Source organism: Triticum urartu, chromosome 1A, assembly GCF_056163025.1.
Source record: "Triticum urartu cultivar PI428250 chromosome 1A, HENAU_Tu73, whole genome shotgun sequence".
NCBI lineage: Eukaryota > Viridiplantae > Streptophyta > Magnoliopsida > Poales > Poaceae > Triticum > Triticum urartu.
This window is the reverse complement of record NC_141873.1, coordinates 407,363,011-407,507,189: the sequence shown is the minus strand read 5'-3', so window position 1 is coordinate 407,507,189 and position 144,179 is coordinate 407,363,011. Positions and strand designations below refer to the sequence as shown.

At 46.4% G+C, this 144,179-nt stretch overlaps 4 protein-coding genes and 2 pseudogenes across 6 annotated transcripts; 4 read left to right on the top strand and 2 right to left on the bottom strand.

Moving 5' to 3' along the window:
- Positions 1 to 8,312: 8,312 nt before the first annotated feature.
- Positions 8,313 to 19,525, bottom strand: LOC147991454 (uncharacterized; annotated as a pseudogene).
- Positions 19,526 to 22,069: 2,544 nt separating this feature from the next.
- On the top strand, positions 22,070 to 27,287 carry LOC125514749 (thiamine pyrophosphokinase 3). Of its 3 annotated transcripts, XM_048680113.2 has the most exons (8): positions 22,070 to 22,319; positions 22,420 to 22,516; positions 23,405 to 23,477; positions 24,198 to 24,314; positions 26,438 to 26,539; positions 26,648 to 26,678; positions 26,754 to 26,897; positions 26,973 to 27,287. In XM_048680113.2, exons 1-8 carry the CDS (start codon positions 22,115 to 22,117, stop codon positions 27,086 to 27,088), a joined length of 885 nt encoding a protein of 294 aa, XP_048536070.1. In that variant the 5' UTR covers positions 22,070 to 22,114; the 3' UTR covers positions 27,089 to 27,287. The 3 variants fall into 3 exon arrangements, with proteins under 3 accessions (XP_048536070.1, XP_048536062.1, XP_048536077.1); XM_048680105.2 differs by having other exon boundaries at positions 22,074 to 22,319; positions 26,648 to 26,897; XM_048680120.2 differs by lacking the exon at positions 24,198 to 24,314 and having other exon boundaries at positions 22,075 to 22,319; positions 26,648 to 26,897.
- A 917-nt stretch (positions 27,288 to 28,204) lies between these two features.
- Positions 28,205 to 29,283, top strand: LOC125534629 (UTP--glucose-1-phosphate uridylyltransferase). Its single transcript, XM_048697804.2, has 4 exons — positions 28,205 to 28,556; positions 28,680 to 28,757; positions 28,865 to 28,915; positions 28,996 to 29,283. The coding sequence occupies exons 1-4, from the start codon at positions 28,464 to 28,466 to the stop codon at positions 29,146 to 29,148; spliced, it is 375 nt and encodes a 124-aa protein (XP_048553761.2). The 5' UTR covers positions 28,205 to 28,463; the 3' UTR covers positions 29,149 to 29,283.
- A 146-nt stretch (positions 29,284 to 29,429) lies between these two features.
- Positions 29,430 to 30,951, top strand: LOC147991453 (uncharacterized). Its single transcript, XM_087523049.1, has 3 exons — positions 29,430 to 29,588; positions 29,737 to 29,886; positions 30,163 to 30,951. Exons 1-3 carry the CDS (start codon positions 29,571 to 29,573, stop codon positions 30,556 to 30,558), a joined length of 564 nt encoding a protein of 187 aa, XP_087379175.1. The 5' UTR covers positions 29,430 to 29,570; the 3' UTR covers positions 30,559 to 30,951.
- Positions 30,952 to 33,049: 2,098 nt separating this feature from the next.
- Positions 33,050 to 36,461, bottom strand: LOC147991452 (uncharacterized). The gene is made up of 4 exons (XM_087538674.1): positions 36,253 to 36,461; positions 34,390 to 36,097; positions 33,366 to 34,316; positions 33,050 to 33,292 (listed from the first exon to the last, which is right to left on the bottom strand). The coding sequence occupies exons 1-4, from the start codon at positions 36,459 to 36,461 to the stop codon at positions 33,050 to 33,052; spliced, it is 3,111 nt and encodes a 1,036-aa protein (XP_087394800.1).
- Positions 36,462 to 76,088: 39,627 nt separating this feature from the next.
- LOC147991451 (uncharacterized) lies at positions 76,089 to 127,640 on the top strand (annotated as a pseudogene).
- Positions 127,641 to 144,179: the final 16,539 nt, after the last annotated feature.

Below are 144,179 nucleotides of genomic sequence, written 5' to 3'. Positions count from 1 at the left end.
GTATACGGGATTGATTAAGTCCTTGACATCGTGGTTCATCCGATGAGATCATCGTGGAACATGTGGGAGCCAACATGGGTATCCAGATCCCGCTGTTGGTTATTGACCGGAGAGTCATCTCGGTCATGTATGCATGTCTCCCGAACCCGTAGGGTCTACACACTTAAGGTTCGGTGACACTAGGGTTATAGAGATATTAGTATGTGGTAACCCGAAAGTTGTTCGGAGTCCCGGATGAGATCCCAGACGTCACGAGGAGTTCCGGAATGGTCCGGAGGTAAAGAATTATATATAGGAAGTGCTATTTCGGCCATCGGGACAAGTTTCGGGGTCACCGGTATTGTACCGGGACCACCGGAAGGGTGCTGGGGGTCCACCGGGTGGGGCCACCTGCCCCGGGGGGCCACATGGGCTGTAGGGGGTGCGCCTTGGCCTATATGGGCCAAGGGCACCAGCCCCAAGAGGCCCATGCGCCAAGAATCAAGGGAGAGGAAGAGTCCTAAAGGGGGAAGGCACCTCCGAGGTGCCTTGGGGAGGAGGGACTCCTCCCTGGCCGCACCCTTCCTTGGAGGAAGGGCCAAGGCTGTGCCTCCCCCCTCTCCCTTGGCCCTATATATAGTGGGGGGAAGGGAGGGCAGCCCAACCTAAGCCCTGGCGCCTCCCTCTCCCTCCCATGACACATCTCCCTCCTCCCGCAGTGCTTGGCGAAGCCCTGTTGGAATCTCGCTACTTCCACCACCATGCGTCGTGCTGCTGGATCTCCATCAACCTCTCCTTCCCCCTTGCTGGATCAAGAAGGAGGAGACGTCGCTGCTCCGTACGTGTGTTGAACGTGGAGGTGCCGTCCGTTCGGCGCTAGGATCATCGGTGATTTGGATCACGACGAGTACGACTCCATCAACCCCGTTCTCTTGAACGCTTCTGCGCGCGATCTACAAGGGTATGTAGATCCACTCCTCCCTCGTTGCTAGATGACTCCATAGATAGATCTTGGTGACACATAGGAAAATTTTGAATTTATGCTACGTTCCCCAACAGTGGCATCATGAGCTAGGTCTATGCGTAGTTTCTATGCACGAGTAGAACACAAAGTAGTTGTGGGCGTTGATTTTGTTCAATATGCTTGCCGTTACTAGTCTTATCTTGATTCGGCGGCATCATGGGATGAAGCGGCCCGGACCAACCTTACACATACGCTTACGTGAGACCGGTTCCACCGACTGACATGAACTAGTTGCATTAGGTGGCTGGCGGGTGTCTGTCTCTCCCACTTTAGTCGGATCGGATTCGATGAAAAGGGTCCTTATGAAGGGTAAATAGCAATTGGCATATCACGTTGTGGTTTTTGCGTAGGTAAGAAACGTTCTTGCTAGAAACCCATAGCAGCCACGTAAAACATGCAAACAACAATTAGAGGACGTCTAACTTGTTTTTGCAGGGTATGCTATGTGATGTGATATGGCCAAAAGGATGTGATGAATGATATATGTGATGTATGAGATTGATCATGTTCTTGTAATAGGAATCACGACTTGCATGTCTATGAGTATGACAACCGGCAGGAGCCATAGGAGTTGTCTTAATTTATTTATGACCTGCGTGTCAACATAAACGTCATGTAATTACTTTACTTTATTGCTAACCGTTAGCTGTAGTAGTAGAAGTAATAGATGACGTGACAACTTCATGGAGACACGATGATGGAGATCATGATGATGGAGATCATGGTGTCATGCCGGTGACAAGATGATCATGGAGCCCCAAGATGGAGATCAAAGGAGCTATATGATATTGGCCATATCATGTCACTATTATTTGATTGCATGTGATGTTTATCATGTTTATACATCTTATTTGCTTAGAACAACGGTAGTAAATAAGATGATCCCTCATTAAAATTTCAAGAAAGTGTTCCCCCTAACTGTGCACCGTTGCGACAATTCGTTGTTTCGAAGCACCACGTGATGATCGGGTGTGATAGATTCTAACGTTCACATACAACGGGTGTAAGACAGATTTACACACGCGAAACACTTAGGTTGACTTGACGAGCCTAGCATGTGTACAAACATGGCCTCGGAACACAAGAGACCGAAAGGTCGAGCATGAGTCGTATGGTAGATACGATCAACATGAAGATGTTCACTGATGATGACTAGTCCGTCTCACGTGATGATCGGACACGGCCTAGTTGATTCGGATCATGTAATCACTTAGATGACTAGAGGGATGTCTATCTGAGTGGGAGTTCATAAGATGAACTTAATTATCCTGAACATAGTCAAAAGGTCTTCGCAAATTATGTCGTAGCTCGCGCTTCAGTTCTACTGTTTAGATATGTTCCTAGAGAAAATTTAGTTGAAAGTTGATAGTAGCAATTATGCGGACTAGGTCCGTAAACTAAGGATTGTCCTCATTGCTTCATAGAAGGCTTATGTCCTTAATGCACCGCTCAGTGTGCTGAACCTCGAACGTTGTCTGTGGATGTTGCGAACATCTGACATACACATTTTGATAACTACGTGATAGTTTAGTTAAACGGCTTAGAGTTGAGGCACCGAAGACGTTTTGAAACGTCGCGAAACATATGAGATGTTTCGAGGGCTGAAATCGGGATTCCAGGCTCGTGCCCACGTCAAGAGGTATAAGACCTCCGACGATTTTCTTAGCCTGCAAACTAAGGGAGGAAAGCTCAATTGTTGAGCTTGTGCTTAGATTGTCTGAGTACAACAATCATTTGAATCGAGTGGGAGTTGATCTTCCAGATGAGATAGTGATGTTTCTCCGAAGTCATTACCACCAAGCTGCTAGAGCTTCGTGATGAACTATAATATATCAGGGACATATATGATGATCCTTGAGATATTCGCGATGTTTGACACCACAAAAGTAGAAATCAAGAAGGAACATCAATTGTTGATGGTTGGTGAAACCACTAGTTTCAAGAAGGGCAAGGGCAAAAAAGGGATGCTTCATGAAACAGCAAATCAGCTGCTGCTCTAGTGAAGAAACCCAAGGTTGAACCCAAACCCGAGACTAAGTGCTTCTGTAATAAGAGGAACAGCCACTGGAGCAGAATTACCCTAGATACTTGGTAGATGAGAAGGCTGGCAAGGTCGATAGAAGTATATTGGATATACATTGTGTTGATGTGTACTTTACTAGTACTCCTAGTAGCACCAGGGTATTAGATACCGGTTCGGTTGCTAAGTGTTAGTAACTCGAAATAAAAGCTACGGACTAAACGGAGACTAGCTAAAGGTGAGCTGACAATATGTGTTGGAAGTGTTTCCAATGTTGATATGATCAAGCATCGCACGCTCCCTCTACCATCGAGATTGGTGTTTGCGTTGAGCATAGACATGATTGGATTATGTCTATCGCAATACGGTTATTCATTTATGGAGAATAACGGTTACTCTGTTTATTTGAATAATACCTTCAATGGTCTTGCACCTAAAATTAATGGTTCATTGAATCTCGATCGTAGTGATACACATGTTCATGCCAAAAGATAGTAATGATAGCACCACCTACTTGTGGCACTGCCACGTAAGTCATATCGGTATAAAACACATGAAGAAGCTCCATGTTGATGGATCTTTGGGCTCACTCGTTTTTGAAAAGTTTGAGACATGCGAACCATGTCTATTGGTGTATATGCATGAAGAAACTCCATGCAAATGGACCGTTTGGACTCACTTGATTTTGAATCACTTGAGACATGCAAATCATACCACATGGGCAAGATGACTGAAAGCCTCGGTTTCAGTAAAATGGAACTAGAAAGCAACTTGTTGGAAGTAATACATTTTGATGTGTGCAGTCCAATGAGTGCTGAGGCATGTAGTGGATATCGTTATGTTCTTACTTCACAGATGATTTGAGTAGATGTTGAGTACATTTACTTGATGAATCACGAGTCTAAATTATTGAAAGGTTCAAGTAATTTCAGGGTGAAGTTGAAAGATCGTCGTGACAAGAGGATAAAAGATCTATGATATGATCATAGAGATGAATATCTGAATTACGAGTTTGGCACAGAACTAAGACATTGTGGAAATTGTTTCACAACTAATACAGCCTGGAACACCATAATGTGATGGTGTGTCCGAACATCATAACTGCACCCTATTGGATATGATGTATACCATGATGTCTCTTATCGAATTACCACGATAGTTTATGGGTTAGGCATTAGAGACAACCACATTCACTTTAAATAGGACACCACGTAATTCCGATGAGATGACACCGTATGAACTATGGTTTAGAGAAACCTAAGCTGTCATTTCTTAGAAGTTTGGGGCTGCGACGCTTATGTGAAAAAGTTTTAGGCTGATAAGCTCAAACCCAAAGCGGATAAATGCATATTCATAGGACACCCAAAACAGTTGGGTATACCTCCTGTCTCAGAACCGAAAGCAATAAGGGATTGTTTCTAGAATCGGGTCCTTTCTCGAGGAAAAGTTTCTCTTGAAAGAATTGAGTGGGAGGATGGTGGAGACTTGATGAGGTTATTGAACCATCTCTTCAACTAGTGTGTGGCAGGGCACAGGAAGTTGTTCCTGTGGCACATACACCAATTGAAGTGGAAGCTTATGATAGTGATCATGAAACTTCAGATCAAGTCACTACCAAACCTCGTGGGATGACAATGATGCGTACTACTTCAGAGTGGTACGTAATCCTGTCTTGAAAGTCATGTTGCTAGACAACAATGAACCTACGAGCTATGGAGAAGCGTTGGTGGGCCCGGATTCCGATAAATGGCTCGAGGCCATAAAATCCGAGAAAGGATCCATGTATGAAAACAAAGTGTAGACTTTGGCAGAACAACTCGATGGTCGTAAGGCTGTTGAGTGCAGATGGATTTTAAAAGGAAGACGGACAATGATGGTAAATGTCACCATTAGAAAGCTCGACTTGTCGTTAAGATGTTTTTCGACAAGTTCAAGGAGTTGACTACAATGAGACTTTCTCACTCATAGCGATGCTAAGAGTCTGTTGGAATTATATTAGCGATTACTGCATTATTTATGAAATCTTGCAGATAGGATGTCAAAACATTGTTTCCTCGATGATTTTTGAGGAAAGGTTGTATGTGATACAACCGGAAGGTTTTGTTAATCCTGAAAGATGCTAATAAGTATGCAAAGCTCCAGCAATCCTTCTAAGGATTGGAGTAAGCATCTCGGAGTTGGAATGTATGCTTTGATAAGATGATCAAAGTTTTGGGTGTATACAAAGTTTATGAGAAACTTGTATTTCCAAAGAAGTGAGTGGGAGCACTATAGAATTTCTGATGAGTATATGTTGTTGACATATTGTTGATCAGAAATGACGTAGAATTTCTGGAAAGCATATAGGGTTATTTGGAAAGTGTTTTTCAATGAAAAGCCTGGATTAAGCTACTTGAACATTGAGCATCAAGATCTATAAGGATAGATCAAAACGCTTAATGGTACTTTCAAATGAGCACATACCTTGACATGATCTTGAAGGTGTTCAAGATGGATCAGCCAAAGAAGGAGTTCTTGCCTGAGTTGTAAGGTATGAAGTTAAGACTTAAAGCTCGACCACGGCAGAATAGAGAGAAAGGACGAAGGTCGTCCCCTATGCTTAAGACATAGGCCCTACAGTATGCTATGTTGTGTACCGCACCTGAAATGTGCCTTGCCATGAGTCAGTCAAGGGGTACAAGAGTGATCCAAGAATGGATCACAAGACAGCGGTCAAAGTTATCCTTAGTAACTAGTGGACTAAGGAATTTTCTCGATTATGGAGGTGGTAAAAGAGTTCGTCGTAAAGGGTTACGCCGATGCAAGCTTTGACACTAATCCAGATTTATCTGAGTAGTAAACTGGATTCGTATAGTAGAACAGTTATTTGGAATAGCTCCAAATAGAGCGTGGTAGCTGCATCTAGGAGATGACATATAGATTTGTAAAGCACACACGGATCTGAAAGGTTCAGACCCATTGACTATAACCTCTCTCACAAGCATAACATGATCAAACCCAGAACTCATCGAGTGTTAATCACATGGTAAATGTGAACTAGATTATTGACTCTAGTAAACTCTTTGGGTGTTAGTCACATGGGGATGTGACCTTGAGTGTTAATCACATATCGATGTGAACTGGATTATTGACTCTAGTGCAAGTGGGAGACTGTTGGAAATATGCCCTAGAGGCAATAATAAATTAGTTATTATTATATTTCCTTGTTCATGATAATCGTTTATTATCCATGCTAGAATTGTATTGATAGGAAACTCAGATACATGTGTGGATACATAGACAACACCATGTCCCTAGTAAGCCTCTAGTTGACTAGCTCGTTGATCAATAGATGGTTACGGTTTCCTGACCATGGACATTGGATGTCGTTGATAACGGGATCACATCATTAGGAGAATGATGTGATGGACAAGACCCAATCCTAAGCCTAGCACAAGATCGTGTAGTTCGTATGCTAAAGCTTTTCTAATGTCAAGTATCATTTCCTTAGACCATGAGATTGTGCAACTCCCGGATACCGTAGGAGTGCTTTGGGTGTACCAAACGTCACAACGTAACTGGGTGACTATAAAGGTGCACTACGGGTATCTCCGAAAGTGTCTGTTGGGTTGGCACGAATCGAGACTGGGATTTGTCACTCCGTGTAACGGAGAGGTATCTCTGGGCCCACTCGGTAGGACATCATCATAATGTGCACAATGTGATCAAGGAGTTGATCACGGGATGATGTGTTACGGAACGAGTAAAGAGACTTGCCGGTAACGAGATTGAACAAGGTATCGGGATACCGACGATCAAATCTCGGGCAAGTATCGTACCGCTAGACAAAGGGAATTGTATACGGGATTGATTAAGTCCTTGACATCGTGGTTCATCCGATGAGATCATCGTGGAACATGTGGGAGCCAACATGGGTATCCAGATCCCGCTGTTGGTTATTGACCGGAGAGTCATCTCGGTCATGTCTGCATGTCTCCCGAACCCGTAGGGTCTACACACTTAAGGTTCGGTGACGCTAGGGTTATAGAGATATTAGTATGTGGTAACCCGAAAGTTGTTCGGAGTCCCGGATGAGATCCCGGACGTCACGAGGAGTTCCGGAATGGTCCGGAGGTAAAGAATTATATATAGGAAGTGCTATTTCGGCCATCGGGACAAGTTTCGGGGTCACCGGTATTGTACCGGGACCACCGGAAGGGTCCCAGGGGTCCACCGGGTGGGGCCACCTGCCCCGGGGGGCCACATGGGCTGTAGGGGGTGCGCCTTGGCCTATATGGGCGAAGGGCACCAGCCCCAAGAGGCCCATGCGCCAAGAATCAAGGGAGAGGAAGAGTCCTAAAGGGGGAAGGCACCTCCGAGGTGCCTTGGGGAGGAGGGACTCCTCCCTGGCCGCACCCTTCCTTGGAGGAAGGGCCAAGGCTGCACCTCCCCCCTCTCCCTTGGCCCTATATATAGTGGGGGGAAGGGAGGGCAGCCTAACCTAAGCCCTGGCGCCTCCCTCTCCCTCCCATGACACATCTCCCTCCTCCCGCAGTGCTTGGCGAAGCCCTGTTGGAATCCCGCTACTTCCACCACCACGCCGTCGTGCTGCTGGATCTCCATCAACCTCTCCTTCCCCCTTGCTGGATCAAGAAGGAGGAGACGTCGCTGCTCCGTACGTGTGTTGAACGCGGAGGTGCCGTCCGTTCGGCGCTAGGATCATCGGTGATTTGGATCATGACGAGTACGACTCCATCAACCCCGTTCTCTTGAACGCTTCTGCGCGCGATCTACAAGGGTATGTAGATCCACTCCTCCCTCATTGCTAGATGACTCCATAGATAGATCTTGGTGACACGTAGGAAAATTTTGAATTTATGCTACGTTCCCCAACAGATGGTCCATCAGTGCCATCTGAACCATCAATGTGAAAGTCATTGTTAGTAGCTTTGGTCTCATCGACCATCATTTCTAAATCTAAATTATCAGGGAGAACAATCTCCAGATTATCATCAGCAAACTTAAGGCAACGATTTTCTCCTCATCAATCATATCCATGACAATAACTACTTGTTCTTCGATGTTACTACCAATGCATAAATCAACCTTACTAGTATTTGAAACAAGAACATCAGGATCAAGGACAACAAATGATTTACCTTTGAAAGTATTGGGAATTTCCAAGTTCTTCCTCTTCATATATGCAACTGCTTTGTCCATGATCTTAATGTCCCCATGATTCCTAGTTATTGGTTTGCTTGTGAGCACTCGCCCCCAGACAGGAGAATTCTTGACACTTGGTTTTTTCTTCTACACCGATTCCACACTATCCAGAGTTTCCAGCAGATATCTCTTAACAGATCCCATTGCCAAAGCCAGATCCTTAGGAAGACATTGCATTTCATCCACCAAATCTTCCTCCTCTTCATCAGTCTCAACCATTTCAATCCTGCTTAGTTGTTTAGAGCAATATTCTAGATGTGCTGACATGGGATCAGATCTTTCAGAAGGAAAGGGTTTTGCAGAGTGGGTTTTTCGTTATCTGCCTCCTTATTCTTCTCGGGGGTTTTGCTCCTAATCTCTTCCACAAAATGCTCATGTATTGTATCCAGCATATTGGGTGGGTGAAATTCCACTGCAAAAGCAGCTCTCTGTGAATTTGACTGACTAGAACTTGCAGCCAGAGTATTTTTGGGAGGGAAATTTGCCTTGTCCAGCTCATCAATAGGTTCTCCCATGTCTTCTCCTTGAGATTTATCTTTGTTTGACATGTCCTCATTATTATCTTCATCCGCTTTCTCCATATTGTCTAAATCTGGGTCCAGATCATCTCCATCAGAGTCCTCTCCCAGTTGTTCAAACCCTTCAACAGTGAAGAACATAATGTATAGCTTCCTTTTCATTTCAACTAATCTCTCAAAAGGAATTTTCCTGGGATCTCTACAAGCCACTTTCACTCTGATATTCTCATAGAATCTCTTAAATATACCATTCAAGTCCACATCTACCAGGATCCCAAAGCAAGCTGTAATCTGGGCAAACACCTTCCATGCACACCACTTTGGAGGAATCCCCTCAATTTGAACACAGGCCTCAGTAAGTGCTCCAAATTCATCTAGCATTCTCACCCACTCGCAGATCTTGACAGAAACACCATCAATTGGAAGCTCAAATGCAGGAAACTCTATCAGGTCTTCAACATTTTTCCAAGGTGGAAATCTCAGCAAGAATTTCTTCTCTCCCAAGTCCCTAATCTGCCAAGGCCACTCTTTGTTTTTACAAAAAAATCCATTGAGCTGAATCAGCAACTCTGAGGCAGAAACCTCACCCTTAACCACTTTGAGAACTGCACAATTCTTGTAGTTAAGCCAGCTTAGCTCTGAAGCAGTGGGACACATCAATATGGTAAAACCCCAGGCCAGCCGCTGCGCTACCAAAGTAGGTCGTTGTAGGATGTGGTTTTGCCCAGGCAGCGCAGTTGTTGACATTATGACCTCCCGCGCAGACAAAGCACTTCTTTGGCTCAATGCAGTTACCCACATAGTGCCCCGGCCAACTACAGTTAAAGCAAGTCATCTCCTTGTACCTTGGGTCCAGAGTTTGAACTGTAGCAGCAGGAGGAGGAGGTGGAGCTGGGACTGCCGCATCGGCCACTTGCTGCTGCTGGATCCCACGCGCCGCCTGCTTGGGAGGCTGCTGCCCCGGCTTGGCAACACCCGCCAACGGAGCAGCACCTCCGGTCGGTGGAGCCGCTGTCTTCCCATCTTGAGGAGCAGGCTTCTTCCCTGGTGGCGGACGGCATTGCCGCTGCCCTCCCTGCCCCCGCTCCATCACTGCCTTAACCACCTCAACAAACGATCTAGGAAAACCTAGTTTCTCGGTGGAGAGTTTAAAGATAGTAGGAGTTGGATCAAATCTGCCCACCGCCTGAATCGGGAAACAATCTTGCGCTGTGAATTTTCTATCCCTAAACAGATCTTTTCTAACCCAAAACAATTTGGGGATTGCAAAGTTAGGGTTCGGCGGCGACCGCCTCTCTATATGTAGGCGCTGGCGGCGGCTAGGAGAGGGAACCACCCAAAGCTGGCCATAAAAATCCGCCACTTCCTCCCCGTCCCCGCTAGTAGAAATGGAAAGCGTATTTTTATGACCCATTTTCTTCCCAACCACACGACCCGAAACCAACGGTGGTGGTTGTGGGATCGGCCCTGTCTGTGGGACCTCCAGATTCGAACCCAATCCTGCCCCTCCCGCAGAAGCGAGCTCGTCGGCGGCGGGTTGGCTCGCCGGACCCGCAGATTCATAAGAATCTCTCACTGACTTAGGGAAAATGGAAGTGGAGTCACAAATAATTTCACAAGGGACAACCCTATCCTCCTTAATGATCAATTCAGCGCACAGATCACCATCAGATATCGAATGAGCATAGGATTTGGGTCTGGATTTCCTCACCTTGTCAGGGAGATGTGGGATCTCCCCGCGGTTGCCCGGCCATGGTGGAAGGTTGAGGAAGCACGCCTCGCCCCTTGTCGGTGTCAAAACCGGCGGATCTCGGGTAGGGGGTCCCGAACTGTGCGTCAAGGCCGGATGGTAACAGGAGACAAGGGACGTGATGTTTTTACCCATGTTCGGGCCCTCTCGATGGAGGTAATACCCTACTCCTGCTTGATTAATATTTATGATATGGGTAGTACAAGAGTAGATCTACCACGAGATCAAGGAGGCTAAACCCTAGAAGCTAGCCTATGGTATGATTGTTGTGTATGGAGTTGATGTCCTACGGACTACAACCCTCTGGTTTATATAGACACCGGATAGAGTTAGGGTTACACAGAGTCAGTTACAATGGTAGGAGATCTTGAATATCCACATCGCCAAGCTTGCCTTCCACGCCAAGGAAAGTCCCTTCCGGACACGGGACGAAGTCTTCAATCTTGTATCTTCATAGTCCAGGAGTCCGGCTGAAGGTATAGTCCGGCCACCCGAACACCCCCTAATCCAGGACTCCCTCAGTAGCCCCTGAACCAGGCTTCAATGACGACGAGTCCGGCGCGCAGATTGTCTTCGGCATTGCAAGGCGGGTTCCTCCTCCAAGTCCTTCATAGAAGATTGTAAACACCAAGAGTAGTGTTCGGCTCTGCAAAATAAGTTTCCACATATTGCCATAGAGAGAATAATATTAACACAAATCAAATCTGCTGACGTATTCCGCAGTGCGTCATCACACTACGGCCAAGTCCTTTACTCGAATCGTTTTTACTTTTCCACCTCGGCACATTTTGCGAGGCGGTTTCCTTGGCACGTCTTGTCAAAGCAGAGATCGTGTACCCCTTTTACGGGTTTCTCATCAATACAGACATGGGTAACCCAACCGTGCCCATTAGCACGTTTCCTCGAGTAAAGACGAGTCCCGAACGGTTGCGGGGAGGGCACTTGGTATTCAACCTCTTATAAAGAGACCAAGGCCTTGCTCCTTTTTTCAATCTCAAGCGAGTTCGTCCGTCGCCTCGAGTTCCAACACCCTAGGCTCCAGATTTCAGGCGCTTCGGACCTTCGACGATGTCCGGTTCTGACCTTCAAGGCCGATGGACGCCCTCCTCCGTCACGGAGGAGGACGTACTAAAGTTGAGGGAGGCTAAGTTCCTGACCGGCAAAATTTCGCATAGGTTGCCTGCTCAAGGGCAGGTCATTCCCAGTCCCCAGCCCGGTGAGAGCGTGGTGTTCATGTCTCACTTCCTTCGGGGGTTGGGCTTCCCAATGGATCCCTTTGTGAGGGGACTGCTGTTTTATTACGGGCTGGAATTCCATGACTTAGCCCCGGAGTCCATCCTCCATATCTCCTCGTTTATTGTCGTGTGTGAAGCGTTCCTCCATGTTACCCCTCACTTCGGATTATGGCTCAAGACCTTCAAAGTGGAGCCGAAGATGATCAAGGGACGGCACGCAGAGTGCGGAGGCGCTGTTATAAGCAAAAATGCTGATGCTCCATGGCCCGAGGGCTCTTTTCAGGAGGAGCTAGGCTTGTGGCAACGAGAGTGGTTTTATATCACCGCTCCCCGGAGCACCAAGTGGGTGGCGCCTCCTGCCTTTCGCTCGGGTCCCCCATCACGGCTAGCGTCATGGGTCAACAGAGGGTTAGATTGGGGTTTGCCCAAAGATGTGCCCTTGTTACAGGGCCGCATTAAGGATCTCTTGGAAGGAGACCTCAGCCTGGTCAAGGTGACGCAGGTCATGCTGATTCGCCGAATATTGCCCGGCAAACGTCGCTCCCTTCGCCTGTGGTAGTTTAATCCAGAGGGACCGCGAGCTCTCCAGAATTTCATGGGCGCCACGCCCGCGGAGATGTATAAACTGTTCTTCGAATCACAATAGATGTGTCCGGATTTAACCGAGGACGCAGGCCTAAGCTGCAATCGCCCGGATAGTCAAGTAAGCAACCTTGTGCCCGGACCTTCTATCCGTATAATTGTCATAAACTTGCCCCTAAAAGAGCCGTCCTTTTAAACAGAAGTGGATAGCGAAGGCAAAGCTGATCAGGTGTCCGGCTCCCCTTCCCGAAACCAGGCCGGATCCCATGCTGGTCAGGATGCTGGAGATAATGCCTTTGGAGGGAAGCAAGGGGGAGGACAAGGAAACTATGGCCTCCTCGAAGGAGGCTGCTCCGAAGGGAGGAACCGACAATTCCTCTCCTAAGGGGAAGAAGAGAGCCGCCTCTGACGACCCGGAAACCATGGCCTCGAAGCGGGGGAAAAAATCCTCGTCAGAGGGTCCGACGCCGGGGAGTTCCTCGGCCGGACTATGCCCTCAAGGGGATCAGCCCTCCAGCGAGCCGTAAGTAGAGAAAGATTTTCCTTTTGAGGGGTGAGGGAAATCCTTGATTTATATCTGAGAAGATTAACCGAATTTTTACCTTGTAGCTCGGACCTCAGCCCTTCTCAGCAGAGCTCGTCTTCGGGGGATCTCCTTCCGGAGATGATGGAGAGCGGGACGCCTCCCCCTGCCGTGCCGCCTAGCGAGGCGGGCGACCCTGAGGTGTCGTCGCGGAGGGTTTCTCTGAATCCGACAGGGGCGGAAGATAGCTATGTGGCCCCCCGAGGTTGTCCGCGTCCGGCCTTCGAAAGAGGTCATAGGACAAGTCCGGCACCGTCTGGTGCTCGGCCGGAGGAGCTAAAGATTCTGCTGGGGCGAGCTTCTATCTCGGAGGAGCACCGTGCATTGATGGGCACGGTGATTGGAAGGATCTAATCCGTAGAGAGCGGATTGCATGAGGCCGTCAAAAGTTTACTGACGGGTTTTGAGGTACATTAGATAATGTACACTTTTGTCAGTTGCGCATGAATAAGATGCGCCCTGTGTAGATAGTAGCCCCTAAGACTCTGCGCGTCGTCAAGAAATGACGGCACGCGGAGGATCATAATCCCAGGTCTAAGATGTCGCCTTTGAATGTAGGCGGCAGGGTGTCCGGAATCGAGCCGAACTGATGATTTTGCCGAACTAAAGCGGCAACTGGACGTGGCAGATGTTGACGTTGCACTTGTCAACAAGCGGCTTGATGAGGCTCAAGGTATGTAATTCCTCGGGCGGCATCAGGTAAGAAGGGTTTTATGCCAGTGTCTTACGATGTGTGTGCTTGATGCAGATGGTGCGGCTGCCGTGGAGAGTCTTAGGGCAGAACTTGCCCGGGCTAAAGAACAAGCCAGAGAAAGTGATGCGGCTGCCACGAAAGCCCTTGAAGAGCTGAGAGCCGAACAGGCTGCTCATTGCCGAAGCAAGGAAGAGATGGCCGAGATGGCCGAAAAGTTAAAGAGTGCTGCAGACCATTGCAGACTTCTTGAGAAAGAAGACCAGGCGAAACAGACGGACTTAGAGAAGGCCGTTGCCAATGCCAAGGACGCGCGCTCTGCGATGAGAGCTGCGAAGGAGGAGCTGCGTCAGGCCGAACAGATTGCGGCTGGAAAGCCCTTTATGCTGCGAAGGAAATTTTGCGATCCGAAGTTTGCTCCATTGGACCGGATGTGGAGTGTGGAGGATACCTATCTGGATTTGGCAGCGAGTGCTGCTGATGCGACCGAACACTTTCGAGATCAGAAAGATCGCGAAGTGGAAAAGCTTTTCTGGTCGCAGTTTCACAATCCAGAGCGTCCACTGGCAGTGGACGATCGTTTGGCTCAATGGGCCGAACTGAATAGGTTGTCCGGACTCGCCATGAAGTACGTCATGGGTCATCTGTGGCCGGGGAGATCGGAGCCGAAGAGTTATTTCTGCTTGGTGCAGCAATTCCTTGACGCGGTGCCGCGTATTAATGCAATGAAGAGGTCAGCATGTATAGAGGGCGCAAGGATGGCTCTTGCCCGTGTCAAGACATACTGGGCAGAGATGGAGACCACCGTTGTTGCGTCCCGAGATTCGGACAAAAGCCGAGTACCCTCCGAGCACTACTTTCAGGAAGTCCTTGAAGGCGCTCGTGTAATAGAGACGCAATGCTCGAAAGATGCTATGTTATGATAGCATATGTAATTATAAAGTAATATTTTGATAAACTGTAGTGACCTTTTTATACTTGTGCCTTCAAGTATTGGGAACACCTCCTGTGCGACCGTTTTAAGATATATATATATATATATATATATATATATATATATATATATATATATATATACAAAATCTGAAAGATGGCAGTCGTTGGCTTCAACCCCCACGCACATAGTGCGGGGGTGCTCGCAGAAGACGCATTTTCACACTTAACCCAACGTCTTGGTCCTACAAAGGAGGTGATAGCGCAGCGGGCCAAGCAACCGGACTATAATGCTTTAACACTTTCACTTAGCCATAGGAGCTTGACAGTGAGACTATTTAGGTAGCCCCTTGGTGGCGACTGCGCTCGCCCGAGTTCGGGCGCGTATGTGCCTGACCAGGAAGCGGCCCTTCGTTAAAGCGGAGGAATCCGATAGATTCTGATAGGTCATCGAGTGGCTGACCAGTCTCACGCTACATCATGACAGTCAATTTTCGGCTTTCTCTACTGAGGTGCTCGCCCGGCCGAACCGGGGCACAATCGCAGTAGTTCTCCTGGTGCTGCCTTAGCCGATAGAGCGGAACGTAAGGTAGCCGAACTCAGGAGCCGGGCAACCCAACATTTGACCAAAGACATGATTCGGAGCTGATGCATATAATGCCAAAACTCGCGACGCCGAACACTCCCTAAGGTGTTCAGTCTTTATGAGTGTGGGCGAAACAACACTCTTTATTAAAAAAGCCCCTAGTGTCCAGGTACGTGCAAAAATTCTGACGTGGCCACATGCCAAGACACCAGCCTCCTCCTTGGTTATATCAAAAAAAACCAGGGGATGTGTAGCAACAAGAGACAGTAAAAAAGGTTTACGCAGGGTCTTAATCTAAAAAGAATCCTTTAGGATGGGTCCCTACTGCACGTCTGCGCCTGTGTCTCCGTTGTGCCGTATCCTGGACAGGCGCCGCACGACGTTCATCTGTAAAAGAGAGGAACTGAGTTGAAAACGGGTCGTGCCGAACAGAAGTTTAAAATAAACAAAGTATAAAGTAAAATATATAAAATTGAGCTTTATTGTCTCTTATTATATATGCATGGAGCCCCTAGTGGGGGTATATGGCCACTAAGCCCGCATCAATGATGATTTTGTCCCGAACTCGTCTATCCGCGTTCATGGTATTTAATGACCTATTCCAAAGTTTTTTGGCCGGTGAGGCCATTTTACTGTGGGGCTGTCAAAGCGGCCGCACAGTCCTCTGCTTGGGGAGGCGCACTTTAGTGCTTCCCCTTCAAAGAGATGATGCCTTGTGGATCGGGCATCTTAAGCGTGAGAGATGCATAATGCGGTATTGCGTTAAAGCGGGCGAAAGCTTCGCGTCCCAGTAGTGCTTGATAGCGACTTGAGAACGGGACGATGGAAGGTCAGCTTTTCACGGCGGAAGTTATCAGCAGAGCCGAATATAACTTCGAGCCGGAGAAAACCCATACAATGGGTGTCCGGACCAGGTGTTACCCCTTGAAAGGAGGTTTTGCTGCGGCGGATTCTTGCTGGGTTTATCCCCGTGTGATGGATTGTATCCTAATATATCAGGTTTAGTCCACTGCCGCTGTCCATGAGGACATTTGAAAACTGGAGTCCTCCAATTATTGGATCGAGTATCAAGGCAGTCCAGCCTGCATTCTTGATATTTCTAGAATAATCTAGCTGATCGAAGATGATTGGTTTTGACAACCAGTGGCGGGACCCTTTGGGGATAGGTCGTGTGGTGCGTACCTTTATGGGCGTCGCATGTTTTGTTATGTGAAGTAAGTTTACTGTTTTTACTTCTTGTGGGAAGTTCTTTTGTTTCCTGGTGCTCTGCTTTTGGGGTTCGTCCTCGTCTTCGCTTGGTGTGTCGAGCCCCTTGTGTTCGGCATTGAGTCTGCCGGATTGTTTGAAAACCCAACAATCTCTGTGGGTATGGTTAGCAGGCTTCCCGGGAGTACTATGTATCTGACATATCTTGTCCAGGATTTTATTTAAGTTGGATGGATCGTCCCTGTTATCTTGGAGGGGCGGTTTTGTCTGATTTTGTCGCGAGCCTTTGAATCCGGCATTGACTGTCGTGCTCTTCGGACTTTTTCCTTAGTCCGGCGACGGTCCTTGTGGCGTCGCGGTTTTCTGTTTCCATCCCTAGTTTCGGATGTACTTGGGTCGCTGGGGCTGCACCTTGCCAACCAGCTGTCCTCTCCTGCACAAAAGCGGGTCATGAGGCTTGTTAGTGCGGCCATTGTCCTTGGCTTTTCTTGGTCGAGGTGTCTGGCGAGCCATTCATCTCGGACGTTATGCCTGAAAGCTGCTAAGGCTTTGGCGTCCGGACAGTCGACTATTTGATTCTTTTTAGTGAGGAATCTATTCCAGAACTGCCGAGCTGATTCTCCGGGCTGTTGAGTTATGTGACTAAGATCGTCTGCAACCGGAGGGCGGACATAGGTCCCTTGAAAATTTGCTCGGAAAGCATCCTCAAGCTCTTCCCAACTTCCAGTTGTGTTTTCAGGAAGGCTTTTAAGCCAATGCCGGGCTGGCCCTTTAAGCTTAAGGGGTAAATATTTTATGGCGTGGAGATCATCTCCTCTAGCCATGTGTATGTGGAGGATATAATCCTCGATCCAGACTCCAGGGTCTGTTGTTCCATCATATGCCTCTATGTTTACGGGTTTGAATCCCTCTGGAAATTCATAGTCCAGGACCTCATCGGTGAAACATAGGGGGGTGTGCGGCACCCCTGTATTTGGGTGTGCCGGATTCTGATGATGGCTTTATTGCATTGCTTATGAGAGCTTGCTTTCTTGGTCCATAAATGGACCTAACTAGGCCATGATGCGAATCCTTAGGTGGGTCGCATGCCGATTTAAGTGCGGCGCCGCTTGCCGCTTTATGGGGTTGTCTATCCGACCGTGTGGCTTTCTTATTTTTTGAATGCAAGGGCTCTAGGGCCTCTTCGTCGAATTCAGGCAGTAGCTTTCTTTTCGGATAGCTTTTAGTGCGGCTACCGTCGCCGTATTTATCTGCGGTATTGATTACTTTGCTCCATCTAATCTGGAGTGCATCTTCCGCTGTTTTTAGCTTCCGCTTCTGCTTTTTCAGGCTGCGTGCAGTTGCAACGAGCCTCTCGTGGAGATTCTTCTGCTCCATGGGTTTATCCGGCGTGAGGTCGTCCGGAATGCCATTTTCGCCGGAGGAGGGATGTTCGGTTTCTCTATCCGTGTTGCCCTGTTCGGACGGTTGCTCTAAGGCTTGCTTGTCGTCTACCGGCTCGTCCTGCTCTATGGCTGGGTTTTTATCGAGGCGGGGCTTGGGTCGGCGTTTACCCCGACGCTTTGATTGCTTTTCGGGGGGTCGATCTCCCGTTCCATCCCCTTTTTCCTCGTTGTCGCTTCCTTTAGGGGTATCCACCATGTACACATCGTGAGATGAGGTGGCTGTCCAATGCCCTGTGGGCGTTGGTTCATCGGTATCTCCTGCATCGTCATCCATGTTGTCGATGTCTCCGGAGTCGAAGTTGAGCATGTCGTTTAAATTGTCGACAGTGGCTACCAAGTGGGTGGTGGGTGGGCCTTGAATTTCTTCATCGTTCGTATCCCATCCTCGCTGACCGCAGTTCGGCCAGGGCTCTCCTGATAAAGAGAGAGACTTGAGAGAATTCAGGATATCGCCAAAAGGCGAGTGCTAAAAGATGTCCGCGGCGGTGAACTCCATTATTGGCGCCCAATCGGATTCGATCGGCAGGGGCTGCGGAGTGTGGGGCCGGCGTTCGGCTCGATCGCCTTTGAGATCGCAGCCCCCGAGGTGACGGGCAACCGCTCATCCTCGATTGACACAACTGGCTCCGAATTAAGGGTCAGAGCTGGTGCGTTTGCGGCCTCCGGGATACTGTTCGGTGACAGAGCTAGATCATGCCCCGCGAGATAGTGCGGCGCGCTTGGTTGTGGCTCGAATCCGTCGAAGATCAAATCTCCGTGGATGTCTGCCATGTAATTTAGGCTTCCAAACCTGACTTGATGGCCAGGGGCGTAGCTTTCGATCTGCTCCAGGTGGCCAAGCGAATTGGCCCGCAGTGCGAAGCCGCCGAAGACGAAGATCTGTCTGGGGAGAAAAGTCTCACCCTGGACCGCATCGTTGTTGATGATCAAAGGAGCCATCGGGCCTAAAGGCGACGACACAGAGGAACTCTCAATGAAAGCACCAATGTCGGTGTCAAAACCGGCGGATCTCGGGTAGGGGGTCCCGAACTGTGCGTCAAGGCCGGATGGTAACAGGAGACAAGGGACACGATGTTTTTACCCAGGTTCGGGCCCTCTCGATGGAGGTAATACCCTACTCCTGCTTGATTAATATTGATGATATGGGTAGTACAAGAGTAGATCTACCACGAGATCAAGGAGGCTAAACCCTAGAAGCTAGCCTATGGTATGATTGTTGTGTATGGAGTTGATGTCCTACGGACTACAACCCTCCGGTTTATATAGACACCGGATAGGGTTAGGGTTACACAGAGTCGGTTACAATGGTAGGAGATCTTGAATATCCGCATCGCCAAGCTTGCCTTCCACGCCAAGGAAAGTCCCTTCCGGACACGGGACGAAGTCTTCAATCTTGTATCTTCATAGTCCAGGAGTCCGGCTGAAGGTATAGTCCGGCCACCCGAACACCCCCTAATCCAGGACTCCCTCACCCTCCCACGCCGCGCCCACAGGTTGGAGAAGCCCTGCAGGGCGTGCACGCCGGGCTCCCCTCGATTCAGGGGACCCTGGGCAGGACGGTCCCCGGCGGCAGGTACTCTGGTGGTATGTTGGCGATCTGCAGCACCGCTGGAGGCCGAATGTTGAGCCGCGACGGGTTCCTTGTCCTGAAACTCGCCCACTTCGCCGCCTACCTCAAATCCGTTGACTCCGCCTCCTGAATGGCCCAGAAGATGAGCTCGTAATCCATCCCCCCATCGTCGCCGGCGAACCGCGCGCGTTCCTCGGACATCGCGTGCTGGATGACCTCGATGAGGGTTGCTGGCTAGACGTCGCAGTTCGGGAATCGCTCCCTCACCACGCGAATCATCTTCGCGTGTGCCTCTGGCGTCCCCCGCTCGGTCACTGGCAACCGCGACACCGGCAACTGCGACACCGGCACCGGCGGCTGGGAGACCATCGGCGCCGCCACCTGGTGATTGGGGCGCACCCGCCACGCCCTTGTTCCCTTCCGCGAGCCCCCCACCATCTCTCTCGCTCGACTGGGCCGTGGGATCTGACGAAGAGCAGCCGCCAGGGAAGGGGGACGATGGGGCGAGAGGGGGAGGGAGGCTAGATAAGCCCGCGCGGCCATTAATGGCGGTGGTTGCGGCGCCATTACTCGTGGTAGGTGAGGCGGGTGGTAGGCGCCATCATGGCAAGTCACGGTCTTCTTCGGCTAGCTAAATAGGGCGGCTGATTCGGTGGGAGGTGACGCCAATTCCTCCCGCCGCTTTTTTGAAAACACGCGCGAGCTTGCGCCATCTCCGTGGACGCTGGAGGTCAGCGTCGCGTCCCCCTACATCACTCGAGCCTCGATCGCTGGAAATGGTTGATTCGGCCGTTCTTAACGGGTCTGACAGATAATTGCTTTAAGTTTCATGCGGATCAAAATCTGGTACAGATCAGACAACCAAATAATCCAATTTTTTTCTCACGGACATGATTAGGCTTGTTGCGAGCAACCACACACGTCATTGCTTCCTGGACCAGCGAGGCTCCCGTGGCCGTGGGTGACGCGGACCAAATCCAGTTTTTAAAAGAGTCAATTACATTGATGATGCTACAACTTGGCGTAAATGGTCACTTTGGTGCTAGAAATTGCGGTGTACATCGAAGTGGTGAAAAAACTTGGCTCAAATGTGCAAATACAGTGCTAATCGCGTGGGTATACAAAATCTGCGCTGACTAGGCACATGGGTCCCACTGTCAGCCACTGGACCTGAGAGAGGGGTGCGTGTGGCCTGCTTTTTTTGAAAACTCCCTCAGAATATCTTTTTTTTTGAAGAAAGATCCATATGGAGGCAGGAAAAAGGGGATGTCAAGACTCGAACACGCGACCAAGGCAAGAGAGCATACCTGCGCTACAAGTTAGCTGTTCCACTTACGACATGCTCAATGGATAACTAACCTATATGTATTCAGCAGGTTCTTTTTAGCAACATATATTTAACAGGTACGCATCTGAAGTTTGGATGGCCTGCAGATATTGCGGCCCATTGTGCACTAATTTTTAAAGATATATTTGTAAAATGTAAGTTATAAAAATTATGTTTAAATATTTGTGTGCTATAAATTTTATAAATACAAACCATGATTAGTAAATAAAAAAAATTAAATACACATGCATGTACTATATAAATATCTAGTTAATACAGAAATTTTAAATGTACATTAAATAAAAATGTTCATGTGTTATTTTCAAAACAATCATATATTTCTTTTAAAAATACCATGCATCCCAACAAAATTACTTATTTTTAATACGTGTTCATGTATTATTTCAAAACACATCCGTATATTTAAAATAATATTTATGAATTGTAAATATCTTTATATTATTTAGAATGATAAATATTATTTTAAAATTACATTTAAAAATTATTTTTATTATAAAAAAATTTCAATAATTATAATCACATTTGCATAGTTAAATTTTTATAATTAAAAATATACATAAGTCATGAGTAAAAATATACCAGTAAAAACTGTTGATATGGATATTTAATCATGTATATAATATTAAAAATATATATTGTTTTTTAATATAAGTCATTAGTGAAAAATATACACTTGTGCATAATTATAGTTGCTAAGTAAATGTTTGTATTCATCATTTTAAAATTTAAATATAAGCCATGAGTGTATACTTTTTTGTATTCATTAAACATTGTATATAATACACATTTTAAATGTCCGTATTAACTAAATATTTTATATATACACGGGTATATATTTCACTGTTTTTTATTTACAAATTATTGATAACAAAGAAATATTGGAACATAATTTTTATTACTTATGTTTTAAAATATCTTTTAAAATAGCTTGTGCAAAATGGGCTGCAATATCTGCAGCCCACCTAAGGTCCACATGCGTCTTTGCTAAATATTTATAAAGTTGTTATCTTTAGAGAATGAATCAGTATATAGGTTTTACTGGTTAGCCAGTTGTTTTGGTATTTTCTTTTAATATTGACAGGCGGGACCCACTGGGCATAGAGAGGAAAAATGGCACGTCCATATGGTCTTTTTTGTCAAAATATATTTTTTGAAGGGATTTTCGAAAAAAAACATTCTGCCTGGTTCACGGGCTGACAACGGACCTCACGCGCCTGGTCAGCACAGATTACGTATATAAAATGGAATATGCACTGTATTTGCACATCCAAACTAAGTTTTTGCATTTTTACACCATTTCAATATACACCGCAATTTTTAGCGTCAAAGTGACCATTTACGCCAAGTTCTAGCACCGTCGGTCTAATTGACTCTTTTTAAAACACAGCACGCGCACGAGGGCGACTATTAATTGCAACTTCAGCGAGCACGCTCCCCGTCCCATGGAGCCAGAGCCACATCACCCTCGGCGCGCTCCGACGGCCGCCATGGATCCCCCGTCGCCAGCGGGAGCGAGGCCGGCGATGTCCCACTCCTCCGCCTTCCTCCTCCCCTCCTCCGCAACCCCAGCCGCCTCAGCGGACGCGTACGCGGTCGTCGTCCTCAACCAGCGCCTGCCCCGCTTCGCCCCTCTCCTCTGGGACCGCGGTAACTGTCGCCACCAGCCCCACAGCTTCCCCTATGCCCTGTTAGCCTCTTCGTGGTTCCGTCGTCCTCAAGATGCTTATGTGCTTCTCTGTCTGTGCAGCGCAGGTGCGGGTGTGCGCCGACGGGGGCGCTAATCGCGTGTTCGACGGCATGCCGGAGCTGCTCCCCGGCCACGCCCGCGACGATGTGCGCTCCAGGTAATGCGATCCGTCGGACATTGCATATTCCGCGTTTGTCTGTCGGCCTGTCGGTCAGAGGGACAGGGATGTGCACAAGAACATTCCTGCTCGGGTGGTGGCCATTCGGTGTTTTGGATTGGTTTGGCCGCTAGAAAAAGTAGAAACAGTCCAACCAAATTCGACAATTTATTTGTGTAGTGCAATCTCTATTCTGCTTGTGAGCCTGACTGGTCGCTCCATGCATGCTCACAATGTGCTTGGTGGAATGCTTGGGGTTGTTATGTTTACCCACTGCCTAAAGTGCTTTCAACTTTCAAGTAATGCTAGAGAACTCGACAGGTGTACGTAATCTAGTATATTCATGGAAAGGGGATTAGAATTTGCGGAAGTGATTGGTTAGAAATAAATCGTAACTTATTTATAGTGACTGTTTGCCTTTCCCAGTCAGCAAGAACCATCTAGCACTCATGCTTGTTCTGACGTTTGGTGGCACTTCTTCAGTGGATGTGTTGGTAAATCCATTTTTCTGGTTCAGCTTATTAGGAAGTGGTTCATCTTACATGTAAAACCTCCCTCTTACTGGCCATGAGAAGCAGCAGTGTTAGTAGGAGTAGTGGTTAATGCAATAACTCACTTATTTTATGAGAAGAGGTGATGTTAATAGAGATATTTGTGAGCTAGTAGTAGCATTTTTTATACCAAGATTTTTAACTCCACCCAACCAAATGTTCAAATCACATTTCATTTTTTATTTGAAATTTCTAATGGGATTGGGATCTAGGAGATGATCATGACTCAGACCTTCTCAATTATCGATAGTCGGAAATCAATGTTTAAGACTATGCAGTACTTTTTCAAACCATCATATTATAAATTTTCACCAAGCTGTCACTTGTTTTTGTGCAGATACAAACCAGATGTAATCAAAGGGGATATGGATTCAGTGCGACCAGAAGTGAAGGAATATTATTCTAATTTGGTAATTTACTTTTTTATTTTCCATTTAGTCCTTATTAACTTACAAACAGCATGTGTGGGACAAGTAATATTTGAACAATGTTATTTGGCTAGTATAATCATGAACTGGTGTCTCAGAAATTTAGCACAATCTGATTATTTTGTACTCGTGGTGCCTCATTAGTTTGCAGTTTGCAGTGTTCTCTTGGCTGATGCATAGTACTGAAGCGTTGTCTAGATACAAGATATCTAGCAGCTCTCTAGTTTAATAGTGCTATCGGTTATGTGGGAACATGAAAACTGAGAGAGAAAGAAAAAAAATGACGAGTCTCTGGTTCTGGAATCTTAGTTATGCTTAATTTAGCAGATTCATAGTGCGAACATCCTTCGCTGGCATTACATTTGAAGAAACAAACAGTATTTACATGATTGTTGAATGTTCCCCATTTTAACAGCTCCATGATAAGCTACACTGCGAATTCAATTCATGCTAGAGTGACATGGTTGGTGTAGTGCAGATTCGGGATCTTCTTTTTCTTCCTCCATGAAATTTCTTAGATGAAATCTCACATGTAAATCAATTTAGCATGTGTGTGTCCTCAATTGCGGCTTTCTAGTAATAATTGTACCCTTTTATATGAACAAAAGAACAGCACTAGAGTATGTTGGCTTAAATAAGAATGTTTTGGTATGTTCTTATTTCAAATATGAGGCAGCTGATCATATTTTCTTCATAATTTAGTCCATTGACTTCCAGCATGGCTCTGCTTTAGTAGAAACTAGTGTTATGGCGCTGCTAGAAGGAGGGCGCGAGAGGGCCGGCCGGGGGCCTTTTGCCCACGGCCGGGCAAGATGGAAGGTATTTCCTTCTTAATTCTTGCTTGATTAGATTGATACATCTCCTCTCTTTATATAGAGAGGTTTACTTGACTCCCAAGCAAGGCTTACTTGACCCCTAAGAAAGTGACCCTTATCTCTAATTAACCCTAAGACTAACGGGCTATACCGCCAGCCCAGGCCATTAGGCCCATTACGTACTCTAACACTACACCCCACCTGGACATGCAGCTTGTCCTCGAGCTGCAGCCTAACCAACTTATAACCATGACTCGACGCAACACAGACCTAACACCTAAAAACAAGCCTTTTACATCTCAGCTTGTTTTATTACTCTCAACCTGAAATGGACTGGGATGATTTATTTTGGACCTCTTAACAAAAAGTGGATACCATCCGCACGTCGGACGTGCACGTGTACAGCCACCTGGATCCCATGGACACCATCTGGACAAAAGGAGTGCATGTGTATGGCCACCTGGAAGTGGTCGCAAGAGCGACCAGCAGAGGCGCCCTTGCGGCGGCCGGTGGCGGAATGCAGTGGTGCTACGCGGTGCGCTCCTGTCGGTAACACCATGCCTTCTCCCTGCCGGACGGCTGTTGGTCGGCACCGCACATAGAAGAGTGGAGGGCTGTCGATGGAGAATGGCGAGGAGGGGTGCGCCTCCCCAACCGTCGATGTCGCAGACTTTGAGGGCGCTGTCCGTGGGGAAAACAACATGCCCAAGATCCCCGACGCAGTGGACGAGATCGAGGTCCTTTGCGCAGCGAAGCGCAACTGGGAGGAGCGGCAGCTGCAGACCACGCAACTCCCGCACACGCCGACGCGCTAGGAGGCCGTGTGCAGCAGCCTGCAGTCTCACCGCTGCCGACACGTGGCGGGTAGTGATCCAAGCTGCAAGCGGTGACGGCGACGGTGGGAACTTGATCTGCTGGATGGGGACGCCCTGGGGAAGTGGTGATGGCGACGGCGGGAACTTGATCTGGTGGATCGGGACTCCCGTCGGCGCGGTCGATGCGGGGTCGGAGCTGACCTGCGATGGCTGCTGCAGTTGCAGTGGCTGCTGCGGCGGAGTGCCGGGCGCGGCGGAGGTCGCCAGGAGCGGTGGCTGCCACTGCAGCCAGGGCGGGGCGGTGGTGGCGGTGGATGGCAGCTGCTGCAGTGGCCCGGTGAGCGCGGCGGAGGCCACCTGGTGCGGCGGCTGCCACGGCAGCCAGGACGGGGCGGTGGTGGTGGTGGATGGCAGCTGCAGCAGCCCGGCGGAGGCCGCCTGGTGCGGCGGCTGCCATGACAGCCAGGACGGGGCGGTGGATGGCAGCCGCGGCGAGCGCGGCGGGGGGCGCCTGGTGCGGCGGCAGCCACGGCGGCGCGGTGGCGGTGATGGGCGGCACAGCCGGGTGCAGCCCGTAGGACCCGGCCAAGAACAGGCGGATCTCCTGGACCGCCTGTATTAGGTCCCGCAGCGTCCCGAACACCTCCGGGGTGAGGACGACGGGAGAGGGCGCGGCGGAGAATCCCAACGCGGGCAGGAGCGGGGCGACGGTCGTGGTGGTCGCCTCCGACGAGGTGACCGGCAGCGGAAGAGATGGGTTGGGCGGCGGTGAAGACATGATCGAACCGAAGCTAGCTGATACCAAATTGTTATGGCGCTGCTAGAAGGAGGGCGCGAGAGGGCCGGCCCGGGGCCTTTTGCCCACGGCCGGGCAAGATGGAAGGGATTTCCTTCTTAATTCTTGCTTGATTAGATTGATACATCTCCTCTCTTTATATAGAGAGGTTTACTTGACTCCCAAGCAAGGCTTACTTGACCCCTAAGCAAGTGACCCTTATCTCTAATTAACCCTAAGACTAACGGGCTATACCGCCAGCCCAGGCCATTAGGCCCATTACGTACTCTAACAGGTAGAAAGAGCGCTGATTCTTGTGACCTTGAAATATCTTGTTTCTTCTGAAATCTGAAATCCAATATAGATCATGTAAGTTATCATGCTGATATCTATGTATGCAAAAGTTCATATAGATCAAGCAAGTTATTGCTTCAGTCATCACATGGCAATTAATATATTGAGACATGACTTTCATGCAGAACCTTACTTGAAATTAATTCCATCTTATGGCAAGTCTTATTATTTGATCAACCACAGGGCACCAAAATAGTTGATCAATCACATGATCAGGATACCACCGACTTGCACAAATGTGTAGCATTTATCACTGACAATTCACCTGGCCCTGACAAATCGAATGTAAGCTGCTCTAGCTCAGTAATATGAAGTCATTAACCCTCAAGTTATTTGATTAGAATAACACATCGCCATGTTTACAAATATATACCGCCTTGTCTTTAATGACAGCTATGCATCCTTGTCCTCGGAGCACTAGGAGGTAGGTTTGATCACGAAATGGGAAACATCAATGTACTCCACCTCTTTCCAAACATTAAGATCGTCCTCCTATCAGATGATTGCCTGATCTTTCTGCTCCCAAGAACGCACACTCACAACATCCACATTGAACGATCAGTTGAGGGCCCCCACTGTGGGTTGATTCCCATTGGCGCACCTTCGACTAGCACCACGACCACGGGGCTCCGGTGGAATTTAGGTAAGTGTTTCACTTGGTCAATATCCTGTGGTGTCATACAGCAGCAACTGATGTTTCAATGCATTTTCTCGTCAGATAATACTCATATGAGCTTCGGTGGATTGATTAGCACATCAAACACAGTTGATGAGGACCAGGTTATGGTCACTTCAGATTCTGACCTGATCTGGACAATATCGCTCCGGCACTGAGTTTTTCGATGCATTTTCTCGTCAGACAATACTTGTATGAGCTACGATGGATTGATTAGCACGTCGAACATTGTTGATGAGGACCGGGTTATGGTCGCTTCAGATTCTGACCTGATTTGGACAATATCTCTCTGGCACCGAGCTTATGCTAGGCAGAACGTTTTAGCTATCGCCAATTGTCTCATCTAATTTATGTCTATGACCACTACATCCAGCAGTGACGTGATAAATTCTGGCGTGTTAGAATTTCAAGCCTTGTAAATTTTCAATTTGTAATTTGGTAGCTTTGGCAATTAAATATATTTGCCCCCGCGTAAAAAAATTGGTGGTGTGCCTGTCAAAATCTATATCTGTTAATAGGTTGTGAAAATACAGTGGCGCAGTTTGTGGGTTACTCTGTTCAAGCAAACTTCTCTTTTTACACACCTCTTGTACTTCGGTAGTCTGGATTTGCGTATTCATTTCAGAGCTCCATCCAACTAGACCACAAGCCACAAGAGACACGATCAAACTCATAGCACGCTTCCATGAGTAAGGTTGTTAGGATCCTGGGTCTAGGTAAGATGTTTTGCTTGATGGTATCAGATATTCAGATCACAGGATTTGGTCAGGAGCATGACGATTTGCTAGGTTTTCAGAAGATCGTAGGTATTTATATAGATAATGTATTTTTATTCTTGTGAGAAACACCGATTATAACAAAGAAAATGGATTATGTACATGCATACCAGTTGCTCTCCCCGCCTCTGCAAGTATCATCCTATGATATAAAATTTTCATATATATATATATATATATATATATATATATATATATATATATATATATATATAGACAAAAGCAAACCTATGCAACAATCTTGTGGAGGTAGCAATCATAGCCACATGTTGAGCTTGGGATCTGGTCCAAAACTTTCCCCTGTTAGCATTTCTTGCATTTTAGCTATCCCTAGTTTATTTCCTCTTATAGTGCAAACTGGACCACCAACGCATGTGACTAGCCAGTAGGCTGAGCCCATAGGCTGCCATGCCTGCGCCCACGCCAGACCTCGGCCCACGAGAGAGAAGTTTCCCACGATCCGAACGGTGCCTAGCCCATGAAAGGTTCCTGGAACTTTCTTTTTCGCCTTCTTCTTTTCCTGTTAGTTTGCATACACGGTGTACCGTCATCTCACTGCTTCGCCCCCTCCCCGTTTTCCCTTCTTCCAGTCGTTCTCCATCACCTGTCGCGCTCTCTCTCTCTCTCTCCCCCCTCGTTCTCCATCCCGATCTAGATCCCACAGTCTTGCTTTTGTGCAGAGCAACGATGGCGGCACCGCGAGCTAGGGGAGCGCAGGAGGGGGAGCAGCGGCGTCTTCCGGGGCCGCCTTGGCGGCATGGAAGGGGACGAAACGGCCGTCGTGGCGGCGGTGGAGGCTGAGGTTGTGGGGTCGGTGAAGACGGAGGAGCACATCATGATCCAGATCGAGGTAGGGGGGTTGAACACACGATTCATCCATTGTCCCTTCTTTTTTTCGAGATCCAAAGCAAATTCTTCGGTTCTACTACCTCTTTTTTTAAGATTGCATCCACTGATACTGTTTCTTTTGCAGTCCCTGAACAAGAAGTACGGCAGCAACGTGCCGCTGCTCCTGATGAATTCCTTCAACACCCACCAGGACACGTTGAAGGTAGATTAATTACCATCATCCAAATCACTTCTGACATTGGCGATTGGAAGGCTGTTTAAAAAAATACCAATTCCCTCGTCATGCTGATTCATACATTTGCGCCGCAGATTGTCGAGAAATACGCCAATTCAAACATCCAAATCCATACATTCAACCAGGTATGTCAAGCCATATATCCTGATTTGTTGTTTCAATCAGGTATGCTTATGACATTTACGAATTCTGTTCTGATATGCAGAGCCAGTATCCTCGTGTCGTGGCCTTCCAGGGGAAGGACCGTCAAGGATGGGTGGTAAAACATTCATATGCATCGCCCGTTAAGGATGGCTGGCCGACGAGTTCTGAATATTGTTACGTTGAAACTCCAATTAGTGTATACAGTGAGATATAACGAGTGATTGACAAAAAACTACCAGTTTAGGGGTTTGCGCCCCACAGAACTATCACTTTTTTAAAAATGACCGAAAACTATCAAAAAAATGTAAAAACGTGACAAAAAACTACCAGGTTGATTGAATGGTGGTTTTGACCGTTTTAACCGCGATTCTGACGTGAGTGGCCCACGTGCCAGGCTGGCGGCCCGCCTAACGGCTAACGGCGCGCGCGCGGCCGTTAGAGCCGCTCGTCGGTCGCACCTGGTCGGGACCAGGTCATAACCTGGCCGACCGGGCCGCTCGTCCCCACCAGCTCTCTCACTTTCCCCCGAGCTCACTCAACTCCTCTCTGCTCTCCTCTGCTTCTGTTTCTTCTTCTCGCGCTCCGGCGACGCCGTGACCATGCCGTCGTGGCCGAACAGCAACGAGACGTTGGATCATGCAGATGGAGTACTTTGTAAGTCATCTTAGTCTATCCTCTCCCTCTCCTGTCTGGTCTGTTCTAGGGTTAGGGTAGGGTTAGGGTTTGAAGATATTTGAGATTTTTCCATTTAAGTTGATATATCTGAGTTGTTCTTGATATAGATATGCTTTTGCTTTTGCAGCAAACTCCTGACACTGTGATAGACCCTAGTTTCTATGGGCTTGTGACTGAATCTGACAGAAGGTGTATCCTGCACAGGCAGAGGGCGGGCAAGTTTGTGGCATTTGAAGGCACTGACACTGGCAGGAGATTCATAGGATGTGCTACTGAGGTAATGGACCAAGTTGGTGTGGATTTGATTAGTTTGAATTTCTGCTATGTAGTGGAAACAAAGTGTTTAGTTGCTGTTATTCTGAATTTTCCTTAAGTCTGAAAACATTGGTATGTCTGAATACTTTACTTGTAGTAAAGAGCACTGGAAACATGTATGAATATTGTACTTGTAGTATAGAACTAACTAGCTAGTGTAGCTTATATCATTATTGTTTATGATTTGTTATTCTGAATTTGATTGTTCACTGTAAAATTAAGAGTAATTGATTTTCAGGATGGTGTGAACTGTGGTGTTCTGGAGTGGGTAGATGCCCCCTGGCCTGTAATTCTGCAAAGGTGCTTAAGCAAGCTCTGGGATATGTATCATGAGCAGAACCTTGGTAGAGCCCAGGATAATGAGGCTCATGGGATAGAGGTTGCAAAACTGCAGAAGGAGCTTGCTTCTCTGGCCAATCAGTATAGCCAGCTGGTGGATGATGTGTCCAAGTTGTTTGATTATCAGGATGGAATCAAACCTCATGACATGGGTTGCACAAGCCAGGCAATCAATGAACTGAAGGAGAAGAAGAAGCAACTTGAGGAGCAGGCAAAGATTGAGCTTCAAATGGAGAAGCTTAAGCTCAAGAAAGAACAAAGGTGCATCCTTCAGAGTCAAGCTGATATAATCTAGAACACAAGGAAGGCCATGAAGGCGCTAGAGGTGGAGAAAGATCTCCTTAAAGAAGAGAAGAAGAAGCTGGAGAATGTCATTGCTGAGCTCCTTAAGGTTGGTCATGGGTGCAAGGAAAAACTGGACAAGATAAAGGAAGTTGTGATGGAGGAGTGAAGTGGCAGCTCTCTGGATGGTAAGTATATATGAGGCCTATATATATAATTGGCCTAGGAATGATCAGTCTGATGCAAATATGCCCTGATCTACTTATGAATTACCTTTGAACTACCTAAGAACTGTAATGGGTTCAGATCATTTTGGTTGGTGTGGGGGTGGTGTTTGCCCTGATCTGTACTGCCCAAATATTATCCTGATGCTGAGAACTGGTGCTAAGTTAAGTTAAGAACTAAATTATCTAAGTCTGATGTAGTTTATTTGTGTGTGTTGTATCATAAGTTCTTGCTGAGATCTGTTTACTTCATAAATTGCTTCATCACAGGTCCCATATATAGCATTTAGTCTTACATAGATAGGACATGGACACTGAAATTGTTCAAAGACACTTAAACTGACAGAACTGAATCTCACTGAGATTGCAAACACCCTGATAAACTGACAGAACTAAACTGACATAACTGAATCTCACATAGATCTGGCGATAACTGAATCTGAAACTTACTGTTTCAGATTGTTAGGCCCCTGCCCTGCTATGCGACCTGACCGTCGCACCTCTTGCTTGACTTGAGTGGTAGGTGGCAGCTCTAGCACCTCCTCTTCGTCTCCATCGATGACGATGATGGGAGGAGGACGTCGGCGAGCCAGCAGTGCTGGTGGGGCGATGTTCTGCACGTCCTCGTCGGCGTTGCCCATAGTAGTTTGAGTTGCAGCTTGTGCTAGAGGGATATAGCGGTGGGCTGCCCACCGTTCCCTCTGCCCAGCATCGCCGGAGTCCGCCTCCTTCATTGCCCACAGCAACATGTCGATGGGCATGATACCCTTACCTGGGGTTGCATAGCGCTGGTCCATGCGCTGCTTCTCCTCAGTCGTCGCCTTCTTCCTCACCTCTTCTGATGCATCCACAAGCCCTTGTACGCTGTTGTATCTCATGGCAATCTTCATGTACTCGAGGAAGAGGTCTTCGTCGCCGCGAGCCGACCCAAAAAGCATGGCAACCCAGCCCTTGCCGGTGGGGAAGGGGTTCAGCCATGGGTCTGGCGTAGAGGAAGAACCAGCCATGGATGTAGGTGGAGTGAGGTTTTCGAGAGAGAGGTAGAGTGAGCAGAGATAGAGTGAGCTGTTGGGCTACTTAAATGTTGGAGTGGAGGAAGTGCGGTGGAGTGTGAAAGTGAGGTTTTCGAGATTGAGTGATGAGAAATGGTGGTAGTTGTGTTGCAATTAAAGTCTTTGTTGAAACCCAGCAACTTGGAACTTGTGTGCTCAAACAGTGGAGTAGTTGATGGTCAAACAGTGGAGTATTTCAAAAATTAGAGTGACCAAAAAATCACATTTCAGCAAAGCCCAAGTATAGAAACATTCAGATAAATGCAGATAGATGGATTCAGGCATAAGTTCAGACTTAAAAATATTGTGCCATGGATACATTTCTTAGAAAATAAGCATAGTCTTTATCATAGATTTTCCAACAACCCAAATATAGATGGTTCAGAAAATAAGCATAGTCTTTAACATGAGTACTCTCTTTAACAGATTCAGGCAGCCACATTGCATCGTCTTCATCACGGTTGGTGCATCTCCTGAACTGCATCCTTCACTGCAATCATAAAGTTCAGAAAGTTCAGAAGAAGACAAGATTCAAAGCAAGACTAAGAACAAGATTCAGGGCAATATTGAGCACAAGACAAGCAGATTCGGAAACACCACAATTTAGTCAGAAACTACCGCGTAGAACTAATCCCAATCCTGTCTTCCTTCTGCTGCAGCCAGGATCTGAGTCCATCTCTTCCTTGTTGCTTGGAATCGATGGAAAGAAGCCCTGTCTCTGGCCCACCAGATGATTAGTTCATCTGTGATGTTGGTTCCTTCTGGGAACACCTCCTTGAACTGCTTCACGTCATTCTGGTTACGTTCCGCCATAATCATGGCAGCAATCCTCTGGCGTCGCTCCTATGCCTGTGCTCGACGGTTGGCCCTCCTTTCAGCCCTAGCAACCTCGTCTTGTTCATCAACTACCTCTCCTAACTGTGGATCCATCAGTGGCAGCTAGGTTTTGGTCAAGGGGAATGAGGCGCAGGGATCCAGTGGTTTCTGGTGGCCTCTCTTATGTACACACTGTGGCAGGCTTGGTGGGTTAGTTAGGTCCAACACGCAAGCCCACCATCAGGCCCACGGTACACCACAAATTTGATACAAGTACAGTGAGGTTCGGTCAGGTTCACCCAAATTCAGACATACTCATGCAGAAAAGTACAGACAGGTTCAAAACAAAGAGAAACAGGTTCTAAACTAATTCAAACAGGTTCAAAGAGAGAAGTTCTACCTTTTTATAGTGTCAGTTACCACTGGCATAGAAATAACCCCTCAATCTACTGCTTGCAAACCTCTTCCTTTTGTTACCAGCCAAAACCTCTGAAGTTGCAGCAACAGATCTTGGTGCACTGAATTCCTTGCCTCTCCCTCCACCTGTAGGCCTACCCCTTTTGGCAGCAGGAGCTGGTGCTCTTGCACTAGGGGCTGGTGCTCTTAGAGTTTGTATTGGAGCAGATGGAGCAGGTGCATAGACTGCCCTGTTTTCCTACATTAAAGGTCCAACTTAACTTAGATTAGACTATGTAAAAGGAAACATTGCTCTGATGCTTGATAATTACCTGGTGTTTGTTTTTCCTCATTTGTAGTTTAGGCCTAAGAGTCTTATTGCAACTTGTATACTTGTGTCCTTCCAACCCACAATTTTCACAGGTAATTGTTCCCATCCTACTGGTGTCTCTTGGGGCAGGAACTTCAAACTCTCCTTTCCTCCTTGCAGTCTGTTTTCTGCCTGCCTTTTCTTTGAACACAGGAGGTTCAATGTCTGGAGTGTTTGTGTGAGGCCAGAAATCTGGACCAAGAACAGGGTATATAATTTCTTTGTATGTCTCCAAATAAAGTGGCTTCTTGAAAAAGTCATTGACATAGTCCTCAGGATGCAGCTTTTGCTTTGTCAGTACAGATATGCCATGACTGCAAGGTACACCAGTCATGTTCCATCTCTTGCAGTCACATGTATACCCTTCCATGTCCACACAATACTGTTTTTCTTTGCTAGTAACTTGCCAAATTGTTGGACCTGCTCTGTCAGCCTGACAATACTTGGCATACTGCTTGTTCTCTTCTAAAATCTCTGAGTAGGTTGGTGTGATTGTCCACCTGCTAATTTGTAACTTCTCCCTAATTTGTTGCCTCTTGATCATTAGCTTGGTCCTAATCCCTTCAAACATTGTCCTTATTGGTTTGGCCCTAATATCCAGTATCATCTTGTTGAAGACTTCACTTAGATTGTTCACAACTAAATCTGTTTTGCAAGTATGATCCATAGCAAACCTAGCCCAAGTAGAGACCTCAATTTTTTTGAGCCATTTCCAAGCATCCTCAGACTGTGCTTTCAGCTCTGCCATGCCTAGTTCATGCCCATGTTTAGTGTAGGAGTAGCTAGCCTTGTCAATACACTTCTTTAGTTCCTGGCCTCTAAATCCAGCAGATTGAAAATTTGCATATATGTGCCTAAGGCAATACCTTTGAGGTGAATCAGGGAATACCTCATTTATTGCCTTAAGCAAGCCCTGCACATTCACAAATTATTAATACAATTGAAAAAAGTATTAACATAAATTGCTCAATGAAATTCTTCCCAACCTTTTGCCTGTCATACATGATAGTGTATGTTCCAAATTTGTTGCCACTGCCAATGCAACATCTCAATTGAGTTAAAAACCAATTCCAACTTTCACCATCTTCCTTGTCAACCACACCAAAATCTATAGGATAAATATTGTTGTTTCCATCCCTTCCTGTGGCTGCAAGAATTTGTTGTCCAGTGGTTAACTTGATGAAGCATCCATCAAGACCTATAAATGGTCTGCAACCATTAAGGAAACCTTCCTTTGAAGCTGCTAAACAATAGAACATATACTTGAATCTAGGAGTAGGTGCTGGGTTCTCTGGATCTTCAAATGTTGTTACTATACACCTGCTACCTGGGTTTGTGTCAAGAACTGCTTGAAGATAATCCCTGAGCCTCAAGTACTGTTGCTTGTGGTCACCTTGAACTACATCAACAGCCTTCCTCCTTGCCCTATATGCCACACTTCTTGATACATCCACTGAAAACTTACTCTTGGTCTTCTTAATTAATGCATCCACAGGAGATCTAATGTCTTCTCTCAATGCTGCCTCCACTGACCTTGACATCCACTTAGTAGTAACCTTTATGGACTCTGCACATGCTCCACAAGTGTGCAACATATCACACTTCTTGATGCAGAATGTTTTTTCATGAGCTAACTTAGAGGCACATATATAAAAATCACATCCCTGGGTGGCTCTCTCTGAGCACCAAACAATAATCCTATCTGGGGCATTTCTGTGGTATTGAAAATTTCTCAAAGTCCTAATGTGAAAATCCCTAAGTGCATCTCTAAACTCATACACAGTGGTGAAGCACAAGCCCTTACAAAACTGTTCTACTGGTCCTTGAAGTTTGTGATCATACCATATCCTGTCTTTCAACTTCTTATTCCTTCTCTTCCTACCACTTGGTAGTTTATAGGATCCTTCAGGCTCATCTTCTTCATCACTGATGCCATAGTCACCGGGGAAACAGTTTTCATCTGCTTCAGGGAACCAATCTGCTTTCTCCATTTTCTCAATCTCATGGTGGGATCTACTAGTTGGACCAGGTTTTCTCACTACCTTCAGTTTCTGTACCACTACTGTATCTTGTTTTGCAGCTTCATCTTCAGAGGAATACTCTGACTGAAAATCCACATTGTTCCCATCTGAACCTGAATTTGCAGCTTCATCATCAGAAACAAATTCAGACACATCAGTATCACCTTCAAAATGGTTAAGGTCAGCCTCTCTCTGCACCATGCTTTTCTTCAGCTCTTCCTTTCTGTCCATGCTTATATCCACCACCTTAGTGCAACTTTGTTGAGTGTTAATGCAATGTTCAGCAAAATAACTATCTCTGTTCTCATCTGCATTACATTCCTCAAGAGCTCCCACTACTCTTATGTTCAGAAACTTTTCATTATGAGAGTGTGCCAACATCTGCTGCACATCATCTTCACAGCATATTTTATCTAAACCTTCTAATCCTTTCTCCTCATCAAATACATAGTACATATAATCATCAGCCACAAAGCCCTCACTCCCAATAAGAGAAAGCATTGTCAAATATGATATGTCTGACTGGTATAAATTTCGAACCACAGATTCTCTGGCATTGAAATGGAACCAAATTGACCACTTTGGGTCATGAAAATTATAAAATGAAATACCTTTATTAACTGAATACAGGATTACTGAACCTAAGTAGGCACAATATTGAGTTTCTGTCAAACTGCTTTTTTCAGTTTCTTACACAACAAAGTATGCACAGTACTAACAATTTCCAAGATGACCATAACTGAATCTAACCATGCAAAAAACTAGCCTAAATTACCGATTCTCTGAATCTCTGAATATCACAACCATGCAAAAAAAACTAGGCCGTACCTGCCGCCGCTAGCAGAACGAGGAAGCTTCCGCCGACCTTGAGCTCTGCTTCTTGTCGTCGACGATGGTCGCGCCGGCGCCGACCAATCCAACCTCTGTTGCGCGCCGCTAGCGGAAGGATTAGATTCGGACTGAGAAGGCTGCTGCGCCGCGCTGCCGCCAGGAGGTATGCCTGAATCGCCGCCGGAGTTTGCATCCACAGCCGCCATGGCTGCCGACGGCTAGGGCTAGGAGCTCGGGGGAGAGTGAGAGAGCTGGTGGGGACGAGCGGCCCGGTCGGCCAGGTTATGACCTGGTCCCGACCAGGTGCGACCGACGAGCGGCTCTAACGGCCGCGCGCACGCGCCGTTAGCCGTTAGGCGGGCCGCCAGCCTGGCACGTGGGCCACTCACGTCAGAATCACGGTTAAAACGGTCAAAACCACCATTCAGTCAACCTGGTAGTTTTTAGTCACGTTTTTACGTTTTTTGGTAGTTTTCGGCCACTTTTAAAAAAGTGGTAGTTCTATGGGACGCAAACCCCTAAACTGGTAGTTTTTTGTCAATCACTCAGATATAACATATATGACTTTGAGCATGGAAGGATCAGGGTCATGCTTTAGGTGCAACATTAGGGCATCTCCAGCCGTTGGCCCCCCAGGGGGCGCCTAAAATCGCCGCCTGGGGGTGAGCCGGCGCAAAAATTGGGCCTGGGGGCGAGTTGGTCCCCAGCCGCCGCCCCCAGGGCCGCCCCAGGCACGTTTTAAAATAAAAGAAGTTCGGCGAAGTTCGGCTTAAACACGATAAATTTCGGCCAAACACGATAAATTTCGGCACATTTCGGCGAAGTTCGCGGATTTTCATTACATAGCACATATACATAAACTAATCTAAAGAAAAAACTGGCTGAAGTCACCACCGTCGCTGCCATCGTCATCGTCGGCCCTCTCCTCCTTCACGCGGGCGCCCCTACTGGACCCCTGCCCGGCGTCGCCATGGCGGACTGGTGGCGGCGCATCGTCGCCGTCGTCGTCGCTGTCGTAGATGACGACGACTCCGCCTTCGTCGCGGCCGCATCGACGCTCCGGGAAGCAAAGCAGGGCGGCGCGCTGGCGCTCCTTCGCCTTCTCCAGGCGCTCCTTCTCCATCGCTATGGAGTCCCTGCGCGCCCATTCCAGGGCCGCGTCATCGTCGTCGAGCTCCGTCGTCACCGGCGCGGCCGGCTCCTTCTCCTTCTTGACCGGCGCGAGCCCTGGCTCCGTCTTTGGCTTGACGAAGCGCGGAGGAGGAGCCGACGAGTAGGCGCGCCGGCCGCCCTCGTTGATGATGATGCCGGCGCTGCGAGTGCGCCGGCCGAGCGGCGTCTCCGCCACGGGCTCGGCCTTGACGCCGAGCAGGGCCGGAGTGCCGGAGGAATGCGATGAAGATCGGGAGGAGGAAGAAGAGGAGGAGGACCCGAACCTCCTTGGCGCCCATGGCCCGGCGCGCCGGTGCTGCGCCGGGGTGGCCACCCTCGCCGGGTACGCCAACGGCGGGTCGTTGCCGCCCTCGAGGTACGTCAGCACGCCCTCGAGTGTGCGGCCGGGGACGCCCCACCACAGGTGGCGCCCCTCGCTGTTCTGCCGGCCGCCGACCACCCTCGCGCCGTTGGTGGAAGCCAAGCGCTGCTGCTGGCGGCGCTCGAAATACGCCGCCCAAGCCGCGTGGTTGTCGGCGGCGTACTGGGGGAGGGAGAGTTGGGCGTCGGAGAGGGAGGCGCGCATGACCTCGACTTCCTCGGCAAAGTAATTTGGCTTCGCCACGGCGTCGGGCAACGGGGGAATGGGCACTCCCCCGACGCTGAGTCTCCACCCCGTCGGCCCGGCGCGCATGTCCGGCGGCGCCGGGATGTTCGCCTGGAACAGGAGCCAGGACTCCTGTTCGCGGAGCGGACGGCGGCCGAAGCCGTTGGCCGCCGCCTCGTCTCCGGGGAAGCGTTCTGCCATGGCGATGGGTTCGAGAGAGGTAGAGAGGTAGAGAGAGGGGCTGGGCGGCGGCGCTCGGGAGAGGTAGGGAGAGGGAGGGTGTAACACCCTCGATGCGACTATAGCTCCCACGTGTCGAGGCACGACTTAGAGATATAATCGCATTGAAGGCATATGTCGCAAGTTAGGCAATCTTCACAACATCCCATGTAATATAAATAATAAAGGGGAGATAACATAGTTGGCTTACACTCGCCACGTCAATCAAGTACATAAATAACATTACATCATCCAAACACTCATGGCCCGACTACGGCGCCAAAATAAAAGAGAACCCAACATGCGACAACGGTCCCAATCACCCCCAACTGGGCACCACTACTGATCATCGGGAAAGGAAACATAGTAACGTTGAGAGTCTTCGTCGAACTCCCACTTGAGCTCATACGCGTCTCCTGGAGCGGAATCATCAGGCCCTGCATCTGGTGGAATAGTAATCTGTGAGCCACAGGGACTCAGCAATCTCGCACCCTCGCGATCAAGACTATTTAAGCTTATAGGTATGGCAAGGTAAATATATAAGTGGAGCTGCAGCAAGCGACTAGCATATATGGTGGCTAACTTATCCGCAAAAGAGAGCGAGAAGAGGAGGCAAAGCACGAGCGAGAAACTAGAGAGCAACCTGCGCAAACATTACTCCAACACTGTGTCCACTTCCCGGACTCCGCCGAGAAGAGGCCATCACGGTAACACACTCAGTTGATTCATTTTAATTAAGTTAAGGTTCAAGTTATCTACAACCGGACATTAACAAATTCCCATCTGCCCATAACCGTGGGCACGGCTTTCGAAAGTTAAATCCCTGCAGGGGAGTCCCAACTTAGCCCATGACAAGCTCTCACGGTCAACGAAGGAATAGACCTCCTCCCAAGACGTTCCGATCAGACTCGGTATTTCGGTAATTCAAGACACTTCGACAGGTTAAAACAAGACCAGCAACACCGCACGAATGTGCCGACAAATCCCGATAGGAGCTGCACATATCTCTTTCTCAGGGCACACTCAGATGAGTGCTCCATACAACTAAAACCAAACCTCGAGTTTCCTCGAGGGGGCGCTGCACAGGACTCTAGTTTGGACCAACACTCAGAGAAGCACTGGCCCGGGGGGGGGGGGGTTTAAAATAAGATGACCCGCGGGCTCCGGAAACCCGAGGGAAAAAGAGGCTAGGTGGCAAATGGGAAGACCAAGGTTGGGCATTGCTGGAAAAGCTTTAATCAAGGCGAAATATCAAGGGGTTCCCATTATAACCCAACCGTGTAAGGAACGCAAAATCCGGGAACATAACACCGATATGACGGAAACTAGGGCGGCAAGAGTGGAACAAAACACTAGGCGAGAGGCCGAGCCTTCCACCCTTCACCAAGTATATAGATGCATTGAGATAACAAGATAATATAATGATAACCCAACAAGTAAAAAAAAGATGTTCCAATAAGGAACGGCCTCCAATCTTCACCTGCAACTAGCAACGCTATAAGAGGGGCTGAGCAAAGCGGTAACATAGCCAATCAACGGTTTGCTAGGACAATGGTGGGTTAGAGGTTTGACATGGCAATTTGGGAGGCTTGCAAGCAAGTGGTAGGCATCGTAGCAATGGCATAGCAAAAGAGCGAGCGACTAGCATAGCAAAGATAGTAGTGATTTCGAGGGTATGATCATCTTGCCTGCACAGTTGTCAGAGTTGACTGGATCCTCGAAAGCGAACTCAACGGGCTCCTCGTTAGCGAACTCGTCTCCCGGCTCTACCCAAACAAGACAAACAAGCAACAAGGATACAATCAACCACGTGCAAACTCAATCAACACAATGCAAAGATGATATGCTATGCGGGATGCGATGCGGGATGCAAAATGCAAGATATGACAGAAAATGCATGAACCTGGCCTCAAATTGGAAATCCAAGTGTGCCACTGGAAATAGGAGATTAAATCGCTTGAAAACGATATAAAGAACGCCGGAATCGGAGTTACGGTTTGGAAATGGCAAGCGATTCAAATATGACACCGGTCTGCGATTTACAGCAAGTAGGCATCTCAATGCAACGAAAAGAACATGCTACAGCACCCAAACATGGCATCAAAATACATGGCAGGGAAGCATTCAAGATGCTTAACAAAAGTCTAGCACTGAGCTACGGCCAATTCATCCATTAGGAGGTTCAAACAAGCATGGCAAAAACGCAAATGGTAAAACAGATCTCAGACTTGTTGAAATTAACACTTGTCTGGAATTTCAGATCATATAGCCCTCTTCGGAGCAACAAAACAACATGCTACAGGACCTGAACATGACAAAGTAAAGTATGGCATGGAGCTACTCAAAGAGCTTAACAAAAGTCCCTTAGTGACCTTAATCCAGAAGGGATCAGAAAATACAATTGCAAGCATGTGAACATAGCAAAAACATAATCAGTTTTCAGACTTAGTGAAAACTGACACATGCTGAAATATAACTCAAGTAGGCATGTTTACGAGCTCGATGCACTCACTACGGTGCAAGTCATGGCAAGGCAAGCATACACCCATCAAGAAGGCACAAAATGCAAGCTAGACATGGCAAGAACAATATCATAGCATGCACGGATCAACTACAACATCACCGGCAAAATTGCAAACAAGTTGACAATCTGCCCAGATTCACAAAGTAGCAAAAGTAGAGCTCGATTGACTCAAGCTAGGGTGCTCCATAATTGCAAACAAAGACATGGATGTATAGAGCACTAAAATATTAACAAAACTCCCTTACTGATCATCCTCAAAAGAGGCACGGATCACTAGGAAACAACAAGAACATATGGCATCATGAGATAAACAGCTCCAGGACTTAGTGAAATTACCAAGTCCCTGTAAACAGAATTAACAAGTGCACCACTTTGCAAGCTTGCACAAGTCACCACACACATCCTAAAAATACATGGGTTGCACCTCTGGAAAGATGACAAAACCCTTAACAAAACACATGTAGAACTCACGGGCATAGCATGCACACATTAATCATGGCAAAAATGACAAAAGTCTAAGATGAAGTAGCAGATTTGGCAATTAACTCAAGTAGCCCTCTTCTAACAGCATTTCGGGCATCAAGATAAGCTCAAATGAAAATGATGCAATGGAATGAAATGATGTACTCTCTGAGATGAACATTTTGATATGCTATATGCATGAACCAGAGCTACGGATGCAAAGATACGGGGCTATGAACATGGGCACTTGAACTGCAGACTTAGGAAAAAAAAATGAGAGGTCAACCCCCAGGGTTCGTCCCAGATCTGGATCGCGCGCTTCCCGAGGTGGCTCCGGCGATGTGCACTGTTCATCAGCGAGGAAGTCGAGGGAGAGGAGGCCGGGACCGCGGGGAGGCTCGCCGGAGACCGGGGCGGCGCTCCGCGGCGAGGGCGGCGGCCGGCGAGATGGGGCGGCGTCTTGGCGACGGCGGCGGTCGAGGCGACGCGGCCGGGCGGCGATGGCCGGCAATGGCGCGGCGGCGGCGGTCGAGGCGACGCGGCCGGGCGGCGATGGCCGGCAATGGCGCGGCGGCGGCGGTGCGCGCCGGTGCCGAGGACGACGGCGGCGGGGAACTGAGGAGCGGGGCGCTGCGGCCCGGCTCGGGCCCTGGGAGGGCCGGCGATGGGCTGTGGCGGGCCCGCGCAGCGATAGCGGTGGCGATTGGGTGATGAGGGCGGTGGCGGACGCGTCCGGCCGGGGCGGACGTGTCCGGCCGATGCGGATCTGAGAATTAGGGTTTCGTGGAGAGGGGATCCAGGATATTTCAAGGGGGACCTATTTATAGGCATTGGAGGAGATAGGAGAGTCCAAATGAGGTGCGGTTTTCGGCCACGCGATCGTGATCGAACCCTCTAGATGATGGAGCGGAGTTTGGTGGGTTTTGGGCCAAATTGGAGGGGTGTTGGGCTGCAACACACACGAGGCCTTTTCGGATCACTAGGAAACAACAAGAACATATGGCATCATGAGATAAACAGCTCCAGGACTTAGTGAAATTACCAAGTCCCTGTAAACAGAATTAACAAGTGCACCACTTTGCAAGCTTGCACAAGTCACCACACACATCCTAAAAATACATGGGTTGCACCTCTGGAAAGATGACAAAACCCTTAACAAAACACATGTAGAACTCACGGGCATAGCATGCACACATTAATCATGGCAAAAATGACAAAAGTCTAAGATGAAGTAGCAGATCTGGCAATTAACTCAAGTAGCCCTCTTCTAACAGCATTTCGGGCATCAAGATAAGCTCAAATGAAAATGATGCAATGGAATGAAATGATGTACTCTCTGAGATGAACATTTTGATATGCTATATGCATGAACCAGAGCTACGGATGCAAAGATACGGGGCTATGAACATGGGCACTTGAACTGCAGACTTAGGAAAAAAAATGAGAGGTCAACCCCCAGGGTTCGTCCCAGATCTGGATCGCGCGCTTCCCGAGGTGGCTCCGACGATGTGCACTGTTCACCGCGCGAGGAAGTCGAGGGAGAGGAGGGCGGGACCGCGGGGAGGCTCGCCGGAGACCGCGGCGGCGCTCCGCGGCGATGGGGCGGCGTCTTGGCGACGGCGGCGGTCGAGGCGACGCGGCCGGGCGGCGATGGCCGGCAATGGCGCGGCGGCGGCGGTCGAGGCGACGCGGCCGGGCGGCGATGGCAGGCAATGGCGCGGCGGCGGCGGTGCGCGCCGGCGCCGAGGACGACGGCGGCGGGGAACTGAGGAGCGGGGCGCTGCGGCTCGGCCCAGCTCGGGCCCTGGGAGGGCCGGCGATGGGCTGCGGCGGGCCCGCGCAGCGATGGCGGTGGCGATTGGGCGATGAGGGCGGTGGCGGACGCGTCCGGCTGGGGCGGACGTGTCCGGCCGATGCGGATCTGAGAATTAGGGTTTCGTGGAGAGGGGATCCAGGATATTTCAAGGGGGACCTATTTATAGGCATTGGAGGAGATAGGAGAGTCCAAATGAGGTGCGGTTTTCGGCCACGCGATCGTGATCGAACCCTCTAGATGATGGAGCGGAGTTTGGTGGGTTTTGGGCCAAATTGGAGGGGTGTTGGGCTGCAACACACACGAGGCCTTTTCGGTCCCTCGGTTAACCGTTGGAGTATCAAACGAAGTCCAAATAGTACGAAACTTGAGAGGCGGTCTACCGGTAGTAAACCAAGGCCGCTTGGCAAGTCTCGGTCCAATCCGGAAATGTTTAATCCCCACACATGAAAGAAAGCTAGAAATGACCACCGGAGGAGAACGAAGCGCCGGAATGCAAAACGGACAACGGGGAAAATTCTCGAATGTATGAGACGAACACGTACGCAAATGCAATGCACATGATGACATGATATGAGATGCATGACAACGACAACAACATACGGAGACAAAGACCCGAACCTGAGAAAATAAAATAACTTAACGCTAGAAACGGCAAGAGTTGGAGTACAAATTAGGAAAGTTACATCCGGGGTGTTACAACACTCCACCACTACGAAAGGATCTCGTCCCGAGATCTAGGACTGAAAGAACGTCGGGTACTCAGAACGGAGGTGATCCTCGCGTTCCCAGGTAGCTTCACGGTCGGAATGGTGTGACCACTTGACTTTGAGAAATTTTATTGACTTGTTGCGAGTCTTGCATTCAGTCTCTTCAAGAATAGCAACTGGGTGCTCACGATAAGAGAGATCTTCTTGGAGCTTAATGTCCTCGAAGTTGACGGTGCGGTCAGGAGTCTTGAAGCACTTTCGAAGCTGAGAGACATGGAACACGTCATGAACATTTGCAAAGTTTGAAGGAAGCTCGAGTTGATAGGCGAGGTCGCCTCTCTTGCTGACAATCTTGAAAGGTCCCACGTATCTAGGGGCAAGCTTCCCTTTGATACCGAAGCGACGAGTACCTTTCATAGGAGAGACGCGGAGGTAAACATGATCTCCGATCTCGAAAGCCAAATCACGGTGCTTACTATCATAGTAGCTCTTCTGGCGGGATTGGGCCGCTTTGAGGTTATCTCGAATGACTTTGCACATTTCTTCTGCTTCTGTGATTAAGTCATTACCCAAAAGCTGACATTCACCAGTTTCAGACCAGTTGAGAGGGGTACGGCACTTCCTGCCATACAGAATTTCAAATGGGGCCTTGCCCGAACTTGCTTGAAAACTGTTGTTGTAGGAGAATTCAGCATAAGGAAGACAATCCTCCCACTTCATGCCGAAGGAGATCACACAAGCCCTGAGCATATCTTCAAGAATCTGGTTGACACGCTCGACTTGACCGCTTGTTTGAGGATGGAAAGCTGTGCTGAAGCGGATGTTGGTGCCCATGGCCTTCTGAAAAGAATCCCAAAACTTCGAGGTAAAGATGCTGCCACGGTCTGAAGAGATCACTTGAGGAATACCGTGCAGAGAGACAATACGAGAGGTATAGAGTTCCGCCAATTGAGCTGCAGTGATCGACTCTTTGATAGGCAGAAAGTGAGCCACTTTGGTGAGTTTGCCGATGACAACGAATATAGCATCATTGCCACGCTTGGACTTTGGAAACCCAGTCATGAAGTCCATTTCAATGTGGTCAAACTTCCATTCTGGAATGGCAAGAGGTTGGAGGAGACCTGCTGGCCTTTGGTGTTCTGCCTTCACTCTTCTACAGACATCACATTCATTCACGAATTGAGCGATCTCGCGCTTCATTCGAGTCCACCAATAAGCTTGCTTGAGGTCCTGATACATCTTCGTGCTCCTAGGGTGGATGGAAGGAGAGAATTGTGAGCCTTGTTCATGATCACTTTACGGAGGTCACCTTTGGGAACAACAATACGATCCTCGAAGAAGAGAGTGTCCTTGTCATCAAGGCGGTAGCACTTGTACTTGGACTGACTCTTGGCAATCCCAATCTTCACCTTTTTCACCATAGCATCAAGAAGCTGGGCTTGGCGAATCTGATCGTCCAAGGTAGGAGAGACTTGAAGGTTGGCGAGGAAACCTTGAGGAACAACTTGCAGGTTAAGTTTGCGGAAAGCTTCACAAAGCTCGGGTTGATAAGGCTTAAGAATCAGACTATTGCAGTAGGCCTTTCTGCTCAATGCGTCAGCAATCACATTGGCCTTGCCTGGAGTATACTCAATACTCGGATTATACTCTTGAATCATTTCGACCCATCGAGTTTGCCTGAGGTTGAGATTAGGCTGAGTGAAGATGTACTTGAGACTCTTGTGATCAGTGAAAATGTCCACTTTTCTTCCCAATAGAAGATGTCTCCAAGTCAAAAGAGCATGCACAACTGCCGCCAACTCGAGATCATGAGTGGGGTAGTTCTTCTCATTAGGCTTCAACTGGCGAGAGGTATAAGCAACAACTTTCTTCTCTTGCATCAATACTGCACCAAGACCTTGGAGAGAGGCATCACAAAAGACCTCGTATGGCTTGGATTCATCAGGCGGAGTTAGAACTGGAGCAGTGATCAATTTCTCTTTCAAAGTGTTGAAAGCAATATCACACTCCAGAGACCAAACGTACTTGACGTGCTTCTGAAGAAGATTAGAGAGATGCTTCGCGATCTTAGAGAAGTTTTCGACGAATCTTCGGCAATAGCTTGCGAGACCGAGAAAACTGCAGAGTTGCTTCACGTTCTGAGGAGGTTCCCAATTCACAATTGCAGACACCTTCTCAGGATTCACGGCAATGCCCTTGGCAGAGATAATATGACCAAGATAGAGAACCTCATCAAGCCAAAATTCACACTTGGAGAACTTGGCGTAGAACTGATGTTCTCTGAGCTTATCAAGAACCAAACGCAAGTGCTTGGCATGATCTTCCTTGTTCTTCGAGAAAACCAGAATGTTGTCGAGATAGACCAAAACGAAGTCATTGGTGTAGGCGTTGAAGATGAAGTTCATCATGCGAGAGAACGTCGGAGGAGCGTTGGCGAGGCCAAAAGACATGACAGTGTATTCATATGAACCAAAGCTTGTTCTGAATGCTGTCTTGGGAATATCTTCTTCACGAATGCAAATCTGGTGATAACCCATATGGAGATCAAGCTTGGAGAATACTTGGGCACCTTTGAGTTGTTCGAACAGCTCATTGATGTTGGGAAGTGGGTATTTGTTCTTGATGGTCTTCTTGTTCACTGGACGGTAATCAACACAAAGTCGGTCCGTTCCATCCTTCTTCTTCACAAAAAGAACACCACAGCCCCACAGAGAAGAACTAGGCCGGATGAGACCCATTTTCTCTTGAATATCGAGTTGCTTCTTCAGCTCCTTCAACTCTTCAGGTCCGAGCTTGTAAGGACGCTTGCACACAGGTTCCGTGCCAGGCTCAAGATCAATAACGAATTCAACTGGCCGGTGCGGAGGCATTCCTGGGAGCTCTTCTGGAAAGACGTCTTGATATTCGCAAATGACTGGAATTTGAGAGATGGCATCCAATTCACCCTTCTCATTGAGAGAAAACAGACGAATGGTTTTATCCCGAGCGGCAAAGACAATTACATCCTCAGACGAATGAGTCAATTGAATCTGCCTGGCAGCACAATCAAGATGTGCCTTGTGCTTAGAAAGCCAATCCATTTCGAGAATAAGATCAATATCCGAGTTACCAAGAACAATTGGGGAAGAAAGGAACTTGTAGTCACCCAATGTGATAGTAACCTCAGGGACGCAGGTGTTAGCTGTCATCTGCTTGCCCGGTGACACAATTTGCAAGGAACTTTGCAGATACTGATAATCACACTCATACTTTGATGCAAAAGGTTTGGAAATGAAGCAATGCGATGCACCAGTGTCAAAAAGAACTTTTATAGGAATATCATTAATGGGAAGGTTACCCATGATCATATCTGACGAGTCCTCTGCCTGAGCTGCATTCACCATATTGACCTTGGCGAACTTGGGGTTATGCTTGACCACAGCTGTACTTGCCGATCTCACAGGAGGAGGAGGAGGAATACGCCTCTAGTTGAGACACTTGTTGGCATAGTGACCCTTCTGTTGGCACTTGTTGCACGTGACTTCTGAAAGCGGACGGTGATACGGAGCACTCGATCTTGGAGCTTGAGATGAAGTCTTGTTCTGAAAGCCAGGGTTGGGTGGGTGGGAAGAACCACTGCCACCTTTGCTCTTCTGCTGATACGGCTGACGGAACGGAGGAGGAGGAAGCCAAAACTTCTGCTGCTTGACCACTTGAGTAGAGGAAGAAGGAGTAACATCTCTGACTCGCTTCTTGGAAGCATCACACCTCAACTGAGCAGCCTCTTGCTTCAGTGCCATGTTGTAGAACTCATCGTATCTCAAGGGCTCGAAGAGAACAAGAGCGAGCTAGATATCTTCTCTGAGACCACCCCTGAACTGGTATATCATGCTCTTCTCATCAGGGACGTCCTGCTTGGCAAAACGGGCGAGCTTCTGGAACAACTTGTTGTAGTCATAGACAGACAAAGAGCCTTGCTTCAGATTGCGGAATTCCTCACGCTTACTTTCAACCACGCTTTGGGGAATATGATGAGCTCGGAAATCTCGACGGAAATCATCCCAAGTGATAACACGTCCACCTCTGGAGTCCTTGTACTGCTGGAACCATTCTGCAGCTTGATCTTTGAGTTGGAAGGAAGCGAACTTGACAAAGTCCTCAGGCCTGACGTTACTGCACTCGAAATGCTTGCACAGATCCACAAGCCAATCGTCAGCATCGGTTGCCTCAACACAATTGCTAAAAGTCTTTGGCCCGTTAGCAAGGAACTGGTTGAGTGTAGCAAAGTGATTCTGATTGCTGCCTTGATTCCCTTGACTGCCTTGATTGCGCTCTTGGAGAATTTGCATGATCAACTGTGTATTTGCATTGGTTGCGGCCATCACAGCTTGCCATGCCGCCGGAGGAGGTGGAGGTGGTGGCGGATCAGGATTCGGAGTCGTGCGCGTTGGAGGAGCCATCCTGAAGAGGTTGACCACCATTAGCACATTGATAGACAAATATTGAAGCTGAATCCAACGGAATGAAAATTGCAACATATAGTCTTCACATCCGAACAAAATGAACGAATGCATTCCTCTTGAAATGGTCACATATCCATAAATTGAGAAGCCACGTAGAATTAAGGTAGAGAAATAAATCAACAAGGTACGGATCAAGAACGAATAATCGGTAAGAAATCCCAATCTCAAACCAATATCCGTGGAAGAAAAACTGGAGCTACTAGAATTCCCACCTATGAAACTCCCGAACCTTTTCGGTTATGCAATCAGGTGTTGGGGATACAGGGGAAGCATAATATCTCACCCAAACTAGCAAATCCTACATCCAGCTGTATCCATCCTTCAACACATAACCAAGAAACCTTCGGAAACCATCTACCTCAACCTTCGAAAAGCATCCGTTATACAAGTTATGGCGATACTCCCGAACTCCCGCCCCAGTACTGGGTGGCGTCGAGGTTATCTCACCAACGAACTGCATAAAAGAGATTTTCGATGTCGGCGTACTAGACTCAGGTATTCCAGAACTGCAACGATAAAATTATGATGACAACACCTCAGAGCTCAACTCCCCGGGACACTTCCACTAAACCCCTGACAGGAGGCACCAAGACAATGTTCTCATCATAAAACCATCAGAACGATTTCAAGATACCCGCGTGATCCTAAATTTTTTTTAGTGAAATTTGAGAAGAGAAGAGTCAAAAATCTACGTCAGGATGCCTTACCAGAGCGATGAGGAGACTGGGAAGTACAAAGAATTCCTAATCTCTCCGATATATAATTCCTAAATGACTCAAAACATTTTTCCAGACACAACTCGGCTGCTAAAAACGATCAAGCAATGGGGCTCCTAAGGTCGGGGAAGGCTCTGATTACCAACTTGTAACACCCTCGATGCGACTATAGCTCCCACGTGTCGAGGCACGACTTAGAGATATAATCGCATTGAAGGCATATGTCGCAAGTTAGGCAATCTTCACAACATCCCATGTAATATAAATAAGAAAGGGGAGATAACATAGTTGGCTTACACTCGCCACGTCAATCAAGTACATAAATAACATTACATCATCCAAACACTCATGGCCCGACTATGGCGCCAAAATAAAAGAGAACCCAACATGCGACAACGGTCCCAATCACCCCCAACTGGGCACCACTACTGATCATCGGGAAAGGAAACATAGTAACGTTGAGAGTCTTCGTCGAACTCCCACTTGAGCTCATACGCGTCTCCTGGAGCGGAATCATCAGGCCCTGCATCTGGTGGAATAGTAATCTGTGAGCCACAGGGACTCAGCAATATCGCACCCTCGCGATCAAGACTATTTAAGCTTATAGGTATGGCAAGGTAAATATATAAGTGGAGCTGCAGCAAGCGACTAGCATATATGGTGGCTAACTTATCCGCAAAAGAGAGCGAGAAGAGGAGGCAAAGCACGAGCAAGAAACTAGAGAGCAACCTGCACAAACATTACTCCAACACCGTGTCCACTTCCCGGACTCCGCCGAGAAGAGGCCATCACGGTAACACACTCAGTTGATTCATTTTAATTAAGTTAAGGTTCAAGTTATCTACAACCGGACATTAACAAATTCCCATCTGCCCATAACCACGCGCACGGCTTTCGAAAGTTCAATCCCTGCAGGGGAGTCCCAACTTAGCCCATGACAAGCTCTCACGGTCAACGAAGGAATAGACCTCCTCCCAAGACGTTCCGACCAGACTCGGTATCTCGGTAATTCAAGACACTTCGACAGGTTAAAACAAGACCAGCAACACCGCCCGAATGTGCCGACAAATCCCGATAGGAGATGCACATATCTCTTTCTCAGGGCACACTCAGATGAGCGCTCCATACAACTAAAACCAAACCTCGAGTTTCCCCGAGGGGGCGCTGCACAGGACTCTAGTTTGGACCAACACTCAGAGGAGCACTGGCCCGGGGGGTTTAAAATAAGATGACCCGCGGGCTCCGGAAACCCGAGGGAAAAAGAGGCTAGGTGGCAAATGGTAAGACCAAGGTTGGGCATTGCTGGAAAAGCTTTAATCAAGGTGAAATATCAAGGGGTTCCCATTATAACCCAACCGCGTAAGGAACGCAAAATCCGGGAACATAACACCGATATGACGGAAACTAGGGCGGCAAGAGTGGAACAAAACACTAGGCGAGAGGCCGAGCCTTCCACCCTTCACCAAGTATATAGATGCATTGAGATAACAAGATAATATAATGATAACCCAACAAGTAAATAAAAGATGTTCCAACAAGGAACGGCCTCCAATCTTCACTTGCAACTAGCAACGCTATAAGAGGGGCTGAGCAAAGCGGTAACATAGCCAATCAACGGTTTGCTAGGACAATGGTGGGTTAGAGGTTTGACATGGCAATTTGGGAGGCTTTCAAGCAAGTGGTAGGCATCGTAGCAATGACATAGCAAAAGAGCGAGCGACTAGCATAGCAAAGATAGTAGTGATTTCGAGGGTATGATCATCTTGCCTGCATAGTTGTCAGAGTTGACTGGATCCTCGAAAGCGAACTCAACGGGCTCCTCGTTAGCGAACTCGTCTCCCGGCTCTACCCAAACAAGACAAACAAGCAACAAGGATACAATCAACCACGTGCAAACTCAATCAACACAATGCAAAGATGATATGCTATGCGGGATGCGATGCGGGATGCAAAATGCAAGATATGACAGAAAATGCATGAACCTGGCCTCAAATTGGAAATCCAAGTGTGCCACTGGAAATAGGAGATTAAATCGCTTGAAAACGATATAAAGAACGCCGGAATCGGAGTTACGGTTTGGAAATGGCAAGCGATTCAAATATGACACCGGTCTGCGATTTACAGCAAGTAGGCATCTCAATGCAACGAAAAGAACATGCTACAGCACCCAAACATGGCATCAAAATACATGGCAGGGAAGCATTCAAGATGCTTAACAAAAGTCTAGCACTGAGCTACGGCCAATTCATCCATTAGGAGGTTCAAACAAGCATGGCAAAAACGCAAATGGTAAAACAGATCTCAGACTTGTTGAAATTAACACTTGTCTGGAATTTCAGATCATATAGCCCTCTTCGGAGCAACAAAACAACATGCTACAGGACCTGAACATGACAAAGTAAAGTATGGCATGGAGCTACTCAAAGAGCTTAACAAAAGTCCCTTAGTGACCTTAATCCAGAAGGGATCAGAAAATACAATTGCAAGCATGTGAACATAGCAAAAACATAATCAGTTTTCAGACTTAGTGAAAACTGACACATGCTGAAATATAACTCAAGTAGGCATGTTTACGAGCTCGATGCACTCACTACGGTGCAAGTCATGGCAAGGCAAGCATACACCCATCAAGAAGGCACAAAATGCAAGCTAGACATGGCAAGAACAATATCATAGCATGCACGGATCAACTACAACATCACCGGCAAAATTGCAAACAAGTTGACAATCTGCCCAGATTCACAAAGTAGCAAAAGTAGAGCTCGATTGACTCAAGCTAGGGTGCTCCATAATTGCAAACAAAGACATGGATGTATAGAGCACTAAAATATTAACAAAACTCCCTTACTGATCATCCTCAAAAGAGGCACGGATCACTAGGAAACAACAAGAACATATGGCATCATGAGATAAACAGCTCCAGGACTTAGTGAAATTACCAAGTCCCTGTAAACAGAATTAACAAGTGCACCACTTTGCAAGCTTGCACAAGTCACCACACACATCCTAAAAATACATGGGTTGCACCTCTGGAAAGATGACAAAACCCTTAACAAAACACATGTAGAACTCACGGGCATAGCATGCACACATTAATCATGGCAAAAATGACAAAAGTCTAAGATGAAGTAGCAGATTTGGCAATTAACTCAAGTAGCCCTCTTCTAACAGCATTTCGGGCATCAAGATAAGCTCAAATGAAAATGATGCAATGGAATGAAATGATGTACTCTCTGAGATGAACATTTTGATATGCTATATGCATGAACCAGAGCTACGGATGCAAAGATACGGGGCTATGAACATGGGCACTTGAACTGCAGACTTAGGAAAAAAAAATGAGAGGTCAACCCCCAGGGTTCGTCCCAGATCTGGATCGCGCGCTTCCCGAGGTGGCTCCGGCGATGTGCACTGTTCATCAGCGAGGAAGTCGAGGGAGAGGAGGCCGGGACCGCGGGGAGGCTCGCCGGAGACCGGGGCGGCGCTCCGCGGCGAGGGCGGCGGCCGGCGAGATGGGGCGGCGTCTTGGCGACGGCGGCGGTCGAGGCGACGCGGCCGGGCGGCGATGGCCGGCAATGGCGCGGCGGCGGCGGTCGAGGCGACGCGGCCGGGCGGCGATGGCCGGCAATGGCGCGGCGGCGGCGGTGCGCGCCGGTGCCGAGGACGACGGCGGCGGGGAACTGAGGAGCGGGGCGCTGCGGCCCGGCTCGGGCCCTGGGAGGGCCGGCGATGGGCTGTGGCGGGCCCGCGCAGCGATAGCGGTGGCGATTGGGTGATGAGGGCGGTGGCGGACGCGTCCGGCCGGGGCGGACGTGTCCGGCCGATGCGGATCTGAGAATTAGGGTTTCGTGGAGAGGGGATCCAGGATATTTCAAGGGGGACCTATTTATAGGCATTGGAGGAGATAGGAGAGTCCAAATGAGGTGCGGTTTTCGGCCACGCGATCGTGATCGAACCCTCTAGATGATGGAGCGGAGTTTGGTGGGTTTTGGGCCAAATTGGAGGGGTGTTGGGCTGCAACACACACGAGGCCTTTTCGGTCCCTCGGTTAACCGTTGGAGTATCAAACGAAGTCCAAATGGTACGAAACTTGACAGGCGGTCTACCGGTAGTAAACCAAGGCCTCTTGGCAAGTCTCGGTCCAATCCGGAAATGTTTAATCCCCACACACGAAAGAAATCTAGAAATGACCACCGAAGGAGAATGAAGCACCGGAATGCAAAACGGATAACGGAGAAAATGCTCGAATGCATGAGACGAACACGTATGCAAATGCAATGCACATGATGACATGATATGAGATGCATGACAACGACAACAACACACGGAGACAAAGACCCGAACCTGAGAAAATAAAATAACTTAACGCTGGAAACGGCAAGAGTTGGAGTACAAATTAGGAAAGTTACATCCGGGGTGTTACAGAGGGGCTGGGCGGCGACGAGGGGCGGAGCTGGTGTGGGCACAGGCGAGTGGAGGCCACCGGCTATATAGCCGCGCCGCGCCCGTGTGTACGCGTGCGAGGGAGGGGAGGCGTCGACGCGCCGTCCCGTGACGCGCCGCCCGTGAGGAATCAATGGCAAGGCTGACCGGCGTCAGCCTTGCCATTGATTGCTCGCGGGAACCGAGGCCGTTGGGGGAAGACGAGGCGCCGTGTCACTGACGCGGCTGGCCGGCGGCTTTTTCGCGCCAAAACAGCTCGCCCCGGCACCCCCGGGCGCCCCCAGCGCGCCGGGTTCGGCCTGGGTCTGTCGGCGCTGTTTTCGGCCCAGACCGGCGAAAATCAGGCTCCTAGGGGCGCGACTGGCCGTTTTTTCGGCGCCGGCGCGAAAAAATCGCCTGGGGAGGCCTTCCTGGGGGCACGACTGGAGATGCCCTTAGAGTCATTCCAGGATTTAGGTACATATTTCTTGTAAGTTGAGGGTCCCTGCTAGTTTAATCTATTGTTGTATATGGATCAAGCCGTGCATGTCTTGATCACCATGAATGGAAACAGTCAACGCTCGCCTCCCAAAACGAACGACCCGTGGCCTAATTCCTGGAATCCTGGGATCAGAGTTTGACTGGCGTATTCTGTCTGCACTGCTTTTCACGTTTGTTTGTAGCAAAATCTTGAAGCGGTCCCTGTTCCCATTCACGAGCAGCCATGACCCGCTAAAAACTTGGAGCAAACACACAAACAATTAGAATCGATAGATCAACTGACCGACACGCTCAGGAAAAGGCAGCTACAGCGAAGAGCACCACCAAGAAAACAAAGATGTGTGCATGTAAAGGCCAACTGTGGAGCGGGTCATTCTCCTCCTCCAGCACACGGAACCGGTCACACAGATCCACAAAAAACTCGCGCATGTAATCGGCTTGGATCAAGCCAGTACACGCACGGCGACAAACCTGCATTCATTACAAAGCTCGACTTTTCACACGCGTCGTCACCCATTAACCAAGACCTGCGTTAGGAAAAAGATGGACGGTGGCTTACCGTCGCCCGTGAGCAAGACAGGTATCTCTGGCTGGGGTTGGCGTATGTCCATGAAGTCAGGCGGGCTGCTTGGCACCTCAACTGCAAAAAACAGTAGGCTTCGTAGTCCAGGGGGTTCTCGTCATGGGGGAGAGCCGGAGAGGTCTCTTGCCGCTCGTGAATCAAGACAAGGTGGAGGTACTGCTGGACATGGCTGGCAGCTGCAAAAACTGCGGAGAACAGTGGGGGGCCTCTGAACCGAAGTCGCCAGAAGCAACTTTAACGCGACAACCCATTTTGTTCGCGCGCGTCCGTTTTGATTCGCGGCGGACAGAAAAGTCGGCCCAACACATCAACCCAAATGGAAGCGCGTCTGCTTTTCGTCTGCTTGCCGACCCATTCCCGGCCGATTTTTGAGTCTCATTTGCGTCGGCGCGGCACCCGCCTACTCCTCCTAGCCCGCTAGCCGGTGGCCACATTGACCATCCTCTCCCACCTCATATCGGCAGCAAACCCTCGCATGCCTTCGCCGCGTCGTCGTCACCGCCCATTTTGTCGGTGTCTCTGCCAGCAGCCGGTGCCGACACGCCTCCCCCCCAACGTCGCCACCTCGCTGCCACCACCGTCTCGCCGCCGGGGCACCGAAGCTTCCCGCCCCCACCTCCCAACGCCGCCGCGAGCAGGAAGCCGCCTCACCCCCCCCAGCCAGCTCCTTCGTCCTGACGCCGGCACGCTCGTCGGATGTCTCCAGCCCAGCCACTTGGTCCGAGGGAGGTGCGCGTCCCTTCACCGGCCATCTCCTTTGTCGACGCCCGCAAGCTGTCCGACAGTTTGCCAAGGTACAAAATGGACTCCGCCGATGAGTTCTTTTTCCACAATTTTCTTCTTTGGAAGGACTACTTTGACACAACGAACCCGCTATTCAAACATCAGAAATTCCAGCGGCGTTTCCGTAAGGCTAGACATATTTTCAACCACATTAGAAATGTTAAATAGGGCGGACGCCGAGCGGGTGGCCGACCCAAACGGAAAAAAGCGCCATTCGTTTGGGTCAGCGCGTTAGAGTTGCTCTAAGAGTTGAATGATTTCAATGCTCGCTTTCGTTTCTTCCATAGCGAAGCCGAGCTGGCTGAGACTATTGCATACCACCATGGTGAAAAGGCCCGTAAGACAGCTCAATCAAGCCCTCCTCCAACCAGGCCTTAGCGTTAAGCACCATCTCCCGTGAGGCCGTGAGTAGCTTCTCTCTAAAAAAAGTCTCCCACGATTAGCGTTGTCGTCCTATTACCCTTGTCTTTCTTCCTGCAGTTTCTCCCAACAAGATTCATATTAGAAATCCCGGTGCCTCCTCGCTACTCGTTTCAATAACTTGGGTACTTGTCAATGTTTGAAGGCCGCTGCTGAGGGGTGCCGGTCAACCCGGACTTTTGGGGATGGTTTGAGGTGCAGGCCAGCCCACTGTCATCACTATAAGGCGTACATTGCACCCACCGAGACCATTCAACTCCCATCTAAGTTTTTTACGATGTGTGCCCATTAAATCAAATGTTAAAGGACTAGGGATGGAGCGATATATACCTAGATATAGCATCACCACAACTTTTACACAAAAACCTCCATTTTACATTGTCGGACCATGCACACCCACGTGAGGGCACCCTTTTTTGTGTGCATGAGAGCCTTCTCTATAAGTTGGTCGTTGCACAAGAACCTCAGTTTCACATTGTTGGAACCGTGCATATCCACCCAAGGGCAACCTTATTTTGTGCACGAGAGCCTTCTTTATAAGTTGGTCATTACACAAGAACTACATTGTCGGAACCGTGCATATCCATCAGAGGGCATCCTTTTTTTGTGCACAAGAGCCTTCTTTATAAGTTGGTCGTTGCACAAGAACCTCCATTTTACATTGTCGGAACTGTGCATATCCATGCAAGGGCACCCTTTTTTTGTGCACGAGCCTTCTATTTAAGTTGGTTGTTGCACAAGAACCTTAGTTTTACATTGTAAATCCATGTTAGTTTCCAGTTGATTCCATAACCCATTCACAATGTGACATCACATCGTTAGATTACACATAACCACCGCACCCTTTCTTTGTAGTGGACGTTGCACCCACCGTCATCACTATAAGGCAGACGCTGCACCCACCGAGACCATTCGACCCCGTATAAGTTTTTTATGATGCATATGCTTTAAATTAGATGTTAAATTACTAGAGAGGGATGGAGCAGTAGATAGCTAGATATACCATCATCACAACGCTTACACAAGAACCTGTGTTTTACATTGTCGGAACCATGCACACCCACCTAAGAGCACCCTTTTTGTGCACGAGAGCCTTCTCTATAAGTTGGTCATTGCACAGAACCTCCTTTTCACATTGTCGGAACCGTGCATATCCACCCAAGGGCACCCCTTTTTTGGTGCACGAGAGCCTTCTCTATAAGTTGGTCGTTGCGCAAGAACCTCTATTTTACACTGTCGGAACCGTACATATCCACCCGAAGGCATCCTTTTTTTTGTGCACGAGCACATTATCTATAAGGTGGTCATTGCACCCAGCGACGCCATTCACACCCCGTGTAAGTTTTTTAGAGATCCGTGTGCACTAAATCAGATGTTAAAGCATGACAGAGAGAGAGGGAGGGAGAAATAGATAGCTACATACACCATCACTGCTTACCTTACACAAGAACCTCCATTTTACATTTGTCGGAGCCATTCATAGCCGCAGGGGCACCCTCTTGCATATGAACCATTCATATACTGATGACGTTGCACCTACCTATACCCTCCCACACTGTGCAGGTTTCCCGGATGATGGTGTTGTGTTGTAATGCCATGTCAGTTTTCCAATTGACTCCATAACCCATTCACAACGTGTCATGTCAGTTTTCCAATTGATTACAATAACCACCGCCCCGCACCCTTTTCCCCGACAATCCATACTCTCTCTCTCTCTCTCTCTCTCTCTTCTTTGCGTGTGTCTAGGTGCTAATGCTTTTGATATGGTCACCACCCTCGTCGAACCGCTCCAGTTGAATATCCACCTGATGCTCCCACTGAATGTCTCCGGTCCCCTTGGCCAAAACGCAGCCCAAACCCGCCAGTACGCTCCTGACGCAAGGCATGCCTGTCGTGAACGGTACATGGCGGGGGAGGCCGCGGAAGCTCTCGCGGTGGAGTCCGCGATGGGAGAGTCGCACCCCGCCAAGCGGCAACGCCCGATCACGTCCAACATCGATGTCACCGTGACCGATATGATCTGACTAGGAATATAAGTGCATAGGAGATGGCGGTGCATCGTGCCCCATAAAGCGCCTATCCGTAACTATTTGGTGCCGTCCGGTCACTGTCCGTTGACGCATTCGGGGCGTGCGACGTTTTGTGTCCACATTTACGCACACACCTTTTAGTACAATCACATACCCTGATATAGATTTGTAGGCTTTAGCCGATGTTAAACATTATAACTCTCTTAGTTTTTTGATAAATAGAACATATTAATATCGCGGCCACTACGGATTTCTCCATCTCTGCCAATACCATGGAAATCTATATTTAGACATGTCTCACGGCACCGACAAGAAAGTGAAAGGTTTGCACCGCGCCTTCATGAAGTCTCACTAGATGAAGATAAGGGAGCACACGACCGGATCGATTTCGATCTAGCTAGATATTCAGTGGCACTATGCACCAATCAGCGGAAATCTCCAAGAGAAAGACTGGAACTCGTCGACGTCTAGATCGAGGAGGCCAGCATGAAGCAGATCGACAACTTGGCACTCGAAGATCAACAGGGCCAAACCACCGTCACCTTCCTGCTGAACTGGCCGTAGAGAACATGGCAGCCCCGCATGTCCACATTGGCCTCAATCCACCCTGAGACCCAGATCAGATCGGAGCACACGGCAGCTGGCGGCCCGCCGACACCTCTACATCACCCTTCCGCCGAAGAATATCAGGCCATGGTCGGCATGGCTGCGCCGCCCTGCACGCCCAGCCAACACCCCACCTCCGCCCATGGAGCGCTTCTCCTGCTCTCTGTCTTTTTTTTGCGGAAGAACTTCCAATCTATTCATCTTCAATCATGGCAGTACAACGAACACCAGAAATAAAAATTACATCCAGATCCGTATACCACCTAGCGACGACTACAAGCACCGAAGCGAGCCGAAGGCGCGCCGCCGTCATCATCCCTCCATCATCGGAGCCGGACACAATTTGTTGTAGTAGACAGTCGGGAAGTCGTCGTGCTAAGACTCCATAGGACCAGCACCCCAGAACAGCAACCGCCACCGATCGGCAGCATCGGTGGCCTATGGAACCGGGATCGGGAGGGGGGAGTTCTAGGGTTGAGGAGGGCGCCTACGGAGCCGCTCGGGGGAGGAGCTACTCGAGAGGAGATCTAATCTGACCTTCTCTTATAATTTAGTAGAACGATTTTTTTTGTTGGCCGAAAAATGGTGTTATTACAGTAGGTTGCAAATCTATGGATGCTAGACGAGATAATAAGATTAGTCCATTTGTTTTTAGATCACACAAACATTCGTCGGCTTTTAAATGTTCATTACCAAGTTTGCCCGTATGTGAAGACAGCAAGCCGCCGTGCATAAAAAGTAGTACAACACCTTGTTGCATCCAACCACTCAAAATATCCGTCATCATTTATAAAGTTGAGCATGGCAGTGATAATTTTCTACGTTTGCAGATACTGAGCCGTCCACGGCTCCACGCCCATGCATGTGGGATGCCTGCCGGTAAAAACCAAGAGGGCCGTGTCTTCCACTGCCTCCTACACGCTGCTAGGGGCCTGGCCCGAGACGTACGCAAAAATTTGACAGTCTTTGGTGCGCACGAAATGGCTCCTATATCAAGCTTTTCTCTGCTTAATAGGCCGGCCCATTCGGTGGTTTGTCACAAACTCACAATACCGCAAAGACAAGACATGGCAGCATGAGAAAAGCATATCTACTATGCACGGGATCTCCTGTGCATGTGTTGGCCCTTGATTTTGTTGGAGATTCACATTCATGTATACATATTTTATTAGTATTGCTCAGTCCAGCACCTGTATTTCATCAATGGTCATATCGGCCAGTCATTCACAGTAAAACTAGTTGTTGATAGTTGCATAATGTTTTACCATGTTACATAATATTATTTAGTTTCATAATCTTTTTTTTGTGGGTTATAGTTTCATAATGTGTCACCATGTTTGAAGACTCAATTTTTAAATCTTGTCTAAATACGTTCAAGATTTTTTGTTTGTTTCAACGACCTTGTCACATTATTGATTTTCTTGTATGGAATTAATGATTTTCGATGAAACAAGTTTGAAACCTGATGATTTAGTCGTCAAAAAAGTAATTTCAAAATATATATTCAATAGATCTTGCCGGAAAAAACACATTTGTGTAAATAGAAAGTAAAAAAAAAGTTCTATTCCAAAATACATCAGGCATCTATTTGTTTGAATGAAACTTAGTGACTAGAGACACTGTATATATGATATTCATGGGCCCACATAAGAAGAATAAGAAAACATGCATGCATGGTAGAAAATCCTCTCTCATGGCAGCATGCTTTAGTTCTACCGACGCAATGCGCATGGCAGAATTCTGCCTCTGTATAGAGCCGTTCACTACAATGTACTTCCTCCGTAAAGAAATATAAAAGCGTTTAGATTATTATTTTAGTTATCTAAACGCTCTTATATTTGTTTACAGAGGAAGTATTAGTCAACATCGTACGTGTGTTTTGAAGCGATTTTGATTCAGGGTGATGCAAACAAATGAACATAGCTGCTACAACACCACTTACCCGACTGTACGAATTGGCACATTGCCTGAATGTACTTGGATTCAAGCATCCTAATAAACAACGACAGTTAATTCAAACTGTTGATTTGGGTGCCAACTTCTAGTTAATCCACCGGATGGAAACAATGCTGAACTGTATCTAATGCAGGATGGAAGTGCCAGGTTTTAAATATCCAAACTAGCATGCTGGTTGATGGAACCTTTAGTAGATGACACCCCAGCATATATTTTAATGGTTGCCCAAAGTAGCTACTGGTCATGCCCATCACCTTCAAAAGTTTTCTGCAACCTTGCTCTGACCAAGCCTGAAAACGCAGACACTAGGCTGCCATTTCAGGAGGCTCTATGCGTAAAGGTTCATCTCACATATCCACTTTGGTCATGGCGAAAATCAGCAAATCAATATTTTTTTTTGACCTTGAGCAAATCAATAATTGGGAACCTTATCCACTCAAGGATGCGAATCACAATGCATACAAACGCTAAACTAAGCATGAGCGCAAAATCAGCAAATCAATAAACCGTTTGTATGCATTGTATGTATATATACACATGCTAAACTAAGCCTGAGCGCAAAATCACTTGTTCTGCGCTCCGGTCGGCGCGCACTCCCCACACAACCGACAACTCAAATAAGAAAAGCAACTCCCCGTGCGCTACCTGGGTTGCCTCCTAATCAAGGGTGAAAAATGGATAGGACATAGTAATGGGCTACAAAGTTTTACTAGCAGCATTTTTTTTTTGCGGGGGAAAAAGGATTTGTATTAATCAACCTGAATCAAGCTGATCCAGTACACAAAGATTTACAATCCCTTCAAGGCCAGAACCCAGCCAAACTGCAGTTTTTATGTCTGTACGAGCTATACGAGCAAGCTCGTGACTAACCTGATTCCTCTCACGTTTAATAGCCTTCACCTGGACCCTCCTATCACCCCTGGTTAGCATTTTGATCTCCTGGACTAGTGCAGCATCCTTAGATCGATCAACAGCAGCTTGGCTGATCATCATTGCAGCCACTGAGCTGTCCGTTTCATTGATAAACATTCCAGCGCAAGAGAAATTCCCTCTTTGCACGCCTCCAACTCAGCTTGTAGTGCATTATCACATGCAAACAAGTGTCTGCATGAAGTGAAGATAATGTTGCCGTCGCTGTTCCTCAGGACCATACCAGCTCCACCATTACCTGCGTGCTCGGAGAAGGCACCGTCGACGTTCAGCTTTAGCCATCCATCAGAGGGAGGCTCCCACTTCTCTGTTGGTCGCGAATCTGCGCCTCTCGTGCTCGGCGCCGGCGCAGCAACTACACCAGCTAGGCATGCCGGGTCTGTGAGCACCATTTTGCCTTTTACAACATCTCCCATTGGGTGCTGCTGAATACAGAGAAGTGAAGAAATATAGCTATGCAAGAATCTGCAGGAAACTTCTGTGGGGGGCGGTTCCTTGTCATGAATGATCTTATTACGAACGTGCCATGATCTCTAGAATATCATTAGGGCCACCATGCGAGAAGTATCTGAGAGGGGCTCCAGAACACCGAATAACCACTCCGGCCCCGTGTTCTGGATCAAACTGATGTCCGGAAGAATCCAGTCCTTCGCCATCGCGCCCCATAGGTCCTTTGCCCGTGGACATCTGCACATAGCATGGAAGACATCCTCGCATTCCACACCACAAAGTGGACACATATCATTAGGCTCCAAAGTTCTAGAAAATTTATTAGCCCAAGTAGCAAGGGAGTTTGAGACGAGCCGCCATGCAAACACTCGTACCTTTGGGGGAGCAGGGCACCCCCATATGGTCTTCCAGATGGCGCGACGACCATCCGGTGCCCTGCTCGAGGCGCTTGCCGATGGACGCTCGCGCTCGTCCATGGCAAAGCGGTAGGCTGACCGAACGGAGAAGACACCAGATTTCTACGGAGCCCAGGCTAGGACATCCTCCGTGGCGCGTGGAAAGGTCTTGATGCTTGTGATGATGTCGATGTCGACTGGCAGGAAGTGACGACGAAGAAGGTCCAACCTCCAAGCACCTCTCGCATCCATCAGGTCCGAGACCCTTCGAAGTCTACACGTGCCTTGCGAGGTAATGAGCTGGCCTGAGGGTGACCGAGGCAGCCATCGATCCCGCCAAATGCGAATTTGTGTCCCACTGCCGACCCGCCACACCAGCCCCTTTTTGAGGAGTTCGAGGCCGTGTTGGATCGCTTGCCAGGTAACAGATGAGTTCCCAGAGAACACTGTGTCCTCTAGCCGTCCGTCGGGGTAATAGCGAGCTTTTAACACCTGCGCACAAAGACTATTGGGTTTAATTAGAAGACGCCAAGACTGCCTCGCTAGCAGGGCCTGATTAAACACCCTGAAGTCACGGAATCCCAGACCACCGCACTGTTTATGCCTTTGGATCTCTGGCCAAGCCATCCAGTGTGTTTTCCGCTTACCCTCCTTCAAACCCCACCAGAAATTTCTAACCATTCTGTTCAGGTCATCACATACAGACATGGGCAACTTGAAGATCCCCATCATATAAGTGGGAATAGCTTGGAGAACAGCTTTGATCATTGTTTCCTTCCCTGCGAGAGAAAGTGTATCTCCCCAAGCAATAATCCTTTTCATTAAGCGTGCTTGTAGGTTTTGGAATTTACCCTTGGACATCCTACCTTCAGGCGTCAGCAACCCCAAGTACTTTTCTTCAAAAGTGGTGAGCTGAACCTGTAGAGTCATACGCACATTTTCCTTATAGATCTCAGGACAATGCTTCCCAAACAAAATGCTGCATTTAGCCGGATTAATTAGCTGCCCCGTGGCCCCTTCATAAGCCAAAATAATATTGCGGATATTCTCTGCTTCTTGTGGGTCAGCCTTGAAGAAGAGCAAGGTGTCGTCCGCGAACAGCAAGTGAGATATTCCTGGAGCTCTTCTGCATACCTTCAGGGATGAGAATTTTCTCTTTTCCTCTCCATCCTTTAACAAAGCAGATAACCCATCAGCAATAAACAGGAACAAAAATGGTGAAAGGGGATCACCTTGCCGTAGCCCGCGCGACGGTGCGAACGAATCCAAGAGGGTGCCATTAAATTTGATAGTGTATCTAACCGAGGTGACACAAGTCATAATCCAGTTCACCCATCGGTCAGCGAAACCCAACTTTTGCATCGTCCGCCTCAAGAACCCCCAGTCAACCCTGTCATAAGCTTTAGACAGATCCAGCTTATAGGCGCAGAAACTTTTCGCTGGGTCTTTCTCCTGCTGAATATGGTGAATGCACTCAAATGCAACGAGAACATTATCTGTAATCAGTCTACCTGGAACGAAAGCGCTCTGTTCTGGTGATATGATGTCCTCCAACATAGGTCTTAGCCTGTTCACTAGGCACTTCGACACCACTTTATAAATAACATTGCATAAACTTATGGGCCTAAAATCAGTAAGCTTTACCGGATTATCAATTTTTGGGACGAGAACAATGGCAGTGTCGTTCACCCCCTCTGGCATAATCCCTGACCGGAAAAACTCCTTTACAGCGGCAGTGACTTGGGCCTTCATGACCAACCAGTTTTTCTGGAACACATGGGCTGGGAAGCTGTCCGGCCCTGGCGCTTTCAAAGGACCAATCTGAAAAAGCGCATCTCCTATCTCCTTATCAGAGAACTCTGCACATAGTTTGTCATTCATACCATTAGTAACACGAGTGCCAAGAAGATTAACTATTGGGTCTGCACAAAGGGATGGATCGGCAGTAAAAAGCTTGGTAAAATACTCAGTGACCATATCAGCCATCTTGGTGCTCTCCGTCTGTACTTCCCCAGACTCATCAGCAAGAGATTTAATACGATTTTTCCGTGCCCGCCAAACCGCCTTACGATGAAAAAAATTAGTGTTCCGATCGCCTTCTCGTAGCCAGTCAATACGAGACCATTGCATCCAAATCATTTCCTCCCTATAGAGTAATTCATTCAGGCGGTCTCTGGCTTCCCTGATGGTTCTTTGATCTGCATTCATAGCCATTAGTTCCTCAAGGCGGGTACGTGATTTATTAATCTCTTTTATCACGTTACCAAATTTTTTCTTACTCCACCCTTGCAACGCAGGCATGAGCTCCCCTAGGGCCGCTGCAACGTCTCCTAGGTCCCCCATACTACCAGCCGCTGTCCAAGCCTATAGGATCACCTCCGGCAGTGCGTGGTCACGTTCCCACGCCACCTCATAGTGGCGACACCTCCTGCCCGCCTTCTCCCTAGGCAGTTCAGGAACCCACTGAAGGAGGATCGGGGCATGGTCAGAGGTTGGTGCCACCAAGTGTTGGACTTTCGCCTCCATGAATAAATCACGCCATAGATTATTTGCCACTGCCCGGTCCAGCCGACCTTGACATTTGCTCGTCCGGACCGCCGGTTATCATATGTGTACGGCAGTCCTGAAAAACCAAGATCACCTAGTCCACATAATTCCAATACATCACGAAAATCAATCATCTGACCTGTCGGGCGAGGAGTATCAGAGAAGTGCTCGAATCCCCACATGGCCTCGTTGAAGTCGCCAATCACCGCCCATGGCATGTCTACCCGAAGGTGAAGATCCCGAAGGAGCGACCACATATGGTGTCGGTGCTCCGTCCGGGGCTCGCCGTAGACGCAAGTGAGCCTCCAAGGTGGCTCACCTGCTACAGAAGTCACATACGCATCAATGTATCGTTCATTCATATCTTTTACATCAACTTGCACAGATTCGTGCCAATATAGTGCGAGACCTCCACTAAGACCATTGCTATCAACTGCCTCGAAACCACTCAAGCCTAATCGAGGGCGATATCTTTTCATTTTTTTCTTTTGACTGTCTAGTTTCGCATAAAAAGACAATACAAGGGGAATGAGTTTGCACCAAACTCACGAGATCCCGAACTGTCCGAGAGTTCCCTCCCCCTCGGCAGTTCCAACTTAAGGTACTCATTGCTCCTGACGGGGCGCCATTGATGGCCCCGTCAGTTGACCGGCGGCCCCAGGGCCGGTTGCCTCCATGGTATCATCCCTCACCTTCTCCAAAGCGACAGACGCCGCACAACCTCCCATCTCACCTAGCCTCTGCTTCTCTGGTGTCCCCTCGGGTTTATCCTTCACGCTCACCTTGGCGTGCACTACCAAAGCAGTGCCCAGAGTATCCTGACAACCAACATCCAGAAGGTCACTAGTGTTGTGTTTATCAAGAGTGGATGTGTCCTCTGACATCTCTGCATCTGCAGCGCGGGCGTTCGACAAGAGGTATTGCAAGGCCAGGATCATATTGGACCTCCAGGGGACAAGTGAGTTGTGCCACTGTTGGCCCGCTGCATACGACTCAAGTTGGATAGCAACGAACGCCTCCTGCACCTGTGTTGCAGCTGCACTTGCCACACTGGTAGTACTAATCTGCTGTAGCATCTCTGTTAGCCAAGTCCACGAACTCAGGTTGAACAGCAACGAATGCCCCCTGCGCCGAACAGTAGCTGGACTGCCAAGTCCACGCATCTCCTGGTAAGCTGTATTGGCTTTGTGAACACCTTGCCGGCCTTCTCTACGGCTGCTCCTACTGAAGGTAGAATCTGCATCAGAGGCGAAACTGAGGCCCCTGTACACCGCCACGGTGGCCGGCGCGCATGCACTACCTACCAGGGCAACCCCGGTTCCACCATCAGACGGCTTCGGGCGGGTAGCGTCCACTAGGGGAGCCCCATAATCGCCCCCACTGCCTTCCGGTTTCTCCATGGTTGCAGCCGACAGGATCGCAAAGGGGGACGCAGCCGGCGACATCGCAACGCATGGAGCTAGTTTGTCCGGCGACCTGCCTGTTGGAGTGGTGCGATCCGGTGGCTTCCTGACCTTAAGGAAAACTGCGAACCTTGCCTTCAATCTGGCTGCATATGCGGTGTTGCTCCGATGCGTTTCCTTAGCAAACGGGTTTAGGGTTGTGCAGCCGCCAAACTCTATCATAGATGAGAGCTGCGGACCGAGCCGATCAGGGAGTCCCGACGGCAAGCGCGCGGACGGGGCCGCAAGGTGTCCATAGGGCAGACGTCGTCTGCACATGGGACGGCAGCCGGCAGGGGCCGAAGCCACGCCGGACGGGGGCGGCGGCTGCGCCGCCGCCATGGTGTCGCCAGGGTTACCTAACCCTAGAGCAGGTTTGGCCATCGGACGGTGTTGGATTACTAGCAGCATTTGACCATCAAATCCAACGTAAAAGCAGACTTGTGGATAGTAAGAGCGCACTAATTGATGGTGATGATATTTTTTTGTAAAAGCTCATGGCTAGTCGCAGTGGACTTGTGTTTTTTTCTTCCATCAGTGTGACTAGATTTCTACGTACAAAATGCGTTGTCCATTTGCATTTATATAAAAAATCATTGTAAACTTTGATGTGCACGGATGTGAACTTGTATTTCTATTTGTAATAAAGCAACATATGTCTATTTGAAAATGAAAGAACCACAACTTTGCTGCAAAAATGGGCATGGACGCTATGTATACCTGACTTTATTAGGATGAAATAAAAAGGTTTTACCATCGGTCTAGCTAGAGCTACGTCTACTATATTAAATAACTGTTTACAACTATATACATAATCATATATAATAAGTCGTATGTATTTTAATTTTAATTCACATGTTAATAATCTAAATGTTCATATTCCACACAATCAAATCTCATTGAAATATAGTGCAGCTAATTCCTGCAGCAACACGCAGGGTATCTAGTTATGTAAATGTGTCTGCACTGTTAGAGGAGGAAATTGAGTAGTACCAAAGATCCAAAGCCCAATTAGACGACCCGTACCCTTTAAGGTTTCTACCCTTTGAGGCAATTGCTGACGTGAACTCATCTTTCTCTCCGAAGACGGATTGGACCCCTCTCTAATCCAAGATTTGGGGGTGTTCTCCGGGTGATAAAAGTCGGGAGACAACGGACCTCGTCACTCAACGTCATGGCAAGTGGGAACTCCTCGACGTCTAGGGTTACCCTCCAACCCGAGGGGCAACCACCAAAGCCAACTGACCTTGATTGTCAACCCGGGGCGGGTGATCCTCACGGCTCCATACAATAGGATGTTCAGACCATTGCAAGTATCGAGGGACTGCCGGCTCAACTGCATTCACCGCCCGTTTATGAATCTTCTGGTCTTGTTTGCATAAGCTCGTGGTAAACACATGATATTGACCACTATTCAGCTGCTTCGGATTACTCTGATAACCGGTCTGATGCTGTTGATTCCCTTGACTAGGTTGCTGATTAAAACCACCTTGGTTGCCTTGGCCCTAAAAACCGGAGCTTGAGCCGCCACTTGCAAAGCCAGGTCCGTGAGAGCCGGAGCCTGACCCGCCATGCGGGCCATGATTGTTCCGGAAAAAGATGGAATTTCTGTACTCCCTCATGATGAAGCAATCTTTCTACATATGACTGGCCGACTTCTCTTGCGTACCGTGCTTTGGGCAAGGCTGATTCATCATTGCCTCAAGGTTGAACTTTGACCCGCCATACCGGGGTGTTGACGATTTCCCATTGCGATGCTGATTATTACTCTGTGTGTTGGTATTAGCTACAAAATCTGAACCGCCGCCCATCTGCTTGCGCTTACCATTGTTACCTTGACCCGCCGTATTATATCGTTGTCCCTTTGCATTGCCATTCTTCTTCCCCTTGCCTGCCTTCTCCTCATCAGACTCGGGTTCCTTAGTACTATCAGAGTCGGCGTATTTGACAAGAGCCGCCATGAGCTCTCCCATATCATTGCAGTGGCGCTTAAGCCACCCCAGGTTCTGCTTAAGGGGAAGGAACTGGAATTCTTTTCAACATCAGGACGGCTGAACCGGCATTGATAATGTCTGATGAGTGGATAACGACCGAGATCCGGCGCACCCAATTGGTTGTTTATTCGCCCTCACCCTGGACGCAAGAGTCTAAATCAAGAATCGACATAGGTTGTTTGCACGTGTCTTTGAAATTTTGTATAAAACGCATCTTCAATTCAGCCCATGACCTGATTGAGTTAGGTGGCAATCCTTTTAGCCGAGTGCACGCCGACCCATCCAACATCATGGTGAAGTATTTAGCACACGTAGCATCACTAACGTCAAACATCTTCATGGCCATCTCATAGCTCTCAATCCAGGCCTCTGGGGGCTGGTCCGCCGTGTAATTAGGCACCTTGCGGGGGCCCTTAAAATCCTTGGGCAAGCGCTCATTACATAAAGCCGGCACTAAGCACGGCACACCAAGGGTTCTAGAGGTTACTCCTGCCTCCACAGACACCGATGGGTAGATTGTTGTTGAGCCGCCAACTGAGCCGCCAGCTCAGCCTCTCGACGCGCCCTGCCTTGATCCACCAAAGCTTGATCATTGTTATCAGCACGCGACGGGTTATGCCTACGAGGCTGGTTATGGTGCCACTTGATGTCTACTACGCAACTTTATTCTTGTAGACACGTGTTGGGCCTCCAAGCGCAGAGTTTTGTAGGACAGTAGCAATTTCCCCTCAAGTGGATGGCCTAAGGCCTTGTTTAGAATGTCGTTTTCCTTCTAAACACACTCGTATAAAAAATACAGGTGTCCGCCCATTGTCTTAGTTTCCAGTTGGAAATAGCTCTGGGTCGGTAATTTACACCTGTAAGTTATATACACCTATATAAGATTGCATCCATACCAAGCGCGGCCTAAGGTTTATTAATCCGTGGGAGGTGTAGGATAAAGATGGTCTCTCTCAAGCAACCCTGCAATCAAATAACAAAGAGTCTCTTGTGTCCCCAACACACCAAATACAATGGTAATTTGTATATGTGCACTAGTTCGGTGAAGAGATGGTGATACAAGTGCAATATGGATAGTAGATATTGATTTTTGTAATAAGAACAATAAAAAACAGCAAGGTAGCAATTGATAAAACGGAGCACAAACGGAAGGCATCCTCAAGCTTAGTTGCTTGGGGATGCCTTCCGGGGCATCCCCAAGCTTAGTTGCTTGGATCTTCCTTTAATATTACCTTGGGGTGCCTTGGGCATCCCCAAGATTAGGGTCTTGTCACTCCTTATTCTCCTCATTTCGACATCTCACCCAAAACTTGAAAACTTCAATCACACAAAACTTAACGAAACTTTGTGAGGTAGGTTAGTATGATAAAGAGCAAACCATTTCACTTTTGGTACTGTCAAAGACAAGATTCATAATTGTTCTCACACAAAGCCTATTGTAGCATATCATTTCCACAATTTATATTGAGCAATATAAGCCATGGAAATTAGAAAATAAGCAAACTATGCATTGAAAACAGAATCTGTCAAAAACAGAACAGTCTGTAGTAATATGTACTCCAACCATACTTCTGCTACTCCAAAAATTCTGAAAAAATAGGAAAACCTAGGCAATCTATTAATCTTCTGCAAAAAGAATCAACATTTTATCACGCTTCTGTTAAAAATGAGAATCGTTTTCCTGAGCGCAAATTATTATCTTCATCAAACATAGCATCCCCAAGCTTATGGCATTGCATATCATTAGCATCATGGATATTCAAAGAATTCATACTAACAACATTGCAATCATGCTCATCATTTATACCAAACATTCTATTGAATTCTTCTTCTATCAACTGAGCACAATTTTCCTTTCCATCATTTTCACAAAATGCATTATAAAGATGAACAATATTATGCAACCTCAATTCCATTTTTTGTAGTTTTCTTTTATATACCAAACTAGTGATAAAACAAGAAACTAAAAAGATTCGATTGCAAGATCTAAAGATATACCTTCAAGCACTCACCTCCCCGACAACGACGCCAGAAAAGAGCTTGATGTCTACTACGCAACTTTATTCTTGTAGATGCGTGTTGGGCCTCTAAGCGCAGAGTTTTGTAGGACAGTAGCAATTTTCCCTCAAGTGGATGACCTAAGGTTTATCAATCCGTGGGAGGTGTAGAATGAAGATGGTCTCTCTCAAGCAACCCTGCAATCAAATAACAAAGAGTTTCTTCTGTCCCCAACACACCAAATACAATGGTAATTTGTGTAGGTGCACTAATTCGGTGAAGAGATGGTGATACAAGTGCAATATGGATAGTAGATATTGATTTTTGTAATAAGAACAATAAAAACAGCAAGGTAGCAATTGATAAAATGGAGCACAAATGGCATTGCAATGCTTGAAAATGAGGCCTAGGGTCTGTACTTTTGCTAGTGCAATCTCCCAACAATGCTAATATAATTGGATCATATAACCATCCCTCAAAGTGCGATGAAGAATCACTCCAAAGTTCTTATCTAGCGGAGAACATATGGAGAAATCGTTTGTAGGGTACGAAACCACCTCGAAGCTATTCTTTCCGATCGATCTATCCAAGAGTTCGTACTAAAATAACACAAAATAATTTCAGATTCATAATACTCAATCCAACACAAAGAACCTCAAAGAGTGCCCCAAGATTTCTACCGGAGAAACAAAAGACGAGAACGTGCATCAACCCCTAGGCGTAGTTTACCCCAATGTCAGCGCGCGAATCCGTGAATTTAATGCCAAAACACATATCAAGTGAATCAATATGATACCCCATTGTCACCATGAGTATTCATATGCAAGACATATATCAAGTGCCCTCAAATCCATAAAAGTATTCAATCCGATAACAACGAAATCTCAAAGGGAAAAACTCAATTCATCACAACAAGATAGAGAGGGAAAAACACCATATGATCCGACTATATTAACAAAGCTCGCGATACATCAAGATCATGACATCTGAAGAACATGAGTGAGAGAGAGATTAAACACATAGCTATTGGTACAAACCCTCAGCCCCGAGGGTGGATTACTCCCTCCTCATCGTGGTGGCCACCGGGATGATGAAGATGGCCACCAGAGATGATTCCCCACTCCGGCGGGGTGCCGTAACGGGTCTAGATTGGTTTTCGGTGGCTATAAAGCCTTGTGGCGGTGGAACTTCTGATCTAGGTTAACCCCGAGGGTTTTCAGAATATTTGGGAATTTATAAGGTAAAGAGGGGGTGCGGGAGGCCACCGAGGTGGGCACAACCCACCTGGGCATGCCTCGGCCCCCAGGCGCGCCCTGGTGGGTTATGCCCCCTTGGGGACCCCTAGGTGCTTCTCTGGCCCAAAGGTGGTCTTCTGGTCCATAAAAAATCCACAAAAAGTTTCGCGGTGTTTGGACTCTGTTTGATATTGATTTCCTGCGATGTAAAAAACAAGCAAAAAACAACAACTGACACTGGGCACTGGGTCAATAGGTTAGTCCCAAAAAATGATATAAAGTTGCTATAAAATGATTATAAACATCCAAGAATGATAATATATTGGCATGAATACTTCATAAATTATAGATACGTTGGAGATGTATCACCGCTCACTACTTGAAACCGTTGGCGAATCAATATGCCTGCTATAACTCCGGCTTGGACGCGGGGTTGAATGAATCCGTTCACGACTGTATGAGTAAGCCGCCTGTTGAGCCACCGCTGTTTGAAGAAGTTCTATAGCCCTTCGTATTTCCATCACGGCTAGAGACTCGCCTTCAATGGGAAGAGCCGCCAATCGCGTAGCTACAACAATCATATGGCCCGGAGGGTCAGAATAATGACCCGGTGGTGTCAGAACATGCTAAGGCAGAGTCAAATTCAAATGAGGCGGGTCTACAACACGTGGCTGAACCGGCGTTCCGGTCACAGGTGCCTCGACAACCCGGTTTACCACGGGCGCGTCACTGGTTCCTACCCCAGGTGTATTGAAGAGGTTCCTAGCCTCAAACTCTGTGGGTAGACGGGTCCGGTGCCTCCTCCTCATATCGGTGTTTGAAGCATTCTGATCCAAGGTAAGCCGGAACGACTCTGCCTGAATCCGTTGTGTCTTAGCGTCCAACAGCGCTCGTTCCTTGCCATCCTAGCATTCTCAGCATTAAATTCCTCCTTGGCTTGAGCTACCTCATCTCGCAATTTCGCCACATCCACCTTATGATGTGCTTGATTTTCGGGTGTTACCTCTGCAGCCAATAAGGCCGTCAAAGCCTCCAAGAGTTCGGATAACACTTGAGCCAGTGGGCGCGCAGAACCGCTGCCCCAGCCGTCGCCGCAGTCGATGAACTGGAGGTCATAGCCGCAACAGTCGTCGAATTAAGCATTGGTTGTGTGCCGGCCATGAAGATCGCAACTCTGTTCGGCGGCTTGTAGGGGTCCGGAATACTGTTGCCGGAACAGCCCCCAAGCCCACCATCTTGCAATTGATATATGGAATCAGTCTTGCTGGTTGAGGACTCATCACCATAGTAGGTGCCCATCTCTCCACCGGACGCAGATCCTTCCTCAAGGTCCACTCCGTGAGTAAAACCCATGAAAGCGTGATTCACGGTGGGTTGAACCTTAGCGGGTCGTGCACGCTGAGCCATCTCGACGATGTCGGTGCAGGTGTCCGGCTCAGGCTCCGACTCATCGATCTTGCTGATGAAGACGTGAATTCCGCCGAAGGGGACCCGGTATCCGTACTCGATTGAGCCGGCTTCGGAGCCCCAGCCAGTGTCGTCGATGTAGAGCTTGCCGCGGTGGCTTTTAGTCATCCGGCCGACGGCGTATCCCTTGATCCCGGCGAAGCTGCCCTTCAAGAACTTGAACCACCGTGTGTTGGCCCCACGGTGGGCGCCAACTATCATGGACTTAACATGGCAGATGCCCTAGCAAAAGGACTTAGGTGTGGAGGCATTGCAACTTGGTTCGCTTGAAGGGGCTAGTCGGGACAAAGTACACATAGAATTTACCAGGTTCGGCCCCTCTCAACGAGGTAAAATCCTACTCCTGCTTTAGGTTGTATTGCTTGGGTTTCGATTACCAGGGAGCGAATACACTTGACCTAGTTCTCGATGAGTTGTTTTATTGAGTCAACCCACCGCCGGGTCACCCCTTTATATACAGGTTGATGCCTGGCAACTTACAAAATCCCGGCCGGCTCATACAAAACGTGTCCGGCTCAGTATCTAACTAAGCTTGCCTTACAACATAAGTTAAACATATGGCGGCTCATACTCGTGGGCCTCAAGTCGTCCCTGGGTCTTGGGCCTTCAATAAGCTTGCTCTATGAATCGCCATCTTCACATCTTCTTGGACCTTATCGGGCCTCTTCGTCTTTAAGCCGCCAGTGGCATGACCCGGCCCCTCCTGGGCGGGTCATACCCAATAGTTATATCCCCAACACACGGCGTCTCTGTGAACAGAGAAGTAGGAGGAAGATGGGGTTGGGTTGTGCCTTACATAGTAGGCAGTGGGCTTAGGTGCACAGGGGGGTTTCCTCTATTTATTTTTTAGTTTTCTTTTCTTTTGCTTTTCGTTTTCTGTTTTTCTTTTATTTCTTTACTATTTTCATTTAAAGTTTCTTTTATTTTAGTTTTATAAAATACCAAGTTAGCACCTAAATTAGTATTACTAATTAGGCCACTGCCACAATTATTTTGGCACACTACTAATTTAGTTATATTATTATAACTTTATAGAAGGCATTAAATTAATTGTTTCGCCCTCTATTTTGGTTATTTTAGTGCATTTAAATATTGTAAGAAATGTTGGTTTCACCACTATTACTACTCATGAATTATTTGCCACATTTAGAACATTTTAGTTTTAGTGTTTGAAAACTTTTATTGTTTAACTTTATATTAAATTTGAATTCGAACGGGATTTGAGTCATCACGAGATTAACAATAGTAATCGTGGTGACGTGGCATCATTGGTAGAGGGTTACTCTAGATTAATTATCCAGGCGTTACACTCCCACACTCCAATTCAGTCTGCCGAGGCTAAGGGGGCGCCACCTTTGTTATTGGGCCCTAGGGCCCAATAACTCTCCACTACTTTGCCTTATTGTATTTTCTTAGGCCCTTTGATTTTTAAATAATTATAAAAGCCTCCTAATCATCATTAGAGCCTTTTATTATTAATTTAACATCTCCGAAAATATTTTCCACCTAAATATCAATACGAAGTAAACCCCGAAATGCTTCTAGTTCCTCTCGAAACTATTTCGAATATTAATGAAACTATTTAATAAATATTTTCCCATAACTCTTGCTCCACTAACACTCAGCAGATCGATTACCTTAAGCTTGTGACCCAGCAGGTTCAGTAAAACATAGACATGAACAAAACCCCTTTCGTTTAATGATCGATAGCGGAACCATGGACATTCATATCAATCCCTCTGAATACGCGAATGGCATTCAAGTGAAATCCGAGGTGAGATATATTTCATTTTGGAAGTTCAGTTACAGAGTAATCGGAAGTCATTATGTCAAGACCATACATGACTTGTCAGTGGCTGATCCCTTTGCAGAAATATTGAAGTGGCGAAACTAGTTTTAATAGCAATTTGAACCCCTCATATGTTCATGTTCAGCTGATCAGCGCGGGTGTCTACAACTGCATGACAAAGGTTCTGCACAAGCTAGATTTCATTTCCAATATTAATTTGAACCTTGTAATCTTCGAATTCGAGCCTTGTAATTCTAGAATTTGAACCTTGTAATATTTCTGTCATTTGCGATACAATCATTGAAATGGCGTCGTATGAGACTCATATATTGGTAGTACTATTTTGACCTTAATATGCAATGGACGATTAATATCTGGAACTTAATATGTAATTGACTTGATTTTATTTACCATTCTCGCATGTGTTTCCCCTGTCGATCTCATCACAAACGATCTATATTGCGGCCTCTACGGCGATCTTCAACATTATTGCACACAGTTGGTTTCTTCAACCATGTGCTCTATAGAGCGCAGAATTATCGCACATGAGTGTCCCTCTTTACCCGTATGTGTAAATTTTACCTCATCACACACGAGTAAACTTATTGTCGAACGAGTGCGTTGCTTTTAGTCATTCCACACACTTCTTTTTTGCAAAGCTTTTGCAATAAACCCCCATAATTTGCCCCTCTCCGAGATGACGCGTGGCCAAACGAGCCGGGCAGGAAACTTGCATGGTTGCATGCGGTAACCTACATGGTTGCACGAGAACAGACTCACCAACGATACATTGGCGCCTCTTCGAGCCCGTGCATGGCCAAATAAAATGTGTGTGGGGTGCTCAAGCGTGCACTGGAATCCTCCATCGGGAATGATGTGTCAAGACATGCTGATTATAGGTCGTCCGGCCCCCATTTATTATTGTGGCCCTTTAACCCTTGTCTCTCTTCAACCTTTCGATCGCGCCCCAATATTGCAAGAAGCACACCCACGACGACAGATACAGAGAGGGTATTCTGCATGGCTCCAGTGGTGCTCTGAGCGGCTGTCGACGACGAGCGCCGGTTCATCATGCGTGTCGTAGTGGACACCCAGAGAAGGTTCACGGAGCTCTCAGTGGTGTACACCAATGACCCGATCTGGGTGGAGAACTCCATCCACACTATGGAGTTTTTGCTTACTACAGAAAAGTACAAAGTGGTCGGGTTCGACATCGAGTACACATCGCTCATATCGGGTATGATCAAAAGGTCGTTGTCACCCAAATGTGCGTGTGCAGTCAGATCCTCGTCTACCACTACGGCTTGGCCACAAGACCTTACGAGCGTTTCGTCAAGTTTGTCAACAACCATGACTACAGGTTCACTACGATGGACACCACCAATGATTTAAAGGTGCTCAAGAAGTCGAGCATCGCCTGCCAGAATCTTGTCAACAACCAGGGCTAATACAGGATCTGGGGCCGGAAGAAGCAGAAGAAGGATTCACTGGTTCCCCTCGCCAAGGCCATCATCGGCCCCTACTACAGAGACATGAAGGATGTCTTCAACAAGAACAATCTTTCCTGTCACTCGGCCTAGATGGAGAAATTGGATGAAGATCACGTCGTGTACGGGGCCAAGGAGGCATACATGAGCTACATGATGTACAGGAGGATCGTTGACATGCGGTAGTGTCTCCTTCCCCAAGACCACGAGGGATCTAGCCGGAAGCAAAGCAATGGCAAGCGTCACAACAAAAAGTAGATGATCTGATGATTGTTTCTCCTAGTTTATTATGCATGTAATTTTTTACTTAGGTGTGCAAATGTTATCTGTAGTTAGTTATGTAATTGGATATTTATTTTGGTTATGCAATCATTTTGTTATAAGGATATATGTTGTTGTTCAGTAGACAGAGCATAGATATTGTGCAGACTGAGCAAATCACATCGCATACAGATTAAATGACGAAACCTGTCAGTGATGATTTCATCAATCGCTGACTATTGTTTACCAGCAAGCATTTTCCCATAACACACACAACTTATTAGTAGGAATCATCTAAGTTATTATCGGTCTTCGCACATAATTATGATTACTCACTTGTTTCCCGGGTATCACACACATCTTGTTAAGCTGAATCGTTTGTGTTCTTATGAATCATCGCAAACATGTCATCTGATTGACCTGTATGCTTTCTATCGCACACATCTTGTCCTTGGTAATTGTTTGTGTTATTTTGGCTCATGCAAACAGTTCACCCGAGTGAAATGTATGCCGTTTATCGCACACATCTTAATGTGGGTAACTGTTTGTGTTTTTTGTCTCGTCGTAAGTAGTTCATATGGATCAACTGTATGCCACGATTTGACACACACAACTCTAATATGAATCGTGCTTGATGGATCAGCAATCACAAACAGTTCATTTATCGGTGATGATTTTATTACAGTATCGTTTGTGATTGATGCATCGCACATAGTTTGATCGATTGGTCTCCTATACATGTGTCGGCTTAGGACCTTCCTGCAATAATGTTAGATGCAATACTTATGGCACATCTAGATGTGCTTTAACAAAACTGAATTATTATTATATCAAACAAATTCACTCCCGTAATTTCTCACAAAAATATATTTGAATAATGATAGTGATGCTCACTATTGTTGATTGTTGAACATAATTCACCTTTAGAGTTTTTCCCGGGTGATCAACACTAGTAAGGCTAAGACACTATTTACACTATTTCGACCAAAAAATTTGTATGATTCGCCCTAAAGTCAACGCTTGGTTTTGGTTGGCAGAAAATAACATACTGGTGCAAAAGAAATTCAAATTTATTCAATGACTATTTTTTTTGTAATTATTAATTATTTTGTACAATTTCTGGGTGTATATACACCCAGGTATTAAGGGGCATTTCCTCATTCTCGTGTCACTAAATTTGCCGTCGAAAATTTTCGGAGTTGCCACGTGCTCGTACCTAATGTTTGGTAGTCCCTTCGTACGGGTGCATAAGTCATGTTACGTTGTGCACCATGACTAAAGACGGAGGGGAAAACAAAAGTACTTAATATTTATTTGCTAATTAATAAAATTGCATGCAATGAACTGACCAGTGCATGCCATGCTAGGTAGTCCTAAATCATTAAAAACATACACACCCCACGTTCCTTATTGGTTGATTCCTTTATTAATTTCAAGAAATCAGAAACAAGGCGAGAGGTAATGCACCATGTTTAAGTGTTTTGGGATTATTTGGTTTTCATAAGATAGACTTATGCACCGGTACGAAGGGAGTACAAAGCAGTATTTCAAAAATGAACACTAATTATTACTTGGGAATTTGCAGGAATACCAAGACTCGACACATCTCTAAACTCTTTTCCAGCGGCTTAATTTGCGGGTGTCTTGAGTCCAATAATTTGAGCTATTCAACAGTACCTGCCGAGCTTGAACATTGTGGTCCATCAGCGATAATTCAAGATTAGGGTACTAAAAACATCTCGCCGGTAGAGGGCAGCGCCGTGGCTGGTAGGATACTAAGGAATCAGGATGGGTCGGTGGTGTTTGCGGCCTACCGCTTCCTGTTCCATTGCAACAAAGCATTGGAGGCCGAGATTCACGTGTTGATGCAAGGTATGGCACTGGTCATACAACACACTAACAAACCGGTTCTGGTTCAATCTGACTCTTCCGAGGCACTATCCATTTGAGATAAATACACTCACAGTCACTATAGTTGCGACGGAAGCACGATACCGTCACTGAACTTCGGAATACACTCGATACGGTCACTAAATACGATGTGACATGAAAATATGGTCACTGTAGCACGTACACGGCGGGTAGAGCGTTGCTGACCATGTGTTGACCGGTCGTCCAGGACATGTGGCGAACCACGGAGGCGTCGCCGTTGATATTTTGCACTTAGCCCCCTGGCCTCAACGGAATCCACCCATTCACCCCTCCTCCACTCATGTTGCCTCTTCGTCTTTGATTAGAAACAGGGGAGCGGCTGCTGCATAGGCGACGCCGCCCCCGGCGATCGTCGACGGTGCAGGCGAGTTGAGGTGTGGAGCTCATCAGCGGTTGCACGATCAGCGCTGCCGCGCGTGTTCTTCTCGTCGGAGGCGTCAGGGATGGCCCCTGTTCATCGCGCAGAAGGGTCGCCACCCCCTGTGTACAGTAAGTATCCGCCCCCATGGAACCCGAGCCTCTTTATGCATTTTGATCGGCAAAAGACCTCCTTTTAGGGCCGCATTTTCATCTCGGATGTGTTCTAGTTGCAAGTAGGATCGATTCTTCTAGGATTTTCAGTCAGGAATTGGGGGTTATGGGAATTGGGGCTTAGGGTTTTTGAGAGGTAACCAAATTGAAGATATCATCGATTGTGATGCATATACTACTGTTGTTGTTCTGTCAGGTCATCGAAGCAGCAATTTTTCGGTGTAGATCAACCATGGTGGATTTTTTGTTGGCGAAGGCAGGAACCGTTCTTATGTAGATGGACGTTCCATTGGGTATGATCAAGTGATAAGGGTCACCTTGTCTCCTATTATGATTGAAAATCTTGTGGAAGAAATAGGTTATGAGATGGCAGGGAGGGTTAAGGTTTTCTACTGTGTCCCCATCCTCACACTTAGCACAAATGGTCTCAGGGCAATTACTGATGATGAACAGGCTGGCAGAATGCTAATGTTTCTTGATATTGGTCACCACTTTTCAGCCTCTATTTGGATCATGATTATAGCTTCTATGCTAACCTTAGTGAGGATGATGTTGTGAATCATCCAAGAGATAGTCACCCTCCAGTTTTCAGCCCAACAAGAAGAGTGCATAGCAATGCAGAGAATGTTGAGGCAGAAGCAGAGCATGGAGAAGCTAAGTCAAAAGCAGAGCATGGAGAAGTTCAACTAGAAGCAGAGGATGGAAAAGGAGAGGAAGCAGAGACACATGTGGCACCTATTCCTATTCAAGTTGTCTATCCTGAGTGTGATGAGGAGGATGATGTCAACCAGTTTGAGTTTGTTAAGAGGGCACCAGTTCAGACATAGGATGGTAATCAAAGACATGAAGAACATGCAAATGGTGTGCTAGAAGGTGATGTAGGTGGAAATCTGAGAATGAGGAAGAGTGCGAGGCAAAACTAGCTGAACTATGCAGTGGAAGAAGAGGATAGAGAAAGTGATACTGATCATGAAGATTATGAACCTGATCTGCTTGTGGATAGTGACAATGAGATAGGAGATGGTGATGATTATTTCATGCAGATAATGTATATGAGGATGAACCTGAGCAGAGAGATGAAAAGAAATCAAATGAGAAAGCAAAGCAAAAGGGAAAGAGAAAGTAGTTCCTACCAATCAACAGAAAGGGAAACAAGCATACCACTCTGATGAAGACATGTCAGAGACTAATGATTTGTGGGCTCCTGATTCAGATGATGAAGAGCTCAATTTGAAGTCCAAATCCTTCAGAGAAGAGGATCTTCATAGGCGAAAGTTTCATGTTGGGCAGGTGTTTGAGAGTGTAGAGTTCTTGAGGACTGCCATCAAAGAGTACTCATGTCAGAACAGAGTTGATATCAAGTTGTCTGTGAATGACAGGAAGAGATTGAAAGCAAAGTGTGATGAAGACTGCACATGGTACTTGTGGGCATCATATGATAACATGAATATGGCTTTCATGGTGAAAAGATATGTGAGTGAGCACACATGCAGCAAGAAGTGGAAGATTAGGACTTTCACAGCTAAATTCCTAGCACATAAGTACCTAGAGATGTTTAGGGTTGATCAAGACATGAAACTTATGAAATTTTCTAGGGTTGTTCAGAAAAAATGGCATATGACACTATGCAGGATGAAGTTGTAGAGAGCTAGAAGGATGGCAACGAAAATAATATATGGTGATGAAGAAGGGAAGTACAAGCTTCTTTGGAATTATGCTAATGAAGTCAGGAGAAGCAACCCTGGCTCATCATTTTATGTTTCACTTGATGAGAATGCAAGGTTCAGCAAGCTATACATGAAGGAAATATGCCCTAGAGGCAATAATAAAGTTGTTATTTATATTTCCTTATATCATGATAAAAGTTTATTATTCATGCTAGAATTGTATTAACCGGAAACTTAGTACATGTGTGAATACATAGACAAAACTGAGTGTCCCTAGTATGCCTCTACTTGACTAGCTCGTTAATCAAAGATGGTTAAGTCTCCAAACCATAAACATGTGTTGTCATTTGAGGAACGGGATCACATCATTAGAGAATGATGTGATGGACAAGACCCATCCGTTATCTTAGCATTATGATCGTTTAGCTTTATTGCTATTGCTTTCTTCATGACTTATACATGTTCCTCTGACTATGAGATTATGCAACTCCCGAATACTGGAGGAACACCTTGTGTGCTATCAAACATCACAACGTAACTGGGTGATTATAAACATGCTATACAGGTGTCTCCGATGGTGTTTGTTGAGTTGGCATAGATCGAGATTAGGATTTGTCACTCCGTGTATCAGAGAGGTATCTCTGGGCCCTCTCGATAATGCACATCACTATGAGCCTTGCAAGCAATGTGATTAATGAGTTAGTCACGGGATGATGCATTACGGAACGAGTAAAGAGACTTGCTGGTAATGAGATTGAACTAGATATGAAGATACCGACGATCGAATCTCGGGCAAGTAACATACCGATGACAAAGGGAACAACATATGTTGTTGTGCGGTTTGACCGATAAAGATCTTCAAAGAATATGTAGGAGCCAACATGAGCATCCAGGTTCCGCTATTGGTTATTGACCAGAGATGTGTCTCGGTCATGTCTACATAGTTCTCGAACCTATAGGGTCCGCACGCTTAATGTTCGATGACGATTTGTATTATGAGCTATGTGATTTGATGATCAAAGATTGTTCGGAGTCCCGGATGATATCACAGACATGATGAGGAGTCTCGAAATGGCTGAGAGGTAAAGATTCATATATTGCAAGGTTGCATTTGGACATCGGAATGGTTCCGAGTGGTTCAGGCATTTTTTCGGAGAACCGGGAGGTTACCGGAACCTCCCGGGAGAAGTATTGGGCCTATTGGGCCCTATTGGAGAAGAGGAGAAAGGCCACGTGAGAGGGGAGCCCCCCTTGTGCAAACCGAATTGGACTAGGGAAGGGGGCCGGCCCTCCTCTTTCCTTCTCCCCTTTTCCCTCCTTCTCCTAGTTGGAATAGGGAAGGGGGGCGAATCCTACTTGGATCGGGAGTCCAAGTAGGACTCCCCCCTTGGCGCCCCCCCTTGGGCCGGCCTCCTCTTCCCCCTCCTTTATATACGTGGGAGGGGGCACCCCAAAGACATACCAAGTTTTCTCTTAGCCATGTGCGGTGCCCCCCTCCACAGTTACACACCTCAGTCATATCGTCGCAGTGCTTAGGCGAAGCCCTGCGCCGGTAACTTCACCATCACTGTCGCCACGCCGTCATGCTGACATAACTCTCCCTAGTCCTCAACTGGATCAAGAGCTCGAGGGACATCATCGTGCTGAACATGTGCTGGACACGGAGGTGACGTACGTTCGGTGCTAGGATCGGTTGAATCGCGAAGACGTTCGACTACATCAACTGCGTTACTAAACGCTTCCGCTTTTGGTCTACGAGGGTACATGGACACACTCTCCCGTCTCGTTGCTATGCATCTCCTAGATAGATCTTGCATGATCATAAGTAAAATATTTGAAATACTGCGTTCCCCAACGGTGGCATCCGAGCCAGGCTTATGCGTAGAACACAATGAGTTGTGGGCGATAATAGTCATACTGCTTACCACCAACCTCTTACTTTGATTCGGTGGTATTGTTGGATGAAGTGGCCTGGGCCGACATTACATGACCGCGTTCATGAAACTGGTTCTACCGACGTGCTTCGCACACAGGTGGCTGGCGGGTGTCTGATTCTCCAACTTTAGTTGAATCAAGTTTGACTACGACCGGTCCTTTTTGAAGGTTAAAACATCACACTTGATGAAAAATCGTTGTGGTTTTGATGCGTAGGTAAGAACGGTTCTTGCTATAAGCCCGTAGCAGCCACGTAAAACTTGCAACAACAAAGTAGAGGACGTCTAACTTGTTTTTGCAGGGCATGTTGTGATGTGACATGGTCAAGACGCGATGATATATAAATTGTTGTATGAGATGATCATGTTTTATAAAAGTTATCGGCAATTGGCAGGCGCCTTATGGTTGTCGCTTTATTGTATGAAATGCAATCGCCATGTAATTGCTTTACTTTATCACTAAGTGGTAGCGATAGTCATGGAAGCAATAGTTGGTGAGACGACAACGATGCTACGATGGAGATCAAGGTGTCAAGCCGGTGATGATGGAGATCATGATGGTGCTTTGGAGATGGAGATCAAAGGCACAAGATGATGATGGTCATATCATATCACATATTTTGATTGCATGTGATGTTTATCCTTTATGTATCTTATTTTGATTAGTACGGCGGTAGCATTATAAGATGATCCCTCACTAAATTTCAAGGTACATGTGTTCTCCTTGAGTATGCACCGTTGCTATAATTCGTTGTGCCAAGACACCACGTGATGATCGGGTGTGATAAGCTCTACGTTCACATACAACGGGTGCAAGCCAGTTTTGCACACACATAATACTTGGGTTAAACTTGACGAGCCTAGCATGTGCAGATATGGCCTCGGAACACTAAGACTGAAAGGTCGAACGTGAATCATATAGTAGATATGATCAACATAGTGATGTTCACCATTGAAAACTACTCCATCCCACGTGATGATCGGACATGGTTTAGTTGATATGGATCACGTGATCATTTGTATGACTAGAGGGATGTCTATCTAAGTGCGAGTTCTTAAGTAATTTGATTGATTGAACTTTAATTTATCATGAACTTAGTACTTGATAGTTTTTGCATTTCTATGTTATTGTTGATCAATGGCCCGTGCTACCATTCCTTTGAATTTTAATGCATTCCTAAAGAAAACTAAGTTGAAAGATGGTAGCAACTACATGGACTGGGTCCGTAACTTGAGGATTATCCTCATTGCTGCACAGAAGAATTACGTCCTGGAAGCACCGCTAGGTGCAAGACCCGTTGCAGGAGCAACTCTGGACGTTATGAACGTCTGGCAGACCAAAGCTGATGACTACTTGATAGTTCAGTGAGCCATGCTTTACGGCTTAGAATCAGGACTTCAAATACGTTTTGAACGTCATGGAGCATATGAGATGTTCCAGGAGTTTAAGTTAATATTTCATGCAAATGCCCAAATTGAGAGATATGAAGTCTCCAATAAGTTCTATAGCTACAAGATGGAAGAGAATAGTTCTGACAGTGCACACATACTCGGAATGTCTGGGTACCACAACCACTTGACTCAACTGGGAGTTAATCTTCCTGGTGATAGTGTCATTGACAAAGTTCTTCAATCACTGCCACCAAGCTACAAAAGCTTCGTGATGAACTATAATATGCAAGGGATGGATAAGACAATTCCCGAGCTCTTCGCAATGTTAAAAGCTGCGGAGGTTGAAATCAAGAAGGAGCATCAAGTGTTGATGGTTAACAAGACCACTAGTTTCAAGAAAAAGGGCAAAGGGAAGAAGGGGAACTTCAAGAAGAACGGCAAGCAAGTTGCTGCTCAAGTGAAGAAGCCCAAGTCTGGTCCTAAGCCTGAGACTGAGTGCTTCTACTGCAAAGGGACTGGTCACTGGAAGCGGAACTGCCCCAAGTATTTGGCGGATAAGAAGGATGGCAAAGTGACAAGTATATTTGATATACATGTTATTGATGTGTACCTTACTAATGCTCGTAGTAGCGCCTGGGTATTTGTTACTGGCTCTGTTGCTCATATTTGCAACTTGAAACAGGGGCTACGGATTAAACGAAGATTGGCTAAGGACGAGGTGATGATGCGCGTGGGAAATGGTTCCAAAGTTGATGTGATCGCGGTCGGCACGCTACCTCTACATCTACCTTCGGGATTAGTTTTAGACCTGGATAATTGTTATTTGGTGCCAGCATTAAGCATGAACATTATATCTGGATCTTGTTTGATGCGAGACGGTTATTCATTTAAATCAGAGAATAATGGTTGTTCTATTTATCATTGTTGAGGAAATCGTTAACTGGTAGCTGCTCGGTTGGCTGGTGAGTAGGGGATTAATAGGCTAATCGGTAAGTTAATCGACCATTTAATCAATTAATTGGATGATTTATCGGGTAATCGGCTACTCGGTGACCCTATGAGTAGGGATTAATCGGCAAGTTAACTGGTTAATTGGATGAATTCTTGAACAGGGCTATTTATATGAGTAATATCTTTTATGTTCATGAACCCTTGATGAGTGGTCTATTTTTGTTGAATCTCGATTGTAGTGATACACATATTCATAATATTGAAGCCAAAAGATGCATGCTTAATAATGATAGTGCAACTTATTTGTGGCACTGCCGTTTAGGTCATATTGGTATAAAACGCGTGAAGAAACTCCATGCTGATGGGCTTTTGGAATCACTTGATTATGAATCAGTTGATGCTTGCGAACCATGCCTCATGGGAAAGATGACTAAAACTCCATTCTCCGGAACAATGGAGCGACCAACTGACTTGTTGGAAATAATACATACTGATGTATGCGGTCCAATGAGTGTTGAGGCTCGCGACAGGTATCGTTATTTTCTGACCTTCACAGATGATTTGAGCAGATATGGGTATATCTACTTGATGAAACATAAGTCTGAAACATTTGAAAAGTTCAAAGAATTTCAGAGTGAAGTGGAAAATCATCGTAACAAGAAAATAAAATTTCTATGATCTGATCGTGGAGGTGAATATTTGAGTTATGAGTTTGGTCTTCATTTGAAACAATGTGGAATAGTTTCGCAATTCACACCACCTAGAACACCACAGCGTAATGGTGCGTCCGAACATCGTAACCGCACTTTATTAGATATGGTGCGATCTATGATGTCTCTTACTGATTTACCGCTATCGTTTTGGGGTTATGCTTTAGAGACGGCTGCATTCACGTTAAATAGGGCACCATCTAAATCCGTTGAGACAAAACCATATGAACTGTGGTTTGGCAAGAAACCCAAGTTGTCATTTCTTAAAGTTTGGGGCTGCGATGCTTATGTGAAAAAGCTTCAACCTGATAAGCTCGAACCCAAATCGGAGAAATGTGTATTCATAGGATACCCAAAAGAAAGTGTTGGGTATACCTTCTATCACATCTCTGAAGGCAAGATATTCGTTGCTAAGAATGGATCCTTTCTAGAGAAGGAGTTTCTCTCGAAAGAAGTGAGTGGGAGGAAAGTAGAACTTGATGAGGTAATTGTACCTTCTCCCGAATTGGAAAGTAGTTCATCATAGAAATCAGTTCCAGTGATTCCTACACCTAGTGAGGAAGCTAATGATGATGATCATGAAACTTCAGATCAAGTTACTACCGAACCTCGTAGATGAACCAGAGTAAGGTCCGCACCAGAGTGGTACTCTAATCCTGTTCTGGAGGTCATGTTACTTGACCATTACGAACCTACGAACTATGAGGAAGCGATGATGAGTCTGGATTCCGCGAAATGGCTTGAGGCCATGAAATCTGAGATGTGATCTATGTATGAGAACAAAGTATGGATTTTAGTTGACTTGCCCGATGATCGACAAGCCATAGGGAATAAATGGATCTTCAATAAGAAGACCGACGCTGACGGTAATGTTACTGTCTACAAAGCTCGACTTGTTGCGAAAGGTTTTCGACAAGTTCAAGGAGTTGACTACGATGAGACCTTCTCACATGTAGCGATGCTTAAGTCTGTCCGAATCATGTTAGCAATTGCCACATTCTATGATTATGAAATTTGGCAAATGGATGTCAAAATTGCATTCCTTAATGGATATCTTAAAGAAGAGTTGTATGTGATGCAACCAGAAGGTTTTGTTGATCCGAAACGTGCTAATAAAGTGTGCAAGCTCCAGCGATTCATTTATGGACTAGTGCAAGCCTCTCGGAGTTGGAATATACACTTTGATAGTTTGATCAAAGCATATGGTTTTATACAGACTTTTGGAGAAGCCTGTATTTACAAGAAAGTGAGTGGGAGCTCTGTAGCATTTCTAATATTATATGTGGATGACATATTGTTGATTGGAAATAATACAGAATTTCTGGATAGTATAAAAGGATACTTGAATAAGAATTTTTCAATGAAAGACCCCGGTGAAGCTGCTTATATATTGGACATCAAGATCTATAGAGATAGATCAAGACGCTTAATTGGACTTTCACAAAGCACATACCATGATAAAGTTTTGAAGAAGTTCAAAATGGATCGGTGAAAGAAAGGGTTCTTGCCTGTGTTACAAAGTGTGAAGTTGAGTCAGACTCAATGCCCGACCACTGCAGAAGATAGAGAGAAAATGGAAGTCATTCCCTATGACTCAGCCATAGGTTCTATCATGTATGCAATGCTGTGTACCAGACCTGATGTGTGCCTTGCCATAAGTTTAGCAGGGAGGTACCAAAGTAATCCAGGAGTGGATCACTGGACAACGGTCAAGAACATCCTGAAATACCTGAAAAGGACTAAGGATATGTTTCTCATTTATGGAGGTGACAAAGAGCTCGTCGTAAATGGTTACGTCAATGCAAGCTTTAACACTGATCCAGATGACTTTAAGTCATAAACCAGATACGTATTTTTATCGAATGGTGGAGCTGTCAGTTGGTGCAGTTCCAAGAAAAGCGTCCTGGTGGGATCTACGTGTGAAGCGGAGTACATAGCTGCTTCGGAAGAAGCAAATGAAGGAGTCTGGATGAAGGAGTTCATATCCGATCTAGGTGTAATACCTAGTGCATCGGGTCCAATGAAAATCTTTTGTGACAATACTAGAGCAATTGCCTTGGCAAAGGAATCCAGATTTCACAAGAGAACCAAACACATCAAGAGACGCTTCAATTCCATCCGTGATCAAGTCAAGGAGGGAGACATAGAGATTTGCAAAATACATAAGGATCTGAATATTGCAGACCCGTTGACTAAGCCCCTCTCACAAGCAAAACATGATCAACATCAAGACTCCATGGGTGTTAGAATCATTACTATGTAATCTAGATTATTGATTCTAGTGCAAGTGGGAGACTGAAGGAAATATGCCCTAGAGGCAATAATAAAGTTGTTATTTATATTTCCTTATATCATGACAAATGTTTATTATTCATCCTAGAATTGTATTAAACGGAAACTTAGTACTCCCTCCGGTCCTTTTTACTCTGCATATTAGAATTCCCTGAAGTCAAACTTCTCAAAGTTTGACCGTATTTATATGAAAAAATATCAACATCTGCCATGCTAAAGTTATATAATATGAAACTTTAAGTCATGACACATCTAGTGGTATTGAATTCAGATTGTGAATGTTGGCACTTTTTTCTAGAAAGTTGGTCAAATTTTACGAGGCTTGACTTCAGTCAAATCTTATATGTGAACTAAAAAGGACCAGAGGGAGTACATGTGTGAATACATAGACAAAACTGAGTGTCCCTAGTATGCCTCTACTTGACTAGCTCGTTAATCAAAGATGGTTAAGTTTCCTAACCATAGACATGTGTTATCATTTGAGGAATGGGGTCACATCATTAGAGAATGATGTGATGGACAAGACCCATCCGTTGGCATAGTATTATGATCGTTTAGTTTTATTGCTATTGCTTTCTTCATGACTTGTACATGTTCCTTTGACTATGAGATTATGCAACTCCCAAATACCGGAGGAACACCTTGCGTGCTATCAAACGTCACAACGTAACTGGGTGATTATAAAGATGCTCTACAGGTGTCTCAGATGGTGTTTGTTGAGTTGGCATAGATCTTGACTAGGATTTGTCACCCCGTGTATCGGAGAGGTATCTCTGGGCCCTCTCGGTAATGCACGTCAGTATGAGCCTTGCAAGCAATGTGACTAATGAGTTAGTCATGGGATTGAACTAGGTAATGATATTGAACTAGGTATGAAGATACCGACGATCGAATCTCGGGCAGGTAACATACCGATGACAAAGGGAACAACGTAGGTTGTTGTGCGGTTTGACCGATAAAGATCTTCGGAGAATATGTAGGAGCCAATATGAGCATCCAGGTTCCGCTATTGGTTATTGACCGATGATGTGTCTCAGTCATGTCTACATAGTTCTCGAACCCGTAGGGTCCGCACGCTTAACGTTCGATGACAATTTGTATTATGAGTTATGTGATTTGATGACCGAAGTTTGTCCTGAGTCCCAGATGAGATCACGGACATGACGAGGAGTCTCGAAATGGTTGAAAGGTAAAGATTCATATATTGGAAGGTTGCATTTGGACATCGGAATGGTTCCGAGTGGTTCTGGCATTTTTCCGGAGAACCGGGAGGTTATCGGAACCCCGTGGGAGAAGTATTGGGCCTATTGGGCCCTATTGGAGAAGAGGAGAAAGGCCACGTGAGAGGGGCGCCCCCCTTGCCCAAACTGAATTGGACTAGGTGTCACATCCCTAGTTCTGGTATGACCTAGACCAGCTAGTCTTTTGTGCATGATGTTTAAATTCCATTTAAATTTCAAATGGGGATTTGTGAAACCCTCAGAATCATTTCTGAAAATGACCCAAGTAAAAGTTGCTCCAAAAAGGTCCAAGAAAATGTTCATGTTGCTCTTTGAAAATATTGGTGAGAGGTAAAATTCAAACCAACATTTTCAGGAGCTCATAAGTATTTATCTTGGGCATTTGGAATTAATGCAGTAATTATTTGCTTTGGATATATATTGTTACATATATAAAATATTGTCCAAAAATTATGCCAGTAGTTGAGGAGCTCAGGAATAATACCACTAGCCCCTGCAAAAATTGGCATAAGTAAATAAAATGATGTAGTATTTTTACTAAATCAAAACAAATGTCAGAAAATTAGAAAAGAAAAACAAAAATGGAAAACCTACCTGGACCTTACCTGCGGCCAGCTCCTCTGCTGGCCCAGCATTGTGTGGCCTGGCCGGCCCAGCTAGCCAGCCCGGCCCATCCCCACTTCCCCTGTAGTCTTCCTCCTCTTGCCAGGAGGACGAAGGGCGCGTGGTCGCCGCGCGCGCATGCGCTGCGCCACCTCCTGCTTCCGCCGACGCGGGAGAGGCTCCTGGAGCCGCCGCGTACTCCCCCGACCCCCCTCTCAACTTTCCCCCGACTCGATCCCCTTCTCTGCCGCCTCCCCCTCGCTTTTCTCCCATGACCGAGTGCTGCCGTCGCCGCAGCTCGTCAGGGCCGCAGCCATCGCCTCCCCCTCGCCCTATCTCAGTGTCTGTGAGCTCCGCCACCTCGCCCTGAAGCTCTCCGTCGATCCACGCGCCTCGGGAGGCCTTGGAGCGCCTCCATCACCGCCGTCTTCATCTCCGGCCGCCGTGGATCCCCACCGCCGCTCCGCCGTCTCCAGTGCATCCCCGAGCTTGCCGTCAAGCCCACCGAGACCGCTGTGAGCTGCTGCTCCTCCTCCCCCTCTCCGTTTGCTCGCTTGCATGCCGTAGCCGCTGCCTCGCCGATGACCATGACCATCGCCGCCTGAGCTCGTCGCCGACGTAGCTCCGGTGACCAAATGGTCGCCCTGGCAAGTCCAAACCTCTCCACACACCACGCAGAGGCCGTAGGTGCATCACCCGCATCGCCACGCCCATTGCAGCTTCGAACCCGAGCTCGACCGAACTCTGGCCGCCGCGGACTTGCTCGCCGTCGTTTGCTCCGGCCACCATAGGCCCAGCCTCCACCACCACTAGACGCGCGCCTGCAAGAGCTCTCCAACGAGCCCAAGAACAGCCTCGCCCGTGCCCTGTGGCCGTTTTCCGAGCCGCGCCGCCGTCTCGGGCCTCGCCGGCGTCGAGTCACCGGCGGGTTTGACCCGCTGACCAGGGTTGACCCTCCCCTTGTGTCACTGACGCGTGGGCCACCCCCCTGACATCTTTAGTTAGTATTAGATTAACACTAATTAACCTAGGTTAGTTACCTAGTTAGTCACTGACCAGTGGGCCCGGTGCCCACTAATCCTAATTAGACTAAATAAACCCCCTGTTAACTAACTGAGTCACTGACGTGTGGACCCCACACGTCAGGTTTGACTTGGTCAGCGCCTTTGACCTGCTGACGCAATGCTGCTGTCATGCTGACGCAATATATCATTTTCTGGTATTAAAATAAATTAGGAAATTCCAGAAAATGATAGAAACTTCAAAAATTCATAGAAATTCAACCGTAGCTCAGATTGAAATAATTTATATATGAAAAATTATCAGAAAAATTCAATCTATCCATATGTACCAGTTTCATGCATGTCAAACCAACTTATACCTACTATATAAGTGAAACACTAAAATGGCTTATATAAAGAGCTTATTTTAGAGATGCATTTGAATCTTTGGTTCAAATGGATTTCATCCAAATAAAAGCCAGTTGCATTAGCTCAATCAGCATCACATATTCATGCCATGATCATGCATCATATTGTTGCATATGCTTGTCTTTGATTATCGACACCGTTCCTTCTCGATAGGTCCTGCTCCGGAGACCGATCCAGAGTACCTGTCAGAGGAGCAGTGCCCCCCTGTTGATCTACCAGGCAAGCAAACCCCCTTGTTCATTCCGATACAATCCTACTCTCTCGCTCCTACTCTCTTTTATTGCATTAGGACAACAATGATTCAACTGCTACTTTATGCTGCAGTAGTTGAACCCATTCCTCTGCATGACCTGTCATTGCCATAGTAAATAGTTAAAACCCACTAGCATGTGTAGGAGTTGATTGAGCCATGTTGTGTTCTTGCCATGCTATGCCTGCTATTGCTTAGAGTTGTGTCAGGTCTGATTCATCGGGAATGAATTGGAGTGGTACGATATGTTCTGGTGCTGAGAGTTAAGCGTGTGAACACGATTTGGTAAAGGTAGCGGTGAGAGGCCATGTAGGAGTACATGGTGGGTTGTCTCACTGGAACCGTCCTTAAGCACTGAGTTCCGTGTATGTTGTCCAATGACTAGCTACTACCACACATTGGAATGCTTAAGTGCCCCTCTCGACTTATTAGCCAACTTGATCTCTGTCCAGGAGTCGCAAATAGTTTCTGGTGGTTGTAGGTAGTGTTAGTAGTCTACCAAGTGGCACCCAGCCAGGTGGGCTTGGGACAGACTAGGCACAAGTGGCACGGTGTACCAAGCATAGATCCATCCGGTGAGGTGGGCTTGGGAACCCTGCACATATCGTTTGGGGCCGTGAGCGACACCCCGGCCGGATCTCCTTGCGGATGGAACCCGAATAGGCGATAAACCTGGACTAGAGTCTTGTGTGGTTAGTCAGGTCGTGGCCGACACCCTCGCCAAGCTTCCGCTTGAAGGTTGCCGAGGTACATGATGTGTACATGGTGATAAGTGGTGAGAGCGTGTGTGAAGAAGTACACCCCTGCAGGGTTATCATGATCTATTCGAATAGCCGTGTCCTCGGTTATGGACTTCTTAGATGCTTACGTGGTACATAGACAACTTAAAGTGGATACTCTAAAATGCTCAAGACAAGTGTGAGTGCTATGAATAGCCTTCTCGTAAGAAGACGAGGACGAATCCATAGTGGTGTATTGATGTGGTGATTAGTGGACTCGTGTGCGCTACCTCACCTCAAAGAAGTTTCTCATTGTCGTAGAACAGGATAGCCACTGAGTCAAAGCTGGCTTGCTGCAACTAAACCCCACATTACCTTCTTGATACAAATGCATGTATGATAGGATCTGATGTAAGTCTTGCTGAGTACCTTTGTACTCACTTTTGCTTTATTTATGTTTTGTAGGTGAGACATCTGTCTCACTAGTAGTACCGCTTGAACTTCGACGAGTAGCTTGCACCTCAGCTACGATCTTGTGCCCTTGGGAGGGACTTGTAGATAGTCAGGCCTCTTAGCCTCTTCTTTTGTAGTTGTCTGTACCCAGACATGTAATGCTTCCGTTGCTTGTATGCTCTGAATGATGGGTCATGTGACCCCTGTTTGTATTTTATGCTATGTGGCTCTTCTGAGCCTTTATCTATATGAGTTTGCGTTATGTTGTGATGCCATGTTGTACAGCACATACTTGCATGTTATGCGTACGTGTGACGTGTATTGCTATGTGTGGGATCCGACAATCTAGTTGTTTATCCTTGGCAGTCTCTCTTATGGGGAAATGTAGTCTAGTGCTTCCTTGAGCCATAGTAGTCCGCTACAGCCCGGTTCACCGGAGTCCTGCTAGCCCAGCACTACTGCTCAGGACACTTGACTGGTCGGCATGTGCTTCACTTCGTTCCTGTGTCTGTCCCTTCGGGGAAATGTCACGCGGTGACATCCGGAGTCCTTCCTAGCCTGCTACAGCCCGGGTTCCCGGAGTCCTGTTAGCCCAGTGCTACAACCCCGATTCACACGCTGTTGACCGACATGCTCGATGTGAATCATGTATGCCTATCCCCATGGGTTAGTGCCGCTTTGGGTTCACGACTAGCCATGTCGGCCCGGGTTCTCTATCATATGGATGCTAGCGACACAATCATATATGTGAGCCAAAAGGCGAAACGGTCCCGGGCCAGGGTAAGGCGACACCCGTGGGAATACCGTGCGTGAGGCCGCAAAGTGATATGAGGTGTTACCGGCTAGATCGATGTGACTTGGAATCAGGGTCCTGAAAGCTTTGGTATCAGAGCCTAACTGCCTGTAGGATTTCCAAGCTAACCTGGTCGAAGTTGAGTCTAGAAATTCTTTAGTTATATAAGGGAATTGATTGTGGAAGGGAACGTAAGGCTCTTTTTACTCCTTATACCTCATGCCCTTCTGATCTGAGTCATCCTATCTTTCCTACGGGGTTAAGGAACTAGGCTTCCTCTCCCGTCTATCAGGATCACGTGTTACTACTCCATAGTCTCTTAGGATTGGTTGATCTGAGTCATATCCCAGTTTGAGTACTTCCGGTGTAGTCTTCTTAGTAATATCTCAGAACCTTAAGTGATGATGTTGAGTATGGTGCTACCCCATCATTTGCAGGATGTCTCATTTTGAGCATTTTACTGCCGTTATGCTGCCGAAATTGTCCTAGGAGTTCAAGAGATAGTATTTTCCTTGTACTATATTCTACACCCTTATGATGACGCTGAATCCATCCTTGTTTTCCTTGGTTTCGTTCTTCAGGATGTTGCCGGTTAATCGAAGTTCTGTTGCTCGTAGCCGGAACCACGGAGATGGTAGGGATGAGGTTCCTCCCAATCAGTCTTCGTTGGCAAAGTTCATGTTAGAAGTTGAGATGAACAAGCGTGAGACCAACCGCTTGTTAGCACGTATCGAGGAGAACACCGCACCCCAGTGCAAAGAGTCAGCGACCATCTATGATTTCATTGGTCTGAAACCACCTACCTTCCATCATTCCATCGAACCACTCGATGCAGATGACTGGCTTCGTAGTATCACTCACAAGCTGCATTCTGCGAACGTAGCTGAAAGTGACAAGGTCACCTATGCTACATATCACATGGAAGGTCCTGCTAGTCTTTGGTGGCAGAACTATGAGGCTATGCTTCCAGCTGGCCAGATAACCACCTGGAGAGATTTCACTGAGGCCTTTCGCGAGCATCACATTCCTCAGGCTCTCATTGACCGTAAGAGAGAAGAGTTCTGTAGTTTCACCCAGAGTAAGATGGCTGTTGATGCTTACAGTAGGGAATTTGAGAACCTTGCTCGCTATGCTACAGAAGAGGTGTCCACAGACGCCAAGAAGCAGGCTAGGTTCCGGAAGGGTCTCAACCCCAAGTTGCTTCATGATCTCCACCTGCATCACTGTGATACATTCCACGCTCTTGTGAACAAGGCCATTAATGCAGAGACAGCTCAACTCACTTACCAGGAGTCTCGTAAGCACACCCGTGATTTGGGTTCTTCTTCTGGTTTTACTTCGTAGAAGCGCCGGATTTGGGTTCCGAACTCCGCTCTTCCACTCGGTTATTCACCGAGGCCATCTTATGTGGCGCCTCACCCAGTTTAGTTACATGCTACACCCATGCCTATTGGTAGACCACTTGTCAATGCGGGTCCATGTCATACCTCCAAGATTTGTTACAGGTGCGGAGAGCCAGGACACATTGCCCGTATTTGCACTCAGACCCGTGTTGCTCCACCCCAGCTCGAGAAGTCTGTTGGCCGTGGTAGTAAGCCTTCACACCAGATGATCAGTGCCAAGTCAGCTCCCACTGAACTTGGACGTGTGCATCACGTCTCAGCTAAAGACGCTCATGATGATCCAGATGTCGTTCTTGGTACACTCCTTGTCAACTGTCACCCAGCTTCGGTTCTATTCGATACTGGAGCATCTCACTCCTTCATTTCCGAAAGTTATGCCCGCTTGCACGACATGTCATTTTGTGATATGCCCTCCCTACTACTCATTCAAACTCCTGGATCCAAGTGGCAAACTTCTCGGATAAGTTATGGCAATGAAATACATGTTGACAGACTTGTATTCCTAGCTTCCTTGATATCCCTTAAGTCTTCAGATATTAACATCATCTTGGGTATGGACTAGATGAAAGCTCATTATGCCAAGATTGATTGTTACACCAGGTCTGTTCAGCTCACACACCCCTCTGGCAAGATAGTCACTGTCTCCACCAAAATTGCAAAGCGTCAACTATATTCTCTAAATGCCAGCCCTCTTCCTGACCTTGAAGATATCCCGGTAGTCCGTGACTTTCCGGCTGTCTTTCCAGAGGAACTGCCAGGTATTCCACCCGACAGAGATGTAGAGTTTGTTATAGATCTTATCCCCGGAACCGCCCCAATTTCTAGGAGACCTTACAAGATGGCACCCTTAGAGCTAGCCGAGCTTAAGAACCAACTTGATGAGTCCTTGCAAAAGGGTTTCATCCGTCCTAGTTCTTCTCCTTGGGCTTGCCCTGTCCTCTTTGTCAAGAAGAAGGATGGTACGGACCGGATGGTTGTAGATTATCGCCCCGTTAATTTGGTCACGATAAAGAACAAGTATCCGCTCCCCAGGATCAACGATCTGTATGATCAGCTCGTTGGATCCTCAGTCTTTTCCAAGATGGATTTGAGGTTAGGCTATCACCAAATCAAGATCAGAAATGGGGACATTCCTAAGACGGCTTTCGTCACTCGTTATGGCCAGTACGAGTACACCGTCATGTCCTTTGGTCTAACCAATGCTCCAGCTACATTCTCCCGCTTGATGAACTCGATCTTCATGGAGTACTTAGATAAGTTCGTCATGGTTTACCTCGATGATATCCTTATTTACTCGAAGAACGAGGAAGAGCATGCCGAACATCTTAGACTTGTGTTAGAAAAACTCAGAGAGCACCGCCTTTATGCCAAGTTCTCCAAGTGCGAATTTTGGTTGCCAGAAGTGACCTATCTCGGCCACGTAATCTCTGGTAAGGGCATTGCTGTCAATCCCGAAAGAGTTCAAGCCGTTCTTGATTGGACTCCACCTGAAACGGTTAAGCAAGTTAGGAGTTTCCTTGGCCTAGCCAGTTATTGTCGCTGCTTCGTTGAGAACTTCTCCAAAGTGGCCAAACCTCTCACGGAACTTCTCAAGAAAGATAAAAAGTTTGAGTGGTCCCCACAGTGTGAGTACAGTTTTCAGGAACTGAAAAGACGCCTGACTTCTGCTCCCGTAATTGTGCCACCGGATTTCACTAAAGACTTTGTTATCTACTACGATGTAACGCCCCGAGATCGATGTGCCAGGTGTCCTCCAGTTATTCGCTGTTATTGCCTTGTCATTGCTTGCGTGTCATGCATTGCATATCATGTCATCATGTGTATTTCATTTGCATACATGTTCGTCTCATGCATCCGAGCATTTTCCCCGTTGTCCGTTTTGCATTCCGGCGCTCCTATCTCCTCCGGTGGTCCTTTCTACCCTCTTTTCATGTGCGGGTATTAAACATTTCCGGATTGGACCGAGACTTGCCAAGCGGCCTTGGTTTACTGCCGGTAGACCGACTGTCAAGTTTCGTACCTTTTGGACTTCGTTTGATACTCGAACGGTTAACCGAGGGACCGAGCGTGTGTGTTGCAGCCCAACACCCCTCCAATTTGGCCCAAAACCCACCAAAACCATCTCCATCATCTAGAGCATTCGATCACGATTGCGTGGCCGAAAACCGCACCTCATTTGGACTCTCCTAGCTCCCCCTATGCCTATATATAGGTCTCTCCCCGAAATTTCGGATATCTCCCCCCGAAACCCTAGATCCATCTTCCCCGCGCCGCCGGACACATCCGAACCGGGCCGGACGTGTCCGACTCGCCCCGCCGCCGCCACATGTCGGCTCCTGACTCGCCCACGCGCCGCCCCACATCGCCGGCCCGCTCGGCACGGGGAGGGCCCCCGAGGACCGCGCCTGCCCGCCGCTCGCCTCCCGCGCGAGGGAGCCGCGCCGGCCTCCCGTTCCGGTGACTCCGCGCCTCGACGACCGTGCCGCCCGCCGCTGCCAAGTCGCCGCCCCACCGCACTCCTCGCCGACGCCGCCCGCGGCAAGTACCTCGACGTCTGCGCCCGCGCCGCCCGGATCCCGCCGGTCCCCGAGTCCGGCGACCCCGCGTCCAACTCCGGCGAGCTCCGGCATCCTCCCCCTTGAACTCCGGCGAACTTCCTCCTCCGGCCAACCTCGGTTTCTGTGCAAGCCAGATCTGGATCGGGTCAAACCTAGGTTGACCCCGAGATATTTTTCTAAGTCTTTTTCTGCAGTATTTTTATGCCATGTTCATCGCATCGTAGCTTTGCATCCGCAGATCTGTTTTGGGCTTGTAGCATATCAAAATGTTCGTCTCAGAGAGCACATAATTTCTTCTCATTGCACCATTTTCATTTGAGCTCATCTCGATGCCCGAAATTCTGTTGGAAGAGAGCTATTTGAGTTAATTGTCAGATCTGCTGCACCAAATAGCTAATTGTCATTTTTTCCATGATTATTGTGTGCATGATATGCTCCTGAGCTCTACATGTGTTTTGTTATATCCTTTGCCATCTTTACAGAGGTGCTATCTATGTATTTTTGTGATATGTGTGGTGACTAGCACAAGCTTGCAAAGTAGTGCATACTTTAATGCTGATTTCAGGGACTTAGATTTTCTCCAAGTCCTTGATCTGTTTTTATTAATATGCCATATGTTCATGTTGTTTCCTAGTGATCCGTGCCTCTTTTGAGGATGATCAGTAAGGATGATTTGTTAATATTGTGGTGCTCTATCCATCCATGTCTTTTTTTGCAATTATGGAGCACCCTAGCTTGAGTAAATCGAGCTCTACTTTTGCTATTTCGTGAATCCTGGCAGATTGTCTACTTGTTAGCGATTTTGCCGAGGATGTTGTTGTTGATCCGTGCATGCTATGTTGATGTTCTTGCCATGTTTAGCTTACACAATATGTATTCTTGATAGGTGTATGCTTAGATTGTCATTCCTTGCTATGTAGCGAGTGTATCGAGCTCGAGAACATGCCTATTCGTTAACAGATTTGCATGTTCCAGTTTTTCACTAAGTCTGAAACCTGTTTACCAATTGCACTTTTGCCATGCTTGTTTGAACCTGTTAATGGATGAATTGTCCGTAGCTCAGTGTTCATATTTTGTCAAGCATCATGAGTGGATCCCTGCCATGTATTTTGTTGCCATGTTTGAGTGCTGTAGCATAATTATCTCGATGCATTTAGATGGCTACTTGCTGTTTATCGCAGACCGGCGCCATATTTGTTTTGCTTGCCATTTCCAAACTGTGTCTCCGATTCCGGTGTTCTTTATATCGATTTCAACCGAAATCACCTCACCTTTCCAGTGGCACACTTGGATTTCCATGTTGAGGCCAGGTTCAATCATTCCTTGCCAAATCTTGCATATGCATCACATACCGCATCCCGCATAGCATACCATGTTTGCATCATGTTGCTCGAGCATTTGCACGTGGTTGATTGTGTTCCTTTTGCTTGTTTGTCTTGTTTGGGTAGAGCCGGGAGATGAGTTTGCTAACTAGGAGCCCGTTGAGTTTGCTTTTGAGGATCCAGTCAACTCTGACAACTTTGCAGGCAAGATGATCATACCCTCGAAATCACTTCTATCTTTGCTTTGCTAGATGCTCGCTCTTTTGCCATGCCTATGCTACGATGCCTACCACTTGCCTATCATGCCTCCCAAATTGCCATGTCAAACCTCTAACCCACCATGTCCTAGTAAACCATTGATTGGCTATGTTACCGCTTTTGCTCAGCCCCTCTTATAGCGTTGCTAGTTGCAGGTGAAGATTGGAGACCGTTCCTTGTTGGAACATTATTTACTTGTTGGGATATCATTATATTATCTTCTTATCTTAATGCATCTATATACTTGGTAAATGGTGGAAGGCTCGGCCTTTTGCCTAGTGTTTTGTTCCACTCTTGCCGCCCTAGTTTCCATCATATCGGTGTTATGTTCCCGGATTTTGCGTTCCTTATGTGGTTGGGTAATAATGGGAACCCCTTGACAAATCGCCTTGAATAATACTCTTCCAGAAATGCCCAACCTTGGTTTTACCATTCTCCACCTAGCCTCTTTTTCCCTTGGGTTTCCGGAGCCCAAGGGTCATCTTTATTTAAACCCCCCTGGGTCAGTGCTCCTCTGAGTGTTGGTCCGACTGAGCTGCCTGCGGGGCCACCTCGGGGCAACTTGAGGTTTGGTTTTACTCGTAGCTAGTCTCATCTGAGTGTGCCCTGAGAACGAGATATGTGCAGCTCCTATCGGGATTTGTCGGCACATTCGGGCGGTCTTGCTGGATTTGTTTTAACTTGTCGAAGTTGTCTTGTAGAACCGGGATACCGAGTCTGATCGGAATGTCTCGGGAGAAGGTATATCCTTCATTGACCATGAGAGCTTGTCATGGGCTAAGTTGGGACTCCCCTACAGGGATTTGAACTTTCGAAAGCCGTGCCCGCGGTTATGGGCAGATGGGAATTTGTTAATGTCCGGTTGTAGAAAACCTGAAGTTGACCTTAATTAAAATACATCAACCGCGTGTGTTACCGTGATGGTCTCTTCTCGGCGGGGTCCCGAAAGTGAACACGGTGTTGGAGTAATATTTGCCGTAGGTTGTTCTATAGTTCTTCGTTCGTGCTTTGCCTTCTCTTCTCGCTCTCTTTTGCGAACAGGTTAGCCACCATATATGCTAGTTGCTTGCTGCAGCTCCACATATTACCTTGCCTTTCCTATAAGCTTAAATAGTCTTGATCGCGAGGGTGCGAGATTGCTGAGTCCCCGTGGCTCACAGATTACTTCCAAACCAGATGCAAGGCCCGATGACTCCGTTCCAGATGATGCGCTTGAGCTCAAGTGGGAGTTCGACGAAGACTCACGCCGTTACTATGTGTCTTTCCCTGATGATCAGTAGTGGTGCCCAGTTGGGGCGATCGGGGCCATGTCACATGTTGGGGTTGATCTTTTATTTTGGTACCGTAGTCGGACCATGAGTGTATTGGATGATGTAATGCTATTTATGTACTTTGTGTGACGTGGCGAGTGTAAGCCAACTATGTACCTTTCCCCTTATTATCTATTTACATGGGTTGTTGTGAAGATTACCTTACTTGCGACATTGCTTTCAATGCGGTTATACCTCTAAGTCGTGCCTTGACACGTGGGAGATATAGCCGCATCGAGGGCATTACAAGTTGGTATCAGAGCCATCCCTGACCTTAGGAGCCCCATTGCTTGATCGAATTAGCGGACGAGTTGAGTCTAGACAAATGTTTTGAGTCATTTAGGAATTATATATCGAAGAGTTTAGGAATTATTTTTACTCCCCGGTCCCTTCATCGCTCTGGTAAGGCATCCTGACGTAGAGTTTTGTCTCTTCTCTTCTCAAATTTCACAAATTTTTTTAGGATCACGCGGGTATCTTGGAATCGTTCCGATCGATTTGTGACGAGAACATTGTTCTTGGTGCCTCCTGTCAGTTAGGGGTTGTTGCAGTGTCCCGGGAAGTTGAGCTCCGAGGTGTTGTCATCACAATTTTATCGTTGCAGTTCTGGAATACCTGAGTTTAGTTTGCTGACATCGAAAATCTCTTTTATGTAGTTGTTGGCGAGATAACCTCGACGCCACCCAGTACTGGGGTGGGAGTTCGGGAGTATTGCCATAATTTGTATAACGGATGCTTTTCAAAGGTTGAGGTAGACAATTTCCGAAGTTTTTCTCGGTTATGTGTTGAAGGATGGATACAGCTGGATGTAGGAATTGCTAGATTTGGGTGAGATATTATGCTTCCCCTGTATCCCCAACACCTGATTGCATAACCAGAAAGGTTTGGGAGTTTCATAAGTGGGAATTCAAGTAGCTCTTAGGATATCTTTCCGACAGATATATGATATGAAATTGGGGTTCGACGTCTAGTGGTCCGCCTATTCACGGTTGGTTTTACAGTGGTCTCGTTGTGTCTTAAAGAGTCCTTGGCTATGCCGACTCGGGGACACTTCATATGTCATGTGCACTGCCTTGTACATGATGGTGCTGTACGATCGAGCCGTGTAGGCCCCACCACGAAAACTTCGGACGAAATCTCTATCATATGTTTGTTCCGGCTTATTCTGCAAGCCAATCCTTGTTTGTTTTGAGTTTTGGTATTCGAGTTGCTTCGAAGTCAAATATGGATTCCATACCTTTCCTAAACGGTGTTCTCATATTCCTATGTGAATACTAATCCTTCTTGACCATCGAGTTTGTCATTTCAATTTCTTTTCAACCGGCGCGTTTTCTCTTCAAGTGGATCCGACCACTTCAACATCCGCAAGATCACCTCTTGGGTTTTCCAACGTTGTTCGTTTCATCTATGCTCAAGTTGCCTTTGTTTTTCCCGCCCACCCACCCCTTGTTCTTCAAGGACTAAGATTTCGTAATCCAGTATCATCTTATTGATGGGAAGTCTCTCCATTCTTTTCTTTCAATGTTCTTATCCGGTGTTTCTCATGAAGATGTTCTACAAGTTCATCATTATCCATTCTTTTTCTTCTCCGGTGGATTCAATTCAAGCGTTATTGATCATATCTTTTTCCTCATTTCAAATACCCTCTCATGTCGGTGCTCCTCATATTCTTTCACTTCTCGTTATTCATTTGTTCTGGAGTGCTGAAGATATCTCGAAGATTTGTGTTTTTACTTTGCATCTGTTCAAGCTATTTCGAGGTCCTATCTTATTCAAGCCATTTAATTCAACCAGTGTAATCTCTCCTTCAAATCGTTCAACGGTGTATCTTTTGAGTGGGTCCTAACCCACAGGTCTTTTCCCAGGATCTTACCTGACTCTTCTAATTTTTCCAGAGTTATTCTCAAATTCTTTTCTAAAGTTTGACGTAAGAATGATGTATCATCAGTCAAATGTCTTTCTCCAAGATCGCTAAAGTTCTTTTCATCGTTGGTTCAACCTTTCTAATTTTCATCCCGGAGTATCTCAAAAATTTTGTGGTTTCTCGTCGTCATTCTCAGATTTTGAAGACCGAAGAAGAGTTTTACCTCCATATCTTATCCGTTCTCTCAGAGATTCGTGATTCTAGTTCGAGCCCATCCTCTCATAATTGTTTTTGATTGTGAGAATTCTTTTCACCCATCCGGAGCAATGCAAGAGTCTTCTCAGTTTGTTATCCGGAGTCCATCAGTTCAGGATTATTCATTCTCAGCTTTCAGCTCTCTTCCTCTAAATCTTACCGGTGCTTCGTTCAAGTTTTCTCTAATCAATTCGTGATCTCTTCGTTCTCCCATACATAAATTCTCTCATGTATCTTCATTTATTTACAAATGCTTACCGATGATTCACCCCTTTACTTCGTTCATTTCCAATTCTTACGGTGGCGATTCAGGATTTTTCTTCCTTGCTATGACATCTAGTTATTCGTTGTCAATCCTTACGGTGGTTCGTGCAAGAGTTCTTGTCATTTGTTATCGTATATATTCATTCGTTCTTCCCAATCCTACCGGTAACTTGTTGAAGACGTTCTCAAGTTATGCTATATCTATCTTAATCCTTTTTACGGGAATAAGTAGTGTGCCAAATCCATTGTTTATCATCAATTTAATTGATGAAGGACAAGCATAATGTAATTCTTATTCTTGTTTCATCCTAATGATTAATTCTTTATTCTGGAGGCCCTTCAAATTCTCGGTTTCATTTGTTTCATTTTCTCTTTTTCCCGGAGTTCCAACCTCTTTCAATTATATCATCACGGAGATCCATCTAAAGCATTACAAGGTTTCACCTTGTGTTTTCAACTTCCCTTTCTTCTCGTTATCCTTTTGCTACCGGAGTTCTTCATGAAGGTTGTACATGATGGCTCACCAATGATTTAATTCCTTCTCGAAGTGTTCATCAAAATTTTTCAGAGGAGCTCAAGTTTTCTTCATCTTGCAATCCGGAGTGCAATTCTTTCACGCATATTTTTTGAGGTGGTGTTATGTCATTCTTGATAATTTCCCTTCGTGCTTCGTGTTTCACAAGTTATCAAGGTGAGGTATTTTAAAACCACCAATCTCGTCATTGGAGTTACCTTGGGTTATATTCACCTAAATTCTTCTCTAAGGATTGTTGCTATTATGGTGCTTATAAATGACCCAAGTTCTTTTATCCTCCCGGTGAAATAGTTTCTCTCCTCCTTATTCATATCAATTCAAAATCCATTGTTTCCGCTAGTGGCGGAATTTCACCTCATAGTTATGAGATGTTTTCCATAAGCCCACAACAAGCTTATCCTTTTCGTTGTTGGTGTTCCAACAATTCCGTTCGACCCTTCTCCTAAGGATGCCTTTGCAAACTCTTTTGTGACAGAAGTTGGCTTTTTCTTCTACATTCTTTTATCTCTATGATCTATCATCGATTTGTCTCTTCCGGAGACATTGCGATGTTGCTCTTTTCAACCCATCATTTTGTTTTGTCAAGATCATGCTTCTTTCATTTGCTTATCCATTTAACTAGAGTGTTCTGTCGTTTTTGCTCAAGTTCTTTTCGCCTTATCAAGCCTTGTATTTCTTTTGATTCGGAGTGCTGCCCGAATTTGTTCTTCCTTATTCATCTTCCCTACAGGAGTGCTTTCAACTTTGTTCTTCTTCGTTGAATTCTTTCTTTCAATGGCTTAACCTTTTCAAGGTTCTTTGGTTTCACTTGTTTGTCAAAGAAGCAACTTAGTTTTACCTCTTCTTTTTCTCTTCCTTTTTCCCTCCGGTGCCATTCTAGATCTCGGGACGAGATCCTCTCGTAGTGGTGGAGTGTTGTAATGCCCCGAGACCGATGTGCCAGGTGTCCTCCAGTTATTCGCTGTTGTTGCCTTGTCATTGCTTGCGTGTCATGCATTGCATATCATGTCATCATGTGCATTTCATTTGCATACATGTTCGTCTCATGCATCCGAGCATTTTCCCCGTTGTCCGTTTTGCATTCCGGCGCTCCTATCTCCTCCGGTGGTCCTTTCTACCCTCTTTTCGTGTGCGGGTATTAAACATTTCCAGATTGGACCGAGACTTGCCAAGCGGCCTTGGTTTACTACCGGTAGACCGCATGTCAAGTTTCATACCATTTGGACTTCGTTTGATACTCCAACGGTTAACCGAGGGACCGAGAAGGCCTCGTGTGTGTTGCAGCCCAACACCCCTCCAATTTGGCCCAAAACCCACCAAAACCCTCTCCATCATCTAGAGCGTTCGATCACGATCGCGTGGCCGAAAACCGCACCTCATTTGGAATCTCCTAGCTCCCCCTATGCCTATATATAGGTCTCTCCCCGAAATTTCGGATATCTCCCCCCGAAACCCTAGATCCATCTTCCCCGCACCGCCGGACATGTCCGAACTGGGCCGGACGTGTCCGACTCGCCCCTCCGCCGCCACATGTCGGCTCCTGACTCGCCCGCGCGCCGCCCCACATCGCCGGCCCGCTCGGCCCGGGGAGGGCCCCCGAGGCCCGCGCCTGCCCGCCGCTCGCCTCCCGCGCGAGGGAGCCGCGCCGGCCTCCCATTCCGGCGACTCCCCGCCTCGACGACCATGCCTCCCGCCGCTGCCAAGTCGCCGCCCCACCACACTCCTCGCCGGCGCCGCCCGCGGCAAGTACCTCGACGTCCGTGCCCGCGCCGCCCGGATCCCGCCGGTCCCCGAGTCCGGCGACCCCGCGTCCAACCCCGGCGAGCTCCGGCCTCCTCCCCCTCGAACTCCGGAGAACTTCCTTGTCCGGCCAACCTCGGTTTCCATGCAAGCCAGATCTGGATCGGGTCAAACCCTAGGTTGACCCCGAGATATTTTTCCAAGTCTTTTTCTGCAGTATTTTTATGCCATGTTCATCGCACCGTAGCTTTGCATCCTTAGATCCGTTTTGCTCGTGTAGCATATCAAAATGTTCGTCTCAGAGAGCACATCATTTCATCTCATTGCATCATTTTCATTTGAGCTCATCTTGATGCCCGAAATGCTGTTGGAAGAGAGCTATTTGAGTTAATTGTCAAATCTGCTGCACCAAATAGTTATTTGTCATTTTTTCCATGATTATTGTGTGCATGATATGCTCCTGAGCTCTACGTGTGTTTTGTTATATGCTTTGCCATCTTTACAGAGGTGCTATCTATGTATTTTTGTGATATGTGTGGTGACTAGCACAAGCTTGCAAAGTAGTGCATTCGTTAATGCTGATTTCAGGGACTTAGAATTTCTCTAAGTCCTTGATCTGTTTTTATCAATATGCCATATGTTCATGTTGTTTCCTAGTGATCCGTGCCTCTTTTGAGGATGATCAGTAAGGATGATTTGTTAATATTGTGGTGCTCTATTCATCCATGTATTTGTTTGAAATTATGGAGCACCCTACCTCGAGTCAATCGAGCTCTACTTTTACTATTTCGTGAATCCTGGCTGATTGTCTACTTGTTAGCGATTTTGCCGAGGATGTTGTTGTTGATCCGTGCATGATATATTGTTGTTCTTGCCATGTCTAGCTTACATAATATGTATTCTTGATGGGTGTATGCTTAGATTGTCATGCCTTGCTCTGTAGCGAGTGCATCGAGCTCGAGAACATGCCTATTCGTTAACAGATTTGCATGTTCCAGTTTTTCACTAAGTCTGAAACCTGTTTACCAATTGCATTTTTGCCATGCTTGTTTGAACCTATTAATGGATGAATTGTCCGTAGCTCAGTGTTCATATTTTGTCAAGCATCATGAGTGGATCCCTGCCATGTATTTTGTTGCCATGTTTGAGTGCTGTAGCATAATTATCTCGATGCATTTAGATGGATACTTGCTGTTTATCGCAGACCGACACCATATTTGTTTTGCTTGCCATTTCCAAACCGTGTCTCCGATTCCGGTGTTCTTTATATCGATTTCAACCGAAATCACCTCACCTTTCCAGTGGCACACTTGGATTTCCATGTTGAGGCCAGGTTCAATCATTCCTTGCCAAATCTTGCATATGCATCACATACCGCATCCCGCATAGCATACCATGTTTGCATCATGTTGCTCGAGCATTTGCACGTGGTTGATTGTGTTCCTTTTGCTTGTTTGTCTTGTTTGGGTAGAGCCGGGAGACGAGTTCGCTAACTAGGAGCCCGTTGAGTTTGCTTTCGAGGATCCAGTCAACTCTGACAACTTTGCAGGCAAGATGATCATACCCTCGAAATCACTTCTATCTTTGCTTTGCTAGATGCTCGCTCTTTTGCCATGCCTATGCTATGATGCCTACCACTTGCCTATCATGCCTCCCAAATTTCCATGTCAAACCTCTAACCCACCATGTCCTAGCAAACCATTGATTGGCTATGTTACCGCTTTTGCTCAGCCCCTCTTATAGCGTTGCTAGTTGAAGGTGAAGATTGGAGACCGTTCCTTGTTGGAACATTATTTACTTGTTGGGATATCATTATATTATCTTGTATCTTAATGCATCTATATACTTGGTAAAGGGTGGAAGGCTCGGCCTTTTGCCTAGTGTTTTGTTCCACTCTTGCCGCCCTAGTTTCCGTCATATCGGTGTTATGTTCCCGGATTTTGCGTTCCTTACGCGGTTGGGTAATAATGGGAACCCCTTGACAAATCGCCTTGAATAATACTCTTCCAGCAATGCCCAACCTTGGTTTTACCATTCGCCACCTAGCCTCTTTTTCCCTTGGGTTTCCGGAGCCCAAGGGTCATCTTTATTTAAACCCCCCTGGGTCAGTGCTCCTCTGAGTGTTGGTCCGACTGAGCTGCCTGTGGGGCCACCTCGGGGCAACTTGAGGTTTGGTTTTACTCGTAGCTAGTCTCATCTGAGTGTGCCCTGAGAACGAGATATGTGCAGCTCCTATCGGGATTTGTCGGCACATTCGGGTGGTGTTGCTGGATTTGTTTTAACTTGTCGAAGTTGTCTTGTAGAACCGGGATACCGAGTCTGATCGGAATGTCTCGGGAGAAGGTATATCCTTCGTTGACCATGAGAGCTTGTCATGGGCTAAGTTGGGACTCCCCTACAGGGATTTGAACTTTCGAAAGCCGTGCCCGCGGTTATGGGTAGATGGGAATTTGTTAATGTCCGGTTGTAGAAAACCTGAAGTTGACCTTAATTAAAATACATCAACCGCGTGTGTTACCGTGATGGTCTCTTCTCGGCGGGGTCCGGAAAGTGAACACGGTGTTGGAGTAATGTTTGCCGTAGGTTGTTCTATAGTTCTTCGTTCATGCTTTGCCTTCTCTTCTCGCTCTCTTTTGCGAACAGGTTAGCCACCATATATGCTAGTTGCTTGCTGCAGCTCCACATATTACCTTGCCTTTCCTATAAGCTTAAATAGTCTTGATCGCGAGGGTGCGAGATTGCTGAGTCCCCGTGGCTCACAGATTACTTCCAAACCAGATGCAAGGCCCGATGACTCCGTTCCAGATGATGCGCTTGAGCTCAAGTGGGAGTTCGACGAAGACTCACGCCGTTACTATGTGTCTTTCCCTGATGATCAGTAGTGGTGCCCAGTTGGGGCGATCGGGGCCATGTCACATGTTGGGGTTGATCTTTTATTTTGGTACCGTAGTCGGACCATGAGTGTATTGGATGATGTAATGCTATTTATGTACTTTGTGTGACGTGGCGAGTGTAAGCCAACTATGTACCTTTCCCCTTATTATCTATTTACATGGGTTGTTGTGAAGATTACCTTACTTGCGACATTGCTTTCAATGCGGTTATACCTCTAAGTCGTGCCTCGACACGTGGAAGATATAGCCGCATCGAGGGCGTTACATACGACACCTCACGACAAGGACTAGGTCGCATCCTTATGCAAGATCGCCATGTGATTGCCTATGCATCTCGACAGTTGCATCCACATGAGGAGAATTATCCTACACATGATCTAGAGCTTGCAGCCGTAGTCTATGCACTTAAGACCTCATGACATTACCTTCTCGGTAAGAGTCTCAAGTATATCTTCACCCAACCAGATTTGAACCTTAGGCAAAGACGTTGGTTGGAGTTGATCTCAGATTACAACTTAGGAATTACCTACACCCCAGGCAAGGGGAATGTCATGGCTGATGCGCTAAGTCGTAAGTCCTATTGCAACAATCTCATGTTGCAACAGGGCTAGCCACTTCTCCATGAGGAATTATGTAAGCTTAACCTTCACATTGCTCCTCGCGGATTCCTTTCTACCTTGGTGGCGAAACCTACCCTTGAGGATCAGATCATTATTGATCAGAGGTTTGATAGGGGTGTTATCCACATCAAGAGAAACATTAAGAAGGGAGTTGGTGGATGTTTCTCTATGGATGATCGAGGTGTTGTTTTCTTTGAGAATCGCTTGGTGGTTCCCAGGAATCAACATCTGCGACAACTGATTCTTAAGGAGGCTCATGAATCTCCTCTCACAATTCATCTCGGTAGCACTAAGATGTATCAGGACCTACGCCAGAGGTTCTGGTGGACTAGGATGAAGAGAGAAATTGCTCAGTTCATTTCTAACTGTGACGTTTGTCGTCACATTAAGGCAGAGCATCAAAGGCATGCTGGCATCCTTCAGCCTTTAGCTATTCCTGAATGGAAATGGGATAAAGTTGGTATGGACTTCATCACCGGCTTTCCCTGGACCAATAAAGGGAATAATGCTATCTTCATAGTCATTGATCGTCTTTCCAAAGTGGCTCACTTCCTACCTGTGTTAGAGAGTATCACTGCTAGTCAGCTCGCTGACTTATATATTTCTCGAATAGTTTCACTTCATGGTGTCCCACTAGAGATCAATTCAGACCATGGTAGTCTTTTCACTTCTCATTTCTGGGAGAGTTTCCAAACTGCCATGGGCACCCATCTTTCCTTCAGTACCGCTTTCCACCCTCAATCAAGTGGTCAGGTGGAAAGGGTCAACCAAATTCTCGAAGACATGCTTAGAGCTTGTGTTATCTCATTCGGTATGGATTGGGAGAAGTGTCTTCCCTTCGCCGAGTTTGCTTATAACAATAGCTACCAATCCAGCCTCAAGAAAGCTCCTTTTGAGGTTCTGTATGGACGAAGATGTCGAACACCTTTGAACTGGTCAGAAACTAGTGAAAGACAATTATTTGGACCAGATATGATCTAGGAGGCAGAAGAGCAAGTTCGCATCATTCGTGAGAATTTGAAAACAGCCCAATCTCGTCAAAAGAGCCAGTATGACCGTCGTCATAAGGAAGTGGCTTATGAAGTTGGCGACAAGGCTTATCTTCGGGTTACTCCCTTGAAGGGTACCCATCGTTTCAGTATCAAGGGCAAGTTGGCTCCTCGTTACATTGGTCTTTTCGCATTCTCTCTAAATGAGGAGAGGTTGCCTACCAGTTGGAACTACCCCCACATCTTTCTCGAGTACATGATGTCTTCCACGTCTCCCAACTCAGGCGTTGCTTCTCGGATCCCATCCGCTGAGTGGACGACGAAACGCTTGATCTCCAAGATAACCTCACTTATCGAGAGTACCCTGTCCGCATTCTGGATCAAGCAGAGCGTGTCACTCGACGTCATAACATCAAGTTTCTCAAGGTTCAGTGGTCTCATCATTCCGAAAGAGAAGCTACTTGGGAGCGTAAAGATCGTCTTCGACTTGAGTACCCCACTTTCTTTCCGCCAACTCCTGGATCTCGGGACGAGATTTTTTCGAGTGGGGGCGAGTTGTCACATCCCTAGTTCTGGTATGACCTAGACCAGCTAGTCTTTTGTGCATCATGTTTAAATTCCATTTAAATTTCAAATGGGGGTTTGTGAAACCCTCAGAATCATTTCTGAAAATGACCTAAGTAAAAGTTGCTCCAAAAAGGTCCAAGAAAATGTTCATGTTGATCTTTGAAAATATTGGTGAGAGGTAAAATTCAAACCAACATTTTCAGGAGCTCATAAGTATTTATCTTGGGCATTTGGAATTAATGCAGTAATTATTTGCTTTGGATATATATTGTTACATATATAAAATATTGTCCAAAAATTATGCCAGTAGTTGAGGAGCTCAGGAATAATACCACTAGCCCCTGCAAAAATTGGCATAAGTAAATAAAATGATTTAGTATTTTTACTAAATCAAAACAAATGTCAGAAAATTAGAAAAGAAAAACAAAAATGGAAAACCTACCTGGACCTTACCTGCGGCCAGCTCCTGTGCTGGCCCAGCACTTTGTGGCCTGGCCGGCCCAGCTAGCCACACCGACCCATCCCCACCTCCCCTGTTGTCTTCCTCCTCTTGCCAGGAGGACGAAGGGCGCGTGGTCGCCGCACGCGCGCACGCGCTGCGCCACCTCCTGCTTCCGCTGACGCGGGAGAGGCTCCTGGAGCCGCCGCGTACTCCCCCGACCTCCCTCTCAACTTCCAACCGAGTCGATCCCCTTCTCTGCCGCCTCCCCCTCGCTTTTCTCCCACGGCCGAGCGCTGCCGTCGCTGCCGCTCGTCGCCGCCGCAGCCAACGCCTCCCCCTCGCCCTATCTTCGTGTCTGCGAGCTCCGCCACCTCGCCCTGAAGCTCTTCGTCGAGCCACCGCCTCGGGAGGCCCTGGAGCGCCTCCATTGCCACCGTCTTCATCTCCGGCCGCCGTGGATCCCCATCGCCGCCCCGCCGTCTCCAGTGCATCCCCGAGCTCGCCGTCAAGCCCACCGAGACCGCTGTGAGCTGCTGCTCCTCCTCCCCCTCTCCGTTTGCTCGCTTGCATGCCGTAGCCGCTGCCTCGCCGATGACAGTGACCGTCGCCGCCTGAGCTCGTCGCCGACGCAGCTCCGGTGACCAAATGGTCGCCGCGGCAAGTCCAAACCACTCCCCGCACCACGCAGAGGCCGTAGGTGCTACGCCCGCATCGCCACGCCCACTGCAGCTTCGAACCCAAGCTTGACCGAACTCCGGCCGTCGCGGAGTTGCTCGCCGTCGTTGGCTCCGGCCACCATAGGCCTGGCCTCCACCACCACTAGACGCGCGCCTGCAAGAGCTCTCCAACGAGCCCAAGAACAGCCTCGCACGTGCCCTGTGGCCGTTTTCCGAGCCGCGCCGCCGTCTCGGGCCTCGCCGGCGTCGAGTCGCCGGCGGGTTTGACCCGCTGACCGGGGTTGACCCTCCCCCTTGTGTCACTAACACGCGGGCCACCCCCCTGACATCTTTAGTTAGTATTAGATTAACACTAATTAACCTAGGTTAGTTACCTAGTTAGTCACTGACCAGTGGGCCCGGCGCCCACTAATCCTAATTAGACTAAATAAACCCCCTGTTAACTAACTGAGTCACTGACGTGTGGACCCCACACGTCAGGTTTGACTTGGTCAGCGCCTTTGACCTGCTGACGCAATGCTGCTGTCATGCTGGCGCAATATATCATTTTCTGGTATTAAAATAAATTAGGAAATTCCAGAAACTGATAGAAACTTCAAAAATTCATAGAAATTCAACCGTAGCTCAGATTGAAATAATTTATATATGAAAAATTATCAGAAAAATTTAATCTATCCATTTGTACCAGTTTCATGCATGTCAAACCAACTTATACCTACTGTATAAGTGAAACACTAAAATGGCTTATATAAAGAGCTTATTTTAGAGATGCATTTGAATCTTTGGTTCAAATGGATTTCATCCAAATAAAAGCCAGTTGCATTAGCTCAATCAGCATCACATATTCATGCCATGATCATGCATCATATTGTTGCATATGCTTGTCTTTGATTATCGACACCATTCCTTCTCGATAGGTCCTGCTCCGGAGACCGATCCAGAGTACCTGTCAGAGGAGCAGTGCCCCCCTGTTGATCTACCAGGCAAGCAAACCCCCTTATTCATTCCGATACAATCCTACTCTCTCGCTCCTGCTCTCTTTTATTGCGTTAGGACAACAACGATTCAACTGCTACTTTATGCTGCGGTAGTTGAACCCATTCCTCTGCATGACCTGTCATTGCCACAGTAAATAGTTAAAACCCACTAGCATGTGTAGGAGTTGATTGAGCCATGTTGTGTTCTTGCCATGCCATGCCTGCTATTGCTCAGAGTTGTGTCAGGTCTGATTCATCAGGAATGAATTGGAGTGGTACGATATGTTCTGGTGCTGAGAGTTAAGCGTGTGAACACGATTTGGTAAAGGTAGCGGTGAGAGGCCATGTAGGAGTACATGGTGGGTTGTCTCACTGGAACCGTCCTTAAGCACTGAGTTCCGTGTATGTTGTCCAATGACTAGCTACTACCACACATTGGAATGCTTAAGTGCCCCTCTCGACTTATTAGCCAACTTGATCTCTGTCCAGGAGTCGCAAATAGTTTCTGGTGGTTGTAGGTAGTGTTAGTAGTCTACCAAGTGGCACCCGGCCAGGTGGGCTTGGGACAGACTAGGCACAAGTGGCACGGTGTACCAAGCGTAGATCCATCTAGCGAGGTGGGCTTGGAACCCTGCACATATTGTTTGGGGCCGTGAGCGACACCCCGGCCGGATCTCCTTGCGGATGGAACCCGAATAGGCGATAAACCTGGACTAGAGTCTTATGTGGTTAGTCAGGTCGTGGCCGACACCCTCGCTAGGCTTCCGCTTGAAGGTTGCCGAGGTACATGACGTCTACATGGTGATAAGTGGTGAGAGCGTGTGTGAAGAAGTACACCCCTGCAGGGTTATCATGATCTATTCGAATAGCCGTGTCCTCGGTTATGGACTTCTTGGATGCTTACGTGGTACATAGACAACTTAAAGTGGATACTCTAAAATGCTCAAGACAAGTGTGAGTGCTATGGATGGCCTTCTCGTAAGAAGACGAGGATGAATCCATAGTGGTGTATTGATGTGGTGATTAGTGGACTCGTGTGCGCTACCTCACCTCAAAGAAGTTTCTCGTTGTCGTAGAACAAGATAGCCACTGAGTCAAAGCTGGCTTGCTGCAACTAAACCCCACATTACCTTCTTGATACAAATGCATGTATGATAGGATCTGATGTAAGTCTTGCTGAGTACCTTTGTACTCACATTTGCTTTATTTATGTTTTGCAGGTGAGACATCTGTCTCACTAGTAGTACCGCTTGGACTTCGACGAGTAGCTTGCACCTCAGCTACGATCTTGTGCCCTTGGGAGGGACTTGTAGATAGTCAGGCCTCTTAGCCTCTTCTTTTGTAGTTGTATGTACCCAGACATGTAATGCTTCTATTGCTTGTATGCTCTGAATGATGGGTCATGTGACCCCTGTTTGTATTTTATGCTATGTGGCTCTTCTGAGCCTTTATCTATATGAGTTTGTGTTATGTTGTGATGCCATGTTGTACATCACATACTTGCATGTTATGCGTACGCATGACGTGTATTGCTATGTGTGGGATCCGACAATCTAGTTGTTTATCCTTGGCAGTCTCTCTTATGGGGAAATGTAGTCTAGTGCTTCCTTGAGCCATAGTAGTCCGCTACAGCCCGGTTCACCGGAGTCCTACTAGCCCATCACTACTGCTCAGGACACTTGATTGGCCGGCATGTGCTTCACTTTGTTCCTATGTCTGTCCCTTCGGGGAAATGTCACGCGGTGACATCCGAAGTCCTGCCTAGCCTGCTACAGCCCGGGTTCTCGTAGTCCTGTTAGCCCAGTGCTACAACCCGGATTCACACGCTGCTGACCGACATGCTCGATGTGAATCATGTATGCCTGTCCCCATGGGTTAGTACCGCTTTGGGTTCATGACTAGCCATGTCGGCCCGGGTTCTCTGTCATATGGATGCTAGCGACACAATCATATACGTGAGCCAAAAGGTGCAAACGGTCCCGAGCAAGGGTAAGGCGACACCTGTGGGAATACCGTGCGTGAGGCCGCAAAGTGATATGAGGTGTTACCGGCTAGATCGATGTGACTTGGAATCGGGGTCTCGACACTAGGGGAGGGGGCCGCCCCTCTCTTTCCTTCTCCCCTCTTCCCCTTCCCTCCTTCTCCTAGTTGGAATAGGAAAGGGGGGGCGAATCCTACTTGGACCGGGAGTCCAAGTAGGACTCCCCCCCTTGGCGCACCCCCTTGGGCCGGCCTCCTCTTCCCCCTCCTTTATATACGTGGGAAGGGGCACCCGAAAGACACACCAAGTCTTCTCTTAGCCGTGTGTGGTGCCCCCGCCATAGTTACACACCTCGGTCATATCATCGTAGTGCTTAGGCGAAGCCCTGTGCCGGTAACTTCATCATCACCGTCGCCACGCCGTCGTGCTGACATAACTCTCCCTCGTCTTCAATTGGATCAAGAGCTCGAGGGACGTCATCATGCTGAATGTGTGCTGAACACGGAGGTGCCGTACGTTCGGTGCTAGGATCGGTTGAATCGCAAAGACGTTCGACTACATCAACCGCGTTACAATATGCTTCCGCTTTTAGTCTACGAGGGTGCATGGACACACTCTCCCGTCTCGTTGCTATGCATCTCCTAGATAGATCTTGCGTGATTGTAGGTAAATTTTTTGAAATACTGTGTTCCCCAACAATACATGTGTCTGGACGCTTGCAAGAGAGGATTCCTTTTGGGTTGTAGGCCAGTGATCTTTGTTGATGGATGCCACATAAAAACAAGGTACAGAGGTCAACTACTTGCAGCTATTGGTGTAGATCCAAATAATTGCATCTTTCTAATAGCAATTGTTGTTGTTGAAGTGGAGGACACCCCTAACTGGGTGTGGTTCCTTGACACACTGAAAAGGGATCTTGGCATCATCAACACTGAACCCTGGACTATCATGTCAGACAAGCAAAAGGTAACACTTGTTAATGTTGATCTTCATCTTCTACTTGTTTCATGCACTTGTTACTGTTTTTCCCTATAGTTAAAGCCTTTCATTCATGCAATGTGCAGTTGAACAACTATTCCCTCAGTCAGAACACAGATTTTGTGTGAGGCACATGTGGCAGAACTTCCAGCAGCATTTCAAAGGGGATATTTTGAAGAACCAACTATGGAAGATAGCAAGGAGCAACACAGTTCAGTTATATGAGAAGGGGATGGAGGAAATGAAGCTACTTAATGGAGATGCTCACAAGTGGCTTCATGAGCAGGAACCCAACACTTGGGTGAAAGCCTTTCAAAGTGATTTTCCAAAATGTGATATACTACTGAACAACGTATGTGAAGTTTTTAACAGGTTATCTCACAATATTTTGATGCTTAGGTTATTTGCCACCAATCTTACCAAAATATTGTCATACTTAGGTTGTTCCAACACAAGTGACATCTGCATGTATATTTTGGAGGCTAGGGAGCTGCCAGTACTTACCATGGTTGACAGAATATATAGGCAGCTTATGACCAGACATTATAACAAGCAGATTGAATCAGACAAGTGGCCAGGTAATATATGCCCTAAAATCAGGAAACAAGTTGAGAAAGCATGTGAGTTTGCAAACACATGCTATCTGGATTGCTCAGGTGATGGTCTTTTCCTAGTAGGTGACAGAGGGGTAGATTACATAGTCGACTTGCATAAGAGAACATGAACTTGTAGAAGAATTCAGAAATCAGGGGTGCCATGTTCTCATGTGGTAGCCTGTTGTTGGAATGAAAGAATTGATCCTCTTGAACTAGTAGACCCTTGCTACTCCAAGCAAATGTGCAAGAAGGCATATGAAAGCATTATCTACCCTTGCAAAGATAGGAGAGAGTGGGAGGACATGTGTGGGTCTCCAATATTGCCACCATTGTACCAGAAGCATGTAGGAAGGCCTTCCACTCCAAGAAGACAAGCACCTAGAGAGGTTGACCATACACTAGTACGCGTCGGTGCTATACAAACGGTTTTTAACCCCCTTTCACGACGGCATTTGGAACCGTCGCCTAGTGAGTGAAGGCGATAGGGGGTCCTTCCCACACGACCCAGAAACCGTCGGGGATATGGCCCTCCTGGCACACACGCTCGGCAAATTGAGTTCGTCTGCGACCGGAGAGCGCTCAAATACGGAAATATGTACAGTAGAGCTGAAAAACAATTATATAGGCGAAATTGTTTCCGGTTGCAAGTACATACCACACAGTCAGTCCCCGCTAAACGTTTCCATTCGTATGTACATCCCATACAGTCGCTCCAAGGAAAACGTTTCCGTTCATAGGTACATCACACACAATATTTCCCGTTAAATCATTTGTGATAGCCTTGCCATTGCACATGATATTAACAATTTTATCGTTTGCGTTATTGAATGCATCACACACGGTCCGTAGAAGAAACTGTGTGGCAAAGGCTATCCATCACACACAGTTTTTATGTGGTAAACGTTTGCGCAAGGTGGCCTAATGCAAAAAAATTTCAAGAGAAAGTCGTGTGTGATTGTTCATTAATGCAACACTGTTTATTCCTAGAAACTGTGTGTGTTTCCTGAGGTCATCGCCTACGGTATTTTCTCAATAACCGTTTGCAATAGCAAAACCCAATTAGCAGGCCAATTCGCCATTAGTAGGCTATGCCCTATTATTAATAATCCGTTTATTAATCTAATTGACATTCATATTAAGCACATGATATATTTCATTTCCATATTAAGGAAGCAGAATTTCATAATTGAAATACATCACAGTACAACATGATATAGCTTCACCACTCAGCTACCCCATTACACAACTGCACCAGCACCAAGTTTCTCATGCAACATGTAGAACCTTTTGAAATTAGCATCATGGACGGTATATAGATAGATGCATCTCATCTGGAAAATTGCTAAAGCGGAAGATGAATATTGAGCCTTCGTTCATGTTGAAGGTCTTTGCAACTTTAGGCCAGTGCCTATGGATGATTGACCATCCGTCCTTCGTCCTCTTCAAGAACACTTCAATATTGAACTGTGGGTGTTGTATGAAAACCTTCCTCGCCTCCTGACCATAGAGGTGGTTTGAGAGGTAATCATCAGTGAACTGCTTTGGAAAGGCCTGAAAACAAGGATGTGCATAAATATCTTCTCTATATTGGAAATGGGGCAAAGGAATAAAAAAAGGCAAGGTATAATAGTTAGTACTATCATGTAGTGAACTGATGTCTTCTTCATTGTGCAGACAAAGATCTTGTTGTTTTTTGTCGCTAATTTCTTTATCCTAACAATCTTTCTGAGTTTCTTGATTTGATTGATATTCATGGACAACTCATTTCCCCATATGCAAAAAGGGTCAAACAGTGGGTCAAAACCTCTGACAGCTGGACCTACATGTGCAAGACCAAATTGTTAAAAACCTAAATATTAGAATGGTTCCTGCAATTGCACAATAATGTGCTATTAGACAACGGACCATGCACGTGCTAACCTCGATAGTAAACCTCAATGCTTCCCATTGTTTCCCTGCAACACATGTACGGTAGTTAGTCATCAGGTTAAGTAAGTGTTCGCATGCTATCAGTAAAATATGTTGATGAAAAATAAGCACATTGCAGATTCATCAGATTAATTCAAGCCACATGGAAAACCCATTTATCCAAATCAAGCATGATTAATAACTAGGAAATATAGCACTTGTATATGTTTGTCATGTATTAAGTGCATCCAAATTCGATTTATTCCTCACATGCACAACAATAAAAAATTCTACCCACGACAATGGACATCGCATTGCAGAATTGAACCAAGCAGTTAACTAAACACCACAACAAATGAACCAAACATTAACTGAGCACCACATTGCACAATATAACATACTCCTAATAGAAGATCAGACAGTTAACCAAACAGTTAAATACAACCAATTGTAGCAATTGTATTTGTTTCTCATGCATTTACTACAGCCAAATTCAATTTATTCCTCACATGGTATACAATAACAGAATGCATCCACAATTATTGAACATCTCATTGCAGAATTGAACCAATCAGTTAACTAAACACCACAACACAAATGAACCAAACATTAACTGAGTACCACATTGTACAATGTATAACCAAACCATGCATGCTTGACAACTTGGAAATATAGCAATTGTATTCGTTTCTCATGTATTTTGTAAAGATAAGTTCGATTTAATTTTCACATGGAAGACAATAAAAAATTGAAGCCTGAAGAATTGAACATCACATTTGCAGAATTGAACCAAACATTTAACTAAAGACGACAACTAATTAACAAAATAATTAATAAGTGAGCACCACACTGCATGACATATAGAGCATATACACTAGAGCAACAGATTGTATGGTAAAATTAGATAGCACAATTCACTATAATTTGTCAAGGAAACGCAGGAGCAACACACGCAACAGGTAAACTGAGCATGCTTAACCGGCGTAGCTAGCAAATGGCAAGGTGCTCCTCCAAGATCTGGGGGTCGGCACGAATGGCAGCCATCGCGACCTCATCCACGCATGCGGCCGCGATTTGCTTCTCCGCTGCCAAATGCTCCTTGAAATCTTGGCTATACTGCGTGCACCATGGCTTAGAGTGGCGCTTATTTGGTGGAAGGGTCGGTGATTTGGGTGGAAGGTGTCGCGCTCACGCCAGCGGTCGGGGCATGTGGGATGTGGAAGGACGAGGATGGGGGTCGGGTGTGGATTACCTGCCTGGATAGATGAGGCCGAGCAGCGTGAAGGAGGGTCGCCGGCGAGGAGGTGGTGCTGCAAGCAAGGAGTGAAGGTTTCAACTTGGAAAGGAAGGCAGAAACAGGGGAAATGTGGCTTTTGGTAAGGGGGAGGGGGCGGGGAGGTAGATATTTCCACGGAAGCCAAAAATTTGGAATCGCTTCAGCGAAAAAACTGGCGTGCAAAGTGTCATCAGACATGGTCCCTTATTCATAACTGTGTACGATATGTGAACATCACAAATGATTTAGATAGCTTAATCCGTGTGTGTTGAGTTTGAACGTCAAAAATTTTGGTTCAAATTTCCATGGTTACAGTGGTCATCCACATCATTGCATAATTTGGGTACCCAAAGGAGACTACAACACACCCACACTTCTTAATCGAGCAAGTTTAGCAATTAAACAGAGCTAGCTGACCTAAACATTACTCTAAAAAATTAAAGACCAGCGCTCTTAATTAAACAAAACAAAGAGTACTACTACGGCCGGTGCTCGTCGATCTCCACCGTCGCCTCCATGGCATCCATCACACCATACTGGGCAAGCATCTCGCCATCCGCGTCCACCATCTCTTTGGAAAAGGCCGCCACGACCTGGGCGTGGGCGGCCGTGATCTGGGCTTGGACGGGCTCCATCGTCGCAAGGTATGCGGCGGAGGAACGGGCGGCTGCTCGAACACTCTCGGCGATTGCCAGCTCTTCGGCCGTGGGTTCCCGACCGTTGTCGGAGAAGCTTCGTTCGATTTGTGCATTGACCGCCAAGAGGTGGGCGTGGGCAGCCTCGACATGGTCGTGGGCGGACTCCATCAGGGCTAAGGCCACCGCTACTGAACAGACAGCTGTTGTGCCGCTCTCACCAGTTGCTATCCCCGAGGTAGATGTTGCTGCCGCCACCTGAGAAGCAACAGCGGCCGATTGGGCTGCCTTGTCCGCCCGGTCGTAGATTGCGGCCGCGCTCATGCACCTTGTTAGCACACGGATGGCGACTACGACCGCGCTCTCGCCGGAGTGGGCCACCGAAGTTGCCCTCACGACGCGGGTCCACATGCCCATCTTTCACCGGCGACGATTGAACAGTGAAATGATATTTGGGGAGCGAGCTAGTGTGCTTGAGACGCCGGCTGTAGACTGTAGCCGACGCACCTTCTCGCGTAAGCCATAGGCGTACTATACACCGACTGTGCTCCAGGATATTTTGTGCTGCATCTCACACGGTTGGTGATAATAAACTATGTGCGATCTACTTGATTTTTCATCTTGATTTCAATTACATAATGGGGTCACAACGGCAATGGACGGTATTTGAATTGTTATACCTTTTATCTGTAGTGAACATGCAACTATATGTGTGTCGTAAAAGAATTGGAATTATTCAGGGTTCGTTTGAACATTTTATACATTAAATTGGTTTTCTAGCCATTGGTGCACAACTCAAAATTAAACTACATGCACATGCTCCGGTGCACCAACATGGGTTGTAAAATCATATATGTGTCCATGGGTTTATGCTTATGTCCCATGCAAGAAATGGGGATGAAATTCGAACACCATGGCACTATGGATGTCCGGCAAACATTGACATACTTTCTTTTGTAATTCTAGTAAATCCAAAATTCATCTGTAATTCATGAAACTTGGCATGCTATCATGGAGCGGTATCAACACGCCGTGGTAAATTTTTTGTCCCATTTGGGGCAGGTTTGGGTATATGCTTCTCACAAACTAGAGCTTCTCACAACAAGCCTGATGATTTCGGTAGGAACATTTCACCTTTCTGGACGAAACAATATCCATTGCCTCTTCTCGATTTCAATTTTTTTTCCTAGTGTCAACATAGAACAAAAGGAGTGTTGTGTTAATTTTTGGGATTTTTCGGGGTTCGTTTGGACATTTTTATGCATTAATTGAGTTTTCAATGCATTTATGTGCATAATTCAAAACTGAACTACATACACATGCTCTAATGCATATAAATTGGTTGAAAATTCAAATATGTGTTCTTGGTTGCATCGTTAGGTTCCATGCAAGAAATAGGAATGAATGTCAAGCACCCTGCCACCGTCACTCGGCCGCAAACATTTAGATACCTGGTTTTTAAAATCTAGTAAATCCAAAACTCGTCTGAAATTCATGAAAATTGGCATGCTATCATGGAGCGGCATGAACATGCCGTGGTGAATTTTTTGTCCCATTTGGGGCAGGTTTGGGTATATGCTTCTCACAAACCAGAGCTTCTCACAACAAGCATGATGGTTTCGGTAGGGAACGTCCCACCTTTGGGGACAAATGATATCCCTTTCCTCTTATTGCTTCCAAAAAATTTCTCATGTCAACATAGAACAACAGGAGTGTTGTGTCATTTTTTGTGATTTTTCGGGGTTAATTTGGACATTTTTATGCATTAACTGAGTTTTCAATGCATTTATGTGCATAATTCAAATTTGAACTACATGCACATGCTCCAGTCCATATAAATTGGTTGAAAAAACAAATATGTGTCCTTGGGTCCATTCTTAGGTCCCATGCAAGAAATGGGAATGAATTTCAAACACCAGGGCACCGTTGATTGCGGGCAAAACGTTGAGATACCTGGTTTTTAAATTCTAGTAAATCCAAAACTCGTCTGAAATTCATGAAACTTGGCATGCTATCATGGAGCAGCATCAACATGTCGTGGTAAATTTTTTGTCCCATTTGGGGCAGGTTTGGGTATATGATTCTCACAAACCAGAGCTTCTCACAACAAGCATGATGGTGTCGGTAGGGAACGTCCCACCTTTGGGGATGAAACGATATCCATTGCCTCTTATTGCTTTCAAAAATTTTCTCGTTTCAACATAGAACAACAAGAGTGTTGTGTCAATTTTTGTGATTTTTCGGGGTTCGTTTGGACATTTTTATGCATTAACTGAGTTTTCAATTCATTTATGTGCATAATTCAAATTTGAACTACATGCACACACTCCAGTGCATATAGATTGGTTTAAAAATCAAATATGTGTCCTTGGGTGCATGCTTAGTTCCCATGCAAGAAATAGGAATGATTTCAAACACCAGGGCACCGTTGATTGCGGGCAAAACGTAGAGATACCTGGTTTTTAAATTCTAGTAATTCCAAAACTCATCTGAAATTCATGAAACTTGGCATGCTATCATGGAGCGACATCAACATGTTGCGGTAAATTTTTTGTCCCATTTGGGGTAGGTTTGGGTATATGCTTCTAACAAACAAGAGCTTCTCACAGCAAGCATGCTGGTTTCGGTAGGGAACGTCCCACCTTTGGGGACGAAACGATATCCATTGCCTCTCATTGCTTTCAAAAAAATTCTCGTGTCAACATAGAACAACAAGATTGTTGTGTCAATTTTTGTGATTTTTGGGGGTTCGTTTGGACATTTTTATGCATTAACTGAGTTTTCAATGCATTTATGTGCATAGTTCAAATTTGAACTGCATGCACATGCTTCAGTGCATATAAATTGGTTGAAAAATCAAATATGTGTCCTTGGGTGCATGCTTAGGTCCCATGCAAGAAATGGGAATGAATTTCAAACACCAGGGCACCGTTGATTGCGGGCAAAACATTGAGATGCCTAGTTTTTAAATTCTAGTAAATCTAAAACTCGTGTGAAATTCATGAAACTTGGCATGCTATCATGGAGCGACATCAACATGTTGTGGTAAAATTTTTGTCCCATTTGGGCCAGGTTTGGGTATATGCTTCTCACAAACCAGAGCTTCTCACAACAAGCGTGATGGTTTCGGTAGGGAACGTCCCACCTTTGGGGACGAAACGATATCCATTGCCTCTTATTGCTTTCAAAAAAATTCTCGTGTCAACATAGAACAACAGGAGTGTTGTGTCAATTTTTGTGATTTTTCAGGGTTCGTTTGGACATTTTTATGCATTAACTGAGTTTTCAATGCATTTATGTGCATAATTCGAATTTGAACTACATGCACATGCTCTAGTGCATATAAATTGGTTGAAAAATCAAATTTGTGTCCTTGGGTGCATGCTTAGGTCCCATGCAAGAAATGGGAATAAATTTCAAACACCAGGGCATCGTTGGTTGCCAGCAAAACGTCGAGATACTTTATTTTAAAATTCTAGTAAATCCAAAACTTGTCTGAAATTCATGAAACCTGGCATGCTATCATGAAATGGCACCCGACATGCTGTGGTATTTTTCATGTCCATTTTGAGAGAAGGCGCACTCAAATAATATCAGCCAACAAAGGCATTTTGAAAAAATAGTTACCACTTTAATATCTCAAACGTTTGTATAATTCAAACTGTGTGCATTCTGTTAACCATTCACGTGACGCCACTGTCTTGGTTTTAATGGCTGTAGGAGGTGCCGTGCGGACAGCTGCTTGACCTTGATTGAACGGGAGACGTGCGAGCACAGTCCGGTGCACAGGCTGACCGAGAGGCGTGCAAGCTGTCCTCAAATGTGCAGGCTCACCGGGAAGCGTGTGAGCTGTACGCTGCACATGCTCACTAGGAGGCGAGCCCATTGACTTACATGGCCGCTCGCCTTCCTCTCCATGTGTGCGCCCCCCTCAGCATGGGACGCCACCGTCGAACACTACCTCTCAGCCCCGCATTGAAGACTTCAACAACGGCGTCCCGGAGGACGACAACGACAACGACGGCGTGACACGCCGCCTCCACCGCCGCTGGAGATAGTTTTTTTCTTGGGTTTAATAATGTATCTCGATCATATGAATATAAATTTGTAGTATGACTAAATGAAAGATATGGTTTGAGCGAACTTGCATTTTTCTCTCTTAATGGACAAACTTATCAAACAATTTTCTTTTGAAAAAACATCAATGGTTTTTAAATATAAAACACTCATCGCAAACGTTTTAGTTAGAACACCCATATGCAAACCGACAGCTTCCCCAGGAAGCCAAGGGAAAATGTGCTGAGCAGGATTTGTGCAACACTTGATCGCAAACGTTTTAGATAGAACACCCGTATGCAAAGTGAGAGCAGGATTTGTGCATCTCTTCAAAGCAAACGGTTCTTTTGGATGACCCGTGTGCAACCACTTACAAACAATTTGGTAAGATTTGCATTTGTCATATTGGGTATGTTGCCATTTGTCAAACTAGAAAGATTGACATTTATTGATCTAGTAACATTGCCATTTGTCAACCTTGTAACACTGTGATTTGTCAAAACATGAAGCTAAAAATCACTAGCAGTATCTAATTTTTGCAACTAAAATTCAGTAATTAAGCATAGATTTCATTCATAGATTAAGCAGTCGTTCTTAATTTATACAAAAAGTTCAACTCGACAGCTGAACCGACCAAACTTTTCCCCAATTATTGCCAACCACGTACTGAAATAGCTAGTTCAACTATATATACTAGCTAATTTTAAGTACGTTGTACAGTTCCACCACATCTATAGTCAGATAAACTGAACAAAATAGCCCCTAAATACTACTACTACGGAGGGGCTTTGTACTACTTCCGGCTGCCTCTCCTCTGCCGAGTGCGCTCAGTAAGAGGCAGAGGAGGAGGAGCCTATCAACGAGCAGGACAACTGCAATACGGTGCATGCCGCTGCTGCAGCTTTAGTGATGCTCACCTCGAACGCCCTCTGCCGCTCCAGACGACCGCTGTCGAAGCGGTGGTTCTCCTCGTAGATCTCCCGATTCCTCGCCTCTGAGGAAACGTGTGTCGCGGCCACGGTGGCGGTAAGGCTCTTTGCATGCTCGACGAGGCGCTCCTCCTCCTCCCGCAGGAACTCGGTGTAGCGTGCAAGGTCGCTGACGCACGTGCGAGCATCCACCTCCGCCTCCTGCCTTCGGGCGGTGGTGGCGGAGCGGTTGATGACCCCGGCGGTCGACGGTAGGGTGGCGGCCACGGCGACCGACAATGGGGTGGCGGCCACGACCACCACCTCCCGCCTTTGGGCCGCGGTGGCGGAGCGGGTGATGTGGCTGGCAGTGGGGTGGCAGCCACGACGGCCACCTCCCGCCTTCGGGCCGCAGCTGCGGAGCGGGAGATGGCCCTGGCTTTCGACGGTGGTGTGGCAGCAACGGCGACTGGCAACAGCTGCCGACGGGCAGCGATGGCGGAGCGTGTGGTGGGTGTTCCGCGCACACCCAATAGGGACGCCACGCGCACTACACTACACCGGGGACTGCGCTGCCGATGCGGTGTAGCCTCCCAGCTGGAGCTGTCCTCTGATGATGGCGGAGTGGCTGAGCGACGACGACGGACCGGTGCCATTGGTGATTGTGGGAGAAGCAGACGAGATAAGCTACAATGAGGGAGGGGAAAATGCGACGCAGGACTCGCCGTCCGTGAGGGTTTATATAGCAGGCCGGTAAGCATTGGGATTTTGGGGGATTTCACCGAGTCGGGTGGGAAGCTTGCGCGGGAACCTGCGAGGTTGCGCGGGAATGGGCTCACCGACGATTCATTGGCGCCATCGTTTGGCCAAAAGAATGCCCCCGCGTGCTGCGCAAGCTTGCGTTATATGCCGTCTGCGGCAGCGGGGTGACAAGATGTGCAAGAGGAGGACGAAAGGCCACGAGTACACATGCGGTTAATAAAAAAACGTTTGCAATTTAATTACCTACTATACCCCGTCCTGGTTTATAAGTATGATTTAACTAATAAAATACGAATGCATGTCGCCAAAGATTATATAGTTGGATTCGTATTTGAACATAGTTTCCAATTATATAATTTTTATAACATGCGTTAACATTTTGTTGTTTAAATTTGAGGGCAAAGTATGGCACAAAATATAAAGGGGACTATAGACTAGATGGAGGTAGTAGCACACGGCCGCTCTCTACGCGGCGACACAACTATCGGCCGGCTTGTAGGCGACCATTTCATGCGTGTTCAACTGCTCTATGCATGTGGTTGCTTGCGGTTCAGGCAGCCGCGGCGCGCTCTGCTCGTGTCATGCCGCACGTGCTCTGCTCTCGCGTCCCTCCGGGTGCTCTGCCCTCGTCCCTCCACGCGCGCTGCCAGTGTTTGGGGCCGGTGCTGATCACGCACGTTCGTGTGCATGCGGTTGCGTCGGGCGTGGCGTGATGATGCAGTTACCCACTACAAAAACTGCCATGTGGACGCGCCGAGAATCCACGCCGCCCGGCCCCCTTTTATTCATGTGTCCATTTACCTTCATCTCTCGTCTCACATGACACAATAAGCACACCCACAAGGACACATACAGAGATGACATCCAGCAGTTCCAATGGCCGTGGCTCCAATGGCGCTCCCAGCGGCCGACGACGACAACGACGGGCAGTTCACCACGCAACACGTCATGGACACCCACATGAGGGGGAAGGCTCTCTAGGTGCTGTACACGAATGATCCGATCTCGATGGAGAGCTCCATCAAACTATGGAGCCGTTCCTTGCCGAGGACAAGTACCAAGTGGTCGGCTTCGACCTCGAGTACACCATGGGTCGTGTCGGGCACGATCAGAAGGTTGTCGTTGCCCAATTGTGCGTGCGACATGACGTGCTCGTCTACCACTACCACCTAGCCACAAGGCCTTGCGAGCGTTTCTCCGGGTTTATCAACAGCTCCGACTATAGTTTCGTTACGGTGGACACCACCAATGATCTAAAAGCGCTCAAGGTTTCGGGCTTGAAATGCCCGAATCTTGTCAACATCCAGCGCCACTATAAGGGCTGGGGCAACGACAAAAACAAACTGAACTCCCTGGTTGACCTCTCCTCGGCCAGCATCGACCCCTACTACATGAAGATGAAGAATGAGAGCAATAAGCACAAGAACGCCTGGCACAGTGTGTGTCATGAGATACTGGATGAACAACATGTCAAGTACGCGGTCATGAAAGCGTACACAAGCTACGAGATGTACAGGCAGATCGTTGACATGAGGAACTGTCTTCTTCCTGCCCAAGACGAGGGATCGAGCCACAAAGTAGTGACGGGAGCGTCACAAGAAGTAGATGACTAGACAATCGTTTCTCCTACTTTAGAATGCATGCAACTGTTTATTGAGGTGTGTGCGAATGATCTGTATAGTCACTTATGTAATTGGATGTTTATTTCAGTTATATATACATGTTATTCTTCTATAGACAGAGCAAATCACACGGCTTATTAGCAGCAATCATCTGTGTTATTACTGGTCTTCGCACACATTTCTAATTACGAATCTGTTTGCCGCGTATCACACACTTCTTGTTCAGTTGAACCGTTTTCATTTAGTTGCCTAATCACACACAGTTCATCCTAGTGAAATGTATGTTGTATATCGCACACACCTTCATCTGGCTGCCCATTTATTTTGTTTCTCCTCATCGCAAACAGTTAATTGAACTGAACCGTATGCCCTGCATCGTACACGCAACTAAAATCTGAACCGTGTTTGATGCATCTATTATCGCAAATGTTTTGCACCTTTTTTGACGGTTTTTTACACCATCGTTTGCGATTATGGCATCGCACACAGTTTCGTCGAAGGGTCTCTGATCGTAGTGTCGCGTTTGGACCATCATGTAGTAGTGATAGAAAGGGAGGGAAAAATCACAAGGCATGGTGTAATCATGCACTGTTCATATTGTGGTGAGCCAGATCACAACAAGTCTGGATGCAAATACTTGAAGGCTGGACTTCCACCACCAAGTGCAAATAGTAGAGGCAATGTGGCAGCTCCAGATGAAGGCAATGGTGCACCCAGTGTACCACCCACATCTCCAGATGCATCACATCAAGATGATCCAGTCTTAAATCAGGTAATAAAGAGTTGCAGCTCCTCAAAACCAAATGCATTATCTTCATGATTGTAATACAACTAACACAAAGTGTTTTTGTCTAATTGCAGGGACAAGAGGAGCCAAGTGTTGTGTTAGAAGATCTTATGGTGGATAACATGATTGCCCAGGTATAAATTACTGCAGAATCAGTTGCTTTTATTTCCTTCCTATTTTTATAGTATCATATATTTGAGAGAGGCCATTACCTTATCATATATTCTGCAGATGCCAACACCAAAGGGTTGTTCAAGAGAAGCCATTACCTTATTCTGGGTTTCTCACTGCTGCACAAGTGATGCTCAACTAGACTAATGCTAGTCAAGGTAGTCAAGCTAGCTCAAGCACCATTAGGTCAGGTGAGTTGGCATAGAAGCTGGAGGCAATGAAAAATTAGAAAGATAGGGAGCTAGAGGAGAGGAAGCAAGCCATCCTTGCTTCTAGGAGGGAAGAAGAATTGAAAAAAGCTCAAGACATAGCAAGGAAGAAACATGAGGTAGCACAGAAGAAAGCAGAACTAGCTGAGAGAAGAAGATTGGCTGCACTGGAGAGGAGTGCAAAAAGAAAAGAATAAGTGGAGATAAACAAGCTCAAGCTGAGACCAGACAAATTATAGCAGAAACAATGAAGACTATATCTGCAGAGAAAGAGGCAAAGCAAGAAGCTAAGAGAAGAGTTGCTGCTGACAAGAAGGAGGCACAAAAGATAGCAGGCAGGGAAGCAGCTGCTGCAAAGAAAGAAGAGGAGAAGAGAAAAGCTTCTGCACAGAGAGAAGAAGAGAAGAAACAAGCTGCTGCTAGAAAAGAAGAAGAGAAGAAACAAGTTGCTGCTAGGAAAGAAGAAGAGAAGAAGTTGGCTGCTGCTAAGAAAGAAGAGGAGAAGAAGCTTGCTGCTGCTAAGAAACAGCTGGAGAAGAGGCCTGCTACAAAAAGAAAGCCAAGCTGGCTTGCCAATGAAGCTGATTATCCCAACAAATCAGCAAGATCATCAATGTTTGATGTCTTTAGGTAGTTTCAAAGATCTGCCTGTTTATGATCATGTAGGAGCTGTTCAAATGAGCATGTATGGTACTTGTGTACTAATTTTGGTGGATGATGATGTTTACTAATGACCCATAAGTATAGGGGATCTATCATAGTCCTTTCGATAAGTAAGAGTGTCGAACTTAACGAGGAGCAGAAGGAAATGATAAACGGTTTTCAGCAAGGTATTCTCTGAAAGTACTGAAATAAGTGGTAACAGATAGTTTTGTAATGAGATAATTTGTAACGAGCAACAAGTAACAAAAGTAAATAAAGTGCAGCAAGGTGGCCCAATCCTTTTTGTAGCAAAGGACAAGCCTGGACAAACTCTTATATAAGGAAAAGCGCTCCCGAGGACACATGGGAATATCATCAAGCTAGTTTTCATCACGTTCATATGATTCACGTTCAGTACTGTGATAATTTGATATGTGGGTGGACCGATGCTTGGGTGCTGTTCTTACTTGAACAAGCATCCCACTTATGATTAACCTCTATTGCAAGCATCCACAACTACAACAAAAGTATTAAGGTAAACCTAACCATAGCATGAAACAATGGATCCAATCAGCCCCTTATGAAGCAACGCATAAACTAGGGTTTAAGCTTCTGTCACTCTAGCAACCCATCATCTACTTATTACTTCCCAATGCCTTCCTCTAGGCCCAAATAATGGTGAAGTGTTATGTAGTCTACGTTCACATAACACCACTAGAGGCTAGACAACATACATCTCATCAAAATATCAAACGAATACCAAATTCACATGACTACTAATAGCAAGACTTCTCCCTTGTCCTCAAGAACAAACGTAACTACTCACAAAGCATAAACATGTTCATAATCAGAGGGGTATTAATATGCATAAAGGATCTGAACATATGATCTTCCACCAATTAAACCAACTAGCATCAACTACAAGGAGTAATTAACACTACTAGCAACCTACTAGCACCAATCCTGGAATTGGAGACAAGAAATGGATACAAGAGATGAACTAGGGTTTTGAGATGAGATGGTGCTGATGAAGATGTTGAGAGATTGCCCTCTCCCGATGAGAGGAGCGTTGGTGATGACGATGGCGATGATTTCCCCCTCCGGGAGGGAAGTTTCCCCGGCAGAATAGCTCTCCCGGAGCTCTAGATTGGATCCGCCAAGGTTCCGCCTCGTGGCGGCATAGTTTCGTCCCGAAAGGTTGCTTCTTATTTTTTTCTCGATGAAATACTTCATATAGGAGAAGATGGTCATTGGAGAGCCACCAGGGGGCCCACGAGGCAGGGGGCGCGCCCTAGGGGGGCGCCCCCACCCTCGTGAGAAGGGTGTGGCCCCCTGGTCTTCATCTTTGGCGAGGATTTTTCATTATCTATGAGAAGGTGTTCCGTGGAGTTTATGGACTTTTGGAGTTGTGCAGAATAGGTCTCTAATATTTGCTCCTTTTCCAGCCCAGAATTCCAGCTGCCGGCATTCTCCCTCCTTATGTAAACCTTGTAAAATAAGAGAGAATAGCCATAAGTATTGTGACATAATGTGAAATAACAGCCCATAATGCAATAAATATTGATATAAAATCATGATGCAAAATGGACGTATCAACTCCCCCAAGCTTATACCTCGCTTGTCCTCAAGCGAAAAGCCGAAATCGAAAAATCTGTCCACATGTTTAGAGATGAAGGTGTCGATAAAAATAAAATACGGACATGAGGGCATCATGATCATTCTTATAACAACAACTTATATAATTTTTGTCATATGATCCCTAATGCTAGAGTAATAATTCAATCACAATATCAAGTATGAATCGTAAACTTCATTGAAAACTAACAAACTACAATCTCGGTCATTGAAGCAATTGCAATTTATCATAATATAGGAAAGAGTCAATGTATAAGAGCTTTTCAGCAAGTCCACATACTCAACTATCATATAATCTTTCACAATTGCTGACACTCAAGCAATACTTATGGGTGTGGAGTTTTAATAGGACACAGAGAAAGATAGGGGCTTATAGTCTTGCCTCCCAACGTTTTACCTCAAGGGTAATGTCAACAGTAATGGTTCATGAAAACTCACATCCAATTAGCCATATATATACCAGGATCTTCCCAACATACTGCGCTTGCCAAAGGATAAAGTGTAAAAAGGAAGGGTGAAAATCACCATGACTCTTGCATAAGGTAGAAGATAATGATAAGAGATAGGCCCTTCGCAGAGGGAAGCAGAGGTTGCCATGCGCTTTTGTGGTTGGATGCACAAAATCTTAATGCGAAAGAACATCACTTTATATTTCCCCTTGTGATATGAACCTTTATTATGCAGTCCGTCGCTTTTATTACTTCCACATCACAAGATCGTATAAAGCTTATTTCTCCCACACCAATCAATCATACATATTTAGAGAGAAATTTTTATTGCTTTGCACCGATGACAACTTACTTGAAGGATCTTATTCAATCCATATGTAGATATGGTGGACGCTCATGGCAAAACTGGTTTAAGGGTATTTGGAAGCACAAGTAGTATCTCTACTTGGTGCAATGAATTTGGCTAGCATGAGGGGGAAAGGCAAGCTCAACATGTTGGAAGATCCAAGACAATATAATTTATCTCAGATGTAGGAAAACATAACCCATTACGTTGTCTTTCTTGTCCAATGTCAACTCTTTAGCATGTCATATTTTAATGAGTGCTCACAATCATAAAAGATGTCCAAGATAGTATATCTATATGTGAAGACCTCTCTTTCTTTATTACTTCCTATTAATTGCAACGATGACCAAAACTATGCTTGTCAACTCTCAACAACTTCTATTCATCATACTTTTTCTATCTAAGCTCATTACTCTCCATGAGATCCATATGATCTCTTTGTTTCTTTTTATTTCTTTCTCTTTTCTTTTATTCGCTTAGGATCATGGCAAAATAATCAAGCCCTTGACTCAACACTAATCTTTATTATATAGCTCACGGACTCGATTACACAGAAGGATAATAAAGCAAAACTCACAACTAGATCATGCCATAAACTTTATTCTACTAGATCAAAATACTACTAATAGGATCGAACTAAGGAAAACGGTAAAGATAGGAGTTGTGATTGTGATACGATATCGGGGCACCTCCCCCAAGCTTGGCGGTTGCCAAGGGGAGTGCCCATACCCAGATACTCAATTCTTCTTTGTTGGAGGAGACGGTGGAGGTGTTGTTGATGATGCGGGCTTGTCATCCATCTTCCAAGGCATAGGTTCACCATCATAGAAAGATGATCGAGTCTCCGGAATCCTCGAATATGCAGCCAAACTCATTCTTTTGAATCTATATTCATACTCACAGTTTTGGTTTTGCAGGTCATAGATTTGGGCTTGGAGATGCTCGATCTTCTCATATAGCTTGAAGATGGCCTCCTCGGTGTTCTTGGCATTCGGCTTGTAGTTGTTAGTGAACTCCGCGAGCATCATGTGGCTAGCGTTGATTCCATGCTCCACCATCCCCTGGCACTTGAAAACTTGTTGCTCCATTGCTTCGAGCCTCGTCTCCACGCTTTCGATTCCCTTTGGTCCCTCAGCATCGCGAATGTGCAGCAACCCATCACGCATCTCAATGGTTTGAGGGTGTCGCAGCACCTCCGCGAGGTAAGGGTTGATGACCTTCTTAAAGAACTTGTCCTTGGAAGCACTTGGGGATGTCATGATAATCTAGATGTGTCAGAAAAACATCTTGAAACAAATACAGGAGATTTTTGCATGATACGGGAGTCAAAACCTTCGGGAGAATATATAATGAATTTTTACCGACCAAAATACGTATCGTGCAAGAAAACGGAGTCCGGAAGGCACACGAGGAGCTCACGAGGTAGGGGCGCGCCCAGGGGGGTAGGGCGGGCCCTCCACCCTCGTGAGGCCCTCGTGTCCTTCCCGGACTGCTACTTAATTTTCTATTTTTCTAAATATTCCAAAACGGAGAAATATTGCCTTAAAATTCTTTTAGAGTCGGTTTACTTACGGTACCACATACCTATTCCTTTTCGGAGTCTGAAACGTTCTGGAAAGTGTCCCTTATGTATTCCTCTGGGGTTACGGTTTCAATGATATTGGTTTCAACATTTATGGGATTACCTGAGATATAGTGTTTGATTCTTTGACCGTTTACCACCTTTGGATTTGTGCCTTCGAAGTTGTTGATTTTTATGGCACCGGAACGATAGACCTCCTCGATAACATGGGGGCCTTCCCATTTAGAGAGAAGTTTCCCTGCAAAAAATCTTAAACGAGAGTTGTATAGCAATACATAATCACCTACATTAAACTCACGCTTTTGTATCCTTTTGTCATGCCATCTTTTAACCTTTTCTTTAAACAACTTGGCGTTTTCATAAGCTTGGGTTCTCCATTCATCAAATGAGCTAATATCAAATAACCTCTTTTCACCGGCAAGTTTGAAATCATAGTTGAGCTCTTTAATAGCCCAATATGCCTTATGTTCTAGTTCGAGAGGTAAGTGACATGCTTTTCCATATACCATTTTATACGGAGACATACCCATAGGATTTTTATATGCAGTTCTATAGGCCCATAATGCATCATCAAGTTTCTTGGACCAATTCTTTCTAGACTTATTGACAGTCTTTTGCAAAATTAATTTGAGTTCTCTATTACTCAATTCTACTTGACCACTAGACTGTGGGTGATACGGAGATGCAATTCTATGATTGACGTCATATTTAGCAAGCATTTTACGGAAAGCACCATGAATAAAATGTGAACCACCATCAGTCATTAAATATCTAGGGACTCCAAACCTCGGAAAAATAACTTCTTTAAGCATTTTAATAGAAGTGTTATGATCAGCACAACTAGTTGGAATAGCTTCTACCCACTTAGTAACGTAATCAACGGCAACTAAAATATGTGTATATCCATTAGAGGCAGGAAAAGGTCCCATATAATCAAAGCCCCAAACATCAAACGGTTCAATAACAAGTGAATAATTCATAGGCATTTCTTGACGTCTACTAATATTACCAATTCTTTGACATTCATCACAAGAAAGGACAAACTTACGAGCATCCTTGAAGAGAGTAGGTCAATAAAAACCGGATTGCAATACCTTATGTGTAGTTCTATCTCCCGCGTGGTGTCCTCCATAAGTTTTGGAGTGGCACTTGCGTAGGATCTGTTCCTGTTCATGCTCAGGTACACAACATCTAATAACACCATCTACTCCTTCTTTATAAAGATGTGGGTCATCCCAAAAGTAATGTCTCAAATCATAGAAGAATTTTTTCTTTTGTTGGTATGTGAAGCTAGGTGGTATAAATTTAGCAACTATGTAATTAGCATAATCAGTGTACCAAGGGGTACTACGAGAAGTACTTATGACATTTAATTGTTCATTAGGAAAGCTATCATCAATAGGTAGTGGGTCATCAAGAACATTCTCTAACCTAGATAAGTTGTCTGCAACGGGGTTCTCAGCTCCTTTTCTATCAAAAATATGCAAATCAAATTATTGTAGCAAGAGAACCCATCTAATAAGTCTAGGTTTAGCATCTTTCTTCTCCATAAGATATTTAATAGCAGCATGATCAGTGTGGATAGTTACTTTAGAATCAACAATATAAGGTCTGAACTTATCACAAGCAAATACAACTGCTAAAAGTTCTTTTTCAGTAGTAGCATAATTTATTTGAGCATTGTGTAGAGTCTTACTAGCATAATGGATAACATTTAATTTCTTATCAACTCTTTGTTGGAAATATGCCCTAGAGGCAATAATAAATTAGTTATTATTATATTTCCTTGTTCATGATAATCGTTTATTATCCATGCTAGAATTGTATTGATAGGAAACTCGGATACATGTGTGGATACATAGACAACACCATGTCCCTAGTAAGCCTCTAGTTGACTAGCTCGTTGATCAATAGATGGTTACGGTTTCCTGACCATGGACATTGGATGTCATTGATAACGGGATCACATCATTAGGAGAATGATGTGATGGACAAAGACCCAATCCTAAGCCTAGCACAAGATCATGTAGTTCGTATGCTAAAGCTTTTCTAATGTCAAGTATCATTTCCTTAGACCATGAGATTGTGCAACTCCCGGATACCGTAGGAGTGCTTTGGGTGTGCCAAACGTCACAACGTAACTGGGTGGCTATAAAGGTACACTACGGGTATCTCCGAAAGTGTCTGTTGGGTTGGCACGAATCGAGACTGGGATTTGTCACTCCATGTAAACGGAGAGGTATCTCTGGGCCCACTCGGTAGGACATCATCATAATGTGCACAATGTGATCAAGGAGTTGATCACGGGATGATGTGTTACGGAACGAGTAAAGAGACTTGCCGGTAACGAGATTGAACAAGGTATCGGGATACCGACGATCGAATCTCGGGCAAGTATCGTACCGCTAGACAAAGGGAATTGTATACGGGATTGATTAAGTCCTTGACATCGTGGTTCATCCGATGAGATCATCGTGGAACATGTGGGAGCCAACATGGGTATCCAGATCCCGCTGTTGGTTATTGACCGGAGAGTCATCTCGGTCATGTCTGCATGTCTCCCAAACCCGTAGGGTCTACACACTTAAGGTTCGGTGACGCTAGGGTTATAGAGATATTAGTATGCGGTAACCCGAAAGTTGTTCGGAGTCCCGGATGAGATCCTGGACGTCACGAGGAGTTCCGGAATGGTCCGGAGGTAAAGAATTATATATAGGAAGTGCTATTTCGGCCATCGGGACAAGTTTCGGGGTCACCGGTATTGTACCGGGACCACCGGAAGGGTCCCGGGGGGTCCACCGGGTGGGGCCACCTGCCCCGGGGGGCCACATTGGCTGTAGGGGGTGCGCCTTGGCCTATATGGGCCAAGGGCACCAGCCCCAAGAGGCCCATGTGCCAAGAGAAGAGGAAAAGGAAGAGTCCTAAAGGGGGAAGGCACCTCCGAGGTGCCTTGGGGAGGAGGGACTCCTCCCTTGGCCGCACCCTTCCTTGGAGGAAGGGCCAAGGCTGCTCCCCCCTCTCCCTTGGCCCTATATATAGTGGGGGGAAGGGAGGGCAACCATACCTGAGCCCTGGCGCCTCCCTCTCCCTCCCATGACACATCTCCCTCCTCCCGCAGCGCTTGGCGAAGCCCTGTTGGAATCCCGCTACTTCCACCACCACACCGTCGTGCTGTTGGATCTCCATCAACCTCTCCTTCCCCCTTGCTGGATCAAGAAGGAGGAGACGTCTCTGCTCCGTACGTGTGTTGAACGCGGAGGTGCCGTCCGTTCGGCGCTAGGATCATCGGTGATTTGGATCACGACGAGTACGACTCCATCAACCCCGTTCTCTTGAACGCTTCCCCGCGCGATCTACAAGGGTATGTAGATCCACTCCTCCCTCATTGCTAGATGACTCCATAGATTGATCTTGGTGACACGTAGGAAAATTTTGAATTATTTCTACGTTCCCTAACAGTGGCATCATGAGCTAGGTCTATGCGTAGTTTCTATGCACGAGTAGAACACAAAGTAGTTGTGGGCGTTGATTTTGTTCAATATGCTTACCGTTACTAGTCCAATCTTGATTCGGTGGCATTGTGGGATGAAGCGGCCTGGACTGACCTTACACGTACTCTTACGTGAGACTGGTTCCACCGACTGACATGCACTAGTTGCATAAGGTGGCTAGCGGGTGTCTGTCTCTCCCACTTTAATCGGATCGGATTCGATGAAAAGGGTCCTTATGAAGGGTAAATAGCAATTCGCATATCACGTTGTGGTTTTTGCGTAGGTAAGAAACGTTCTTGCTAGAAACCCATAGCAGCCACGTAAAACATGCAAACAACAATTAGAGGACATCTAACTTGTTTTTGCAGGGTATGCTATGTGATGTGATATGGCCAAAAGGATGTGATGAATGATATATGTGATGTATGAGATTGATCATGTTCTTGTAATAGGAATCATGACTTGCATGTCGATGAGTATGACAACCGGCAGGAGCCATAGGAGTTGTCTTAATTTATTTATGACCTGCGTGTCAACATAAACGTCATGTAATTACTTTACTTTATTGCTAACCGTTAGCTGTAGTAGTAGAAGTAATAGATGACGTGACAACTTCATGGAGACACAATGATGGAGATCATGGTGTCATGCCGGTGACGTTGATGATCATGGAGCCCCGAAGATGGAGATCAAAAGGAGCAATATGATATTGGCCATATCATGTCACTATTTGATTGCATGTGATGTTTATCATGTTTATGCATCTTGTTTACTTAGAACGACGGTAGTAAATAAGATGATCCCTCATAATAATTTCAAGAAAGTGTTCCCCCTAACTGTGCACCATTGCGACAGTTCGTTGTTTCGAAGCACCACGTGATGATCGGGTGTGATAGATTCTAACGTTCACATACAACGGGTGTAAGACAGATTTACACACGCGGAACACTTAGGTTGACTTGACGAGCCTAGCATGTGTACAGACATGGCCTCGGAACACAAGAGACCGAAAGGTCGAGCATGAGTCGTATAGAAGATACGATCAACATGAAGATGTTCACCGATGTTGACTAGTCCATCTCACGTGATGATCGGACACGGCCTAGTTGACTCGGATCATGTAATCACTTAGATGACTAGAGGGATGTCTATGTGAGTGGGAGTTCATAAGATGAACTTAATTATCCTGAACATAGTCAAAAGGTCTTCGCAAATTATGTCGTAGCTCGCGCTTCAGTTCTACTGTTTAGATATGTTCCTAGAGAAAATTTAGTTGAAAGTTGATAGTAGCAATTATGCGGACTAGGTCCGTAAACTGAGGATTGTCCACATTGCTTCATAGAAGGCTTATGTCCTTAATGCACCGCTCAGTGTGTTGAACCTCGAACATTGTCTGTGGATGTTGCGAACATCTGACATACACATTTTGATAACTACATGATAGTTCAGTTAAACGGCTTAGAGTTGAGGCACCGAAGACGTTTTGAAACGTCGCGAAACATATGAGATGTTTCGAGGGCTGAGATTGGGATTTCAGGCTCGTGCCCACGTCAAGAGGTATAAGACCTCCGACGATTTTCTTAGCCTGCAAACTAAGGGAGAAAAGCTCAATTGTTGAACTTGTGCTCAGATTGTCTGAGTACAACAATCGCTTGAATCGAGTGGGAGTTGATCTTCCAGATGAAATAGTGATGGTTCTCCGAAGTCATTACCACCAAGCTGCTAGAGCTTCGTGATGAACTATGATATATCAGGGACATATATGATGATCCTTGAGATATTCGCGATGTTTGACACCGCGAAAGTAGAAATCAAGAAGGAGCATCAATTGTTGATGGTTGGTGAAACCACTAGTTTCAAGGAGGGCAAGGGCAAAAGGGATGCTTCATGAAACGGCAAATCAGCTGCTGCTCTAGTGAAGAAACCCAAGGTTGAACCCAAACCCGAGACTAAGTGCTTCTGTAATAAGGGGAACAGCCACTGGAGCAGAATTACCCTAGATACTTGGTAGATGAGAAGGCTGGCAAGGTCGATAGAAGTATATTGGATATACATTGTGTTGATGTGTACTTTACTAGTACTCCTAGTAGCACCAGGGTATTAGATACCGGTTCGGTTGCTAAGTGTTATTAACTCGAAACAAAAAGCTACGGAATAAACGGAGACTAGCTAAAGGTGAGCTGACGATATGTGTTGGAAGTGTTTCCAATGTTGATATGATCAAGCATCGCACGCTCCCTCTACCATCGAGGTTGGTGTTTGCGTTGAGCATAGACATGATTGGATTATGTCTATCGTGAGACGGTTATTCATTTAAGGAGAATAATGGTTACTCTGTTTATTTGAATAATACCTTCAATGGTCTTACACCTAAAATGAATGGTTTATTGAATCTCGATCGTAGTGATACACATGTTCATGCCAAAAGATAGTAATGATAGTACCACCTACTTGTGGCACTGCCACGTAAGTCATATCGGTATAAAACGCATGAAGAAGCTCCATGTTGATGGATCTTTGGGCTCACTCGTTTTTGAAAGGTTTGAGACATGCGAACCATGTCTATTGGTGTATATGCATGAAGAAACTCCATGCAGATGGATCGTTTGGACTCACTTGATTTTGAATCACTTGAGACATGCAAATCATACCACATGGGCAAGATGACTGAAAGCCTCGTTTTCAGTAAAATGGAACTAGAAAGCAACTTGTTGGAAGTAATACATTTTGATGTGTGCAGTCCAATGAGTGCTGAGGCATGTAGTGGATATCGTTATGTTCTTACTTCACAGATGATTTGAGTAGATGTTGAGTATATTTACTTGATGAATCAAGAGTCTGAATTATTGAAAGGTTCAAGTAATTTCAGGGTGAAGTTGAAAGATCGTCGTGACAAGAGGATAAAATATCTATGATATGATCATAGAGATGAATATCTGAATTACGAGTTTGGCACAGAATTAAGACATTGTGGAAATTGTTTCACAACTAATACAGCCTGGAACACCATAGTGTGATGGTGTGTCCGAACATCATAACTGCACCCTATTGGATATGATGCATACCATGATGTCTCTTATCGAATTACCACGATAGTTTATGGGTTACGCATTAGAGACAACCACATTCACTTTAAATAGGGCACCACGTAATTCCGATGAGATGACACCGTATGAACTATGGTTTAGAGAAACCTAAGCTGTCATTTCTTAGAAGTTTGGGGTTGCGACGCTTATGTGAAAAAGTTTCAGGCTGATAAGCTCAAACCCAAAGCGGATAAATGCATCTTCATAGGACACCCAAAACAGTTGGGTATACCTCCTGTCTCAAATCCGAAAGCAATAAGGGATTGTTTCTAGAATCGGGTCCTTTCTCGAGGAAAAGTTTCTCTCGAAAGAATTGAGTGGGAGGATGGTGGAGACTTGATGAGGTTATTGAACCGTCTCTTCAACTAGTGTGTGGCAGGGCACAGGAAGTTGTTCCTGTGGAACCTACACCAATTGAAGTGGAAGCTTATGATAGTGATCATGAAACTTCAGATCAAGTCACTAACAAACCTCGTGGGATGACAAGGATGCGTACTACTTCAGAGTGGTACGTAATCATGTCTTGGAAGTCATGTTGCTAGACAACAATGAACCTACGAGCTATGGAGAAGCAATGGTGGGCCCGGATTCCGATAAATGGCTCGAGGCCATAAAATCCGAGAGAGGATCCATGTATGAAAACAAAGTGTAGACTTTGGCGGAACGGCTCGATGGTCGTAAGGCTGTTGAGTACGGATGGATTTTTTTAAAGGAAGACGGACAATGATGGTAGGTATCACCATTAAGAAAGCTCGACTTGTCGTTAAGATGTTTTTCGACAAGTTCAAGGAGTTGACTACGATGAGACTTTCTCACTCGTAGCGATGCTAAGAGTCTGTTGGAATTATATTAGTGATTACTGCATTATTTATGAAATCTTGCAGATAGGATGTCAAAACATTGTTTCCTCGACGATTTTCTTGAGGAAAGGTTGTATGTGATACAACCGGAAGGTTTTGTTAATCCTGAAAGATGCTGATAAGTATGCAAAGCTCCAGCAATCCTTCTAAGGACTGGAGTAAGCATCTCGGAGTTGGAATGTATGCTTTGATAAGATGATCAAAGTTTTGGGTTTATACAAAGTTTATGAGAAACTTGTATTTCCAAAGAAGTGAGTGGGAGCACTATAGAATTTCTGATAAATATATGTTGTTGACATATTGTTGATCAGAAATGACATAGAATTTCTGGAAAGCATATAGGGTTATTTGGAAAGTATTTTTCAATGGAAAGCCTGGATTAAGCTACTTGAACGTTGAGCATCAAGATCTATAAGGATAGATCAAAACGCTTAATGGTACTTTCAAATGAGCACATACCTTGACATGATCTTGAAGGTGTTCAAGATGGATCAGTCAAAGAAGGAGTTCTTGCCTGAGTTGTAAGGTATGAAGTTAAGACTTAAAGCTCGACCATGGCAGAAGAAAGAGGAAGGACGAAGGTCGTCCCCTATGCTTTTATCATAGGCTCTCTACAGTATGCTATGCTGTGTATCGCACCTGATGTGTGCCTTGCCACATATCTGGCAAGAGGGTACAAAGGTAATCTAGGAGTAGATCACCAGATAGCGGTCTAAATTATCCTTAGAGGAATAAGGATATGTTTCTCGGTTATGGAGGTGATAAAGAGTTCGACGTAAAGAGTTACGTCGATGCAAGCTTAACACCTATCCGGATAGATCTGAGTAGAGATACCGGATACGTATAATGGAGCAACAATTTAGAATAGCTCCATGTAGAACAGTTATTTGAAATGGCTCCAAATATAGCGTAGTAGCTGCATCTACAAGATGACATAGAGATTTGCGAAGTACATACGGATCTGAAAGATTCAGACCCGTTGACTATAACATCTCTCACAAGCATAACATGTTCAAACCCAGAACTCATCGAGTGTTAATCACATGGTAATGTGAACTAGATTATTGACTCTAGTAAACTCTTTGGGTGTTAGTCACATGGGGATGTGACCTTGAGTGTTAATCACATATCGATGTGAACTGGATTATTGACTCTAGTGCAAGTGGGAGACTGTTGGAAATATGCCCTAGAGGCAATATTAAATTAGTTATTATTATATTTCCTTGTTCATGATAATCGTTTATTATCCATGCTAGAATTGTATTGATAGGAAACTCAGATACATGTGTGGACACATAGACAACACCATGTCCCTAGTAAGCCTCTAGTTGACTAGCTCGTTGATCAATAGATGGTTACGGTTTCCTGACCATGGACATTGGATGTCATTGATAACGGGATCACATCATTAGGAGAATGATGTGATGGACAAAGACCCAATCCTAAGCCTAGCACAAGATCATGTAGTTCGTATGCTAAAGCTTTTCTAATGTCAAGTATCATTTCCTTAGACCATGAGATTGTGCAACTCACGGATACCGTAGGAGTGCTTTGGGTGTGCCAAACGTCACAACGTAACTGGGTGGCTATAAAGGTACACTACGGGTATCTCCGAAAGTGTCTGTTGGGTTGGCACGAATCGAGACTGGGATTTGTCACTCCGTGTAAACGGAGAGGTATCTCTAGGCCCACTCGGTAGGACATCATCATAATGTGCACAATGTGATCAAGGAGTTGATCACGGGATGATGTGTTACCGAACGAGTAAAGAGACTTGCCGGTAACGAGATTGAACAAGGTATCGGGATACCGACGATTGAATCTCGGGCAAGTATCGTACCGCTAGACAAAGGGAATTGTATACGGGATTGATTAAGTCCTTGACATCGTGGTTCATCCGATGAGATCATCGTGGAACATGTGGGAGCCAACATGGGTATCCAGATCCCGCTGTTGGTTATTGACCGGAGAGTCATCTCGGTCATGTCTGCATGTCTCCCGAACCCGTAGGGTCTACACACTTAAGGTTCGGTGACGCTAGGGTTATAGAGATATTAGTATGCGGTAACCCAAAAGTTGTTCGGAGTCCCGGATGAGATCCCGGACGTCACGAGGAGTTCCGGAATGGTCCGGAGGTAAAGAATTATATATAGGAAGTGCTATTTCAGCCATCGGGACAAGTTTCGGGGTCACCGGTATTGTACCGGGACCACCAGAAGGGTCCCGGGGGGTCCACCGGGTGGGGCCACCTGCCCCGGGGGGGCACATGGGCTGTAGGGGGTGCGCCTTGGCCTATTTGGGCCAAGGGCACTAGCCCCAAGAGGCCCATGCGCCAAGAGAAGAGGAAAAGGAAGAGTCCTAAAGGGGGAAGGCACCTCCGAGGTGCCTTGGGGAGGAGGGACTCCTCCCTTGGCCGCACCCTTCCTTGGAGGAAGGGCCAAGGCTGTGCCCCCCCCCTCTCCCTTGGCCCTATATATAGTGGGGGGGAGGGAGGGCAACCATACCTGAGCCCTGGCGCCTCCCTCTCCCTCCCATGACACATCTCCCTCCTCCCGCAGCGCTTGGCGAAGCCCTGTTGGAATCCCGCTACTTCCACCACCACGCCGTCGTGCTGTTGGATCTCCATCAACCTCTCCTTCCCCCTTGCTAGATCAAGAAGGAGGAGACGTTGCTGCTCCGTACGTGTGTTGAACGCGGAGGTGCCGTCCGTTCGGCGCTAGGATCATCGGTGATTTGGATCACGACGAGTACGACTCCATCAACCCCGTTCTCTTGAACGCTTCCGCGCGCGATCTACAAGGGTATGTAGATCCACTCCTCCCTCGTTGCTAGATGACTCCATAGATTGATCTTGGTGACACGTAGGAAAATTTTCAATTATTGCTACGTTCCCTAACACTCTTTGCCCTAGAACAACACCTACAACATAGTCGCTAGCATCACACATAATTTCAAAGGGTAAATTCCAATCAGGTGGCTGAACAATAGGTGCAGAGACTAATGCGTTCTTAAGTATTTCAAATGCTTCTACACAATCATCATCAAAGACAAATTGTATATCCTTTTGTAATAAATTAGTCAGAGGCCGAGAAATTTTTGAGAAGTCCTTGATGAACCTCCTATAAAATCCGGCATGACCAAGGAAACTTCTTATACCTTTGATGTCCTTGGGACATGGCATCTTTTCAATAGCATCAACCCTGGCTTTATCAACTTCAATACCTCTTTCAGAAACTTTATGCCCCAAGACAATACCTTCATTAACCATAAAGTGGCACATTTCCCAATTCAAGACAAGATTAGTTTCTTCACATCTCTGCCAAACTCGATCAAGATTGCTCAAGCAATCATCAAAATAAGATCCATAGACGGAAAAGTCGTCCATGAAAACCTCACAAATCTTTTCACAAAAGTCAGAGAATATAGCCATCATGCATCTTTGAAAGGTAGCAGGTGCATTACATAAACCAAAAGGCATACGTCTATAAGCAAAAGCACCAAAAGGGCATGTAAAAGTAGTCTTTGATTGATCTTTAGCCGACACAGGTATTTGAGAGAAACCAGAATAACCATCTAGAAAGCAGTAATGTGTATGTTTGCATAATCTTTCTAGCATTTGATCGATAAAAGGTAAGGGGTAATGATCTTTCTTAGTAGCCTTATTTAATTTGCGGAAATCAATTACCATCCTATAACCGATAATAATTCTTTGTGGAATCAATTCATCTTTATCATTAGGAACAACAGTAATACCTCCCTTCTTAGGGACACAATGAACAAGACTTACCCACTGACTATCAGCAACGGGATAAATTATACCCGCCTCCAGAAGCTTTAGTATTTCTTTTCTTACCACTTCTTTCATTTTAGGATTCAGACGTCGTTGAGGATCACGAACTGGTTTGGCATCTGCTTCCAAATTTATTTTATGTTGGCAGAGAGTGGGACTAATGCCCTTAAGATCATCAAGAGTATATCCAATAGCATCACGGTGCTTCTTCAGAGTTTTCGATAATCTTTCTTCTTCATGCTCTAAAAGGTTAGCACTAATAGTAACAGGATATATCTTCTTTTCATCAAGATAAGCATATTTAAGATTATCAGGCAACAGTTTAAGCTCAAACACGGGATCACCCTTAGGTGGAGGAGGACCCCCTAGGATTTCAACAGGCAAATTGTGTTTTAGCATAGGTTCTTGTTTAAAGAATACTTCATCTATTTCCCTTCTTTCATTCATAAACATATCATTCTCATGGTCTAGCAAATATTGTTCTAAAGGATCATTAGGAGGTACGGAAATAGAAGCAAGACCAATAATTTCATCCTTACTAGGCGGTTCTTCTTCACGGTGTTGTTTACTAAATATAGAG

Excerpts from the sequence above, each read along its gene's own strand:
- LOC125514749 (XM_048680105.2), top strand. The coding sequence starts at position 22,115 with ATGGAGCCAGAGCCACATCACCCTCGGCGCGCTCCGACGGCCGCCATG. Across the intron at positions 22,517-23,404 it reads CGCGACGATGTGCGCTCCAG|ATACAAACCAGATGTAATCA; the intron begins GTAATGCGATCC and ends GTTTTTGTGCAG. Across the intron at positions 26,898-26,972 it reads GGGGCTCCGGTGGAATTTAG|ATAATACTCATATGAGCTTC; the intron begins GTAAGTGTTTCA and ends TTTTCTCGTCAG.
- LOC125534629 (XM_048697804.2), top strand. The coding sequence starts at position 28,464 with ATGGAAGGGGACGAAACGGCCGTCGTGGCGGCGGTGGAGGCTGAGGTT. Across the intron at positions 28,557-28,679 it reads ACATCATGATCCAGATCGAG|TCCCTGAACAAGAAGTACGG; the intron begins GTAGGGGGGTTG and ends TTTCTTTTGCAG. Across the intron at positions 28,916-28,995 it reads AAATCCATACATTCAACCAG|AGCCAGTATCCTCGTGTCGT; the intron begins GTATGTCAAGCC and ends TCTGATATGCAG.
- LOC147991453 (XM_087523049.1), top strand. Across the intron at positions 29,887-30,162 it reads TCATAGGATGTGCTACTGAG|GATGGTGTGAACTGTGGTGT; the intron begins GTAATGGACCAA and ends ATTGATTTTCAG.
- LOC147991452 (XM_087538674.1), bottom strand. The coding sequence starts at position 36,461 with ATGGCGGCTGTGGATGCAAACTCCGGCGGCGATTCAGGCATACCTCCT. Across the intron at positions 34,317-34,389 it reads TCATGTATGACAGGCAAAAG|GGCTTGCTTAAGGCAATAAA; the intron begins GTTGGGAAGAAT and ends GTGAATGTGCAG. Across the intron at positions 33,293-33,365 it reads TGAGGAAAAACAAACACCAG|GAAAACAGGGCAGTCTATGC; the intron begins GTAATTATCAAG and ends CCTTTAATGTAG.